This window comes from Rutidosis leptorrhynchoides, chromosome 4, assembly GCF_046630445.1.
Source record: "Rutidosis leptorrhynchoides isolate AG116_Rl617_1_P2 chromosome 4, CSIRO_AGI_Rlap_v1, whole genome shotgun sequence".
NCBI classification, from domain to species: domain Eukaryota; kingdom Viridiplantae; phylum Streptophyta; class Magnoliopsida; order Asterales; family Asteraceae; genus Rutidosis; species Rutidosis leptorrhynchoides.
In genome coordinates this window covers 518,096,312-518,240,490 of record NC_092336.1, presented here as the reverse complement: position 1 = coordinate 518,240,490, position 144,179 = coordinate 518,096,312, and the positions used below count along the sequence as shown (strand labels likewise).

At 34.6% G+C, this 144,179-nt stretch overlaps 3 protein-coding genes and 1 long non-coding RNA gene across 4 annotated transcripts; all 4 read left to right on the top strand.

The window, feature by feature from the left end:
* Positions 1-14,670: 14,670 nt before the first annotated feature.
* LOC139844877 (uncharacterized) lies at positions 14,671-23,937 on the top strand. The gene is made up of 5 exons (XM_071835098.1): positions 14,671-14,857; positions 14,936-15,393; positions 21,722-22,325; positions 22,658-23,726; positions 23,820-23,937. The coding sequence occupies exons 1-4, from the start codon at positions 14,789-14,791 to the stop codon at positions 23,117-23,119; spliced, it is 1,593 nt and encodes a 530-aa protein (XP_071691199.1). The 5' UTR covers positions 14,671-14,788; the 3' UTR covers positions 23,120-23,726; positions 23,820-23,937.
* Positions 23,531-26,349, top strand: LOC139842514 (uncharacterized; the record flags this gene model as incomplete). Its single annotated transcript, XM_071832646.1, has 3 exons — positions 23,531-24,012; positions 25,023-25,623; positions 25,802-26,349. Coding segments are annotated over 3 exons (1,545 nt in total), but the record flags the coding sequence as incomplete, so codon positions are not given.
* Positions 26,350-28,095: 1,746 nt separating this feature from the next.
* On the top strand, positions 28,096-31,458 carry LOC139839584 (uncharacterized). Its single transcript, XR_011756986.1, has 3 exons — positions 28,096-28,393; positions 29,469-29,672; positions 31,167-31,458. It is a non-coding gene; the product is annotated as an uncharacterized lncRNA (long non-coding RNA).
* Positions 31,459-40,374: 8,916 nt separating this feature from the next.
* On the top strand, positions 40,375-120,197 carry LOC139842513 (uncharacterized mitochondrial protein AtMg00810-like). The gene is made up of 2 exons (XM_071832645.1): positions 40,375-40,776; positions 120,135-120,197. Exons 1-2 carry the CDS (start codon positions 40,375-40,377, stop codon positions 120,195-120,197), a joined length of 465 nt encoding a protein of 154 aa, XP_071688746.1.
* Positions 120,198-144,179: the final 23,982 nt, after the last annotated feature.

Here is a 144,179-nt window from a genome sequence, read left to right as displayed (position 1 = left end):
GTTCAACCTTTTTAATTTAATGTCTCGTAGCTAAGTTATTATTATGCTTATTTATAGCGAAGTAATCATGATGTTGGGCTAATTACTAAAATTGGGTAATTGGGCTTTGTACCATAATTGGGGTTTGGATAAAAGAACGACACTTGTGGAAATTAGACTATGGGCTATCAATGGGTTTTATATTAACTAAACAATACCTTGTTAATTTAATATACAAACTTATAATTCGACGTATTTATATATAACCACATACGCTTGACTGGGTACGGTGGGCGGGATATCTATAAATACCAATAATTATTCATTTTACCGGATACGGAACTGGATTAATAGTTAATAGACTTGTTGAAACAGGGGTGAATTACATTCAAGGGTAATTGATGTAATTGTTAACAAAGTAGTAAAACCTTGGTTTACACGCAGTCGATAACCTGGTGTATTCATTAAACAAAGTATTAAAACCTTGTTACAATTCGAATCCCCAATTAGTTTGAATATTTGACTTCGGGAATAAGAATAATTTGACGAAGGTTTTCGCTCTTTATATTTATGACTGATGGACTATTATGGACAAATCCGTATGGACATATTAAATAACCCAGGACAAAGGACAATTAACCCATGGGCATAAAACTAAAATCAACACGTCAAACATCATGATTACGGAAGTTTAAATAAGCATAATTCTTTTATTTCATATTTAATTTCCTTTATTTTATATTTAATTGCACTTCTAATTATCGCATTTTTATTGTTATTATATTTAATTGCACTTCTAATTATCGCATTTTTATTGTTATTGTATTTAATTGCACTTTTAATTAGCGTACTTTTTAATTATCGCAAGTTTATTTTATCGCACTTTTATTATTCGCAATTTCATTATCGTTATTTACTTTACGCTTTAAATTAAGTCTTGTATTTATTTATTATTTTACATTTGGTTTTAACTGCGACTAAAGTTTTAAAATCGACAAACCGGTCATTAAACGGTAAAAACCCCCCTTTATAATAATAATATTACTTATATATATATTTGTATTTTTATAAAAGTAAACTAATATAGCGTTAAGCTTTGTTTAAAGATTTTCCCTGTGGAACGAACCGGACTTACTAAAAACTACACTACTGTACGATTAGGTACACTGCCTATAAGTGTTGTAGCAAGGTTTAAGTATATCCATTCTCTAAATAAATAAATATCTTGTGTAAAATTGTATCGTATTTAATAGTATTTCCTGCTAAAATTTAATAGTATTTTATACCTCTCTGCTAAAACATCACACATCCTTCCTTTGCCCCATCGGTCAGAATGATCGTATCCGTCGTCCGGCGTTTTACAAATTGTAAACCCTCCCATTAAGGAGAAAAGAGCCCCTGGACGACCTAAAAGTACAAAATGTATTCCGTCGAAGGGTGAAGATACTGAAAAAACCGTAAGAACTTGCACTCGTTGCAAAGAACCAGGTCATGGTAGGGATACGTGCACAGCTTCTTATGACCGAACAGGTGAATCAACTTCTAAAAGGGTAGTAAAAACATCGGCCTCAAAATCGAAGAAGGGTAAGGAGAAGGCCACAGATACTGAAGCTTTTAAGGCATATCAGTCTCAGTTTTATGCAACGTGCAATTTAGGGAGCGATAATTAGTAACACTATCGCAAGTGTATGTCAATTTTATTTTTTATGTATTGTTGGATTTCGTTTGTTGTAATGTATTGTTGTATTCTAGGTACCTACTGTGTTATTTTTATGTAATTTGTTTTACACTACACGCATGGACGCAAACCATTGCTTGCGTACGCAAGGCTTTGCTTGCGTAAGCAATACAGACAAAAGTATACACACGCAAGGACGCAATATTTTGCTTGCGTACAAAAGACGGCCAAAAATATACACACGCAAGGACGCAAATCCATACTTGCGTACGCAAGCATGGCCTTGCGTCCTTGCGTGTAGTGTCAAATAAAACTGTTGCAAAAGTATATCCCTATTTACACCAGATTTACATAAAAGACCAGCAACCTATTAGCAACAATCTATCAATCAACCTGAATCTCTGATGGTGGAGTTGCTGGCGGCGGTTCTTGTGTATCAAAACGTGCATGGAAGAACGTCCGTGCCATTCTGTTTCTGTACTGCTCTGCAGCCTTTTTAGCATCTCCAAGGTTGTCAACCTCCTCCCTTCCATAAATAATCCTCTCCATGTGTATGCACACCCAAACCCCACAATCACCCTGACCACCAGTCTGCATTGGCACAACGGGACCAGGTTCAATCATCAACTCCACACTCTCTTTATTTTCATAGTATCCGACAATTTGGGAGTCTTGCGTCTTGTTAAAATAGTCAATCGCCTTCAAGTACACTGGCAAGTTGTCACCCAAAATCTTGAAAACTGCGTCAAGTTTTTGTGAACTGACACATCCGGGTAAACTGTCGTACACAAAAACCTATATTTCTTCTAACTTCAACTGAAGCAGCAGGAAATGTCCTTCGTCATAAAAATGAACTGGGATCAAGACCTGTAACAGACAGACAGACAGAAAGGATAAAACAAAACAACAGACGCAAGGACGCAAGATAAACCTTGCGAACACCCAAAACATACGCAAGGTCGCAAGACAAACCTTGCGAAAAGCCAAAACATACGCAAGGTCGCAAGGCTAACCTTGCGTATATGAGACGCAAGGACGCAAGGAGTAATTTGCGTCCGGTCACCAAGACGCAAGGTCGCAAAAATGTCCTTGCGTCTGCTCCAGAATAACAAATGCTGTACAAAATACATGTGTTTACCTGATCACAGTCAGCCCAAGATGGATATAGGTCAACACTGCCGTCTCCAAGTCCAATTAAGTACATGTAATCTGGAGAATTATGGCCAACAATTCCCTCTCCATCTGTTGTAGATTCCTCCTGTGTGCCCACCTCCTTTTGAGTATTGTCAAAATAAGTGTTGAACCTCTAAAACATGTTCAGGAATCCCAGTGGCATAATAGTCCATCGAGAACTAGCTTTAAGCACCTCAGCTGGAAACTCAGGAGTGGCATAAACTTGACTGGCTCGAGGAAGAAATCTCTGACGATATCTCAAAAGAAATGTAGCCCAGCCGTCAATGTGCTATAAATATCACAAGTTAATATACAGTGTAACCTTAGTATAAAATATATTGTATAAAATTATATAAAATTAACAAAAGAATAACAAACTTACAAACTTACCAAGTTATCCAAATAACCAGAATGCCCTAATCCCAGTAATCGAACCCAAAAGTCTTGATTTATAAAAATGAATTGGTCATTTTGAAAAATGAACATGCAATGCGTCTCTTGCTTGCTCTCAATCATTGTCTTTGGATCTTTTGCTGGGCCTACATGCTTTCTACCATCTCTCCAGGCATTAGGTGGCGGTGGTTGGAGAGTTCCTTGATCATTTATAAACCTGTCAATCATCCCCCAAATTTCTTCCTCAGTAGCCCAGTCTTGTTCCTTTCTTTTTCTCTTAGTCACTTTAACAGGCTGCTTATCAACACTCACCTACAATAATTATGGGAAAGAAGGTTAATTTAAATTAATTCAACCACACGCAAGGACGCAAACATTAGCTTGCGTGTGTGGAACCAACGAGACGCAAGGACACAAGAACACACTTGTGCCTAAAAGAAAGCAGACGCAAGGACGCAAGAACACACTTGCGCCAGCCAAACTCACCTCTTCTGCTGCATCTGTGTCCATGGGTACTACATCCTCATTAATAGGTTGTTGACCTTGACCTTCTTCAGTACCTAACTGTACAACATTCATGCTTTCCACTTTCTCAACCACATCTTTTGACAACTGAGCAAAAAACAAATGATAACTTAGTAAACAGACATACGCAAGGACGCAAACACAACCTTGCGACAAGCCGACGCAAGGACGCAAGAACAACCTTGCGTTCCTAGACGCCAGGACGCAAGAACACCCTTGTGACACGCAAGGACGCAAGATATGTCGTGCGTCCGCAACAGTAACAGAATACACCATTAAATAGCCATTGTTTATTGCAATATTTTAACATACAACTTCTTTAATTTGATGATCTGTACCTTCTCAATGGGTTTTCTGTACCCAGGTGTTGTGAATGGGGACCTTAATACACCAGTTGGCTTTCTTTCTCTGATTCCACGTCGAATGTGCATTGGAGAAGGCCTTTCAATCACATTATCAGACAAAGATCGATTGAAACACGTATCATCATCCTAAACACAATAAATAACATAAGTAATAAATAAATCAATAAATCAATTCAATTAATACCAAAATATAATAATAAATAAAGTAAATTCAATTCAATGTACCTGATATTGTTGTTGTTGTTGTTGCGATAAAAGTTCTTCGTGTTGCATAACAAGTTTTTTGCAATCAATTAACTCTTTCTCTTGTTTGTCCATCCGCTTTGTCAACAACTCTAACATACGATGTAAATTGTGTAAATCGTGAAGGCCCTCTGTATGAACATCTTCTGTTGCATGCTTGTGGTGTGTCTGCTCAGACCCATCAACAACTGGATCATCTGTATCAACTTCATCATCCTGGAACTCAACCTCGATCTCATCTTCTGGTACCTTTCCTCCTCTAAAGTACACGTCACTCTGAATCCACCATTGACAACTCTGCTCTGTTTCAGTTGGCTGCAGACCACGTAAAGGTCTCTTTTTTCTTGGGACACTCATCCTACAATTAATTATTTAATTATCAAATAAGAATATTAGCATAAACCAATACGCAAAGACGCAAAGAAAAGCTTGCGTCCGTTTACGAAAGGTCGCAAACAACTCTTACGTCGATGAACAAAACCATACGCAAGGACGCAAGGGAAACCTTGCGTCTACCTAAAAACATACGCAAGGACGCAAGGCATACCTTGTGCCCATACCAGAAACTGTCTGTAAACAGATAACAGGTAAACTTTGCAACAATTTAGGATAGGCTAACATTTTTAAAATGTAACTAACCTGAATATGTAGGAGTTTAAGGTATTCAGACATTCCAAATGACTCGGCAGATGAACGCTTCCAAAAAAGAGCCCTCGGTACTCCATTCTTGTCAGTCTTTTTTGCAAACGGTTTAATGGTACGACGGTAAGACTCGAGAATCCAAATCTACAAATAAAAAAACAATTAATTTAATTTATGTTACATCTTAAATATTAACATTAAATAACAAATATTCAACCATTTACCTTGAAAGCCCACAAAAATCCCGCCAAAGTGTACGCCTTTCAATTCTCTAATTGGCTTTCACGAATAACAAACCCTTCACTAACCGCTTCGTAAGTTAGCTCCCAAATACGAGACCCCCATGGGTACTGATTAACACGCGATAACTCTTCGACTAGCCATAAAAACTTCTTATTCACAACATGGATCCCTTGTTTACCCATAAAACCTTTCTCTACAATCAAGATAATTGCTAATCGCACCACATCATCGTCACTAATACGCCTGTGATCAGATTTTAAAAGCATCTTTTCAACATCATTAATCAAAACATTTTGAGAATCTTTAAAACCCTTAAATAAACGTCGTCTAATAGGTGCGGTCTGGACGTCATAATTCTTCGGGATGTAATGTGCCATGTCCGTCCGGCTACTAAACAAAAAACCCGTCACAAGACAAAATTCACGGCGACCAAATCTAATCGAAAAATTGTTCTGAAAATGAAACCATATATCCTCGTGCTCATCGGGGTACTTAACATTATCTAGTCTTTCCGGCCGCACACTCTTCCGTTGGAGCATGCAATGTACAAGCCCGGGATCATTACCAAAGTATTCTAGATCTAACCATGGACCAAAACACGTTTCTTTAAACTTTTTAATTTGATTCTCAGTCATGACCTTCTTCACATCCCCTATAACGCTCAACTTATTCTTCATCGTTAACTTTCCTTCCACAAATCCGTGCATAAGTAACAATATAAAATAATCAGCAGAAAGTATCAGGACACAAGAACGCAAGATAAAACTTGCGTCCGTTTAATTGACCAACGCAAGGACGCAAAGACAAGTTTCTGGGAACACGCAAGGACGCAAATATAACCTTGCGTCCACTCACGTTGCGTACGCAAGCACGCAAACTATGCCTTGCGTCTGGTCAATTTCCAAAATTTTACGAGCACTTAATGTATGTTTCACTCGAACATATAACCCAAAATACAGTTGCATGTCATAAACAACGGTTGTACTTCATTAAACACAAATACACCTCGAAGAGACATTTCATCGAGCAGTTAGTGTGCACATTTATAAAATTCACATCGAACCAAAAATAAACCGATAAAACACACATAAATAACAAAGTAATCACTAACCTGGGTGCTCGCCATCGTTGCAAGGTTGATTCCTTGATTATTTGCTTGATTACTTCGTGAAAACCCGATTTCTTTAGCGTGAAAACCATAACACTTCGTGAAAACCCTTGTAGGCTAGTATAAGAGGTCACGGTGGTGACAAGAGGGGTTAGGTGGTGGTGGAGATGATGAAGGAGGAGAATCTGGTAGTAGTAATGGAAGAGGGTTTGCGTTTGTGCTTGCGTTGTTGCGAATCGCCTGTGTGACTTTATTTGCGTGTTTGCGAAGTCGGATGAAAGTGTGGAGTGACAGGTTGAAAAATGTCATTTAACCGTGATTTTTTTAGAAAAAGAAGCAAATACGCAAGGTCGCAAGGTACCTTGCGCCTTGCGAGGGCATTTTGTCATTTTTTTTTTTTTTTAGCTCTGGTGCAAGGGGACCCAAATTTTTGGGCATTTTGGTGATAATCCCATCACTAAACCCTATATGGATTCGGCTTGCTCCCTACACCAACTAACTTTGGGCCCCTTGAGAAAACTTGGGCTCTTGTGGATCCGACCTGCTCCCTACACCAACTAATTTTGGGCCCCTTAAAAAAACTTGGGCCATAATCAATTGTTCAGGTTACTCCTCTTTAGGCCGGGCCTGTTTAGTATGATAGCTTAATAGGTTACTAATAGAGTGTTAGTCCATTTCCATGAAAATAACTATCAAAATTGGTCTTGAAATTTGTTTTAGGTTCAAATTCGATTCTAACCATCATCAATTGAATTTTAATTTGATTTTTTGTTTGGTTTGGTCTCAATTTTGAAAACTATAATTTAAGATTGATTTTTTTGTTTGTTTTTGCTAATGAAAAATATTGAAAAGATAATTAAATCGAAAGGAATAAGACGGAAATTTAATTGATAAACCCATCTAATACCCTCATCTAGTATACTCCCTGCAAGTTCAAAGTCAAAAATTCAATCTTTACAACCATTTTGTAGGTGAGAAGTTGACTTTAACCTTTAAACTGTCAACATGAAGCGTGCAGTTAATAAATACATGTATAATACTGGAATTTTTTAGATCAGTATATCAATCAAGTCAACTTAGAATAAATAATATACTCGGATAAGTCCTTTGACACAAAAGTAGCATTACTTTGAAAATATTAATAAAATAATTTTAATCCTTCTTCTCTAATACATAAAAACCACAAATAGTAAACTTCTGAGTTCTTATAATGAGCACAAAAGTTTTTATTTTTACTATCCTTCACATAAGGTTTTTATTTTTACAATCCTCCACATAAATTTTTATTTTTACAAATGAACACATCTAAAGTTTACTTATTATAAATGAGCACAAAAGTTTTTAGCTATTTACAAATGAATACACTTACTGAAACATAAATTTATTACCTTTTACAAATGAGCACAAAACCATCCAGGCATAGCCTGGATGGCCACCGACACTTCCAGTGAAGGGAGCCACCCGGGTTCGATTCTTGGCACTGCCATCTCGTTCAAAAAGGGAGCTCACCTGAGGTTGCTTTATCTGGTAACCGTGAGGGTCGGCTTGCGGTTTACCCGGTGGTTTACTCGCTGCGTTGGGGCCAATGTGCCTGCTTCGTAGTTGGGGTTCCATCGTTACCAAAAAGAAAAAAAAAAGAAAAAAAAATGAGCACATGTTGTAAATTTAATAGTTAAATATGGATGGTAATTAGTCAAATATGGATAGTAAAATTTGTACTATATATATGTGCATAATGTAAGTTACAAAAACATACATATACATTAAATACATCACACCTCTCTTCAACCTCTTTCTCTCCTATATCTTCTACAACACATCTCTCTTTTATTGGTTCTTTCAATTTGAATATATTGAACCAGGCCACTAAAGGTAGTTATAAGCCTACTGAAATATAACACGTTATCAGCACGAAGTGCTCCGTATAATCAAGGTTTAGCTAAGCACGCACACGTCACTAATCAAGGTAAGAAATTATCTAACTTTTATTAACTTCACTAACATTTATATTTATGTTATTTAAGTTATATATTGTTGGTTATACCGCCTGAATTATATTTCTGTAATCTAACTTTTATTAACTTCACTAACATTTATATTTATGTTATTTAAGTTATATATGGTCGGTTATACTGCCTGAATTATATTTCTGTAATCTAACTTTTATTAACTTCACTAACATTTATATTTATGTTATTTAAGTTATATATGGTCGGTTATACCGCCTGAATTATATTTCTGTAATCTAACTTTTATTAACTTCACTAACATTTATATTTATGTTATTTAAGTTATATATGGTCGGTTATACCGCCTGAATTATATTTTCTGTAATCTAACTCTTATTAACTTCACTAACATTTATATTTATGTTAATAAGACCTCATGATTGTACGCAACACGTCATTTGACAACACGGTACTTTATGTACGCAACACGTCATTTGACAACACGGTACCATGGGTCGAGATTAATTTCGATCAATACGAATACGATGGGGTCTTTATATGTTATCTAACATTTATGATTACTTATGCAATTAATCATTATTTATTTCATGCATACTAATGTTTATTCTTAAAAGTAAATCTTAAAAGTTAAAATAAGAAAAAGTAGTTTGTATTTTTATTAAAAGTAAATCTTAAAAGTTAAAATAAGAAAAGTAGTTTGTATTTTTATTAAAAGTAAATCTTAAAAGTTAAAATAAGAAAAAGTAGTTTGTATTTTTATTAAAAGTAAATCTTAAAAGTTAAAATAAGAAAAAATAGTTTGTATTTTTATTAAAAATAAATCTTAAAAGTTAAAATAAGAAAAAGTAGTTTGTATTTTTATTAAAAGTAAATCTTAAAAGTTAAAATAAGAAAAGTAGTTTGTATTTTTATTAAAAGTAAATCTTAAAAGTTAAAATAAGAAAAGTAGTTTGTATTTTTATTAAAAGTAAATCTTAAAAGTTAAAATAAGAAAAAGTAGTTTGTATTTTTATTAAAAGTAAATCTTAAAAGTTAAAATAAGAAAAAAAAATCTTGTCCTTTATATTACTCATACGCGTTTTGATATAGTGACTTTATTCGTTAACGTCAACTAACGACGTTACAACGGTCATATATACATAACGGATGTTAATGTCAACTGACGACGTTACAACAACTATATTTTTCAAATATAAAATAAACATCTCCGTTTTCACATTTTCACAAATCAATCTTCATTTTTCAGATTACTACTCTCAAAAAGTTTTTGTAAAAATGATTCACACAAGGATGATTTTTCCTATTGTATTGGTCATATTAACTATCATCATTGTTGCTAATATACCACCGGGTGAACCTATATTCTATCCTGCCCTTGTGATTTTATTATTTGTAATCATACCATTATTCTGTTGTTTGCTACTTATGAATTTAAAATAATTCTAATTTCATTTTATTATTTGTCTATGAATAGAAGTTGATTATGATTATGATTTATGTTATTCATCTTTTTGATAATAGAAAATGTCGAATTTGAAAAGGCTTAAATTTGCTCATTTAGAACAAGCGGGAACAACTACTTAACATGGATTATGAATGTAGAAAAACATCTCGAATCAAACGGTATTTTAGAAACCCTGAATGAAAATAACAATTATTCCGAACAAGAGAAAGCAATAGTAAGTATTTTTCTTAGCAAACATATTGACGAGTCCTTAGAATCTACATATTATATGATCGAAAATCCAAGTGTATTATGGAAAATACTCAAAGATAGATACGATATTAATTATCAAAAAAAAAAAAAAAAAAAATAACGGTGATCCATGAAAGAATAAAATTAAAGATATTAGTAGACGCTCTTATAAGAATTCCGGAGATTCTTATTAATGATCTGGTAACGTGAATCATCAGTCTAGTATTTCTTGAATACATGAACATCTTGTTTAGCTCTACAAATAAGTCCCAAAAGAAAACGAGAGTGAATCTGTTGACAAATCTTGATTAAATTAACCCTGAGCTACCTTGAGACTTGAATGGTTTGAATTTTCTAAGATGCCTAGTTTTTTTTTATGTATCACTCATAAATAAATGGTTTTAGACCATAACGCATATGTTTTATTAAGTGTTATCTTTTATGTACTTCAGATTATAACTTGTTTGCAGGTAATATAATTTGATTATCTTGCTGAAATATAACTCATTATTTGCTTATCTTATTTGAAGTTTTAGTATGAATCCTGCTGAAATACAACATCAATTAAATGGTAAAGATCTATGTATTGCAGATAGTAGTAACATACACACTATGATCAAATCTAAGAAATATTTCATTGATTTAAATCAAATGAAGGAATTATAAATACTATATCAGCTCTTGCAAACTTGATATAAGGAATGAAAAAGGCAAAATTTCATATTACCAAATGGTATGAATTTTTTCGTAAACAATGTCTTGTTTTCTCCCAAATCAAAGAGAAATTTGTTAAGTTTCTCTGATATATATCATAATAGATATGATTATCAGTCAATGATAATCGAAAATGAGAAATATCTATGTAGCACCGAAAAGCGCATATGATAAAAAGCGCATATGATGAAAAGCGCAGCGCATAGGATTAAAAGCGCATATGATAAAAAGCGCATATGATGAAAAGCGCAGCGCATATGATTAAAAGCGCATATGATAAAAAACGCATATGATGAAAAGCGCAGCGCATATAATTAAAAGCGCATATAATGAAAAGTGCATATGACGAAAAGCGCAGCACATATGATTAAAAGCGCATATGGTGAAAATGATATATGATGAAAAACACATATGGTGATTAACGAAAAACACATATGTTGATTAATGAAAAGCACATATGGCGATTAATGAAAAGCACATTGAGAAATAATCACCAATGTTTCTTGAAAGAATTCAAGGGTATATATATGGACCAATTCATCCATCATGTGGACCATTTTTCTAATAGACGCATCTAATGCATGGTCTCATGTTTGTGTGTTATCAAGCCGTAATATGGCATTTACAAAGTTTCTTGCACAAATTATTAAATTAAGAATACATTATTCTGATTACACCATTAAAAGGATGAGACTTGATAATGCTGGTGAGTTAACATCTCAAGCTTTTAATGATTATTATATGTCTACTAGGATTGTTGTTGAACATCCAGTTGCTCATGTGCATACACAAAATTGGTTTAGCTGAATCAATAGATAAACGCTTACAGCTAATAACTAGACAATTAGAAATGAGTACAAAACTCTCAATATTTATATGGGGACATGTAAATTTACATGATGTGACATTAATTCGCATTAAATCAAGTGCAAGTTATAAACATTCTCCATTACCAACTTAATTTTGGTGGAGACCAAATATTTTCCATCTTAGAACATTTGGTTGTGCAGTGTATTTTTAATTGAACAACCACAACAAATGGTTCCTCAAAGAAGGATTGAAATATATGTTAGATATGAAACATCTTCAATCATAAGATATATTGAACCCATGACGGGTGATGTTTTTATAGCAAGTTTTGTCGATTGTCACTTTAATGAAACATTGTTCCCTATATTAGGGGGAGAAATGAAATATAAATAAAATGATGTTTCATGGTGTGAACATCAATTAAGGAATATTGATCATCGCATAAAAGAATGCGAAAAGAAAGTTCAAATATAATGCATATGCAAGAACTTGCAAATTAATTACTTTATGCATTTAAAGATACAAAAAAAAAAATAAGTGACTAAATCATATATACCAGCAGTAAATGCTTCAGCTAGAATTGAAATTACAAAAGCTGGCAATAATGTCACTCATGAGTCTTTGCTACGGCAGAAACGTGGGAGACCAATTGGTTCCAAAGATAAAAATCCTCGAAAAGGAAAATCAGCTGATAATGAGGTAAAAGAAAGTGTTCAAGAAGAACCACAAATCAATACTCCTTCTACAAAGGATATTGATAAATGTAAATACATAAATTGCAATAAATTATGCAATATTATGAAACTGAAATGAAATGAAAAATCTTGATGAGATATTTTCATATAATGTTACAATGACATCATGAATAAAGATGATGATCTGGAACCAAAATCTGTCATTGAATATCAAAATAGACGTGATTGAACTCAACAGAAAGGAGCAATACGAGCTGAATTAGAATCGCTCAATAAAAGAAAAGTTTTTGGATCAATCGTTATCACTTTTAAAGATGTGAAACAATGGGATACAAATGAATTTTTATCCGAAAAGAAATGTGCAAATGAAGTTACAAGGCAAAACTAGACTTGTAACTCAAGATTTCCCACAAAGACCAGAAATGAATTAGGAGAAAAACTTTTCCTCCTATAATGAATACAATTACTTATTAGATACTTAATCAACCTGGTAGTTATTTAAATGCATCTCATGGATGTTGTTACTACTTATCTGTATGGATCACTTAATAGTGATATATATATGAATATACCTGAAGGGTTAAGGTATCATAAGCATCTAATGCAAAACCCAAGGGAATATATTCCATTAAATCACAAAGATTTCTAAATGGGTTTATATAATCGGGACGTATGTGGTATAATCGATTAAATTATTACTTGATAAGAAAAGGGTATACATATAAACTTATTTGCACGTGTGTTTTATAAAAACAATGTTCGGATATGTGATCATAGCTGTTTATATCAATTATCTTAAATAAAGAAATCTATGAAGCCATTCAACTTCTAAAGAAAGATTTTAAAAAAAAAAAAAAAATCAAGTATTACGCTGATTTACATATTGAGCATATAACTAATGACTTACTTATACATCAAACAACTTATACCGAAAAGATTTTAAAATATTTTAATATGGACAAAGACAAAAACCATTAAGTACTCATATGGTTGTTAGATCTTAATATTGATACTAATCCATTTCATCCTCTAGAAGATCATGAAGATCTTCTTGGTTCAGAAGTTCCATATTTTAGTGCAATTGGGGCTCTTATGTATCTTACAAATTATACAAGATCTGACATTTCTTTTACAGTTAATTTATTGACAAGGTTCAGCTCAGCCCCTACCAAAAGACATTGGAATGGGATCAAACAAATAGTTTGATACCTTCGGGGAACTACTGATTTATAATTATTTTATTCTAACAACTCGAAACAAGATTTGTTTGGTTATACAGATGCAGATTATTTATCTGATCTACATAAAGCTAAATCTCAAACTGGATATGTATTCCTAAATGGAGGCACCGCAATATCATGACGTTCTCAAAACAAACACTTGTTGCAACATCATCAAATCATGCCGAAGTGATTGCATTACATGAAGCTACTCGGGAATGATTTTAGTTAAGATCAATGATACAAATCATTATTGATTCTTGTGGACTAGAACGCTATAAAAGCCCAACAACTATCTATGAAGATAATACAGTTTACATAGTACAAATGAAAGAAGAGTATCAAAAATGACAGAACAAAACATAAATGCTGACGAGGCGCTAAAGCTATAAACGGTCTTAACGGTCATAAGTTTGATGGAAAAGAATGGTATATTGGTAAGGCTCAGAAAAAGACTGAAAGGGAATAGGAATTGAAACAACAGTTTGAGCAAACCATGAAGGAGACTGTAGACAAATCACATGGGTCAAACTTGTACATAAAAGATTTAGATGATACAGTTTCAGATGAAAACATCAGATTCTTCTCATATACTTAAGATCTCGTAAAAGACAACCAGATTAAAATGAGATACGTTCAATCAACAACTCTGCTGATCTTTATACCAAAGCACTGTCAATCGCTGTTTTCAAAACATACGTTCACAATATTGGCATGAGGCAAGTTCAAAAGATGTGACGACTCAGCGTTGTCTACTTGAGGGGGAGTCAACTCTATGCTGCACTCTTTTTCCCTTAGCTAAAGTTTTATCCCACTGGGTTTTCTTTAGCAAGGTTTTTAACGAGGCAGTATTAATTGCTCTTTAAAAAAAAAAAAAAATTACCATCCAAGAGGGAGTGTTGTAAATTTAGTAGTTAAATATGGATGGTAATTAGTCAAATATGGATAGTAAAATTTGTACTATATATATGATTCAAATTGAACCAGGCCACTAAAGGTAGTTATAAGCCTACTGAAATATAATAGCACAAACTTTTTTTTCTTTTTACAAATGAACACACCTTTACAAATGAACACACCTATTAAAACAAATTTTTTTTACTTTTTATAAATAAGCAGATAACTTTTTTACTTTTTACTTTAATAGTATCGATAATTCACAAACCCATGGCAACACACGGCCTTCCACTCGTTTGAACCAAGTGTCATATTAAATATGAAAATATAAATAATTCAAAGTAGAAATAAATTAAATATGAAAATATAAATAATTCAAAGTAGAAATAAATAGATACTAACAGGCAAGTCAACAACTTTCATTTAGAACACACCCTATGGTGTCCAGTTGCCTCTTTTTGACCCCCATTTTTTGGTTGCACATCCTGCTCATAACCTCAGCCAATGTATGTTTTCTATCAATCTTTCTTAATAATTTGTCACATAAATAGTAATTTATACTTACCATACCTTATAAATTGTAGCCAACTGATTGGACTAACCATGGTGGAGATTTAAGCAATAGAAGATACGCGTATGGTGAAACAAATATTAGTCCTGAAACTGTGAATAACCTTACGTTAAAATGGAAGTTTTTCGCTGGAAAAGATATAACCGCGACACCAGCAATATACAACGATACCATCTATTTTCCGAGTTGGAATGGAAACATATACGCGCTTAATGCATCGAATGGGTCAGTTATATGGGAAAAGAATCTTGGTAAGCTAACTGGGCTTAATTCAACAGGACTCATACAAGGAGTTAATTCGACCGTATCAAGGGCTACCCCTACTGTTGCTGATGATCTTTTGATCATTGGAATTTATGGACCGGCTTACGTTATAGGGCTTAAACGTAGCAATGGAGAGCTTGTGTGGTCTACACAACTCGATACGCATTATGCTTCTCTTGTCACCATGTCAGGAACATATCATAGAAGGTATGTTTTTAGTTTTTGGTTTTGAAATGGGAGGTTATGAGCAGGATGTGCTCATAACTTTACCGGAATGTGTTTTAGAGTGTTGGTGTACCGCAAAATATAATGATATATTATCATCACCAATTTGAAATGGCTAATTGTTATAATATATAAATATATATATAAATGGATAGTCAATTATTGGTACACAAAAGTAATATTATTGTATTACCTAAACTTGTGATATTTTTGCTATAAATAGCCATGAATGCAAGCATTAAACTTGTACCATTTCTCACACTTAAAAAGTGTTTCTTTCTTTCTCTCCATTATCATCTTTGTTCTTACACTTCATTATTAGCATTCTTAATCAATAATCAAACCTCTAAAGGTAGTTATAAGCCTATTGAATTATAACATCAAGAATCAAACCTCTAAAGGTAGTTATAAGCCTACTGAATTATAACACGTTATCAGCACGATAATCTTAATACTAATTATGGTTGGCTCTGCCACCTAAATGATATATGGTCGGTTATACCACCTGAATAATATATGGTCGACACTGTCGTCTAATTATCATTTATGTTACTAACATTTATATTTCAATTATCTAACATTTATATGGCCGACACTGTCGCCTAATTATCATTTATGTTACTAACATTTATATTTCTATTATCTAACATTTATATGGCCGACACTGTCGCCTAATTATCATTTATGTTACTAACATTTATATTTCTATTATCTAACATTTATATGGCCGACACTGTCGCCTAATTATCATTTATGTTTACTAATATTTATATTTATGTTATATAACATTTATTAATGATTGCTTACATATGGTCGACACTGTCACCTACTTATCATTTATGTTATATTAAATTTATGTTTAATGTTTATATACTTATGAATATAAAGTGACTATAATTTATCATGTTGTTTGTTTTAATAGAAAATGTCGAATCTGGAAAAGCTTAAATTTACTCCTTTAGAATCAACTGGAAACAACTACATGCCATGGGTTATAAAAGTAAAAATGCATCTTAAATCAATGGGCATTCTTGAAGCCATAAATGAAAACAACACTTGTTCTGAAAAAGAACAAGCAACGGCATGTTGCTTTATTCATCAACATATTGATGAATGCTTACAAAATAATTATGTGACTGTAGAAGATCCCCATGTTTTATGGGAAGGTCTCAAAAGCAGATTCAATAATCAAAGAGAAATTTTACTTCCAGCTGCTATGGAACAATGGAGAACATTAAGGTTCCAAGACTTTAAGAAAGTAAATGAATATAGCTCAGCTCTATATAATACATGTTCACAACTTAAATTCTGTGGACATGAAATAAGTGATGCAGACATGATGGAGAAAACTTTCTCCACAATGAATGCTGCAAACATCACAGTGCAAAGAAATTTGAGAATGCTAAAGTTCAAAACATATCCTGAACTTAATTCATATCTCTTAGTTGCAGAGCAAAATGATGAGCTATTGATGAAAAATCAGCAATCCCGTCCTACTGGTACACTTGCAATCCCTGAAGCAAATACTGCAAATAATTATAAACAGGGACAAGGACGCGGGCAAGGTCGTGGTTATAATAACCATCACCATCATCATGCCAAAAGCCATAACTATGGTAGAAACCATCCTTATGGTAATGGTAATGGGCGAGGACGTGGTCGTGGCCGTGGTGGTCAAAGAAATAATAATCCACGAAAATATAAATATCAACCACAAAACAAGCCCACTAAACAAGATGTTGAAGAAAATTCTTCTAAAAATTCTGAAGAATCTTGCTACAGATGTGGTAGAATGGGCCACTGGGCTAATACTTGCCGAACATCTAAACATCTTGTTAAGATGTATCAGGATTCGCTGAAAGATAAAGAAAAGGAAGTAAACTTTGTGGATAACGTCGATCCAACAGTCACTGAGAAACCATCTGATTTATATGAAGATTTCTTGAATGTTTAAGTTGTGTGTCTTTCGAAAAATAAACGATTTAATATCGTCTGTCTTTGTCATTATGTTTGCTAAATGTTTCAGTACTATCTATTTGCGTGTAAAATATTGTGTAATATTAATGTACTCACTATTTATTTCTTATATATGAAGTTCAATATGAATTTTGCTGGAATACAACATCAATCAAGTGGTGGAGATCTCTGTATAGCAGACAGTGGAACTACACACACGATACTTAAATCCGAGAAATATTTTATTGATCTAAAACCAACGGAAGGAACTATACATACAATATCAGGACCTGCTAACTTGATAAAAGGGATAGGAAAGGCAAATTTCATACTACCAAATGGTACAAAATTTTTAATAAATGATGCCTTATTTTCTCCCAAGTCAAGCAGAAATTTATTGAGTTTCTCCGACATATACCTTAACGGGTATGATTATCAGTCAGTGACAACAGAAAATGAGAAATATTTAAGTATCACTGACAAGAGTCATGTGGTTGAAAAACTGCCAAGACTTAGTTCTGGATTACATTATACACATATAAATGTACCAGAAATAAATATGGTAGTTAATGAAAAATATATTGATCCTGGTGTATTCAGTTTATGGCATAACAGATTAGGCCATCCAGGATCAACAATGATGAAAAGGATTATTGAATGTACTCATGGACATCCACTAAAGGATAGAAAAATCCATCATGATACAATGGTTCCATGTACATCTTGCTCTCTTGGAAAATTGATAACTAGACCCTCACCACTTAAGGTTGAGAAAGAATCACCAATGTTTCTTGAAAGAATTCAAGGTGATATATGTGGACCAATTCATCCACCATGTGGACCATTTAGATATTTCATGGTTCTAATAGACGCATCTAGCAGATGGTCTCATGTTTGTCTGTTATCAAGCCGTAATGTGGCATTTGCAAAATTTCTTGCCCAAATTATTAAATTGAGAGCTCATTTTCCTGATTACACTATTAAAAGGGTGAGACTTGATAATGCTGGTGAATTTACATCTCAAGCATTTAATGACTATTGCATGTCTATAGGAATTGTTGTAGAACATTCTGTTGCTCATGTGCATACACAAAATGGTTTAGCCGAGTCATTGATTAAACGTTTACAGCTAATCGCTAGACCATTGATAATGAGAACAAAACTCCCTGTATCTATATGGGGTCATGCAATTTTACATGCTGCTGCATTGATTCGCATCAGACCAAGTGCAAGTCATAAATATTCCCCCCTACAACTTGCTTTTGGTCAAGAGCCAAATATTTCCCATCTTAGAACATTTGGTTGTGCAGTGTATGTTCCAATTGCGACACCACAACGTACAAAAATGGGTCCTCAAAGGAGGTTGGGAATATATGTTGGATATGAAACATCTTCAATATTAAGGTATATTGAACCTATGACAGGTGACGTTTTTACAGCACGTTTTGCTGATTGTCATTTTAATGAAACATTGTTCCCTAGATTAGGGGGAGAAATGAAAAATAAAGAAAATGATGTTTCATGGTGTGAACCTCAATTAAAGTATCTTGATCCTCGCACAAAAGAATGCGAGACAGAAGTTCAAAAGATAATGCATATACAAGAACTTGCAAATCAATTGCCTAATGCATTTACAGATACAAAAATGGTGACAAAATCATATATACCAGCAGTAAATACTCCAGCTCGAATTGAAATTCCAAAAGCTGGCAATAACGTCACTCATGAATCTTTGCCACGTCAGAAACGTGGATGACCAATTGGTTCAAAGGATAAAAATCCTCGAAAAAGAAAATCAGCTGATAATGAAGTAAAAGAAAGTGTTCAAGAAGAACCACAAATCAGTACTCCTACTGCAGAGGAGATTGATGATGTCAATACAGAAATTGCAATCAATTATGCATATTCAAAAATATTATGGAACCGAAATGAAATGAAAAATCTTGATGATAAATTTTCATTTAATGTTGCATATGACATCATGAATAATGATGATGATCCAGAACCAACATCTATGGTTGAATGTCAAAATAGACATGATTGGGCTCAATGGAAAGAAGCAATACAAGCTGAATTAGAATCACTCAATAAAAGAAAAGTTTTCGGATCCATCATTCTCACTCCTAAAGATGTGAAACCTGTAGGATACAGATGGATTTTTGTCCGAAAAATAAATGAGAAAAATGAAGTTACAAGGTATAAAGCTAGACTTGTAGCTCAAGGTTTTTCTCAAAGACCGGGAATTGATTATGAAGAAACTTATTCCCCTGTTATGGATGCAATTACTTTTAGGTACTTAATCAGCCTGGCAGTTTCTAAAAATTTAGAAATGCATCTCATGGATGTTGTGACTGCTTACCTATATGGATCACTTGATAGTGATATATATATATGAAGATACCTGAATGATTTAAGGTACCAGAAGCATCAAATGCAAAACCCAAAGAAATGTATTCGATTAAATTACAAAGATCTTTATATGGGTTAAAACAATCGGGACGTATGTGGTATAACCGATTAAGTGATTACTTGATAAGCAAAGGGTATACAAATAACCTTACTTGCCCTTGTGTTTTCATTAAGAAAACAACATCCGGATATGTAATCATAGCTGTTTATGTTGATGATCTTAACATCATAGGTACAAATAAAGAGATCCATGAAGCCATTCAACTTCTAAAGAAAGAATTTGAAATGAAAGATCTCGGAAAAACCAAGTATTGCCTTGGTTTACAAATTGAGCATACGCCTAATGGTTTACTTGTACATCAAACAACATATACTGAAAAGATTTTGAAACGTTTCAATATGGACAAGGCAAAACCATTAAGTACTCCTATGGTTGTTAGATCACTCAATGTTGAAACTGATCCATTTCGTCCATGTGAAGATCATGAAGATATTCTTGGACCAGAAGTACCATATCTTAGTGCAATTGGAGCTCTTATGTATCTTACAAATTGTACAAGACCTGACATTTCTTTTGCAGTTAATTTGTTGGCAAGGTTCAGCTCTGCTCCTACCAAAAGACACTGGAATGGGATCAAACACATATTTCGATACCTTCGAGGAACTACTGATTTAGGATTATTTTATTCTAACGAATCAAAACAAGATTTGGTTGGTTATGCTGATGCAGGTTATTTATCTGATCCACATAAAGCTAAATCTCAAACTGGATATGTATTCCTAAATGGAGGTACTGTAATATCATGGCGTTCTCAAAAACAAACACTTGTTGCTACATCATCAAATCATGCCGAAGTGATTGCATTACATGAAGCTACTCGGGAATGTTTTTGGTTGAGATCAATGACACAAATCATTACTGATTCTTGTGGACTAAAATGCGATAAAAGTCCAACAATTATCTATGAAGATAATGCAGCTTGCATAGCACAGATGAAAGAAGGGTATATCAAAAGTGACCGAACCAAACACATACCTCCTAGATTCTTCTCATACACTCAAAATCTCATTAAGGACAACGAGATTGAAATGAGATATGTTCAATCCAGCAAAAACTCTGCTGATCTTTTCACGAAAGCACTTCCAACTGCTATTTTCAGAACACACGTTCATAACATTGGCATGAGACATGTTCAAAAGATGTAACAACTGAAGCGATGTCTACTTGAGGGGGAGTCAACTCCATGCTGCACTCTTTTTCCCTTAGCTAAAGTTTTTTCCCACTGGGTTTTCTTTAGCAAGGTTTTTAACGAGGCAGTAACTTACAGTTGATCTTCAACAAACAAAATTGCTATCCAAGGGGGAGTGTTATAATATATAAATATATATATAAATGGATAGTCAATTATTGGTACACAAAAGTAATATTATTGTATTACCTAAACTTGTGATATTTTTGCTATAAATAGCCATGAATGCAAGCATTAAACTTGTACCATTTCTCACACTTAAAAAGTGTTTCTTTCTTTCTCTCCATTATCATCTTTGTTCTTACACTTCATTATTAGCATTCTTAATCAATAATCAAACCTCTAAAGGTAGTTATAAGCCTATTGAATTATAACATCAAGAATTAAACCTCTAAAGGTAGTTATAAGCCTACTGAATTATAACACTAATTTAAATTTAGTATATTTTGTTTGATTATTACAAAACAGAAAGTTGAATTAGTATGCTTATGATATGCTTTCAAAAAGTCAAAAAGTAGAAGTTTGACCATTAGCTTTGTGTTACATAGTCAACTATAACTATAGTAGTGACAGAGTGATCTGTTGATGTAATATTCTAAAGTTTAAACTTTATTTCACTTTTATACCATGCTTACATAAATTTAGTTGTATAATTTAATATAAATTGTGTGACAATATAATATGATTGTCTGCAGTGCCTTCTATGTGGGAACATCTTCATCAGAAGAAGCTGTTTCAAGTATTCGAACATGTTGTTCATTTATAGGTAGTTTTTTCAAGTTAAATGCCAAAAATGGTAAAATCTTGTGGCAAACCTACATGTTGCCCGATAACCACGGTGGCATCAATGAATACGCTGGTGCCGGCTTATGGGGTAGCAGTCCATCCATCGATATTAAACGTAACGCAATCTACATTGCCACTGGGAACATGTATCACGCCCCGTTAAATGTCACACAATGTCAAGAAGCACAAAACAATCAAACTACACCAACGGACGAAGATAAGTGTATAGTCCCCGAAAACCATTCCAATTCGATTCTGTCACTTGACTTGGATTCAGGACACATTATATGGTATAGACAGTTAGGTGGTTATGATGTCTGGTTTTTTGCTTGTAACAATCTTTCTACTTCTGGGTGTCCACCTGGACCTAATCCAGATGCAGATTTCGCAGAAGCACCAATGATTTTAACAATTAATGCGCGTGGTAAAAAACGTGATATTGTTGTAGCTGTACAAAAGAGTGGGATTGCTTGGGCTTTGGATCGCAATAATGGTACCATCGTTTGGTCTACGGTAACAATCTGTTATCAAGTATTAGTCTATTTTATCTATTATATACTTTTAATAAAGCATTCCTTAACAATCCTTCTCACATTAGATTGTGAAAGGAAATTGGAGTCCCTTTAAGCTTAAAGTAGTGGCTAACTAACATCCTCACCATGGTTAACATGTCCGGTTAGTCCACTACTTTAGCTGTGAGGGGAATAACTCACTAGAGCAGTGACCCTTTGGTATTAATTGTTTTATTGCTGCTTTTAAAAAAAAAAGTATTAATTGTTCTATTTTATAGACATTCGATAACTAAAAATGGTAATGAACATACTATTCGAAAAATGTTACTGTAGGAAGCTGGACCTGGAGGTGCAGGTGGAGGAGGTGCATGGGGGTCGGCGACAGATGGAAAGACGGTTTACACAAACATTGCCAATAGTTTGGGAAGTAATTTTACATTGAAGCCGTCAAACGACACAACAAATAGTGGAGGATGGGTGTCGATTGATGCCACAAGTGGCAACGTCTTGTGGTCGACAGGAAATCCAAGTAGAGCGACTGCAACGGGTCCTGTAAGTTTAGCCAATGGTGTTTTGTTTGCTGGATCAACCAATGGGACTGGACCCATTTACGCTATGAATGCTTCAACCGGAGATATTTTATGGTCGTATAACACTGGAGCCACGATATATGGTGGCTTGTCTATAAGCAACGGCTGTGTGTATGTAGGAAATGGTTACAAATTGAATTTAGGAGCTTTTGATCCAACTTATACTCCTGGAACAACACTATTCGCCTTTTGCATTCCCCTCTGATTGAATAACACATATATATCTGAATAAAGAACTTTTGTATGCAATTATAGTACAAATTTAGTATAGTTCTATTTATGAACATATTGTGTGCATCATGTGGTTGACTTTGCAACACTTTTTTGTTTATTACACATCATTCTATTCAATTGATTGTTATATGAAATATGAATATGTGAACACACAAAATATTAAGTCTTGAAATTGTTAATGACTTGTTTGATATTCTTTGAAGAACATACCACTGAATTAACTTCTATTTTCATGGCACAAACTTTTCTCTGCTTCCCTATCTTCCTTTTCTTGGTTATATGCTCAGCTAATGTAAGATACCTTTTTTTCGCTCCGTATTTTTTTTTTATAAAGTATTGTTTTACAAAGATTTATGTTTTAAGCAGTTATCTTAAATGTTAATCATCACAGGCAAGTCATCCTGATTGGCCAAACCATGGTGGCGATTTAAGAAATCGTAGATACGCATATGGTGAAACAAAGATTAGCGCTGCAACTGTGGCTAACCTTAAGCTGAAGTGGAAATTTGTGGCTGGGAAAGATATAAGTGCAACACCAGCAATATACAACAACACCATATATGTTCCTAGTTGGAATGGTAAAATATATGCACTTGACGCGTTAGACGGGTCAGTTATTTGGCAACAAGAAATCGGCGAGTTAACAGGATTTAACTCGGCTTCAACTGTAGGTGTCGTAGTAGGAGTGAATTGGACCGTGTCCAGGTCCACTCCGACTGTTGCTGATGAAATTTTGATCGTTGGATTATATGGACCGGCTTACGTTGTAGGACTTAAACGTAGCAATGGCGAGCTCGTTTGGTCTAAGCAGCTCGATACACATAATTATTCTCTTATCACCATGTCTGGAACTTTTTATAAAAGGTATGTTTATTTATGTTTATTTCGTGTAGCAATTTGTTTGTAGTCCAAGTTTGAACTTTTCTTGTTTCAATCTTTGAAAAGTAAAGCTTTGACCACATATACGTTGAGTTTGACTAGTGATGGCAAAAATACCCGTATTCGATGGGTAATCCCGAAACCCGATATTATTGGTCCGGGTTTGGTTCGGGTATACGGGTTTAGGGTTGGGTATGAGTATAGGTTTACTTTTTTACGCGGGATCGGGTTTGGTTTTAAATAAAAACTCATATACCCTACCCGTATGCTCGACCCATATACCCAATTAGTTTATTCAATATATTACATTGAATGTTACAAACAAATACCAACCTGTGCTTATATCCGACTAGCCCACTTCATAAGGCCCACCAAAATGGACAAGAAAAACATGCATACATTACATCCGAGTACAGACATGTAACTGAGATTAATCCTTGGATGCTACTATGAACAAGCTGCACAACAAGATTCTTTAACGTTTAATTCTTTAACATTTTAATCTCAGTTAGTAATGTAGTTTGTAAATTCTTTAACATTTAATTTAATTTGATTTGAATTAAATGGTTACCCGATTATCCGTGGGGAAATCCGTTACCTGACGGTTAATTAGTTAATGGTTACCCGCCAGGTATAGTACCGGGTTTGAGAGTGAGTTTCTTAATCGGGTTTGGGTTTGGTATTGCCTATACCCGACCAAACCCTACCCGATGTCATCCTTAAGTTGACTTCTAAAATAACAATAGATGAAGTATTTATTTAAAGATAAAATTATGCAGATAGTCCCTATAGTTTACTCAAATTTTCACGCGTAGTCCCTAAACTTTTTTTCATTGGTAGTCATTTAAATTGTAATTATTTCTGTGGATCATCCCATCGTCAGATGACTATGACTGTTAAATTTTTCCACTAAATTCAGTCATGTGAGTTGCACGTGGGGGTAAAATAGTCTTTTTCTCCGTTAACTTATTTAGATTTATTTTATGGTTTTGCAGCGCTTTCTATGTGGGAACTTCATCGCTAGAAGAAAGTTTAAGCATTGAATCATGTTGTACATTTAGAGGTAGTTTCTCCAAATTAAATGCCAAAAATGGCAACATCATATGGCAAACCTACATGTTGCCAAACAATTACGGTAGCAAGGACGAATACGCTGGTGCCGCCTTATGGGGCAGCAGTCCGTCCATCGACAAACACCGCAACACAGTCTATATTGCCACTGGTAACTTATATTCAGCCCCACTAAATGTCACACAATGCCAAGAAGCACAAAACAATCAAACAACACCTACAGAAAAAGATAAATGCATAGAGCCCGAAAACCATTCAAATTCAATCCTAGCGCTCGATTTGTATTCAGGGGATATTAAATGGTATCAACAGTTAGGAGGTTACGATGTATGGTTTCGTGCTTGTAATAATCTTTCAACTTCAGGGTGTCCGCCTGGGCCTAATCCAGACGCAGATTTTGGTGAAGCACCAATGATATTAACCGTTAATAGTCATGGAAACAAGCATGATATTGTGGTTGCTGTACAAAAAAGTGGGTTTGCGTGGGCTTTGGATCGTGACAACGGTAGTATTGTATGGTCTAAGGTAATCCGTTTAAAAATACGACGCGTTTGACCCAGGACCCATTTCAACCCAAAATCATTTTTGACCCGTTACTCAAACCGACCCAACCTGAGATGTTTGCCAGGTATATGTATAAGGAGCAATGGAGGATGTTTTAAGTATTTATAGAAATTTTGAGCCCGTAAAATTGTTATTGTAGGAAGCGGGACCTGGAGGGCCCGGTGGAGGAGGTACATGGGGATCTGCAACCGATGGAGAGACGGTTTACACCAACATTGCCAATAGTGGACGAAGAAACTTTACGTTAAAGCCATCAAATACTACAACGACTAGCGGTGGATGGGTGTCAATGGATGGCACGAACGGCAATATATTATGGTCAACCGCAAATCCAAGTAATGCGACTGCAAGTGGCCCTGTGAGCTTAGCCAATGGCGTTTTGTTTGCTGGATCAACTAACGGGAGTGGACCTATTTATGCTATGAGTGCTGCAACCGGAAAAATTTTGTGGTCCTACAAAACCGGAGCCAGTGTGTATGGTGGCATGTCCATAAGCAATGGTTGCATTTATGTTGGAAGTGGTTACAAAGTAAGTGTAGGACTTTATAATCCTGCTTACACTCCTGGAACAACATTATTTGCCTTCTGCATTCTTCCATAGCAACAATAGATTGTATAAAAATAAAAATTAAATACAGAGATGGATATGGTTATGTATTGTTTAACGATAGCATGATAATAGAATTAGAACTCAAGAAATCACACAAAAGTGCCATTTTCCAACATTGTTACAAACATAATACAATGCATGAAAACCATATTAATATGACCTTAGGTATACATGAGTAATTAGTCATCATTCATTATACAATCCCCTTTGATTTACAAGTAGAATGATTGAATTGTAACAAACAAACTACCGTATAGAGCCCTAATACCTCGAATGTCGCCTGGACTCAAGCCTTATGTTACCCTTGAATTGAAACTAGGCCACATTATTGCATTCTTAAGTCTTAACTTGGCTATGACCATGTCCAAGTAAGTGTCCTGTTGCCTGTATGCCAAACTTTCGATTTCATAAGCATTTGCTACGGCTCATTGAAAACTTATCTTTATGTCGGCACCTTTCGTAAGTTCTTGCTCTTGAAAACGTCAAATATTTTTTTTGAACAGCATATTTCAAAACGTGAAATATTGAGAAGCAATTGTCCATTTGATAATAGCTCGTGCAACGGGAGGCATGAATCGACTAGGGAAATTTGATCCAAAAGCTAAATTAGATGCCTTTTCCCTAGGCCATGAAAACAAGTAAGAAAGTACAAGCAAAAAAAAAAAAAAAGAGTTTAGACATCATAACAGGACCGTCTTTGATACATGTGTAGAGTGTGCAATCGCACTCAAAGTTTTATACATGCCCAAAATCTTAAAATATTATAATGCATATTTTTATATATATATATACTAGCAGAATCATATTGAAATAAAAAATTTAAATTGTAGTTAACTAGTTTACAGAGTACGAGTTTAAAAAAAAAAGGTAATTTCTTATTATTAGACCCATTAGTCATTTCAATCTATAATAAAAAAAATGATGGTGATTCAAGTCATTTTAATTGGCCCAGTTCAACTGTATATTAAATCATGCATTCATCTCTATACATGATACGTAGTTACATTTATACAAATACATATATATATATATATATATATATATATATATATATATATATATATATATATATATATATATATATATATACAAGGGGGTTCATTTTTATGACTCAAATAGGAGTTCTCAAAATCATTGAGACGGTCTTTGATCATTACAGAATGTTACATAGTTAAGACCTGTAAGCAATATCTTCTATACTTGATTCATATAATATAACTTTTAATATATCCAAATCCATGAAAATGAATGAGAATAGTTATGATAAACTGTATTTATAATTAAACCAAATGTCAAGTGACATGCGCGCTCGATTTTAATATCTATATCTATATCTATATCTATATCTATATCTATCTATAATAATTTTATAAAGCATGTGCATGTGTCACATGTATATTTTTTTTAACCATTAAATCATTTCTTTCAACGACCCTCATCATTTGCACGTAATACACACGTTTGGACGGAAACCCGAACCCGATCGACGGTACCCGGGAACACAGTCGGAGTAGAGATCCGTGAACGAATCCGGTAAAACTTCCCTATAGGGTCAATATATACCACTATTATTGGTATTCAATTGGTTTAAAGAAAATCATGTCATCTTTAAGGATCGAACCCATGACTTCTCCCTATCCCATGATATAAATTACATGGAGAGAACCGGTAAACTATGACCCAAGTTCACCTGCTATTCAGCTAAATTAACCTTTAATCATCTCTCTAATTAATCCAGATTAATTTAATTATCCTGACAAAATTACACGTGTCCATGTTATACTAGGGTTTGCAAAGATCACCCATTTGAATAATGCTCACGACTAATCTGCTAAAACCGCTCCGATTACAATGAATGATACGATTTTCGGTAAAACTGAACGATCCTTGATTATAAACAAACAACCATTGATTTCCATTTGTCGGTTACGAGTCTGCTGATACGAAGATGCCAGAATGCCACAATCGATCCTTGATTTCAAATCAATTGTAAGCAGATTGAATAAAGGTATCAAGTATGTCAATTTGAAAGACACCTGGTTCAAGTCGCGGACGATGATTGATTTGTCTATATCTGATCATGTGTGCGTCCATATATAATCATCCAAAGTTCCAGAGCAGGTAACGAATTAACTATTTTTTTAATTTTTTCAAAGTAGATTCATGTGCTGTCATTTCGAATTTTGGATTAATATGCATATTATTCATTTTTCATTTGAAAGCGAATAGTATGAATTAAGTGTTTTTTCATTTGTAACGTTGCCCTGTTTGTTTGTTAATGCACATACAGAACACAACTTTGCACAAGAAGTGTTTGCTAAAATCCTTGAATGAATATATAACGTTGCAATTATGTCTGGACTACTATTGTATCATATTTGAATAGTAAAGTGTAATGAATATCATGTTGTGTTCAACTTTTCATTCCACACTATTTGCTACAAGTTACCACTAAACCTCAACATAGTGCAAGTTGAATCTTTTTAGGTTGTGTTGATGAATATGTGAATTTAGTACGCATGATACTCAAGGATATCTAAACTCAATCCCCCGGAAACACTACGTCATGGACAGAGGCGAAACTAGGATTTTTTTGACCGGGGGCAAAAAATTTTTTTTAAACCGTAGCAATTTTTTTGGATACAATTTGAAGATTTTGGGGCAAAAGTTAGAGATTTTGGGGCAAAATTTGAAGATTTTGGGGCAAAAGTTGGAGAATTTGGGGCAAAATTTGAAGGTTTTGAGGCAAAATATGTTGGTTTGGGGGCAAAAAAAAAAAATCCACCGGGGGCAAAGTCGAAAAACCCAAAATTTTTACACTGAAAAAAAAAAACCCCACCGGGGGCGCCCGCCCCCCCTGCCCTTCATCATTTTCGCCTCTGGTCATGGAGACCTCCGACTGATGTCTCAATTTGAGTATTTTTGTTGTTTTAGGGAATTTACTTAAAATTACATTCTCTAATTTTTGTAAAGCACAACAAAATGGGTGAGTCATGTTGGTTTTGTCATTATGAGCTATGATCTATTAAAATTTAACACATGTTTAATCTACTTCAAGATAATTATGTCATGCATATGTATCTTTATATTTGATTGGATTATCATGTGTTTTTGGACTTTGAAATCTAGAATGTGTGCAAATTTGTATTTTGTTTGTGACTGTTGTTCATGTGTTAATGTTGATCATTTTTTATAGGCTCTTGGCTAAGTGCTTGGTATTACAATGTGAGGTATGCATTCACATGATCACTGAATGATCTAGAATGAATATATAAATGTTGCAACTCTGACAAGTTTCGATTCGAGTGGAGACTTAATGATCTCCTACACGACATTTCGATCAACCCTCATATTAAGAAGCTTAAGCTGGTGTGCTGATTTTTTTCTGAGATACTTAAAGGTATTTATTCTATGGGATTTTTATTGCTATAATTCAGATATAAAGTCTATCACCTGATAAACATCACTTTTGTCATTTCCCTTTAACTATTGTTTTGATGATCTAAACTACAAATTCAAAAAAGAAGAAAAAGGCATTTTATTATCAATAACCTGTTTACAAGAAAGGCTAACTTTCTTCTTTTACAACAACAACAAAAAAACTCAATTCCACAAAAGTGAGGTATGAGGGAGGTAAGATGTAGACAATCCTTCCCCTATCATAGAATAAAGAGAAGTCATTTCTCCACCCAGTGTGAAACACGTTAAGAGTAGAGAAAAACCTCTCTCTCAATGTTCTAAGGATAGATTGCTTCTGAATGGACCTCTGGCCAATAAGTAAGTTACTAAAAAAAAGGCTGAGTCGCCATGAAAATGGTAGAATCAAATATTCATGGGTATTAAACCTGCTTGAAGTTCAATTTGAGCTCTAAGCGACAGTTCGCCAATAAATCGACGTTTGCTACCTTTCTTCTTTTAGATGAACAATTATGACAGCGGCCTCTGCAGGAGAAACATGCAGTCGATCCCCAACCCTTTGTGTGAAAGTATTTGAATTTCTACCATAGTAGTGATGTTTATCATTTTTTGCTCAAGTTTTGGACACTTGACCCGTTTGGGTCAAAAAGTGTCAAATTGGGTAATGACAAGCGTGGACATGTCCACTACAACGAGTTATGTATGTTTGCAAATTTTGGTGTTTTAAAAACGTGTTTCGGGCATGATTCGGTGAAAAGGGGAATTTATGACCCATTTGGGTAATATAGGCTAAATTTGACCCGTATGCAACGATTTTGAGAAACGGAAGTCACCAACACGCCTAAAATGTCATTTTCAAGTTGTGACATGAATTTGGTTAGCTCAGGTTAGCTGGATTCAAATTTGACTCGTCAACAGAAAGTTTTAGTATTTTAGTAAAAGTGTCAAAAATGAATCTCGGGTCTACTTTGCGAGCTTGTAAGTTGAAGGTGGCTAAGTTTTGGTAAAAACTAATAATTGAGTAAAAAAGTAGACCCGGCAGGCCTTAAACTGACGTATGATACATGTGATTTGGTTGAGTATAAACAGGTTCGAAAGAGCGTTTAAAATGGGAGTTGGTGGTTGAGATATGTTGTTACCATCAGTTAACATAGCAGCAACAGCACAGCTCTCGAGCTGTTTTCGCAAACCTATAATTTATAAACCGTAACTCCATTTTTAACATATAAATAGTCTATATATATAAAGATGGGAGAGTGTATTTTCCAATGGTCATGGCCTAATGTGTTATATCGGATCGTGTGGGACCAAAATCAGTTGTAAAGTTGATGTCCTAAATTTTTTTTTTTGTCTATTTTTGAGTATTGGTTTAATGTCGTTTCAATTTCACATGTTATCTTTTCCACAGTTAACCGATAAATCAGATGCTAATGTAAAACATGCTATCTTGAAGTGTAAATTAAACTTTTGTTTGCAGCGAAGTCGCAACAACAAACATGAGTTCAGCTGGGTTTTACTTGAGAATGACCAAAGATGAGCATTTATTCTCTTCTCCTAAATTTATGATCATGTTATTTACATCATTATTATATTGAAGATGATGATTCTTTGATACAAAAATATATTGTAGTAACTTTCATTGAATGCTTGAGAGAATTTGAAATACGAGCATACGTTGTAGATGTAGTCCCCAGTGTGTTATTCATCGTGACATTGGTAACATGTGAAAACTGGCCCGCAATCTTTAGCTATATTCAATGTATAGTAAATGAAGTAAAAAAAAAAAATGTATTATAGATGTTTAAGTTAGCCAACTTTTGGTCATGTACTTAATTATATACTTGCTACTTTTTGTATTAATATGATAGCTACACGAATTTTGCAGGTTGCGTCTTTACCATATGTTACAAATGTAACAAAAGACGTTCAATTGCGTAATCTTTAGCTATATTCAATGTAGAGTAAATGAGGTAAAAAATGTATTATAGATGTTTAAGTTAGCTAACTTTTGGTCATCTACTTAATTATATATTGCTACTTTTGGTATCAATATAATAGCTACACGAATTTTGCAAGTTGCGTCTTTACCATATGTTACAAATGTAACAAAAGACGTTCAATTGCGTACTTAATGTATAACACATACAATCTATACAAACATTAACGTGTTAGTATACTAATTTTTTAAGCTACCGTGAGACGCACGGGTTCTTAATATAGTTTACAAATATTGCAGCAACTACAACTAGGAGCAATTTAACTAGACGAACTAACAATTCTATTAGAGAACAACTTTGCTAAACACAAGCTTACACTTCAACCATTTATTTTTTTAATACTTACAAATTTCACCTTCTGATTTTCTCTTGTTACACGTAACATCATTAGTTCAGTACAGTTAACCGCACGAATCATTTTCCCACATATAAACAGCAATAACAAAAATATACATGAAATCTTTTGAATTTATACAAGTTCTCATCATTTCGATTCCACATAAAAATAATATAAAGCGTATAACAGATAACTGTACAAAGATGAAGACCTGGAGGGTGTTTGAGAATGCGATTTAAACAAGATTTTTTTATTTTTGAATGGCGATATCGGTATCACCTAGAGGAGACTTAACCACCTGCGCGATCATATACCACTCACTCACACGTTAAAGGGGATACCCAATTCGCAGCGATATTGGCAGTACCATCGAAGGTTGGGAAACACCACCCCCAGACCTTACCAAATCGCATTGACGTTGACACTACCATCAATGGATGAAAAACTCCCGCTTGGAATGAGAATCGAACATGGGTTGGCAGTGTGCCCCTGGTTGAATCTCAAGACATACACTCAAGCCAAGGCTTCGGTGTTGAACAAAATTTTTTAATTATTACATTTTTTAGATGCAAATAACTAGTTAATATTGTTTGGTACAACAAATTTGAAAATCACTTTTTTTACGATAAGAGACCATGAAACCACGTTTTTGTAGAAGTTACATACTAGCCACTACACCGAAAACGTGGAAATGAATTTACTTGTGTTTTCATCAAAAATACGGTCTATTATATTTTTGGATAAACATTGAATATGAATATTGAATACTGAATATTGAATATTGAATATTGAATATTAATGTTATTTTAAAAGGTGTCTTCTTTAGTGAGAAGGTTTCTTAGTTAGGTCCAAGAAAGTTCAAGATATAGCTTGACTAATATACTAAGACTAGAGACTAGAGATGAGAGTGCACGATCTAATACGTATTGTTATTACTTAGTATTATATATTATATTACTTCTCAATTAATATTGTTGGTGCATGAATCCCAAGTTCTATATTGTAATACGTTCTATTTGTTATGTCGTTTACATTTCAGTCATGTATGAACATTAATGGTTGATATATTGTGTTTGATATAATTAACCAATGCCGAGAAATGGTTTAGAGCTGATTGGTGGCAGCTCAGACCATCGACCGATGGTAGAGACCATCGGTCGAGGGACGAAGACCATCGGCCGAAGGTCAGAGACCATCGACCGATGGTCACTGCAGATATATATAAATATGGGTGTCGGGGTTTATTGTTATGTTACTAACCCTACACTCTGTGGCCGACCTTTAGCAATTCTGCAAGTATTCCAGACCAAACCCCAACCGAATACATACCCTTAGGCGTCGATTTCATCAACGTTTTGTTGGTTTTCTTGATCCCGAAGAGTAAACGTATTCTACTCAATATAGATTAGTGATTTCCGCCTCTAATCTACGTATAACGATTAATCTAAGATCCGTTTAGCGTCTACAAAGTGGTATCAGAGCTGTGGCTTGCTGATCTAATCGTTTTTAGTCGAATTCGTGTTTTTATTATTAGGGTTTTTGGTCAAAACGGGTTTTTCGATCAAACTTAAAATTTTTACGTGTTATTTCAGTGTTTTTGAGTCTTATTAAGTGTCTGTGTTAGTGTTTTAAGTCAACTCACTTACATCCGTTCGTCTCACTTAGAACCGAAGGAGAGTTTGTCATATCTTAGAGAAGTTTGTCTTTACCTACGGCCGTTTGTCGATAGACCATCGACCGTTCGTCTTATACCATCGACCGAAGGACTTATAACTCACATACTGCTTAATCAGTACTTACCATCGGGTGTAAGACATAGTCTACCGACCGACAGTCATCGACCATCGACCGACAGTCACTGACTATCGGCCGACACTCTCTTAATACAGAATCTGAAAATAAAAACTTAATCACACTTAATTAATCAGAATGTCAGACACTAATGAACAAGTGGCTAATGAATACAGTGCTCTCGTGATAGCACTTGGACTTCAAAAAAATGTTACTTTCCGAGAGTGAGTCAGGAACTACGAACAAGGTTCCAAAACTTGAGAACCTCAAAGACTTCTTGGACTGAAAAACCCAATTTATGTTTTACTTGAATGGTGAACAGTATAACTTGGAGTGTAAGTGTTATGCTCAGTTTACTCAGGCATTGTCAAAGGACATTTTTCAGCAGTTTAAGAATAGGAACAAGACTTCATATACACTTTGGCTTGCTCTTCAGTCAGCCACAGAGGGTACTGCAACTTACCGTGCAACTAAAGGTAAGGTTTTGAAAGATGAATGGAGGGTGTTTGCTGCTCTTCCTTCAGAGACTCTTGCACAGACCTTGTCAAGATACCGACTTCTTATCTCTGAGATGACTGATTATGGAATTGAAGTGTCAGATACTAAGGCTATCAGGGTTTTGAAAGATGGTCTTCCTGAAAGATGGGATACTAAAATTGAACAGATTCAGAACAGGTACATTGCATCAGGTCGAACGTTGACATTGACAGCCTTTACCTCCAAGCTTATGGAAAAGGATGTTCAAGTTGAAGCCAAGAGAAAAAGACTTGGTACTGTAGCTGCTTCTTCCACTGTTGGGTCATCTTCAGGAGCACATGCTCCATTACAAACAGCTTACATTTCAACCAATACTTCACAGACCTCGGCACCGCAGTCAGTGTCTGGGTACTTTTAAGCTAAATCAAAAGCACTGAACTCATCTGCTAAAACAATTGATTCCTCTCCTATACAACAGAGTCAGAAATCCATGCTTAAGACTGAGAATATCAAAAAGAGACCTCTAAAATTGATTCAGGAGGATATGGCATTTGCAACTATTGTTGTCAACTCTTACAACGATATGATTAGTGGGCAAATAGTTAATGGTCATCTTGAGAGTGAAGATTATGATCAGATCGATGAGGATGAGTTGGAGAGAATGGATATCTTGTGGGCAATGGGTAGTATTTTGAGACGAGCTTGAAAGTATTTGAAAAGAACAGGTCAGAGAACTTTGAGTGTTAATCGAAACACTAAGTTTTGTTTTGATATGTCGAAGGTTAGATGCCATAATTGCGATGAAAATGGTCACTTCAAGAGGACGTGTACAAGACCTCCTAAGCCTGGTTTTCATAACCCATTTCATACTACTTCAATTGAAGCGAATCCCAAGCATACTAGTTCAACTGTTGAGAAGGATGCTGCTGCTAGTGGTCAATCTAAAGCCTTGACTACTACTTATGCTGATGAGGTTTGTGACTGGTCTATTTCGGTAGATATTAAGAAAGCTAATGTGGTTTTTGTTGGTAAGAGTGAAGCTGATATAGAAGAAGAAAGGGTTGTGAGAAAGAATGCAGGTTCTGTTGGTAAATATAATCCTAATTGCAATTGCTATGTTTGCGAATGTGATGCTAGGATGAAGAGGGTTAAAGAGATGATGAAGATGTGTCTTAAGAAGAGGATTAAGGATCGTCTGTATGATAAGTTCCGTAAAGCTAAGGACTTGTCTGATTTGGAGTTTACATCCGAATCTTTCGATAAGGACGAGCCCTTGGATCTTGATGTACCTTCCCGCACATGGTTCAAAAAAGAAAAGGAGGAGTTGGTTATGGTTTGTAGCAACAGTGCTGATCAAAAGGTTGTTTCGGTGAAAGATTCTGAGGGTAATGCTAAGGTTGTAGGCGTAGAAGGTTATGATGCTGACTATTTGGATAGTACGTGTTAAGAGTCTGAATCAGAATTAGATGCAGATTCACAAGATGGTAGAAATGATTATGCTTTCATGGCCAACACGTCTGCTAATGACAAGGTATGTAATGATCCAGTTTCTGTATGTTCTAAATGCATTGACCTAGAACAGGAAATAGCTAGACTTGAATGTGTAGTTTCTAAGCTTAGTGAAATTCCTGTTTCTTGTGAAACTTGTCCGAAGCTTAGACTTGAACTTAAGAATTTGAGTCTTGAAAATTAGACAAACAAAAAGAACTATGAGGATGTTGTCTACTACCTTAATAAATAGAAAGAGTATGTTGATGTCATTAAGGCGTTAGAGAATCAGGTAGGTCACTTGAAAGCAACAGTTGTAGATGATCAGAAAGTGATTAATTTGTATTTGAGCCAGATAGAAGCACTTAAGGTAGAGAAGGATTCATATAAGTTAAAGTATGAGTCAGAAAAGGCATGGATTGATAATTGGCAGAAAACATCATATGTGATGCAGACCTTTAACCATACTAAGTCTGAAAAACATCAAGGTTTAGGTTATAATCAGGTTACACCACCATTTATGAATGAGTATGTTAAGAAGCCTATTGAAAAATGTAAGGATGAGACTGTAGAACAGCAGTTTAGTGAGCCTAAAGTGACATCCGTTAAGATCAAAGGTGAGGATGTTGAAAGTAAGAAACCTTTAGATGTTGTCTATGAAATGGAGTCCAATACTGATATCGACACCGAAAAGGACAGCAAACCTTTTGAGCTTGTGACTAAACCCATTACGATTCTGAAGAATCCTAAGAACACTAGTAAAGGGAGTGATAGTCAGAGAACTCCGATAAAGAGTGTTGAAAAGCCCAATCAAACTAGAAAGAAGAACACTCAGTTCACTCCTGTGAAGTTTGTAAAGGAAAGTAGTGCATTGGATTCTCATGTTGTTGATCCTAAGACCGAACATCCACCAAAAGGTGAGAGTTCCACTTCCGGCAACATGCCGAAGTATGTTCCCCCTAGTCGTTGACAGACTGTTAAGCAACAAGTTGCATCACCCCCACCGACTAGACAACTGACCACAACACCTAGGAGACAGTTTTCACCACCTAGACGTAATGTGTTTAATGTTAATAAGTTTGGTAATGTTAATTGTTACAATTGTGGGATGTTGGGACATCGAGCTGGGAACTATAAACCCATTAATCAGGCACCACACAAGAAGATTGATCTTAGTCCTAAACGTGCTTTGAATAGTAGATCATCTTCGCTTGTGTCTAAATCGTCTTCTATTCAAACAAATGTAATTAAAGATTTTTAAACAAACGATTACTACAGGAAACCATTACCTAAGAATACTGTTTGGATACGAAAATCAGAAGTGACGATAGGTCCTTCTGGATCTAAGGGACGATGGGTCGAGTTGCCAGTGGTTGGTGTTGATGGGAAACCACTGCCATTAGGGCATGGGTGGCCCTCTCTAACTAATCTCCTTATTTTCATGTGCAGGTCGTCTACAATCCACGCTGCAGTACATGAATTGTCGATAGTGGGGCGTCCAGACACATGACAAGGAACTTGTCCTTACTTTCTAATGTTAAAACAATGAATATTTTGAAGGTGGTGAAGGAGGTTTTATTACTGCGCAAGGGGTGATAGCTAACAAAAATGTCAACTTTGATCAAGGTTGTAAAATAGGCAAGTCGGGGACGCATCGGCCTTGCTAAAAAATGACGCGTCGGACGCAACGGGGACGCAACGGCGACGCAACGGGCGTTGAATAACGTTGACTTTTCAAAATAGTTTTATTAAATATGTATTTATATATAATATTATATAGATCGAATCTTAAAATATAAACTATATTTACAATAAACATGAACAATTACCAATTATTAACACTATTACAAAAAAAAAATAAAAAAAATTGACCGACTTGGACCGATTTTGACCGAATTTTTTTGAATTTGACCGACTTTTTCCGACTTTGACGACTTTTTACCTTTGACCGACTTTTTAGCACCGACGCATCGCCCATGCCAAAAAAACGACGCGTCGGCCGACGCATCGGTCAAGTCGGCCGAATTTTGCAACACTTTCTTTGATAAAGTAAATTTTGTGGAGAAGATGTCGAACAATCTGCTTTCCGTTTCACATGTGGCTGACAAAAAGTATACAATTGTATTCGATGAAAAGTTTTTTTTATATCTTAAGGAAAGAGTTTGTGATTCCGGAAGACATGATTTTGATGACCGCTCCAAGGTGTAAGGATCTTTATATTCTTGATATGCGTAAAGCTCATGTTAAAGCAGCTACAGGTCATCAGGCTTTCGTTTCTAAGGCTACTGAATAAGAGTCTATCATTTAGCACAACCGTATGGGTCTACTAGGTTCACAATGGACTAGTTGATGGTGTTAATGTTAAAAGTTTTCACATTCCTGAAGGTTGTCTTCCGTGTAAGCAAGGGAAACATGTTAAGAAGTCTCATGCTACCAAGAAACATCATTCGGTTAGTGTTCCTCTGGAATTGTTACACATGGATCTCTTCGGTCCAGTTAATCGCAAAACTATTACTGGAGATGTTTACTGCTTGGTGATTACTGATGAATATTCGCGTTTCTCATGGGTTGTTATGTTGAAGAATAAGTCAGATACTTTTGAGCACATTAAAGTGTTGATTCTGAAGCTAGAAAGTCTGTGTAAGCTGAAAGTGAGAAAGATTCATACAGACAATGATACGGAATTTAAGAATAATCAGATGCTGCAGTTTTGTAATGAAAAAGGGATACAGCAACAGTTCAGTCCTGCTTATACGCCACAGTCAAACAGTGTGGCTAAGAGAAAGAATATGACGCTTATAGAGACTGCTAGAACGATGTTAGCTGATTCGTATTTTCCTATTACATTCTAGGGTGAAGCAGTCAGTACAGCTTGTTATGTCATGAACAGAGTGCTAGTGGTAAAGCGACATGGGAAGACTTGTTATGAATTTTTGCACAGGAGAAAGCCAAATATTAAACATCTTGAACCTTTTGGTGCTCCTTGTACTATCCTGGTACGGAACACTGGAGGGAAATTTAATCCTAAGGCTGTTTCTAGTATCTTCTTAGGCTATGGGAATCCTAACAAGCGAGTGTACAACACCGAAACCAGATGTGTTGAAGAAAGATTTGAGGTTGATATTCAACGTAACGCTTCTGCTCATGTCAGTAAAGGATTCGCATGGCAACTCGAATATGATAAATTGTTTGATTCTTTTAATCTTCCACCAAAAATTTCTGACGTTGAAGTCATTTCTCAGATGTTGTATGATGCTCAAAATTCTACAGAAAAAGTCATATCGATTCCTAGTCAAACTCATAATCAGATTCATGGTACTCAACAGAGTCCGATTCCAAGTCCACGGCAGAGTTCTCAAGGTGATAAATCTATTGCAGATCCTAATGTGGAAATAGTGTATGAAACAAATGAAGACAGTGATTTTGAGGAATTAGAGGATAGAAACACAACACAGTTGACAGAAGAACATCTGAATCCTCTTTATGGTCAACCACCAACTGTAACAGTGTCTGAACAGCCAACTGAAGCAGGAGGTGTACGTAGGTCAAACTGTGTTATCATGCCTCCGAAACGTCTGGATGATTATTTTGTAGATACAAGGGGTATTCCTCGTATTGGTATTCGTCATACAAATACACATGAAGCATCTACGTCTGACGTTCTGACTACATCAGAAGTTCCTGTGGTGAGTGAAAGTTCAACGGAATCAAAAGATGAAGAGACTGCGAGAGCAAATGTAGTGACAGCTTTCTATTCTTCTTTGAACAAGACGGGTAGAGTATTTGTGCATGCGCATTCTTGCTATGTTTGTCAAATTGAACCTAAAGATGCCTACGAGGTATTACAGTATGATGAATGGGTAAGCGCAATGCAAGAAGAGTTGTTGCAATTTAAGCATCTGAAGGTTTGGAAGTTAGTTAATCCGCCACATGGTTACCAACCCTATAGTCTTCGATGGGTTTTGAAAAATAAGAAGGATGAACAGGGTATAGTGATCAGGAATAAGGCGAGATTGGTTGTGAAGGGATATCAACAAATCCCTGAAATTGATTATGATGAAGTGTTTGCTCTAGTAGCTAGACTGGAGGCGATTAGAATTTTCTTGGCGTTCGCATCTTTTATGGGGTTCAAAGTCTATCAGATGGATTTCAAGAGTGCGTTTTTGTACGGTGAAATCAATGAGAGAGTTTTTGTTGAACAACCACCTGGTTTTGAAGATCCTTATTTTCCCGAAAAGGTATATCGACTTGATAAGGCACTGTATGGGCTTCATTAAGCTCCAAGAGCGTGGTATGCTACTTTGTCCAACTACATGCTTGAGAATGGTTTCAGAAGAGGTCTGATTGATCAGGCACTTTTCATCAAAAAGAAGGGACAGCATCTCATGCTGGTGCAGATTTATGTTGATGATATCATATTTGGATCAACAACTCAGTTGATGGTTGATGAGTTTGAGAAGGTCATGCAATGGAAGTTCAAAATGAGTTCCATGGGAACTATCAAGTTTTTCTTAGGTTTGCAGGTAGCTCAGACGGATAAAGGCATATTCTTGCATCAAACCAAGTATGTTGCTGATATTCTAAAACATTTCCAAATGGAAGCTGAGAGACCGGCTAAGACTTCGTTGTCGGGGAATCACGGTATTTCACCAGATTGTGAAGGTGCTAAGGTGGATCAGACTCTGTACAGGGAAATAATTGGGTCTCTAATGTGTCTTACAGCTTCTCGACCGGATATTATGTTTGCAGTTTGCTCGTGTGCTCGTTATCAAGCGAACCCAAATGTTCATCATATGCTCGTGGTTAAAAAGCATCTGAGATATTTGAAAGATAAACCAAGTTTGGGGTTATGGTACCCATGTGATGATGGTTTTAAGCTTACGACATATAGTGATTCAGACTATGGCGGATGCAAGAAAGATTTCAAGTCAACTTCTGGGGGATGTCAATTTTTGGGAAGCAGATTAGTTACTTGGCAATGTAAGAAGCAGACAGCAGTGGCTCAGTCTACTTGTGAAGCTGAATATATTGCTGCAGCAAGCTGTCTATCTCAGGTCATCTAAATTCAACAGCAGCTACATGACTACGGTTTGCATATTTCTAACACTCCTATTTTTGTTGATAATACTACCGGCACGGCTGTCACTAAAAATTCTGTTAATCATTCTAAAACCAAACACATAGGAATTAAATACCATTTCATTAGAGACTGCTATGAAAAGAAGTTAATAGACGTAGTGCAGATAGACACTACAACCCAAAGGGCTGATCTCTTCACGAAAGCTTTTGATAAACCACATTTTGATTTCTTGTTGAAAGAAATTGGTATCAAACTTTTGAAAGATGTTGCAACGACCCGATTTTTTCGACTTTTAATTATATTTATTACTTTCATGAAACTGCATATTTGTGCGTGCTAATTTAGATTTTATTCTGGGATCATTAATTATGTTAATTACTTTCGTTAATGCCTTACAACGTGTTTTTAAGTACTTAGTTGCTTAACATGATCCTTGAATGCATTTATGACTGATAGTGTCACTTATTATTTAAAACGAGCTACGTACTTGGTATACGTTAAAATTTTGTCATAATTGCAATATTATGACTGCGTAAACATAATTGCTATTTATTTATGACAATTACTTGGCTTTATGGTTCCTTAATCATGCTTAGTGTTTACTAATGCTTACTAGTTACCTTAATGGACTTAGCACCTTAATGGATTTCCATGGCCCAACCTACTCAACTTAGTGGACCACTTAATGGGTTAATTAGCCCATGTAATCATAATTAAGTCCATGTAAGTAATGAGACAAGTATCATGCATGCTTATGTACTAAGGCTTGCATTATGTCTCAAACCACCCAACATGTCAACATCACCTAGTACCACCATCATGGACCACACCAAGCCACACCACATGAGGCCAAGATGGTCCTCCCATCCCCTCCCCAACCGTCAGCACCCACCACCCCATCACCACCACTTTATTTTTTTTAAAAAAACTCTCATTTCTCTCATTTTCATTTCATTCAAAACACACACTTCTCTATACTTTCTCACTCTAAAATTCTCTCTCAAATACTTGAAGAACATGTAAGTTCTTAACTTCTTTTTTTATTTCTTTTCTTACTTTAATTCATGAATCATCATCATCATGAACAAAGATTCAAGTTTTGTAACTTGAATCTTCATTACCCTTGTAAGATTCAACTTTGTTTTGAAGAATCTTCAAGAACATGAAGGATTCAAGCTTTTTAGCTTTGAATCTTCATAATCTTGTTAGATCTAAGTTTATTAACTTAAGATCTCTTTATTTATGTTTAAAGATCAAAACCTATGTTTACGATCTTCATGTAACTTGTAGATCCAACACTTTACTTTATGGATCTTCAAGAAAATTTGAAATACAAGCTTACTAGCTTGATTTTTCTACAAAAAGTTAGTTAAAGATCCAAGTTTACTAACTTATGATCTTCTTTAATTTGTTGTACTTTAGCTTTGTGACTTGTGTTTTCTTGAAACAAAAGATACAAGCTTACTAGTTTGAGATCTCATAAGTGTTGTTAGGAATCCAAGCTCTCTAGCTTAGGGTTTCATTTTTTTGTTTGATCTAAGTTGTGTAACTTATGGTCTTCTACTTTATTTAAATAAAAGTTCATTAGCTTGTGTTCATTTTACTTTACAAGATCTAAGTTTCATAACTTATGGTTGTGTAAAAGTTGAAAGTATAAGTGTTATGACTTAGGGTTTCACCAAGAACATGATATCTAGACTTTGTAGTCTAAGGTCTTTAATATTTAGCTAAGATCTAAGTTCTATAGCTTAAGGTCTTGCTTATTTAGTTTGATTCAAAGTTTATAGCTTAATAGAAATTGTACTCTTGTTAAAACTAAGAAATTGATGTAACTTTGGTTCATCACCTTGCTCAAACTCTCACATGAGTTGTGTTTTATTTCTTAGTCTTAACTTTGTATGTTGATGGTTAAACCTTGGATAAAGTGATGCTAAAACATCAAGAGTTGTACACTTGAAGCTTATACGCATCAAGGATGAGAACCGTGATGAGCATCAAACACCAAGAAACCCACCGGAGCACTTTCTTTCTATTTTTTAAGGTCTGATCAGGCCCCTGGGCTTCTGGAAAAGCTGATTTCCAGATAGTTCGGTTCAAGTAGACGACTTTTCGTTTAGGCCTCGCCTAAATCCGATATACGGTTTAGGATTTATAGCCTTCTGAAAGCCACTACGCCATTGTAACGTTGTGCTGAAATTTCTGACCTACTCGCACTTAAACTGTCGCCACGGTCAAATGAAGACGAGTTAGGTTTTGGAAATTGGTCAGCGGTTAGAGGACTCACATACGGAGCCTTGGCCACTGGTCTCACATCATTTCAGTTTATATAGAGGTCGTAACAGCTGAACGAAGTCAGCTATTGTTTCGATCTCTATTCTTGATTGAAAACTTACTTTACTTTTTACGTACGATGATGATAATGATGATACTTAAGGCTTAACTTACGTACTTTTAAACCTTTTGGGACGATTTACTGACTTAGTAACCTTTGACTTAGGTTGACGACCCTTCGGACCTACTTACTAGCTTACTTATTCATACCGATTTTACTGCACCTTCACTGTGAGTTATAGCTTCCCTTTTTACCTTACTATTTTTGGGACTGAGAATACATGCACTTTTTATGTTTTACTTACTAGGCACGAGTACTTAAACTTTATATATGTGTGGGTGATATAACGGCATAAATTTTCCCCTTAGCTCGGTAACGTTTAGTCATTGGTTTATGAACCGGTGAACGCGAATCTTAGATATGGATCCATAGGGTTTGACATCCCCACTCGGGCTAGTCGCGCTAGAATTTAACGGGTGTTTAATACTTCGTAAACTTACGCACTCGCCAAGTGTACTTTTAGGGGGTGATATTTACGTTAAGTTAGTTACCAAGTGCCCACGGTTAAGCATATACTTTACATACTGTTTTGAATACGAAATCTCGTGACCTACATTACATTACTGTTACAATTAAACTATAGCTCACCAACATTCGTGTTGACTTTTAAGCATGTTATTTCTCAGGTGCTTAGACGTTTGTCGCTTCCGCTGTACTAGACTCTCGGTGTTAGATTTCCGCTGCTTATTTAGAGATGTCTCAAACATGGAACTTTTTACTTTGCATTCAAAACTTATGTTACATTTGAACCATGGCTATGTAATGACCTTCGTGTCACGTACTTGTGTTAACGCTTTCTATTCGTAGAAGCATGCTATCTTTTGTAAAACGCTATCTTTTTATGAATGCAAACTTGTTTTAAAACAACATATAATGTTGTAACCTTGTGATGGACCTGTTGTTGATGATCCGTATACGTTAATTTTGTACGAGACATCAAATTTGGTATCAGAGCATTGGTTGTAGGGAATTAGGTTGCATTAGTGAGTCTTGACCGAGCCGAGTAGGATTCGCTAATAGGACTAATCTATAACTTGCTTGTTTACTAGTTACTGCGGAACTTTGTAACGACCCTGGATTTTCTAACTTTTATTAATAATAATTATTATTAATGCTTGCGTTTTAATAAATGTATTTTTATACATTTACTTGTTACCGTAATTGACTTTACATGTCCCGACTCGTCTTTGTGACACACGTGCTTTTCTCGAATAATATTTCGAATATTATTCACGTTCATGATTAATTATTATTAATCATTTTTAATTAACTAATGTTACTAGTTAATTACTTGGGCTTTATTTATTTAATTGTTGCATACTTACATGGACTCATGTTAATGGACTTGGAAGCCCACCCTACTTTTCTTAATGGACTACTAGTTAGCCCATCATTAAGCTAGTGAATTATTAAGGCTTAAACTTAGATTAATTAAGCTAATGAGGAGGCAAAGTTGTCACAAGCATGCTAGTAACTCTGTCCCATACATTTAACTTTAAACCATTCTAAGCTTACACCATCTTCCCATGAATGAAAGTGAGTTTTGACCTTTCCCCTTTTGTGCCCAAACCGTCGGCCTTGGGATGGCATGGAGAGTTCAATTTTTTTCTTTCTTTTGTTACTTATACACTAGCATTCATCTCATTTTACACACATACTTACACTACTCTTTTCTCTCATCTTTTTCTCTCTAACTTGTAAGTAACAAAGCTTTATTTTCCTTCTTTTTCTTCAATTAAAACCGATTATACATCATCATCATTTACTAGTTTGTAGTTTATTGTTGTATGTTGTTGTTAAAGATCAAGTTCTATAACTTGTATCTTCATGTAATCTTGGTTATTTCCATCTTTTGTTTGATGAAGAACCAAGAACAAGAATCAAAACTTGTTAGTTTATGGTTCTACACTTAAATGTTATAAGATTTAAAGTTCATAAGCTTTATAATCATACTTGTGTTCATGTTTAGTAGACTTGAAGTTTATTTCCTTAAGATCCAAACTTTGATTTGAATCTTCTCAAGTATGAAACAAACATGAACATAATACTTGTAACTTTAGTTTATTTCATCATTTTATTTATTTAAAGTTGTGATGTTGCTAATTTGGTCAAGTATTACTAGTTAATCTTGATCTCATCTTTCTTGAAACTAAAGTTAAACTTGTAAGTTCAAGAACATAGAAGTATAACTTTCTAGTTATAACTTCATACACTTATGTTGGATCTAAGTTTCTATAACTTATGGTCTTCCAAATTTTTTTAAAACAAGAGCTTATGAGCTTATATACATTTTACAAGATAAAAATCTAAGTTTCATAACTTATGGTTTTATTAAAGTGAAGATCCAAGTTCTATAACTTAGGATCTAACTTAAGAACACTAGATCTAGACTTTCTAGTCTAGGATCTTCAAAATCTAACTAAGAACTAAGTTCTACAACTTAAGATCTTGTTTATTTAGTTTACTTTGGTTCATCAAACTACTTACAACCCTTAATTGAGTTGTGCTACATATCTTAGACTAACACTAGTGTTATGATGGTCAAAACTTGGTTAAGATGATGCAAACACATCAACGAGTTGTACACTTGAAGCTATAAGCATCAAGGATGAGAACCGTGATGAGCATCAAGCACCAAGAACCCACCGGAGCACCTTACCTACTGTTTTCCGGGTCTGATCAGTAACCTGGTGTCATACCCTGTCCTAATCCATCCGGACGAAGTCCATATCGATTATAAACGATTCACAATAGTTGATTACATCGCGAGGTACTTAACCTCTATATGATACATTTTATAAACATTGCATTCGTTTTTGAAAATACAATCTTTCATTTCATCGAAAGTTGACAACATGCATACCATTTCGTAATATATCTTACTATAATTGACTTAATAATAATCTTGATGCACTCAACGACTCGAATGCAACTTCTTTTGAAATATGCCATGAATGACTCCAAGTAATATCTTTAAAGTGAGCAAATGCACAGCGGAAGATTTCTTTCATACCTGAGAATAAACATGCTTTAAAGTGTCAACCAAAAGGTTGGTGAGTTTATTAGTTTAACATAAATAAACATTTCCATCATTTTAATAGACCACAAGATTTCCAGTTCTCATAAATAAACGTCCCATGCATAGAGACAAAAATATCAGTCATATGGATTGAACACCTGGTAACCGACATTCACAATATGCATATAATAATATCCCCATCATTCCGGGATCCTCCTTCGGACATGATATAAATTTCGAAGTACTAAAGCATCCGGTACTTTGGATGGGGCTTGTTGGGCCCGATAGATCTATCTTTAGAGTTCGCGTCAATTAGGGTGTCTGTTCCCTAATTCTTAGATTACCAGACTTAATAAAAAGGGGCATATTCGATTTCGATCATTCAACCATATAATGTAGTTTCAATTACTTGTGTCTATTTCGTAAAACAGTTATAAAAAACAGCGCATGTATTCTCAGTCCCAAAAATATATATTGCAAAAACATTTAAAAAGGGAGCAAATGAAACTCACCATACTGTATTTTGTAGTAAAAATACATATGACGTCATTTACAACTATAGGTTTGGCCTCGGATTCACGAACCTATATCATTTATATAAATTAACACACATATTTGTAATCGAACAAGTTTATATATATATATTACTTTATTAGTTATATCATTTTTATATTAATAACCTATATGTTTCATATAGTCATTTTATATATTTAAAATAATTAAAAATATAGATTTTGTTATGTTATATATATATAGAAAATTATATCTTTTTTGTTATACAAACGATATATTTAATAATTAACATATATATATTTAAAATAATTAAAAATATAGATTTTATTAAATTAAAAATATTTTATATATATATATAGAAAATATTTTAAAATAATTTTATGTTATATATATATAGAAAATATAGATTTTTAAAATAATTAATAATTAATTATTAAATATATCGTTTAATCAATATTATTCCGAAAATATGTTATTTTAGAAAATATGTTAATCAATATTATTATTATTTTAGTACTATTGTTATTAATTATATATATATGTTAATTATTAAATATATCGTTTGTATAACAAAAAATATATCTTTTTTGTATATATATATATATATATATATATATATATATATATATATATATCGTTTGTATGTTAAAATTATAATAATAGTACTAAAATAATATTAGTAATGATAAAATAAAAAAAATAATAATAGTGATAATAGAGTTAAAAATGATACTTTTTAATAAAAATGTTAATTTTAATAATAATAATAATAATAATAATAATAATAATAATAATAATAATAATAACAATAATAATAATATTGATAAAATAATAATAATGATAATAATAATAAAAATATTGGTAATCTAATAATAATAGTGATGATAGTTTTTAATGATAATAATTATGATAATAAAAATAATAATAAAAGTACTTTTGTTAATATTAATAAATAAATAAAAAAAATGATAATTTTAGTGATAATACTAATAATAATATTAATAATAATAATAATAATAATAATAATAATGATAATAATAATAATAAAAATGATAATGAAAAATAAGGCTACCTTTCAAGATAAGCCTAAAAAATAACGCCATTGCCCAGGGTCGAACCCTAGACCTCCCAATTATATGACCCACCTCCTAACCATGCCTCTAATGTTACATTTCTGATTATAATCATCCCATAATTTCATTTAATCTATTATCCGTTTCTTTCTTCTACTTCAAAATTACCTATGTCCACGTAATTGTTACTTCCATCACCATTGTATCATTCGGCCAAATATAGAATACCATATGGATTTCGGCCCAACAATAAGGGCTTACTCTCGGCCCATCACTTGTAACCATGTCTAGCTGTTAATTATCAAAAAAAAAAAAAAATGTAAGAGACTGAATTCGAACCCATGACCTTTCGTTAAACACCCATTCACCCAAACCATTCCTCTATCCATTTCATTCCTGTTTTACAACCTAAACTAATTCTTTTACCCATTCTTCCTTTCATCTCTCCTCCATCATCTACAACATCGTCATCTTCAACATTGATCACCATCATCATAATGCATCGACCTCATGTAACTTCACAGCATCACCATCATTTTCGAATATCATCATCCATTACACCGATTGTGTAACCATTATCCTAACCATATATCGTCCCATCATGATTACGTCTAATCCTCTATCATCATCTTTAACACCATCATTATCTCGAAGCATATTCATATGATCCATCACTTCCATAAACATCATCATCATCGTTGTATTATCTTCCTACTCATCATCTAATTTTATCATCATCTTCGTGTGATATCCATCGTCACTTCAATTATCAACATCGTTAACATCATCATCATATAATCTATCTTGCATCACCATCGTCTTTTTTGTTTGTTCTGGAAACAGAAGTAAGTAGCAACAACAATTGATCGAATGTGGTGGCGGTTTGTAGGGTAATGGTTGTTCAAAGGTGATCGTTGGCATGGGTTGCGATAAAGATGGAAACGAAAATGGAGAAATTTAAAGGTGCTCATCTTGATTGTTGATTTAAATGGGGACAGAAAATGAATTGTGGTTCGACAACTAGAAACAAGGTGCCGGAGTGATGGTTGTGAAATAAGATTAGGAGAGAGAGAGAGAGAGAATGGTGGTGTGTGTGCTCACGATGGTGGAGGTTTGTTGTGAAGACCCGTCCTAATCCATCTGGACTAAGTCATCAACATTTGATCCCAGAGCGATGATCGACTCCAAGTAATGTCCTTAAAATGAGTAAATGCATAGCGGAAGATTTTTTCATACCTGAGAATAAACATGCTTTCAAGTGTCAACCAAAAGGTTGGTGAGTTCATAGGTTTATCTTAAAACAATAAAATTCATCATTTTGATAGACCACAAAATTTAAATGCTGCATGGTACAAATGGGCCCGAATCCTATACCCACCTGTAATGTACATGCGATATCTTTTAAATACAGTACACCTTTCTCGTGTATGAAACCATCTTTCATAAATCTTAGTAACCGTACACATAACTCTTGCACACAAAAAAACATACACATAACCTGTGCATAAAATCATTCTCTCGATACATAACATTCATATCAATTGGTGGCAATTATCATGTCCACATAATTCAACAGTGGCAATTATCATGTCCACATAATCAATGGTGGCAATTATCGTGTCCACATAATCAATGGTAGCAATTATCGTGTCCACATAATTCAACAATAATACACAGAACTTCTGTCTGTATAATAATTCATTCGAGAAATGTTTTGCTTGTGTCTATCTCGTCAAACATTTATAAAACCATTTCATGCATTCGCAGTTTAAAATATATTTCAAAAGCATTTAATAAAGCAGTTGTAAAAACAGCGCATGTATTCTCAGTCCCAAAAATATAAAGAGTAAAAGGGAGCAAATGAACTCACGCATATAAATATTGTAAAACAGTTATTAAAACAGTGCATGTATTCTCAGCCCAAAAATGTAATGAGTAAAAGGGAGCAAATGAACTCACACATATAAATATTGTAAAACAGTTATTAAAACAGTGCATGTATTCTCAGCCCAAAAATGTAATGAGTAAAAGGGAGTAAATGAACTCACCTAATGTATTTTGTAGTAAAAATACATAGAACGACATTGAACAAGTATAGGGTTGGCCTCGGATTCACGAACCTATATCATTTGAATATATATTATTACACATAATTGTGATCGAACAAATATATTATTATTAGCGATGTATTTGTCATTTTCATAAAATTTGTGTTCCATTGATAACTTAAATATACTTATTTTATATACCTTAAATAACTAATAATATAATGATAGAGTTAGGTTATATGTATTAGATATGATTTTATATAATTTAATAGTCATTTTAATAATAATACTGATACTTGTAATAATTAAAATGATAATAATAATAATGATAATTTTAATAAATATACAAATGATAATAGCTTTATTGATAATAATTCTAATGAAAATTCTAAAGATGATAAAATATTAATAATAATAATTTTTCGTTCGAATCATGAATTACATTATAATTTTAAATCATTAGGTTTTATAATTACTGTGGTAATCTAATTATACCACCTTTGTATATTCCTAATTATATCTTAATTATCTTAACTGTAAGCATATACATCTTAATACATCTTAATGTTAATCATTTCTAATATCGTAATCGAAATCATAATATATTGATAATACTAATAACAAAATGAAAGTGATAACTTTTAATTATACGAATACTAGTGATGTTATAAATAATAATAATGATAACAAATATAATAATACTAATACTTCATAACAACAACAACAACAACAACAACAACAACAACAACAATAATAATAATAATAATAATAATAATAATAATAATAATAATAATAATAATAATAGTAGTAATAATAATAATAATAATAATAATAATAATAATAATAATAATAATAATAATAATAATAATAATAATAATAATAATAATAATAAGGTAAATAAAGAGACTACCTTTAGAAAAACAGCAAAAAGAATGTTCCTGCCGGGATTTGAACCCGTGACCTCCTGCTTGTTACACACTCCCTTTTACCATCTGAGCTACTGCCCATTATTCGAAGTAATATTGAAACTATTAATATTTAACCCGTAAATTTTCAGTTTGGCCCAACAACTAAATAACTCTCGGCCCAAGTGAAAAACATGATCCTAGTTTAAAAGATCATGGCCCAACAGAGAAGTGAATTGCGTGGCCCAAACAGGAAATGAGGAATTCGGTTTCTCCAATATTATGAAACGTTTCAAAGAAAATAAAAAAAATAAAAATAAAAAATAAAAAAACGGTGGCCATCTGTTTGCATGTTACTCAACCTAAAATAATAGGATTCCTTTATCCTCATGTACCATCTTATATTCCCACCAAATACAAAAATATGGTCGGCCATAAACTGAGTTTGTCCCACACGCATTTTGTACAATCTATAAGTATTTTAATACAATTAAGTTGACAACACCTCAAACCAATATGTGGTTCTTATCTTCATTTGAAAACAGAAACGGAAGTAAGTTGGCAGCAGCAAAAACAAGCGTAATATTTTGGGTTGTTCGTGGTGATCGTATATGGTAGTAATAAACAGGAGGATAACCGTAGTAATAGGAGTTTCGATAGGCTTCATGAAGAAGAAGAAGAAAGAAAAAAGAGAGAAGAAAGATAGAAAAATTTGATGGGTGTTAGATGGTGGTTATTGTGGTGGTGATATTGTTTGTTGTCGAACACAAGGGTTGTTTGGGTCTGTTGGAGAGCAAAAGACATAGATAAAGGGTTGTGGTATTTTAAAAGGGTTTGATAAAAGTGGGTTTCAAGGTTTTTATTGGTTGAAGAAAACAAAAATGATGGTGATTGTGACCGATGGCTGAGTGATGAAAGGAGAGTGTGAAGGTAGTTGCAGACGGTTGTGGTTGGGCCTCGATGAAAATAGATACACAGAAGTGAGTTTTGTGTTTTAGGATGCATTGTAGATAAGTGTATATATGTACAGAAATAGAGATTTGAAACGGGAAAGTACAACGGTTACATGGTGGTTTAATAATGTTTAAATACGATAGCAGGAGTAGCAAGGTTGAAGATTTACGGTGATGGTCTTGAGAAACAAAACAGAAACCGACGCATAAGTAGTAGCTGGGTTTGTGTTCGGTGAACCTGAAAGAACCAGAAAATAATACGTATGATGGAGTGGTGATTAGGGTGTTTTGGGTTCACAAAGGTGGTGTTGTTTGAAACAAGAGTTAGATAGAAGGCTGTGAAGTGTGTTTTAAATTAATAAAGCTAGTAGTAGATTGAATGATGTACACCTCAACTGAATTGATTAATTTATTTGAGGAGTTGGTTCACGAGTTCACAATCAGACAAGATGAAACAGAAAAAAAAAAAATTTGAAAGGAACCCCTAACTAAATCAGATAATTTCAAAACTTGAAATCTGATTTGTAGCAAAAATTTGGATCTTGTCTGCGTGTTGAAATCGACATATAACAATTTTTGGACAGACTCTAAATCAAATCCAATTTCTTAATGATTCTTAACAAATTTACATTATTAATTAATTTTTATATAATATTAATAATTTATAAATATAAATACATTTGTAATGATAGAGTTGTAATATCATTAAATAGAAATATTAATTCTGTTAATGTTACTAATGATAATTATCATGATAGTAATAATATTAATAATTTTTTTTATTAATAATATCAAAATAATACTAATATGAATTAATAATCATGGTAAAGTAATGATAATAATAATTTTATATAAAAATATTAATTATATTATTATTAATGTTAATGGTAATAAAAATAATAATTTTTAATGGTAAAGGTAATAATACCTAGTAATAATACAAATAATAATTAAGATACAACAAGTTACATGTATCAAATTTCAATATTATAATTTTAATAATATTACTAACACTAGTATTATTGCTAATACTAATATAGTAATTTTAACTTGTACTTAAATCTATTATGTAAATATTACATTTCATTAATTATGTGATACTTATATTATATAATTAACATTTTTAAATATTTAGTATTTATATATATATATATATATATATATATATATATATATATATATATATATATATATATATATCACAACATACATACAACATTAGTTGTGTACAGAATTCATATGCATATTTATATATTTATTTTGATAACATTTTACTTATTTTGTATATTACTCTACATATTTAATTCAAGTGATTAAATGATATTATATTAATTAATATATACACTTATATTTATATTCATATATATATTTATTTACATTTTTATTTACACACAATTGTTCGTGAATCGTCGGATCAGTCAAAGGGTCATTGATGACATGAATATAGATTTCAAAGTTTTCGAGACTCAACATTACAGACTTTGCTTATCGTGTCGGAAACATATAAAGATTAAAGTTTAAATTTGGTCGGAAATTTCCGGGTCATCACAGTACCTACCCGTTAAAAGAAATTTCGTCCCGAAATTTGATCGAGGTCGTCATGGCTTACTATAAGAATGTTTTCATGACGAATGTGAGTTGATAAATAGAGTTTTATCATCATTGAGTAATATAGATAACAGAATTTGATTACGCGAAGAGTATAAATGAAGCTATCGCAATAGAGTGAAATGAGTAACGTATATTCGTTTTAACCGATGACGTAATTATGATTGGTTTCCGAAACTTAAGGGATTTAAAGAAAATCTTCATAATAAGATTTGGTTCTTCGACGATTAAGAAAATCAAGATCTCCTTTGATTTAATGCGATAATCTGTTTCGATTGTTATGTCAGATATTTTACTATAAATCCACCCCCTTCGTTCCCTTATTTCCATATCTCATACCTTCTATTCTTTCTCCTCCAATTCATATTTTTAAAACATTCATCAATATGCTCCATCCAATACTGATTCTTAATATACTCATAACTTTCATATCTTTCATTCTTCTTTTTCATCTACTCCCGGAGGATTTTATTTATTTTTACTATTACCTTGGGGTTATAGTAATTTTAATTGTCCCGTGCCTTTACGTGGCAATACGTATTGATATGCATGGTTTGTAATTTATGTGTTGTTGTCGAGCTTTATATTTTCTTTTATAATTCGGAGCTCTTTGCCTTTTTATTCTCTTCTCGACTCTAAGTACTACGAGTAATGGCCAGAATTTATAGGTATGGATTTTGAAATGAACATAGTTAATGTTCTAAGAAGAAAATCATAATGGCACGATCTTGATTTGGTAATTTACCAGAATATCCGAAAAGATAGAACTATCAAGAAGATATGTTGTTAATATGTTTAGAGATTGGGTAGAATGTAAGAGTCGTGTAACATGGCACATGATGATGTTAGGGTCTGTGAATCATCACGTTTCGTTAGAAATCAGCATGACCTAATGTAATATAATCACGTTGATCAAGTGTCATTATATTATACTAACTCATGCATCAGTTCCCAACACTACTTCAAAAACATCCATATTTCAAATTCGAAGGTTCGCAGAATATAGAAACTAAAACAGTTTCCTTTTATGATATAATACGGATAGCGCAGAGAGGTAATTAATATCGAACGAGAATATTTATGAAGATATCTTCAGAAATATTGAGGATATTAATAAAGAAGGGTACGATGATATCTTAGGATTTCAGAATCAAATTGTGATGAAAAAATTCATTCACGATGATTTAGAGTGGTTAAGGAGTAAGGTATTCGTTAAAGATTTCATCATACATTGAATCATTTAGATTCTTTGAAGTTAAACTTATTCTTTGTGATTTGTCCACGGCTTCTTTCATAGTTTCGCATAATCCGCTTTTCGCTACTAAATTTTCTATCAAGCGTTCCTAACACTCCATTCTTTATCATCAAACTTCTGATGGTTAAGGTCATTTACGGTTGTCTACTGTTTCTGCTGCTTCATTCAGCTTTTTCAACATTCAGAGTATTGATTTGTAGACTGAGTGCTTTTCAGGATTTCAGATGAAAGATCATAATTCTAAGAGATGAATGTTATACATATAACTGTTGATGTAGACATGCTGTGAGTTTTCAAAGTACTGATTGCTGATTCCCGGTAATTGGTATGTCAGTTCTCGTTACAAGATGTGGATGAGTACATGATGAGACTTCAATAGATAAATATAGTGATTTGTCGGAGAGATTTAAACCAAAGAGCAACGAGGTTACTGGTACGTCTGCTGGTAATATGATGGAATATAAAAGGTTCCCCGGTAACAATAAAAGAGCACGCGTATATATTAACGTTATAATAAGGTTGTTTCGTACAAAAAGTCAAAGTTGTCTTGCTGGAGCTGTGACAAAATTGGCTACTTTGAAAAGGGATTGCAAAGTTATTTTGGGTAATAATAACGCTAAAGGAATTAGCACAGCTACGCATTAAACGTTTACTCAGTTTTCGAGAGTTTTCAGGTGCATAACAATATGCATCGATCTTTTCTTCCGTAGATGAAGTGCGGTTGGTTCCTCCTCTCGATTGAGGTGTTTTCAAGGATTATGAAAGGTTTGAACGCATATTGTAATCGTCAAGATACAAATGAGGTTTAAGATGAAATCAAGTGGCAAACTTGAAGAAATGTTTAGTTTCATATGTTATAATCAATATTTTTATTCATTTTAATTGTCCAATAATATTAGTCCACAGTCGATAGTCCACATTGACAGTCCAATAATTCATATACAGTTTAATATATAATATTCGAATTAATTAATATGTATCATGACCCGTGTACATGTTTCAGACTCGATCACAACTCAAAGTATATATATTATTATAGAATCAACCTCAACCCTGTATAGAGAACTCGATCATTACTGCATATAGAGTGTTTATGGTGATTCCAAATAATATATATAGATGCGTCGATATGATATGTCAAAACCTTGTATACGTGTCCCGATATTTAAAGTGCGTAAAATAAATAACAGAAATTAAATGACGATAAATAAAGTGCGTAAAGTAAATAACAGAAATTAAATAACAATAAATAAAATTGCGAGAATTAAATTGCGATAAAATAAATTGCGATAATTAAAATGTAATACGGAATCAACAGTTAGCTAGGAACAGTTAGCTAGGATTTTGTTAGCGTGGATTCTTAACAAAATTTCATATTGTTAATTAGTCTGTTTCTAATCAATTTTTATTGTGTCCATTTTTTGCTTCATTATGTCACTTGTTGGATTCTGATATGTCAAAATCCTAATATGAAATTGAATTTGAATGAAAATAGTTATTCTTTGGTGAACGGATACGTATATCAGTGGATGTAAGTAGGATAGTATATGACTTGTTGAAACAGATTCGAAGAACGTACAATGTAACTTATTAATGTGAAATTTAAATATTCCTCGGGTATTACCTACCCGTTAAAAATATTTTAACCATTAACAGTTTGTACAAGAGAATTTTTAATTACAATCTTTATGAAAACATATATACATATATATTTTCTTCAGATGTATTCATGGATTTAATGAGTCAATATGATATTAAACTCTTTTGATTTACGTTAGAACAAGAATATATAATCTCTAAAATATTAGAGATTACATATTCGTCATGATGAACGAAGATAAATGATGTAGAACGTCATGTAGAACGATGATTATGCTCGGGGTACCGATTGTGATGTTGAGGCGTGTCTTGTTGTGGTTTGTGTTGTTGCTGGTGGTATAGTTGATGCCGTTGATGTTGCTGAAGCTGGTACATTTTGCACCATATTTCCCAAGACTACAACTCGGGCGCGAAACTCATTGACTTTATTACTCCGGGATGATTGTCGGTATGAACGAGCGAATAAATAAGGTTTTGAATCTAACTTGTGATATAGTCGTGGCGAGATACTCTGGAAATGAGAGAGAAAAGAGTGTTACGAACAGGTTCGCCGGTAAGTGCTTCAGGTTCTTCATCAAGAGTGCAGGTTGGTGAGTGGAAAGGAACGCCTTCTTCTCGTCGCCATCGGTTAAGTCAACTATGAACCCATCAGATAAATTGGGGATGGATGATTGGTTGATTCATTCTGGTGTCACTGCTTTCGGAGCTTAGGTGAAACTCCATATCGGAATAGCTGTCGGAATAACTATCGGAATAGCTATAGAAATCTGAGGAACTCGAACTGGTTGAGGGATTCATCTCGTACAATCAGATGAAGGATTTTCGATAAGAAATAGATTATAGGATGTAGATTAGTACCCTGCAATACATAATTTACATATGCATATATAATACTAAAATCCCATAAGCTACGGAGGAATCTACGGGAGCTGTCAGGCAAGGGTAACAATAACAGATACGCTAAGATATGAATTTATCTATACACTGTCTATGCAATAGAGGCAGTAAGACGTGTCTAGACTTTAAGGATGATAAGTAATTAATTTTTGACACTAAATGATAAGCAAAACTTTTGACATGCAGACACGGTCGAAGTCCAGACTCACTAATGCATCCTAACGACTATCAGTTAGACTTACTAATGCAAGACCTGGTTCACTAAGACCACCGCTCTGATACCAACTGTGAAGACCCGTCCTAATCCATCTGGACTAAGTCATCAACATTTGATCCCAGAGCGATGATCGACTCCAAGTAATGTCCTTAAAATGAGCAAATGCATAGCGAAAGATTTGTTTCATACCTGAGAATAAACATGCTTTCAAGTGTCAACCAAAAGGTTGGTGAGTTCATAGGTTTATCTTAAAACAATAAAATTCATCATTTTGATAGACCACAAAATTTAAATACTGCATGGTACAAATGGGCCCGAATCCTATACCCACCTGTAATGTACATGCGATATCTTTTAAATACAGTACACCTTTCTCGTGTACGAAACCATCTTTCATAAATCTTAGTAACCGTACACATAACACTTGCACACAAAAAAAAACATACACATAACCTGTGCATAAAATCATTCTCTCGATACATAACATTCATATCAATTGGTGGCAATTATCATGTCCACATAATTCAACAGTGGCAATTATCATGTCCACATAATCAATGGTGGCAATTATCGTGTCCACATAATCAATGGTGGCAATTATCGTGTCCACATAATTCAACAATAATCCATAGAACTTCTGTCTGCATAATAATTCATTCGAGGAATGTTTTGCTTGTGTCTATCTCGTCAAACATTTATAAAATCATTTCATGCATTCACAGTTCAAAATATATTTCAAAAGCATTTAATAAAGCAGTTGTAAAAACAGCGCATGTATTCTCAGTCCCAAAAATATAAAGAGTAAAAGGGAGCAAATGAACTCACGCATATAAATATTATAAAACAGTTATTAAAACAGTGCATGTATTCTCAGCCCAAAAATGTAATGAGTAAAAGGGAGCAAATGAACTCACGCATATAAATATTGTAAAACAATTATTAAAACAGTGCATGTATTCTCAGCCCAAAAATGTAATGAGTAAAAGGGAGCAAATGAACTCACCTAATGTATTTTGTAGTAAAAATACATAGAACGACATTGAACAAGTATAGGGTTGGCCTCGGATTCACGAACCTATATCATTTGAATATATATTATTACACATAATTGTGATCGAACAAATATATTATTATTAGCGATGTATTTGTCATTTTCATAAAATTTGTGTTCCATTGATAACTTAAATATACTTATTTTATATACCTTAAATAACTAATAATATAATGATAGAGTTAGGTTATATGTATTAGATATGATTTTATATAATTTAATAGTCATTTTAATAATAATACTGATACTTGTAATAATTAAAATGATAATAATAATAATGATAATTTTAATAAATATACAAATGATAATAGCTTTATTGATAATAATTCTAATGAAAATTCTAAAGATGATAAAATATTAATAATAATAATTTTTCGTTCGAATCATGAATTACATTATAATTTTAAATCATTAGGTTTTATAATTACTGTGGTAATCTAATTATACCACCTTTGTATATTCCTAATTATATCTTAATTATCTTAACTGTAAGCATATACATCTTAATACATCCTAATGTTAATCATTTCCAATATCGTAATCGAAATCATAATATATTGATAATACTAATAACAAAATGAAAGTGATAACTTTTAATTATACGAATACTAGTGATGTTATAAATAATAATAATGATAACAAATATAATAATACTAATACTTCATAACAACAACAACAACAACAACAACAACAACAACAATAATAATAATAATAATAATAATAATAATAATAATAATAATAATAATAATAATAATAATAATAATAATAATAATAATAATAAGGTAAATAAAGAGACTACCTTTAGAAAAACAGCAAAAAGAATGTTCCTGCCGAGATTTAAACCCGTGACCTCCCACTTGTTACACACTCCCTTTTACCATCTGAGCTACTGCCCATTATTCGAAGTAATATTGAAACTATTAATATTTAACCCGTAAATTTTCAGTTTGGCCCAACAACTAAATAACTCTCGGCCCAAGTGAAAAACATGATCCTAGTTTAAAAGATCACGGCCCAACAGAGAAGTGAACTGCGTGGCCCAAACAGGAAATGAGGAATTCGGTTTCTCCAATATTATGAAACGTTTCAAAGAAAATAAAAAAAAATAAAAATAAAAAATAAAAAAACGGTGGCCATCTGTTTGCATGTTACTCAACCTAAAATAATAGGATTCCTTTATCCTCATGTACCATCTTATATTCCCACCAAATACAAAAATTTGGTCGGCCATAAACTGAGTTTGTCCCACACGCATTTTGTACAATCTATAAGTATTTTAATACAATTAAGTTGACAACACCTCAAACCAATATGTGGTTCTTATCTTCATTTGAAAACAGAAACGGAGGTAAGTTGGCAGCAACAAAAACAAGCGTAATATTTTGGGTTGTTCGTGGTGATCGTATATGGTAGTAATAAACAGGAGGATAACCGTAGTAATAGGAGTTTCGATAGGCTTCATGAAGAAGAAGAAAGAATAAAGAGAGAATAAAGATAGAAAAATTTGATGGGTGTTAGATGGTGGTTATTGTGGTGGTGATATTGTTTGTTGTCAAACACAAGGGTTGTTTGGGTCTGTTGGAGAGCAAAAGACATAGATAAAGGGTTGTGGCATTTTAAAAGGGTTTGATAAAAGTGGGTTTCAAGGTTTTTATTGGTGGAAGAAAACGAAAATGATGGTGATTGTGACCGATGGTTGAGTGATGAAAGGGAGTGTGAAGGTAGTTGCAGACGGTTGTGGTTGGGTCTCGATGAAAATAGATACACAGAAGTGAGTTTTGTGTTTTAGGATGCATTGTAGATAAATGTATATATGTAGAGAAATAGAGATTTGAAATGGGAAAGTACAACGGTTACATGGTGGTTTAATAATGTTTAAATACGATAGCAGGAGTAGCAAGGTTGAAGATTTACGGTGATGGTCTTGAGAAACAAAACAGAAACCGACGCATAAGTAGTAGCTGGGTTTGTGTTCGGTGAACCTGAAAGAACCAGAAAATAATACGTATGATGGAGTGGTGATTAGGGTGTTTTGGGTTCACAAAGGTGGTGTTGTTTGAAACAAGAGTTAGATAGAAGGCTGTGAAGTGTGTTTTAAATTAATAAAGCTGGTAGTAGATTGAGTGATGTACAACTCAACTGAATTGATTAATTTATTTGAGGAGTTGGTTCACGACTTCACAATCAGACAAGATGAAACAGAAAAAAAAAAATTTGAAAGGAACCCCTAACTGAATCAGATAATTTCAAAACTTGAAATCTGATTTGTAGCAAAAATTTGGATCTTGTCTGTGTGTTGAAATCGACATATAACAATTTTTGGACAGACTCTCAATCAAATCCAATTTCTTAATGATTCTTAACAAATTTACATTATTAATTAATTTTTATATAATATTAATAATTTATAAATATAAATACATTTGTAATGATAGAGTTGTAATATCATTAAATAGAAATATTAATTCTGTTAATGTTACTAATGATAATTATCATGATAGTAATAATATTAATAATTTTTTTATTAATAATATCAAAATAATACTAATATGAATTAATAATCATGGTAAAGTAATGATAATAATAATTTTATATAAAAATATTAATTATATTATTATTAATGTTAATGGTAATAAAAATAATAATTTTTAATGGTAAAGGTAATAATACCTAGTAATAATACAAATAATAATTAAGATACAACAAGTTACATGTATCAAATTTCAATATTATAATTTTAATAATATTACTAACACTAGTATTATTGCTAATACTAATATAGTAATTTTAACTTGTACTTAAATCTATTATGTAAATATTACATTTCATTAATTATGTGATACTTATATTATATAATTAACATTTTTAAATATTTAGTATTTATATATATATATATATATATATATATATATATATATATATATATATATATATATATATATATATATATATATATATATATATATATATATATATATATATATATATATATATATATATATATATATATATATCACAACATACATACAACATTAGTTGTGTACAGAATTCATATGCATATTTATATATTTATTTTGATAACATTTTACTTATTTTGTATATTACTCTACATATTTAATTCAAGAGATTAAATGATATTATATTAATTAATATATACACTTATATTTATATTCATATATATATTTATTTACATTTTTATTTACACACAATTGTTCGTGAATCGTCAGATCAGTCAAAGGGTCATTGATGACATGAATATAGATTTCTAAGTTTTCGAGACTCAACATTACAGACTTTGCTTATCGTGTCGGAAACATATAAAGATTAAAGTTTAAATTTGGTCGGAAATTTCCGGGTCATCACATTTGTGGTGGTTATGGGTTACACGATGGAGGTAGCCACGAGTTGGTGATGGTTCTCGGTTATATGGTAGCTAGTTGCAGCTCATGGTGGTTGGAAATGGTACTACGGTGGAAGGTGGTGAGGTTATTGGTGATGAAAGATGAACGTGGGTTTTGGGTGATGTTTGATGGTGTCGAGTGGTGGTGATGATTGCCGGCAGAGGTGAGTGGCGGTGCTAGAAGGTGGTCGATTGTTTTTCCCTAAACCTCTTCGATGTGTATACATATATATATATATATAGATATATATTATGTAATATATTTAATATTAATAATTAATAATAATTATAATAATAACTACTCACTAATCAAGTGGAATGATTGGAACAGTAATTCACATGATTCTTGAAATAAACAGTTGGCAGCCAGATGTTTTGGAGTCTTCGACAGTTTTCACGGGGTGTGTCCATTGCTAAACAGTTAACGTATAAAAGTGTTCCTAAAAATCTCAAATTTTAAAGTTAAGTTAGTTTAATTATTTCAGTCATTACCTATTTGAAACCTGATCAAAAAGGTTCGAAAATTATTTATTTTCTGTTTCGATTTATATGTACGGAGTACTAATATTTAAACTTAAAAAGGTAAAAATACTTTTAACAATTCTAAAATCTTCGTAATCGATTTACAGTTCAACTTTTATTTCAATCCTTCATGAACATGTACTATATCTATATTAAAACTAATAAAACGTCAACCGAGTGTTACAGACATTTACTAATTAAGCTCGAAATCATTTATTTTTAATATATTCTCTTTCTATATATAAATAGTTTTAAAATAGCAAGTTTAATTTACTAAAACAAATATATTATATATTTTTAAACAATTAGATTTAATATAACGTTATATATTTACAAGTAATTTTTATATACATAATTTTATATATATCTATATATTTATAAATATAGTTTTCCATTACATCGCTTATTATTTTATATATTTATTTTCAACAATTAAATCATATATTATTTCAAATAATAATATTTTCAAATTAATGTATATGTATCTATTTATATATAGTTGTTCGTGAATCGTCGAGAATGGTCGAAGGTCAATTGAATATACAAAACAGTTTAAAGTTTTTGAGACTCAACATTACAGACTTTGCTTATCGTGTCGGAATCATATAAGAATAAAGTTTAAATTTGGTCGGAAATTGCCGGGTCGTCACAGTACCTACCCATTAAAGAAATTTCGTCCCGAAATTTGAGTGAGGTGGTCATGGTTAACCATAAAAATGTTTTCCTGACGAATATGAGCTGATAAATAGAGTTTTATCATTATTGAATAATACAGATAAAATAATTCGATTATTTGAAGAGCACGAATGAAGTTAACATAAAAGGGTGAGATGAGGAAAGTCAAGGTTGCCTTAACTTTTGACGTAGTCACTGTTGAATTTAGAAAGTAAGGTTCGTCTTAACTTTTGACGTTGTCTCGATTGAATTCCGGAATTCAAGGGATATAAAGAAAATCTTCGAAATCCAAAAGATTTTATTCTTCGGTGAATAAGGAAATTAAGATCTCTATAATTAAATGCGATGATTTGTCCCGATTACTACATCTGATATTTCCACTATAAATTTACCTTTTCTGTTCCATTAGTTTTCACCACTTCTATACTCAATTCCCAAATCCAAAAGATTGGGAAAATGCTCAATCCAATTCTAATCCTTGTCCTAATCCTGACTGTCGTAACAATCATTCTCCTTTTCCAACATCCACAGGATGAATCTGTTTATTTCTACTATGCTCTAGGGATTATTGTATTTATAATCCTCCCGTGTCTTTATATTACTATACGCACTGATATCCACAGTTTGTAATTTTCGGTGTTGTTGTTGGGCTTTATATTCTTCCTTATATTTCAATGTCCCTATTCCTGTCTCCTATAATCACTGTCATCCACAGTTAATACTCCCCCCTATTTGATGCGATTTATACTCCAATTTCTGTTTCGGAGCTTTGTCCCTTTGTTTCTTCTTCTTGCGATTGTGCATCTCTTATAATGGTCCAGAATTCGTAGATATAAGTTTCAGAATGAACATTGTTAATGTTCTAAGAAAGAAACGGTAATAGCACAATTTGACTTGTCAAATTACCAGAATTCATGGAAAAGATGGGACTATCAAGAATATATTTTCTTGATATGTTCGGAAATTTATCAGAATGAAAGAGTTATGTAACATGACACATGTTGACGTTATAATCTGTGAATCATCATGTTCCATTTAGAAGCTCAGCATGACTTACTGTAATATAATCACGTTGATCAAGTGTCATTATATTATACTAACTCATGCATCAGTTCCCAACATTACTTCAATAACATTCATATTTTAATCTCGAAAGTTTACAGAATATAGAAACTAACAGTTTCTATATGATGTAACACTGATAGCACGAAGAGATTAATGATTTCAGATAAGAATAGTTATAAAAATATCTTCAGAAATATGGAGGATATTTATAATGAAAGATTCGATAATATCTTTGAATATTTAAGATCAGAGGATGATGGAGTCTATTGTCCGCAAGGGTTTAGGGTAAGGAGCAAGATATTCGTTAAAGACTTCAGCAGGCATTGAATTATTTGGATTCTTTGAAGTCAAACTTATTCTTTGTGATTTGTCCACGGCTTTCTTCATAGTTTCACATAATCTGCTTTTCGGTACTAAATTTTCTATTGAATGTTTCCGATATAATGATACACAGGAAGCACGAAGAGGTATATAATTTCGGACGAGAATATTTATGAAAATATCATCAGAAATATCGAAGATATTGATGATGATATTTTGGAATTCCTAGGTTCGATGGTTGATGGAGAAATATTTTCTGCAAGATTTTAACATGACTTCGGAGCAAGATATTCTCTAAAGATTTCAACGGATCCAGAATTACCTGAATCCTTTGAATATAGGGTTTGGTCCTTGTATTTATCCTTGGTCTCCTTCATGGGTAGCTCAATCTGTTTTTCAATACCCAATTTTCTATCGAGCGTTCCTAACACTCCTTTCTTTATCATCAAACTTTTGGCCATTTAGACCATCTACCATTTTTCTGTTTCCTCTGCATTTAATGCTATGATATCTGAATCATCAGTTATTAATCCGAGGTGGTTTCAAGAGAATTGTGTTTTTAGATGATTAAACGCTGATGGTAATATGGTGGAATATGAAAGGTTCCCTGGTAACAATAAAAGAGCACGCGTATATATCAACGTTATAATAAGGTTGTTTCGTACGAAAAGTCTAAGTTGTCTTGCTGGAGCTGTGACAAAATTGGCTATTTTGAAGAAGAACTGTAAGGTTATTTTTGGGTAATAATAACACTAAAGAAATTAGCACAGTTATGTGGTAAACGTTTACTCAGTTTCCGAGTATTTTTCAAGTACATAACTATATGCATCAATCTTTTCTTCCGTAGATGAAATGCGGTTAGTTCATCCTCTCGGTTGAGATGTTTTCAAGAATCACGAAAGGTTTGAACGCGGATTGTAATCGTCAAGATACAAATGAGGTTTAAGATGAAATCAAGTTACAAATGATGTTTTAAGATGAAATCAAGTGGCAAACTTGAAGAATTGTTTAGTTTCATATATTATAATTAATATTTTAATTCATTTTAATTGTCCAATAATATTAGTCCACAGTTGACAGTCCAATAATTCATATAAAGTTTAATATATAATATTCGTATCGTGACCCGTGTACATGTCTCAGACTCGATCATAACTCAAAGTATATATATTATTGTAGAATCAACCTCAACCCTGTATAGAGAACTCGATCATTACTGCATATAGAGTGTCTATGGTGATTCCAAATAATATATATAGATGCATCGATATGATATGTCAAAACCTTGTATACGTGTCCCGATATTTAAAGTGCGTAAAATAAATAACAGAAAATAAATAACGATAAATAAAATTGCGAGAATTAAAATTGCGATAATAAATTGCGATAATTAAAATGTAATCAGTTAGCTAGGAACAGTTAGCTGGAAACAGTTAGCGTGGATTCTTAACAAAATTTTTCATAGTTAAATCGTTTGTTTCTAACAAATTTTATTTTGTCCAATGTTTTCTTCATTATGCCACTTGTCGGATTCTGATAGGTCAAAATCCAATTATGAAATTGAATGAAAATGGTTATTCTGTGATGAACGGATTCGTATAGTTATGGTTGCAAGTAGGATAATAAGTGACTGTTGAATCAGATTCGAAGAATGTACAGTGTAACTTATTAATGCGAAATCTAAATATTCCTCGGGTATTACCTACCCGTTAAAATATTTTCACCATTAACAGTTTGTACAATAAAACTTTTAATTACAATCTTTATGAAAACATATATACATATATTTTCTTCGGACGTAATCATGGATTTAATGAGTCAATGTGATATTAAACTCATCAGATTTACGGCTAAAACTAGAGTACATAATCTCTAAAACATTAGAGATTACATAATTTCCATGAAGGACGAAGATAGCTTATGTAGAACGATTCGTAGAACGATGATTATGCTTGAGGTATAGATTGCGAGGTTGAGACGTGTAATGATGTTGTTGTTATTGGTACTGGTTTATGCTGCTGGTGCTGCTGATGGTGGTACGGTTGCTGTCGGTGCTACAAGTGTTGTTGATGCTGAGGTTGGTGATGATGTTGGTGTAGTAAGTATAGCTTGTAGATCACGCACCATTCTTGTCAGGGTTTCTATCCTACCCTCTATCATTTCTATTCATCCACTCATCTGATTTGATAGATCTTGATTATCAATTCGAAGTTCCCTAACTTCTTCTAATATTCCCCTTTTATTGGTATTCGAAAGTAGAGGTTGAATATTTTATGAGATTGCAGTAATGCGACCTTCGAGGTGGAATATTTTAGCAAGAAGGGTGAATACAGAGTTGCGCATAGGTTCACCAGTGAGTACATCGTTTTCTCCGATGTTAAGAGGTAAGTTTGGTTCGCGGTAGGGCTCGCCTTCTTCATTTATCCATCGAGTGAGTAAGTCTCGGAACCAACCCCATCTCCTCCAGAAAGAAAAATAACTAAATGGTTGAGGCTCTTCTGGTTCATTGACTTCGGAGTCTGCTTCAATATACATCTCAAAATCGCTTCCGAAACTAATGGAATCCAAGCTAGGTGTAAGATCCATCTCTCACGATCAGTTAAAGGGTTTTGATATGAAATGATTTTCGAATATCGAATGATATTCTAATTATATATAGAATATCTATACATACTTCCAAAGATCCCGTGAATTACGGAGAAAATTAAGAAAACGTGTCAGATAAGGTCTACAGTGACAGATACACTAAGATATGTATTTTGTCTATATACTATTCATGCAATCATTGCAGTAAGATATGTCTAGACTAAGAATGATAAGCAGGTAATTTCCTAAGGATGATAATCTGATGATTTCCGATAAAGATGATAAGTAAAACTTTTGACATGCAGACGCGGTCGAAGTCCAGACTCACTAATGCATCCTAAAGACTATCAGATAGACACACTAATGCAAGACCTGGTTCGCTAAGACCACCGCTCTGATACCAACTGTCATACCCCGTCCTAATCTATCCGGACGAAGTCCATATCGATTATAAACGATTCACAACAGTTGATTACATCGCGAAGTACTTGACCTCTGTATGATACATTTTACAAACACTGCATTCGTTTTTGAAAATACAATCTTTCATTTCATCGAAAGTTGACAACATGCATACCATTTTGTAATATATCTTACTATAATTGACTTAATAATAATCTTGATGAAATCAACGACTCGAATGCAACGTCTTTTGAAATATGCCATGAATGACTCCAAGTAATATCTTTAAAGTGAGCAAATGCACAGCGGAAGATTTCTTTCATACCTGAGAATAAAAAAGCTTTAAAGTGTCAACCAAAAGGTTGGTGAGTTCATTAGTTTAACATAAATAAACATTTTCATCATTTTAATAGACCACAAGATTTCCAGTTCTCATAAATAAACGTCCCATGCATAGAGACAAAAATATCATTCATATGGATTGAACACCTGGTAACCGACATTCACAATATGCATATAAGAATATCCCCATCATTCCGGGATCCTCCTTCGGACATGATATAAATTTCGAAGTACTAAAGCATCCGGTACTTTAGATGGGGCTTGTTGGGCCCGATAGATCTATCTTTAGAGTTCACGTCAATTAGGGTGTCTGTTCCCTAATTCTTAGATTACCAGACTTAATAAAAAGGGGCATATTCGATTTCGATCATTCAACCATATAATGTAGTTTCAATTACTTGTGTCTATTTCGTAAAACAATTATAAAAAACAGTGCATGTATTCTCAGTCCCAAAAATATATATTGCAAAAGCATTTAAAAAGGGAGCAAATGAAACTCACCATACTGTATTTTGTAGTAAAAATACATATGACGTCATTTACAAGTATAGGGTTGGCCTCGGATTCACGAACCTATATCATTTATATAAATTAACACATATATTTGTAATCAAACAAGTTTATATATATATTACTTTATTAGTTATATCATTTTTATATTAATAACCTATATGTTTCATATAGTCGTTTTATATATTTAAAAATATAGATTTTGTTATGTTATATATATATATATATATATATATATATATATATATATATATATATATATATATATATATATATCGTTTGTATGTTAAAATTATAATAATAGTACTAAAATAATATTAGTAATGATAAAATAAAAAAAATAATAATAGTGATAATAGAGTTAAAAATGATACTTTTTAATAAAAATGTTAATTTTAATAATAATAATAATAATAATAATAATAATAATAATAATAATAATAATAAAAATAATAATAATAATAAAAATAAAAATAATAATAACAATAATAATAATATTGATAAAATAATAATAATGATAATAATAATAAAAATATTGGTAATCTAATAATAATAGTGATGATAGTTTTTAATGATAATAATTATGATAATAAAAATAATAATAAAAGTACTTTTGTTAATATTAATAAATAAATAAAAAAAATGATAATTTTAGTGATAATACTAATATTAATAATAATAATAATAATAATAATGATAATAATAATAATAAAAATGATAATGAAAAATAAGGCTACCTTTCAAGATAAGCTGAAAAAATAACGCCATTGTCCAGGGTCGAACCCTAGACCTCCCAATTATATGACCCACCTCCTAACCATGCCTCTAATGTTACATTTCTGATTATAATCACCCCATAATTTCATTTAATCTATTATCTGTTTCTTTCTTCTACTTCAAAATTACCTATGTCCACGTAATTGTTACTTCCATCACCATTGTATCATTCGGCCAAATATAGAATACCATATGGATTTCGGCCCAACAATAAGGGCTCACTCTCGGCCCATCACTTGTAACCATGTCTAGCTGTTAATTATCCAAAAAAAAAAAATTGTAAGAGACTGAATTCGAACCCATGACCTTTCGTTAAACACCCATTCACCCAAACCATTCCTCTATCCATTTCATTCCTGTTTTACAACATAAACTAATTCTTTTACCCATTCTTTCTTTCATCTCTCCTCCATCATCTACAACATCGTCATCTTCAACATTGATCACCATCATCATAATGCATCGACCTCATGTAACTTCACAGCATCACCATCATTTTCGAATATCATCATCCATTACACCGATTGTGTAACCATTATCCTAACCATATATCGTCCCATCATGATTATGTTTAATCGTCTATCATCATCTTTAACACCATCATTATCTCGGAGCATCTTCATATGATCCATCACTTCCATAAACGTCATCATCATCGTTGTATTATCTTCCTACTCATCATCTAATTTTATCATCATCTTCGTGTGATATCCATCGTAACTTCGATTATCAACACTGTTAACATCATCATCATATAATCTATCTTGCATCACCATCGTCTTTTTTGTTTTGTTTTGGAAACAGAAGTAAGTAGCAACAACAATTGATCGAATGTGGTGGCGGTTTGTAGGGTAATGGTTGTTCAAAGGTGATCGTTGGCATGGGTTACGATAAAGATGGAAACGGAAATGGAGAAACTTTAAAGGTGCTCATCTTGATTGTTGATTTAAATGGTGACAGAAAATGGATAGTGGTTCGACAACTAGAAACAAGGTGCCGGAGTGATGGTTGTGAAATAAGATTAGGAGAGAGAGAGAGAGAGAGAGAGAGAGAGAGAATGGTGGTGTGTGTGCTCACGATGGTGGAGGTTTGTGGTGGTTATGGGTTGCACGATGCAGGTAGCCACAATTTGGTGATGGTTCTCGGTTAGGGTGATGTTGCCATGGTAGCTAGTTGCAGCTCATGGTGGTTGGAAATGGTACTACGGTGGAAGGTGGTGAGGTTATTGGTGATGAAAGATGAACGTGGGTTTTAGGTGATGTTTGATGGTGTCGAGTGGTGGTGATGATTGCCGGCGGAGGTAAGTGGCGGTGCTAGAAGGTGGTCGATTGTTTTTCCCTAAACCTCTTCGATGTGTATAGATATATATATATATATATATAGATATATATTATGTAATATATTTAATATTAATAATTAATAATAATTATAATAATAACTACTCACTAATCAAGTGGAATGATTGGAACAGTAATTCACATGATTCTTGAATTAAACAGTTGGCAGATGTTTTGGAGTCTTCTGACAGTTTTCACGGGGTGTGTCCATTGCTAAACAGTTAACGTATAAAAGTGTTCCTAAAAATCTCAAATTTTAAAATTAAGTTAGTTTAATTATTTCAGTCATTACCTGTTTGAAACCTGATCAAAAAGGTTCGAAAATTATTTATTTTCTGTTCCGATTTATATGTACGGAGTACTAATATTTAAACTTAAAAAGGTAAAAATACTTTTAACAATTCTAAAATCTTCGTAATTGATTTACAGTTCAACTTTTATTTCAATCCTTCATGAACATGTACTATATCTATATTAAAACTAATAAAACATCAACCGAGTGTTACAGACATTTACTAATTAAGCTCGAAATCATTTATTTTTAATATATTCTCTTTCTATATATAAATAGTTTTAAAATAGCAAGTTTAATTTACTAAAACAAATATATTATATATTTTTAAACAACTAGATTTAATATAACGTTATATATTTACAAGTAATTTTTATATACATAATTTTATATATATCTATATATTTATAAATATAGTTTTCCATTACATCGCTTATTATTTTATATATTTATTTTCAACAATTAAATCATATATTATTTCAAATAATAATATTTTCAAATTAATGTATATGTATCTATTTATATATAGTTGTTCATGAATCATCGAGAATGGTCGAAGGTCAATTGAATATACAAAACAGTTTAAAGTTTTTGAGACTCAACATTACAGACTTTGCTTATCGTGTCGGAATCATATAAGAATAAAGTTTAAATTTTGTCAGAAATTGTCGGGTCGTCACACCTGGGCTACTGGAAAAGTTGATTTCCAGCTAGTTCGGTTCGAGTAGATGATTTTCTGTTTAGGCCCCGTCTTAATCCGAGTTACGGTTTAGGATTTATGGCCTTCCGAAAGTCACTACACCCTTTTAACGTTGTGCTGAAATTTCTGACCTACTCGTACTTAAACTATCGCCACGGTCAAACGAAGAAGATTTTGGTTCTGGAAATTGTTCAACCTCTAGGGGACTCATATACGGAGCCATGACCACTGGTCTCACCTCATTTCAGTTTGTATAGAGGTCGTGGAGACTGAACGAAGTCAGCTTTTATTTCAAACTCTATTCTTGATTGAAACTTACTTTACATTTTTTGATCAATGATGAATGATGATGATACTTAAGACCAAATTTACATACTTTTAAACCTTTGGGAACGATTTACTGACTTAGTACCTTTTGACTTAGGTTGAGGACCTTTTGGACAAACTACTTGCTTACTTTCCCGAATCAACTTTACTACTTTTCACTGTGAGTTATAGCATCCCTTTTTACTTTAACTATTTTGGGACTGAGAATACTTGCGCATTTTACATTTTACATACTAGGCACGAGTACTTAAACTTATTATATGTGTGGGTTATACAACGGCATAAACTTTCCCCTTATCTCGGTAACGTTTAGTCATTGGTCTTTGAACCGGTGAACGCGAATATTAGATATGGATCCATAGGGTTTGACATCCCCACTCGGGCTAGTAGTGCTGGCATTTAACGGGTGTTTAATACTTCGTAAACTTACGCACTCGCCAAGTGTACTTTTAGGGGGTGATATTACGTTAAGTTAGTTACCAAGTGCCCACGGTTGAACATATACTTTTCATACTGTTTTGAAATAATGAAATCTCGTGGCCTACCTTACATTACTGTTATACTTAAACTATAGCTCACCAACATTCGTTTTAACATTTTTAAGCATGTTTTCTCAGGTGCTTAGAGGTTTGATGCTTCCGCTGTAGTTGTCTTGCTGTGTAGACTCCCGCTGCTTTTGTTAGAGACGTCTCTGCATGAAACGTTTACCTTGCATTCAAACTATGTTACTTTTGAAACAATGAATTTGTAATGACCTACAGGTCTCGTACTTATGTTAATTGCTTCTATTCATAGAAGCATACTTTCGTTTGTAAAACTTATGACGTTGGTTATGACGTCACCCTTTCTTATGAATGCAAACTTATTTTAAAACAACATATAGTGTTTGACCTTGTAATGATCCTGTTGTTGATGATCTGTACACGTTAATTTCGTACGGGGCATCACATTTGGTATCAGAGCATTGGTTGTAGGGAATTAGGTTGCATTAGTGAGTCTAGACAGGACCGAGTAGGATTCACGAATAAGACTAATCCACAACTTGCTAGTTTACTTATTTCTGCGGAACTTACTACATGCTGCTGCTTACTTTTACTGCTATATGTCGTATACAGCTACTTGTTTTCACTACTGCATGCTACTATTTGCTTTCGATTGCATGATACTTTTCGTTATTGCCATGCTACTTACTACTATAGATGATCTAGACTGTCATAGTTACTTTGACTAAAAGTTAATTTTCCTTGTTCATATGTCGGATGTCCGGCCCGTTATCATTTTGGAGAGCGACTCAGACTCATCCGCCACCTCGCCTGCTACTGCTGTCGACACACAGATCCCGTCCTCTTTACCCTCCAGTGACTCTGGCGCTTCGTCCTCTGGGGACAGTAGCCATGCACCCGACCCAGTGATCATCTCAGACGGACACGAGGATCCACAGGAGATTCCAGCTCCACTCATCCCAGGACTCCCTGAGCCATAGCACCATTCCGGTGGTGCTGTGATTCCTGGAGAAAATGGGGAAGGTCCGTTCCGTAATGAGCGTAACCATTGGATCAGACGCCTTCCTGATGGAAGTGTCGTGCTGATTCCACCCGGCCGATACCGACTGATGACCACCGGTCGAGCAGAGCCACCCTCAGATAGTTCAGACGACTCATCATCTGATGACTTCAACGAGGATGATTCCGATGAGGACCCTGAGGAGACGCCCGTGCAGCCGCCCTCTACTCCGCCGAAGAAGCGGTATCATTTTGATGGTACTGTTATCCCAGGGGTTAACGGAGGTAGATCGTTCGTTAACGCACATGGACTGAAGGTTAGGGTCACCGCCCACAAGCGGGTTGTGCCTTACCCTGCCGATCCATTCATGCGTAAGGCTTCCCGATATGCAACATCTACTTCTGGTGCTGGACCGTCTGCACCACCAGCTCCACCAGCATCATCTGCACCACCGGCACCACCTGCACCATCAGCACCACCTGCTCCACCAGCCTCTCCCTCTGTCGAGGAACTGACGAGGGAGGTGGATACCCTCCCTGCTCGGGTAACTGAGCTCGAGGACCAGATGTCCCACATAATGGACATCCTTTACCCACCGTCACCATAGGGCTTTTGTATTAGGTTTCTTTATATAATCCCGTTTGTAGTTTCATTTTTTTCTAATGTATTGTACGAACCTTATGCGGATATATGCAAATTTTAATTAATGAATGGAACTTTGGGTTGTTTAATTTTTGTACGATGTTCCATTTACGTTATTGTATGATGATTTTGTGGTTTCTGAATCTATTTGCATTACTTAATTAGCATGTGCTGTGTTGATTCCATGATTGGATACCGTATACCGAATTATTATTATTTGAATGCTGGATTTTGACTTGAGTCAAAATTTTTGTTTCGAAGATCAATGGCCAACGGGAAGATCAACGTCCACAGCAGCACAGATTGAAGAAATGATAGCTGAACGGGTGGCCGCATCTATAGCGGAAATGAACCCCCAAGCTCCACCGGTTATCCAGCACAATCATAACGGGTGCACATACAAGGAATTCCAAAGCTGTAAGCCCCACAATTTTAGTGGTACTGAGGGGCCAGTTGGACTTACAAGGTGGTTTGAGAAATTGGAAGCTGTTTTCCGTGTAAGTAACTGCTCAGAGACGAACAAAACCAAGTATGCCTCATGTACGCTGTCGGACGGCGCCTTAACCTGGTGGAACACACTTGCTTAAGCTAAGGGTATTGATGAGGCGTATGCTACCTCGTGGGAGGAATTTAAGGGGGCCATGATTGAAGAGTATTGCCCCAGGATAGAGATACAGAAAATGGAGGCTAAGTTCTGGTAATTGAAGGTTGTGGGAACCGATCTTGACGGTTATAACCGTAGGTACCTGGAATTAGATTTGATGTATCGCACGATGGTTACCCCAGAATTTAAGCGCATGGAACGGTATTTGTGGGGACTTCCCAAGTCCATCCAAGGAAATGTCACCTCTTCAAAACCAGCTGACGTCCCGGAGGTTATGCGTATGGCACATACCCTGATGAACCAAATTACCAGCAAGGAATCGGAAAAGGAGAAATCTAAATCGGGTAGTAGTGAGAAGCGTAAGTGGGACAACAACAAGGGGAGGGTCTTTGAACAAAACCCTGCTAAGAGGCACAACGACGGAAGGAACCCTAACCCGAACCCTAGCTCGAACTCTAACTACAAGGGTAGTCTGCCGCAGTGCAAGAGATGCTACAAGCATCACACCGGGTACTGCAACGTGGTCTACGAAAAATGTAAAAGGACTGTGCATATTGGCAAAGACTGCAAGATCACCACCCTGAATGTGAAGACAAACCTTACTGGACCGAGAAAGTGCTATGAGTGTGGACAACCGGGCCACTTCAAAAATGAGTGTCCCAACAAGCGAAAGGATGACGAACCACCGCGTGGCAGAGCTTTCAACGTAAACGCAAGGGATGCCCGTGAAAACCCCGACTTGGTTACATGTATATTCATTATCAATAATCTATTAGCTTCTGTCCTATTTGATACTGGTGCCGATAGGAGTTATGTATGTAGACACTTTTGCTCTAAGACAAATTGGTCGTTAGTTCCTTTAAAGGAGAGTATGCTTGTTGAGGTAGCCAATGGAAAACTTGAGAAAGTTGACCAAATTAGCCGAGGAGCTATTATCAACATAGCTGGTGTGGATTTTGAGATTGACTTGATACCCATTAAATTGGGAAGCTTTGATGTTACTGTCGGTATGGACTGGTTGACCAAGATAAGGGCTAACATTATCTGTGGAGATAAAGCTCTTCGTACACCACACAGAGATGGTGATCCACTGATTAATTACGGAGAGAGATGTAGCTCGAAAATGAATCTCATTAGTTGTATGAAAGCGCAAAAGATCATGAAGAAAGGATGTCTTGCTGTTCTAGCACATGTGAAAACATTAGAAACCGAAGTGAAGAGCGTGGGCGATGTACGAATTGTGAACGAATTTTCCGATGTCTTTCCAGAGGAATTGTCTGGATTACCGCCACCGAGAGCAGTGGAGTTTCAGATCGATTTAGTGCCAGGAGCTGCGCCTGTAGCTCGCGCACCTTATCGACTCGCACCTTTCGAAATGCAAGAGTTGCAGAGCCAATTACAAGAACTGCTAGACCGTGGATTTATCCAACCAAGTTTCTCGCCTTGGGGCGCACCTGTTTTATTTGTGAAGAAGAAGGACGGATCTTTTCGCATGTGTATCGACTACCGTGAACTTAACAAATTGACGATCAAGAATCGGTATCCTCTTCCCCGAATTGACGATCTTTTCGACCAGTTGCAAGTAGGGGTGTGCACCATTTGGTTTTAAACTGAATAAACCAAATATCGAATCGAATCAAAACCCAAATAAATCAAACCGAATTTTTTAAATGGTTTTCGAATCAATCAAAACCGAAACCGAATTCGTAATTCGGTTTCTGGTTTGGTTTTTGGTTTTGAAAATTTCAAATTTGGTTAACCGAAAACCGAATTAAAAACCGAATTCAAATTAATAACATATTAAAACATATTTACAATTATAATATTTATATATTTATATTATATTTGATGTATTATTACATTTTTATTAAACAATAAACATATTATATACCATGTATACTTAACTTAATTCCACAACCGGTATTCCTAATTTATATGTAAGTTTATGCTGGTTAGGATTTTTATTTTTAGTGATTTTCGGTTTTAACCGAAACCAAACCGAAATCAAATTCGGTTTTTGGTTCGGTTTTGGTTATGATTTTGATATTTGAATTTGGTTTCGGTTTGGTTTTCAATTTTGATTTTATAAGTTTCAAAATCGAAAAAACCGAACCGAATAAACCGAAAAACCAAAAACCGAACCGATGAACACCCCTAGTTGCAAGGATCAAGCATTTACTCTAAGATCGATTTGCGATCCGATTATCACCAGTTGAGGGTGAAAGAGAGCGATGTGATGAAAACTGCGTTCAAAACCCGTTATGGTCATTATGAGTTTCTCGTGATGCCATTCGGTTTAACCAACGCACCTGCCGTGTTCATGGATCTCATGAATCGTGTATGCAAGCCATACCTGGATAAGTTCGTTATCGTCTTCATAGATGATATCCTCATCTACTCTAAAAGCGAAGAAGAACATGAACAACATCTTCGTCTAGTGTTGGAACTCTTGAGACAAGAGCAACTTTACGCCAAATTCTCCAAGTGTGAGTTTTGGTTGAAAGAAGTCCAATTTCTGGGTCACGTTGTGAGTGATCAAAAGGTATCAAAGTAGATCCCGTAAAGATCGAAGCTATCAGTAAGTGGGAAACCCCCACTACTCTGACTCACATTCGCCAATTTTTAGGCCTCGCAGGTTACTACCGAAGATTTATTGAAGGTTTCTCTCTGATTGCGCGTCCTTTGACCCCGCTGAATCACAAAGGGAAGAAGTTCATTTGGGAACCCGAACAGGAATCAGCATTTCAAACCTTGAAAAAGAAGTTAACCACCGCACCTATCTTATCACTTCCTGAAGGCAGTGACGATTTCATCGTTTATTGCGATGCTTCGAAAAGTGGTTTTAGTTGTGCACTGATGCAACAAAAAAAGGTTATCGCTTACGCCTCCCGACAACTGAAGATTCACGAGCGAAATTACACAACGCACGATCTCGAGCTTGGAGCCGTTGTCTTTGCATTAAAGCTGTGGAGGCACTATCTTTATGGAACTAAAAGTACTATCTTCACCGACCACAAAAGCCTCCAGCACATATTCGATCAGAAACAACTAAACATGAGACAGCGACGATGGATCGAGATGCTGAACAACTATGATTGTGAACTTCGTTACCATCTTGGCAAGGCCAATGTTATAGCCGACGCCTTGAGCCTAAAGGAGAGGATGGCACCTCTTCGTGTCCGAGCCTTGAACATCACCATTCATTCGAACCTCAATAGCCAGATCCAATCAGCCCAAGATGAGGCTCTCAAAGAGGAGAATATATCTCATGAATACTTGAACATTCTCGCTTCTCGATTTAAAGTTAAGGAAACTGGACTCCAATGCTATGCCGGAAGAATTTGGGTACCCCGTTATGGAGATCTACGGAGCCTTATACTAGATGAAGCCCACAAATCGATATATTCAATTCACCCAGGAGCAGGTAAAATGTACCACGATCTCAAGGAATAGTATTGGTGGCCTAATCTTAAGAAGTACGTTGCAACTTATGTTGGGAAGTGTTTGACTTGCTCGAAAGTTAAGGCCGAACATCAGAGGCCTTCTGGGTTACTTCAGTAACCAAAAATCCCGCAATAGAAGTGGGAAAGGATAACAATGGATTTCATTACGAAGCTACGAAAGACGGTGGGCGGATACGATACCATCTGGGTTATCGTTGATCGTCTTACCAAATCTGCACACTTCTTAGCCATGAAGGAAATGGATACGATGGAGAGACTCGCTTAACTATACATAAAGGAGGTTGTATCTCGTCATGATGTGCCCTTATTGATCATCTCAGATAGCGATCCCCGTTTTGCTTCCAGATTTTGGCGTTCTTTGCAAGAAGCCTTGGGGACTCGTCTCGACATGAGCACTGCGTATCACCCGCAGACCGACGGACAAAGTGAACGCACGATTCAGACTTTGGAAGACATGTTGCATGCATGTGTCATTGATTTCAGAAAGGCTTAGGAAAGGCATTTGCCGCTAGCCGAATTCTCTTATAACAACAGTTATCATTCGAGTATTAATGCCACACCTTTTGAAGCGTTGTATGGCCGAAAATGCCGATCTCCTATTTGTTGGGCCGAAGTAGGCGAAACGCAAATCACCGGACCCGAGATAGTCCATGAAACCACTGAGAAGATTGTCTAAATTCAAGCGAGACTTAAGACGGCCAGTGATCGCCAAAAGAGTTATGCAGACCTTAAACGTAAAGACTTCGAATTCAACATGGGTGACCGTGTAATGTTGAAGGTCGCGCATTGGAAAGGTGTGATCCGTTTTGGAAAACGTGGGAAGCTCAACCAGCGATACATTGGTCCTTTCGAAATCTTGGAGCGTGTTGGACCCGTTGCTTACCGTCTGGATCTTCCGACTCAATAGAACTCAGTTCATCCTACTTTTCACGTATCGAATTTGAAGAAGTGTCTTACTGAACCGGAACATGTCATACCATTGCAGGAACTTACAATTGATGACAAACTCCACTTGGTGGAAGAGCCTGTCAAAATTATAGACCGTGAGGTCAAAACTTTGAAACACAACAGGATTCCGATCGTCCGAGTCCAATGGAATACCAAACGAGGACCTGAGTTTACCTAGGAACGAGAGGATCAAATGATGCAGAAGTATCCTCACCTTTTCCCAACTCCTCCATCTACCTCAGCTTAAACTTTCGGGACGAAATTTTCTTTAACAGGTGGGTAATGTAACGACCCTGGATGTTCCAACTTTTATTAACAATAATTATTATTAATGCTTGCATTTTAATAAATGTATTTTTATACATTTACTTGTTACCGTAATTGACTTTACATGTCCCGACTCGTCTTTGTGACACACGTGCTTTTCACGAATAATATTTCGTGTAACGACCCGACTTTTTCGACTTGCTTTTGTGCCTTGTGTTTTAGCGAAACTGCGTATTTGTGCGTACTGTGCTACTTTATATTCTGGAACCTTTATATACATGGTTTACTTTCATTTATATATTAAAACGTGCCTTAGAGTATGTAGGATACTTAACTTGATCACCGGATGCTTTATGACCGTTAGTGTCATTTGACATTTCGAATAAACCGCGAACTGCGCAAATGTTTAACTTTTGTCGTAATCGGAATATTACGACTACGAAATATTAATTATTATTTTATAATAATAATTACTTGGGTTTTTGGATACTTAATTATGCGTAGTAATTTAATTATGCTTACTAGTTGGTCTTGTTGGACTTTCTACCATGTTGGACTTAAGCCCACCCTACTCTAGCTAGTAGCCCATTTATTTAGCCCACTTATTGATTACTAGTGACCCAATAATAAGTAAGACAAATGCCCATTTATTAGAGGGAACATACTAGCATTTATGTCAAGTATTATCCTTAATGTTACATGGGATCCCAACATAAGCACCAACTTTAGACAACCATTAATCAAAAAGCAAACGTTTGTCCCCCTTGTCCCCCCCTCAAAATCACGGCTACCACCACCACCCTCACCCTCATTTCACTATAAATACAAGCCTTATTCCTCTCATTTTACACTTGCTCTCATTTGTATTTCACACACACTTACTATCTTATTTCCTTTCTAGTCTTTCTCACTCTAAAACTTGTAAGTTTTTGCTTTTCTTCTTCTTCTTCCTTCATCTTTCACGTGACCATCATCATCATCAAAGGGTCTTGCTTTTTAGCTTCCGATCTTGATTATATCTTGTAGATTCAAACATGGATTTGAATCCTTCAAGAACATGGAAGATTCAAGCTTTCTAGCTTTGAATCTTCACCCACTTTGTAGATCTATATATTTTTAACTTTAATCTTGTTATTTTGTTATAAAGATTCAAACTTGTATTTGTAATCTTCATGTAACTTAAAGATCCAAGCTTTATGCTTCAAGATCTTCAAGAACAACCAAGATGCAAGCTTTCTAGCTTGGATCTTCATATCTTTTGATGGATCTAAGTTTTCTAACTTATGATCTCATTATTTTGTTATAAAGATCAAAACTTGTGTTTATGGTCTTCATGTAACTTAAAGATCCAAGCTTTATGCTTCAAGATCTTCAAGAACACTAAAGGTTCAAGCTTTCTAGCTTTGTGACCTTAAAACTTGTGTGAAAGGGATCCAAGATCTCTAGCTTAGGGTTCCATCACTTCATTTGACTTAAATTTTGTTCATACTTGTTTGATTGATGTAAAGTTTGTAGCTTTAGTTGTAAATGTAACTTGTAATTGTGTTAAGACTAAGGATATGATGTAACCTTGGTTCATCATCCATCTAAGACTCTTAAATGAGTTGTGTTCTTACTTGGTCTTAAAATATTGTGTGTTGATGGTAGAATCTTGGTCAAGGTGATGCTAATCTATCAACGAGTTGTACACTTGAAGCTACAAGCATCAAGGATGAGAACCGTGATGAGCATCAAGTACTAAGAACCCCACCGGAGCACCTTACCTACTGTTTTTCGTATCTGATCAGACCACCTGGGCTACTGGAAAGTTGATTTTCAGTTAGTTCGGTTCGATTAGATGATTTTCCGTTTAGGCCTCGTCTTAATCCGATTTACGGTTTAGGATTTATGGCCCTCCGAAAGTCACTACGCCCTTGTAACGTTGTGCTGAAATTTCTGACCTACTCGCACTTAAACCGTCGCCACGGTCAAACAAAGACGAGTTAGGTTCTGAAAATTGGTCAGAGGTTAGGGGACTCATATACGGAGCCATGGCCACTGTGTAACATCCCAACCCATTAACCAACCAAAAACGCGGAATAAAAGAAATTTAAAACTGATCTGGAGGGTGCGCGGCGCGCACAAGGCCTGTGACAGTTCTGATCAAAATTTCCATTTTACGCGAAAAGATCTTCGACTTCCCGACACGTTTAGACTAAATGCTTTTCACAACATATTACAATAGTTAAAATTAACACGTTCCATTAATAAAAAGGGTTTTACGACACCGGGCCCACATATGCCCAAATTACCCTTTAAGTATAAAATACAAGTTTTCGACCACACGACTTTTAATACAAAGTAAAGCCGAGCATGGCGATTGGGGATACGCTACCCAATCCTAATCAATCCAAAAGTAAGCCTTCTAAAGCAACTACGCAAGTCCACTAGTCCTTCGCTTACCCGAGCCACCGCATCCATGCAATCTATAAAAAAAGTCAACAACGAGAAGGTAAGCTAACGCTTAGTGAGTGAAAATATACTACATACATATATATGCATAAAATGGACACGCCACATAAATAAACAAATACCGCATACCGGAGCATCCAAGCATAAAGGAAAGCTAATCTAAGCATACCGTACGATCACTAAGCAACAAGCTAAATATGCATCAACAAACATAAGTTCACCAACGACGATGTGAACAACGCCAAGAAGCTACACCCAAAGGGTTACCTACATCACGACAATACAACAACACATATATATAACAATATATAAACGACCAAGGTTAACCCTTTAACCCAATTCCGAGAACCAAGTACCACAATGAAGATTGGCCGAACTACACGAGCCTTAGAAATCCGAAACCACACGAGATTACTATCTTCACAACATCGAGGTTGGCCGAACTACACGAGCCTTAGTAATCCGAAACCGCACGAGATTACTACCTCAATAAGATGACCGAACTACACGAGTCACCATGAATCCGAACTACACGAGATTCATTTTTGATAAGATGACCGAACTACACGCGTCATCGTGAATCCGAACTACACGCGATTCACTTCTCCAACTCAAACCCATGGTCACGGGATTATAAAATCCACCACATCAGGGTTATCCACATCACGACAATATCAACCCTTCGCCATTGGGGTTACAACATCCAAATCACAACCACGTGTGATAACGTACACACAAACGTGTACCTCGCCAAAGGTGGTCAACCAAAACGCACAACCGTGCCAATTGGACTCATACAAAAGTCCATCAATCCACCTATATGTGAAGTGAGCTCTATAGCCGAAAATCACTTCACCCGACCCGCACCCATCCTACATATACATATGCACATAGGATATTAACACTCACCTTGTCGTCTTGATGAATGCTTCCAAATAATCCGTAACTCGCTGATGGAATGTACCTATTACATTACCATAAATTCCACAACACAATTAGGATGGATTTACAAACTGACCCAATTCAACACTTAGTGCAATTTCGACCCAAATGCACTTTCAAGCACAAACCGCGCCTAAACTAACCAATAATCACTAACACTAGTGACAATGGTCCTAATATGCCAAGTTAACCCAATCATAAGTGTAAAACACTTATAATTCTCATAATCACCCATGAACCCTAATTTTGACCCAATTCCAAAATTAGTCTTTCAAATACACAAATGAGTTCTAACACATCCATAATCACTAAACCTAGTGATTAAACCCAATTACAAGTTCCAATCATAACCAATTTGTTCGCCAACCCATAATCCACCAACAATAACAATAAACCCGATTACTAGCATCACTAAACCCACTTCATGAGTTTAAATGGGTTTCTTAACAATTTAAGTTCAAACCCTAACTTGAATATCAAAATAAAACAATGAAATTCGGAGTTAGAACTTACCACAACAACCAAAACATAGCTAGGAACGAGGTGAACAACTTTAAAACCCGAGACTTTGATCAACTCAAGCTTCTTCTTCACCAAAACCCCAAATCTCTCTCAAGAAATCTCCCTCTCTCTCTCTAGAATGATTTGAGAGTGTTAATGGATGTGAAATGTGATCCAAAATTGAATCTAACCAGCTGATATGGCTTCACATCCCGCCTCAAGTGAAAAGACCAAAAAGCCCCTCATTAAAATCAAAAATAGAAAAAGCAGGATTCTGTCGCTAGGCTAGTGCGCGGCGCGCACCCATGGGCGTGCGCGGCGCGCACCCATGTCTGCGCAGAATCTGAGCTTTGTTTAATTACACAATGCTTCCTGCACTTTATGTAGCATAATTAAACTTCCGTATAATAAATATTAGGGTCTTACAACTCTCCCCCACTTAGAATCGATCAAGTCCTCGTGATCCTCGTCACTTAACCAAACGGACCACACTCCACGGTTCTCAAACATAAGTCCCAAACCGACTTTCCTAAGCAATTCTTCCCAATGAATCGCCTTTATCAACTAAAATCGTCACCCGCGATTCATCAAACCCGTAATCCCGAGCACTAAAACCATGCTCAATCCCTCACACCGGGAAATACTCAACCAGTCTCGAACCGAGATATCAACCCCTAGCATACCATACCAAGTACATCGCTAGTAACCACCGTACATCAAAATAAATCAACCATCTAAATCGACGAAGACCGAAAAGAAGTGAATCCTTACGGATTACCCTTAACACTAAACATCCCTTGTAGTGCGCAATGCGACCAATACGCAACTAGCGTAACATCATAATCCAACGGTTAAAACCGATAGCGCCCAAAATGATTATGGCAATGCTAGATCCCAAGGTGTACAAAATCGACTATTGTCACACCCGTAACAACATGTGAGCGAAACACGGATATCGCATCACTAAACATACAACAAGGCCCTCGCGACCCACTATTGGCGTATCAAACGACCAATAGATCAAACATCATGGTCCTTATGACCCCACCATCGGTGTATAAAACAACCGATAGATTACACAACACAAAGGCTGACCGAAAACACACACGCCTTAGTGAATCCAAACTACACGTGACTCACTACCTTCACCACAACAACAAACGGGATTGGCCGAACTACACGCGCCATAGTTAATCCGAACTACACGAGAGTCACTATCCTAGAGGAATGACCGAACTACACGAGACTCACTCCTCAATACAATGACCGAAACCACACGAGTCATTGGTGAATCCGAACTACACACGATTAACTTCCACAATAAGATGACCGAAACCACACGCGTCATCGTGAATCTGAAACCACACGTGATCCACTACCATGATGAAGTCAGCAGACCCGAAGATCATGCTTCACCAATCTCAACACCGGATGAAGTCAGCGGACTCCGAAAGTCATGCTTCACCGATATAACACTACGCCCATGATGAAGTCAGCGGACCCCGAAGGTCATGCTCCACCAATCGCGTACTCTCATGATGAAGTCAGCGGACCGAGAAGGTCATGCTTCACCAATCAATGATCTCATGATGAAGTCAGCGGACCCCGAAGGTCATGCTCCACCAATTCACGATCCCATGATGAAGTCAGCGGACCCTGAAGGTCATGCTTCATCAATCACCAATACCATGATGAAGTCAGCGGACCCCGAAGGTCATGCTTCATCAATCAACGCCCTTTTGGCCTCGAACGGCGAGTAGCGTAACATCGCGCTCTGCTACGCCATAGTGAATACTAACGAATACGACTAACCATTCACACACTCGAGCAAGAACCACCTATATCAAACATAGGCACAAAACAATAATTCTCTAGAAGAGAATCCGACACACACCTCCCTTAACCGAAGGATTTCACCTTGCTCACCAAACAAGTCCATTATCTCTCAACGAGATTTACCACATTACCACCTCGGTGATAATTCAAATCCAAACCATAAGTACAATTTATCCGAAATTGTAAACTACCACAAATCGACCAAAACCAGGTCTCGACAAAATTTTCCGGATCTACCAAAAGCATCATCCAAAATCTCACACTAAAACTTCCTCGTGCGGAAGTGTAACTCCCCCACTTGGAACTACGTTCCATATCCGCACCTCGTACAACCGTAGAATGCTACCAAAGGTAGACTTTACCAACAATTGGGTTCACACGACCCATCACCATCTCTTGCTCCCACCTTGAGCATACGAAGGATTTCAACCAATCCTTAAACACTTTGAACGAAAAGTGTACCGCAAATTACACCACTCTACTCTCGCAATCATCCAATTGCTTTAGTTTGTCAAATTTCACCCGATCACTCATGTACCTAAGGGTTTCACTTATGTACCCTAAGTACAATATAACCGCAACACAATCGGAGTTGAACACCATGCTAGTAGGTATAAAAGAGGCACCTAATGTCGCATCACGTAGACTCCTTTACCAACATACATCGAGATCAAACACTCGATCTTTTTTGGGTTCCAATCCACCCGACGAACCTCATAGTTCATCAACTTCCACACTATAGCGAACACGCGCTTAACAATCGAACACCAAAACCCATTTCCATGGATTGGTAGAAACATTTCCAAATACTAAGGAATGCTTGGTTGCACCAAGTCTTACGCCCTTCGCCCATTAATCAAAACATCACCATAGGGTACTTCCATTAGGAACCTCACCCATAACAACAATATGCACAACACAAGGCATTTTACAAACTCAAATTCAACGGCACTTAATAAATAATCAAAGGACAGATTTATTAAAACGAAACGCACCTTAACGTCTCCTTGCCGCACCCGTCCCCGCTAACTTGGGACATTCTGACTTACGATGTCCTTCTTCTCTGCAATTGAAGCACACCATACCATCACCCTTTGGTACCGAACATTCCCAAGACTTGTGACCCCTCACACCACAATTGTAACATCTAGCCGCACTGGAATCCGATATACCCGTTCGCGTACCACCCGTGCTCACGCTCGGACCCTTAGTCCTCTTACTTGGAGCACCATACGAAACAACCTTCTTTCACTTGAAGGTTCACTCTTCTTGGATCGTGAATACGACTCGAAACCTCTAGCAAAGGCGAATAATTCCGTAAACGATTTAGCTTGACCCCGGCTAATTTTACTCTTCAAGTCATCATTCAAGGTCCGATAGAAATCTTGCATCAACAAATGATCATTCCCCAAATACTCCGGGCAAAAACGAGCCTTCGCCATAAAGGTCGTCTTGAGAGTATTCAAATCCATAGAACCCTGTTGCAAAATTCGCAACTCATTACGCATTTCCGACAAATCGGCTGAAGTTCGGAACTCCTCGAAGAATTCCTTCTTAAATTCGTCCCATGATAACGCCATAAACGGTTCACCACCGACAAGATCAATCTTACCATCCAACCAATCCTTTGCCCTACCCCGCAACAAACTAGTAGTGAGTCTTGTCCACTTCTCAGGAGGGCATTCAATAGTACGAAAACACCCTTCGACATCCGAGATCCAAGTTGTGCTTATCAAAGGATCCGGTTTTTTGTCGTACATCGGGGGTTTAGTCCTCATGAAGCTCTTAAGACAACGCTCCATTCCACTACTACCTTGAAGTTCGGAATACTTCCTACCCATTTCTTCACGAAACACACTCATTTACTTCGCAACGGCGGCCGCAACTCTAGCGTTAAACTCCACGTCGTTCGTCTCGATCCCATTTTCCGTTGACATTCTAAGGAATGCAAAGCGATTAGATCACGAACGTATAAAGCACACACACAATACCGCCCCCATCTTGCTAAACACTCGTCGTACATCACTTGCTAGACACGATTTGCACCCGTAATAAGGTTTGCAAGTCCTTATTACGCATACACGCCGTATCAGCTCGTTAGTACAACGACCGCCTCGCTCGATGATATATGCAAATGCAAACATAAACAAAACACAACGCAATCACATATTAATAATATCCACATATTAATATAAACGTTAGTCCTCCTACAAACAAGGCACTAACTATAACCCATTCCGACCCGTACTCCTACAAGTCCCGCAACAAATAAGCACACACAAAAGTCTAAGTCTAGGCACCTATCTCAAGTCACCTAAATCCCTTAGAGCATGCTCTGATACCACTTGTAACATCCCAACCCGTTAACCAACCAAAAACGCGGAATAAAAAAAATTTAAAACTGATCTGGAGGGTGCGCGGCGCGCACAACTGCCTGTGCGCGGCGCGCACAAGGCCTGTGACAGTTCTGATCAAAATTTCCATTTTACGCGAAAAGATCTTCGACTTCCCGACACGTTTAGACCAAATGCTTTTCACAACATATTACAATAGCTAAAATTAACACGTTCCATTAATAAAAAGGGTTTTACGACACCGGGCCCACATATGCCCAAATTACCCTTTAAGTACAAAATACAAGTTTTCGACCACACGACTTTTAATACAAAATAAAGCCGAGCATGGCGATTGGGGATACGCTACCCAATCCTAATCAATATAAAAGCAAGCCTTCTAAAGCAACTACGCAAGTCCACTAGTCCCTCGCTTACCCGAGCCACCGCATCCATGCAATCTATAAAAAAAGTCAACAACGAGAGGGTGAGCTAACGCTTAGTGAGTGAAAATATACTACATACATATATATGCATAAAATGGACACGCCACATAAATAAACAAATACCGCATACCGGAGCATCCAAGCATAAAGGAAAGCTAATCTAAGCATACCGTACGATCACTAAGCAACAAGCTAAATATGCATCAACAAACATAAGTTCACCAACGACGATGTGAACAACGCCAAGAAGCTACACCCGGAGGGTTAGCTACATCACGACAATACAACAACACATATATATATAACAATATATAAACGACCAAGGTTAACCCTTTAACCCAATTCCGAGAACCAAGTACCACAATGAAGATTGGCCGAACTACACGAGCCTTAGAAGTCCGAAACCACACGAGATTACTATCTTCACAACATCAAGGTTGGCCGAACTACACGAGCCTTAGTAATCCGAAACCACACGAGATTACTACCTCAATAAGATGACCGAACTACACGAGTCACCATGAATCCGAACTACACGAGATTCATTTTTGATAAGTTGACCGAACTACACGCATCATCGTGAATCCGAACTACACGCGATTCACTTCTCCAACTCAAACCCATGGTCACGGGATTATAAAATCCACCACATCGGGGTTATCCACATCACGACAATATCAACCCTTCGCCATTGGGGTTACAACATCCAAATCACAACCACGTGTGATAACGTACACACAAACGTGTACCTCGCCAAAGGTGGTCAACCAAAACGCACAACCGTGCCAATTGGACTCATACAAAAGTCCATCAATCCACCTATATGTGAAGTGAGCTCTATAGCCGAAAATCACTTCACCCGACCCGTACCCATCCTACACATACATATGCACATAGGATATTAACACTCACCTTGTCGTCTTGATGAATGCTTCCAAATAATCCGCAACTAGCTGATGGAATGTACCTATTCCATTACCATAAATACCACAACACAATTATAATGGATTTACAAACCAACCCAATTCGACACTTAGTGCAATTTCGACCCAAATGCACTTTCAAGCACAAACCGCGCCCAAACTAACCAATAATCACTAACACTAGTGACAATGGTCCTAATATGCCAAGTTAACCCAATCATAAGTGTAAAACACTTATAATTCTCATAATCACCCTTGAACCCTAATTTTGACCCAATTCCAAAATTAGTCTTTCAAATACACAAATGGGTTCTAACACATCCATAATCACTAAACCTAGTGATTAAACCCAATTACAAGTTCCAATCATAACCAATTTGTTCGCCAACCCATAATCCACCAACAATAACAATAAACCCGATTACTAGCATCACTAAACCCACTTCATGAGTTTAAATGGGTTTCTTAACAATTTAAGTTCAAACCCTAACTTGAATATCAAAATAAAACAATGAAATTCGGAGTTAGAACTTACCACAACAACCAAAACATAGCTAGGAACGAGGTGAACAACTTTAAAACCCGAGACTTTGATCAACTCAAGCTTCTTCTTCACCAAAACCCCAAATCTCTCTCTAGAAATCTCCCCCTCTCTCTAGAATGATTTGAGAGTGTTAATGGATGTGAAATGTGATCCAAAATTGAATCTAACCAGCTGATATGGCTTCACATCCGGCCTCAAGTGAAAAGACCAAAAAGCCCCTCATTAAAATCAAAAATAGAAAAAGCAGGATTCTGTCGCTGAGCTAGTGCGCGGCGCGCACCCATGGGCGTGCGCGGCGCGCACCCATGTCTGGGCAGAATCTGAGCTTTGTTTAATTACACAATGCTTCCTGCACTTTATGTAGCATAATTTAACTTCCGTATAATAAATATTAGGGTCTTACACACTGATTACGCGTCTTTTCAATTTACGTAGAGGTCGTAGCAGCTGACCGAAGTCAGCCTATTGTTTTGACCTCTATACTTGATTAACTTACTTAGCTTTTATGATGATGAATGATGATGATGATGACACTTAAACTTATTTTATGCACTATTAAAACTTATAAGGACAACCTACTGACCTAGTAACCTTTGATTTAGGTTGACGACCTTTCGGACCTACTTACTACTCGCACACTTTCATTACCGACTTTACCGCTTTTATCACTGTGAGTTATAGCATCCCTTTTTACTTATACTATTTTTGGGACTGAGAATACATGCGCTTTTTATGTTTTAGTTACTTGACATGAGTACTTAAACTTTACATATGTGTGGGTTATACAACGGCATAAAGATTCCCCTTAGCACGGTAACATTTAACTATTGGTTTTTGAACCGGTAGACGCGAATATTAGATATGGATCCATAGGGTTTGACATCCCCACTCGGGCTAGTCGCGCTAGCATTTAACGGGTGTTTAATACTTCGAGGACATACGCACTCGCCAGGTGTACTTTTAGGGGGTGAAATTTATATTTACGTTAAGTCTAGTTACCATGTGCCCATGGTTATACATATGCTTTTCATACTGTTCTGAAACATTGAAATCTCGTGGTCAATCTTATATTACTATTCCAACTTAAACTATAGCTCACCAACATTATTGTTGACGTTTTTAAGCATGTTTTCTCAGGTCCTTAGAGGTTTGTTGCTTCCGCTGTTAGACTTGCTGTCATGCTGTTTAGACTTGCTGTTAAGGACCTGATGTGTTAGATAACCGCTGCATAACTTAGAGATGTCTCAATTATGAAACTTTTAATTTGCATTCGCAACTTATGTTATTTGAATAATGGCTTTGTAATGACCTCTGTGTCACGTTATCTTTTGTAAAACGCTATGTTTTTATGAATGCAAATTGGTTTTCAAACAGCATGTAGTATTCAACCGTGTAAAGATCCTGTTGTTGACGAATCGTACACGATGGTTTTGTACGGGGTGTCACATTTGGTATCAGAGCATTGGTTGTAGGGAATTAGGTTGCATTAGTGAGTCTAGACCGACCCGAGTAGGATTCACTAATAGGACTAATCTACAACTTGCTAGTTTACTTGTTTCTGCGAAACTTACTGCATACTACTGATTACTTTTACTGCTATGTGATATTACTGCATGCAATTGCTTATCTTTACTGCCATGCGAACTTGCTGTATGCTTATTTCCGATATTGCATGATTACTATCTGCTTTCACATGTTATTTCTATTTAGCGTTGTTATTATTGCCACGCTGTATACTGTTTTAGACAACCTAGGTTGCTGTAGTGCCTAATACGTGCTTGCTTTATGACTTGCTGACACGGAAAAAGTTATTTTTCCTTGTTCAGATGTCGGATGTCCCGCCCGTTATCATTTTGGAGAGCGACTCAGACTCACCCTCCACCTCACCTTCCATTGTTACCGATTCACAGATCCCGTCGTCGACACACTCCAGTGACTCTGACGCTTCATCCTCTGGAGCCAGTGGCCATGCACCCGACCTAGTGATCACCACAGACGGACACGAGGATCCACCGGAGATTCTAGCTCCACTCATCCCAGTACCTCCGGAGCCACAGCCCCATCCCGGTGGTGCTGTGATTCTCGGGGAATACGGGGACGTTCCGTTCCATAATGAGCATAACCATTGGTGTCGACGCCTTCCTGATGGACGTGTTATACCGATCCCACCTTTCAGATACTGGATTATGACTACCGGCTGCCGAGCGCCGCCACCTCCAGCTGTTTTCGACGACTCATCATTCGACGACTCATCCTCTGATGACTCCAGTGACGAGGAATCCGACGAGGACCCTGAGGAGACGCCCGTGCAGCTACCTCTACCCCGCCGAAGAAGCGGTATCGTTTCGATAGTACTGTTATTCCAGGGGTTAACGGAGGTAGGTCGTTCGTTAGCGCACATGGACTGAGGACTAGGGTCACCGCCCGTAAGCGGGTTGTGCTGTGACGACCCAAAAATTTCCGAACAAATTTAAAATTTATCTTTAAATGATTTAATGTTTTCGACACGATAAGCAAAGTCTGTAATGTTGAGTCACGAAAGTTTTGGAACTATATTCATATAATCAATTATTCTTTGACTGTTCTCGACAATTCACGAACAATATATATATGTATATATATATATATATGTATATATATATATGTATATATATGTATATATATATGTATATATATATATATGATTTCAAGTTATTTAGTAAACGATATTAACATTCGATTATTGATTCGATTAATATTTAGATAAGTTAACTAAAACTTTAAAGATGAACCAGTAAAACACTAATTTGCTACAGTATTTTCGAATTGCTACAGTACCCGAAAAGCTACAGTGTTTTCGAAAATCACTATTTGCTACAGAAAAAAAAACTTTGCTACAGTAACTTTGCTATAGTAAAACACTATTTCAAAATGAAAATGTATATATAATATATATATATTAACAAATAGCGAGACGATGATTTTTTAGAAGTAAATGACCAAAACACTCGAAATTTTAAGATATACTTTGAGTGGTATAGTTTATGGATAACTTAAGGCTATATTTTGACAAAGGTACGTGACACGAAACGTAAAATGCAAGTTTTCTATATGTACGAAAGAACGTTCGAAAAACCGAAACCGGGACATAAGTCGAGTGATGACGTACGACTTATCGGAACTAAAATTACAAATCAACTATGCATGTGAATTTAATATAATATATAATTAATTATTTAAATTATATATATTATATATTTATTTATTATGTCGACAAGCTAGATTACAAAAACAATTTAAGCTGGAAATTGATCTCATGCGATCGCATGAGTATTGCACTCTAGAGTCATGCGATCGCATGACCACAGGAATCAGCAAACATCTATAAATTCGAGCGAGTTCAGGCTTAATCACACACACATATATTCATTTTTACTCCGTATTTATTTATTTTATTATTATTATTATTATTATTATTATTATTATTATTATTATTATTATTATTATTATTATTATTATTATTATTATTATTATTATTATTATTATTAAGATTAATATTATTATTAATCTTATTATTAATCTTATTATTATTAGTAGTATTAATATTATGCATAAAATACTACGACGAGGTCTTGAGCGTGTCACTTTCAAAATGGGTTTTCAAGCCGGATAGAGCTAAGGAAATTATGGGTAATGTTTGGGGGTATATTTATGAATCAAACCTAGTGTTTATCATCTCCGTTACGTCTACGTACTTTCCTACAATATTGAATCTCAATATTGATACGTAAGCACTCATATTTTATCTTTTATATATTAATTGTGTATCCATGTCTAGTGCTCGAGTATATATATTTATACATACGTGTATGCTAAATTTTGTCGTTAAATAGTTTATAATACATCACGAATTAAATATATATATTACTGGTAAAAGGAATATGATACACATGTTTTTGGAAAGCTGGCGAAAAATTAATAACTTTTCATTTAGATATCGAATAGTTTCGATGAACGGATTAAAAGATATGATCAACTGAATTATAATTGACGTTAATTGGAATTGCTTTTGAATCTGCAAATAATATTTAAACAACTTGTTTGTAAGATTGATAAATTGGATTTTTGAATATTACCAACCGAGTAAATGAATCCTTATATAAGGTACGTCTCGTTTTGTGGAACTATTGTCAAAATTGACTTTTTGAAACGACTTTGGATAACTTTTGTATGTCGATCTCGAGCATTAGGATTGTGATACACTATGACCTGACCTAGCTTGATAAACATTCATTGACCAACATATGTTCTCTAGGTTGAGATCTACAGTTATTTGGTAATCCGAGTTTCGGTCACATTTTGGTGAACGACTTTATATGCTGCTAAAGTGACTTTCATTTGCTCCCTTTTTAATTGCTTTTGGAATATATATTTTTGGGCTGAGAATACATGCACTTTATTTAAACGCAATGGATACAAGTACATACTAAATTCTACACCGAGTTTGAACTGAAAATCTCTTAGCTTTGGTAACTAGTAACTGCCGGTTATAAGAACTGGTGGGCGCGAGTAGTTATATATGGATCCATAGGGCTTGACATCCCCGTCTCTTCCAGGTATAGAAACCCTAGCCTGAACTATAAAATAGACGTATGCTATTTGAGTTTAATATACATTGGATTGCGTGTATTATACATGTTGGTTGCATGTATGTTAAAATAGGGGTACTTATAATAACGTTAAAGCTTAGTTACCAGGGTGCCCAATCTTGTAGAATATTTTGATAAACGTTTCTGGATGAAACAACTGAAATCTTGTGATCCACCTTTATACACAGATTATGCGAAACATTAAAACTATGAACTCACCAACCTTTGTGTTGACACTTGTTAGCATGTTTATTCTCAGGTTCCCTAGAAGTCTTCCGCTATTTGCTTATATGTTAGACAAGATTTGTGCATGGAGTCATACATGCTTTATTCAAGAAAACGTTGCATACACAAAACCATCATCATGTATCTATTTTGACTGCATCGTCAACGGAAGTATTATTGTAAACTATTATTTACGGTGATTGTCTATATGTAGAAATCATCAGATGTCGAAAACCTTGGATTTAAATATTCATTATGGTATACCTTTTCCAAAGAATGCAATGTTTATAAAACGTATCATATAGAGGTCAAATACCTCTTAATGAAATCGATGAATGACGTATTCGTCCATATGGATTTGGAGCGATCGTCACAGTTGGTATCAGAGCGTTGGTCCTAGCGAACCAGGTCTTGCATGAATATGTCTAACTGATAGTTGTTAAGATGCATTAGTAAGTCTGGACTTCGACCGTGTCTACATGTTAAAGTTTTGCTTATCATTTCTTGTCGGAAATTACATGCTTATCATTCTTAAGTCTAGACACGTTTTCCTACATTTATTGCATAAATAGTGTATAGACAAAAATTCATATCTTAGCGTATCTGTTACTGTAAACTTTTCTTGACATCTTCCGAAAATTTCTCCGTGATTTATGGAATTTGGTATTATATATACATATGTAAATTATGTATTGAAGAATACCAAACTAAATTCAATAATCTAATTCATATCAAAAATCATCTCCCTAATTATACAAGTGGATCCCGTATCTAGTTCAAATTCCTTAAACTCCGACAGCTATTCCGATATGGATATTCACCTGAATTCCGAAGACAGTGTAACCGGAATGGATCAACCAATTAGCCATCATCTATTCTGGATGAATTGGGGATGGGTTCGTAGTCTACTTAATCATTGGAGACAAGAAGAAGGTGATCCCTTCCATCCACCACATTGCCCTCTTGGCGAAGAACCTGAAGCACTTACCGACGAACCTGTTCGAGACACCATTTTCTCTCTCATTTCCAGAGTATCTCGTCACGATAATATACTATCTCAAATTCTGGACCTTATTCATCCGCTCATCCGAACCGCCCATCATCCCGGTGTAGTAGAAGAAGTCAACGAGCTTCGCGCTCGGGTAGTGGCTTTGGAGAATATGGTGCAAAGGTTACAAGCACCAGCAGCATCACCGGCATCAACAGTACCACCGACAACAACACCAACAGTACCATTACCACCACCAACAACATCCGCATCGCAAACCTCAACTTCACAATCTGTTCCACGAGCATCAATGTCATACACACCGTAGTTACCAAGAAATACCAGCAACAATAACCGATGAAGTATGAACTCATTTCCCCTGAAGAAATTTTATGTATATTTAATATATATGAATTTTGAAATCAAAATAAATCTTTTCGTACTAAGCTATTACGTGTGAATCTTAACTGGTAGGTACTACTCGGTTAGTTCATATTACTAATATGCAATGATGTACATCCATCCTTTACAACTTAACTATTATTAACTACAATCTCTGTTTCAACCCAATGAATTTCATTTCATATTAAACCAAGTGTATTAATCAATTACATAATTGATTTTACATTTTCAATTTCGATATACTCGAAACTTACCAGAAAACATCATCTGTGCCTTGTAAGGTTCACAAAAATTCCACGAGCACCAACATCCTTCACTGAGGAATATCAATAAGAATAAATAATGAAGTGTTGATTTCATTAATGAAAAACTCCGCACAGATTATGTAATCTTTAATGTTTTAAAGATTAATCATTTCTAAGTCAAGCCGAAAATCAAATGAGCTTAATATGATATTAACTCATTAAATCCGTATTACATCTGAAGAAATATACATACATATATTTCATAAAGACTGTAATGAAAATTCTTTTGTACAAAATATTACTTGTGAAATCTTTAACGGGTAGGTAATTCCCGGGAAATATATAAGTTCACAATTAATATGTTATACTGTACATTCTTCAACTTTGATTCAAAAATTATTAACTATGCTCACAGCGATATACAATCATTTCCATACAAATTCAATTACATATTCTGATATTCACGGATCAGAATCCAAGTCAAGATTTAACGGGTGACATCATTATTAGATCTCTACATCTTTCAAAGCTATATTTTAACTTTAAAAATGTGAAAGATCCTTTAGCATTGTTATTACTGAAAATAATATTGCAATCCCTTTTCAAAGTATCTAGTTTTACCACACTTTCAACCAGTCAACTTCGACTTTTCAGATTAACCTTATTATAACCTTGACATATACGTTCTTGTTACTGGGGAACCTTTCATGTTCCACCACATTAGCAGTAAATTTACCAACAACTTCATTGATCTGTGACCTTTCGAAAAATCATTATACTCATTGAAACCCACTCACCTACATCTTGTAACAATAATTGCCATACCAATTACCGGGAACTAGCAATCAGTATTTTGAATTTCGCAGCAATTCTACGCCAACAGTTATATATATACATATAATGTCTATCTTATAGACTTACATACTTCGAATGTGAAGTTTCTGAAAAACACCCCAAACTGCGAAACTAGTTCTCCGAATTTTGGAAAAATGCTGATGAAGCAGCAAAAACTGTAAACGACCTTAATAGCCAAAAGTTTGATGATAAAGAATAGTGTGTTGGCAAAGCTCAGAAAAAGAGAAGGTTTGGAACTGGAAAACGGATTGAGCAAAGTATGAAGGAGGCTGTGGATAAATCACAAAGACTAAACCTGCCTTCAAAGAATCCAAGTGATTCAGTATCTGCTGAAGTCATTAACGAATACCTTGCTCCTGACTCTAAACCGTTACGAACAAATCTTCTTTATCATCTTTCGATATTAGAAATTCTAAGATATCATCGTATCTTTCATTATAAATATCCTCGATATTTCTGAAGATATTTTCATAACTATTCTTATCTGAAATCATTTATCTCTTCGCGATATCAGTGTTACATCAGAAAGGAAACTGTTTTAGTTTCTAAAATCTGAAAAGTTTGAACTTAAATTATGAATGTTATTGAAGTAGTGTTGGGAACTGAAGCATGAGTTAATATAATATAATGACACTTGATCAACGTGATTATATTACAGTAAGTCATGCTGAGTTTCTAATGGAACATGACGATTCACAGACCATATCGTCATCATGTGTCATGTTACACGACTCTTACATTCTACCTTATCTCCAAACGTATCAAGAACATAATTTCTTGATAGTCCTATCTTTTCCATTGAATTCTGGTAATTTGACAAATCAAGACCGTGCCATTATCATTTCCTTCCTAGAACATTAACAATGTTCATTCCGAAATTTATATATGCGAATTCTGGACCATTACAAGAGATGCCTAATCACAAGAAGAAGAAACGAAGGGACAAAGCTCCGAAATAGAAATTGGAGTATAAATCGCAGCAAATAGGAGGGAGTATTAACTGTGGATGGCAATGATTATAGAAGACAGAAGTAGGGACATAGAAATATAAGGGGAGATATAAAACCTGATAACAACGCATAAATTACAAACCGTGAATATCAATGTTTATCGCAACATAAAGACACGGGAGAATTAAAAGTACTATAGCCCCAAGAGCAAAGTAGAAGTAAGCAGATTCCTCTGGTGGAAGTTGGAAAACGAGAATGATTGTTGCGATAGTAAGAATAAGGACAAGGATCAGAACTGGATTAAGCAATTTCACAATATTTTGAATTTGAGAATTAAGTATAGGAATGGTAAAAGTGACAAACCGGGAGAAGTTAATTTATAGTGAAATATTTGATAGAGAAATCAAGGCAGATCTCCGCATTTAATTAGAGAGATCCTAATTTCCTTATTGGCCGAAGAATCAAATCTTTTAGATTTAGAAGATTTTCTTTAAATCCCTTGAATCCCGGAATTCAACCAAGACAACGTCAAAAGTTAAGACAAAACTTTAGTTCTCATTTCATTCCTTTTAGGATAGCTTCACTTGTACTCTTCAATTAATCGAATCGTTTTATCTATATTACTCAATAGTGATAAAACTCTATATACCAACTCATATTCATCATAAAAACATTTTTATGATTAGCCATGACGATCACGATCAAATTTCGGGATGAAATTTCTTTAACGGGTAGGTACTGTGACGACCCAGAAATTTCCGAACAAATTTAAACTTTATCTTTAAATGATTTAATGTTTTTGACACGATAAGCGAAGTCTGTAATGTTGAGTCACGAAAGTTTTGGAACTATATTCATATAATCAATTATTCTTTGACCGTTCTCGACGATTCACAAACAATATATATATAACTTAATGTGCATATATATATATATATATATGATTTCAGGTTATTTAGTAAACGATATTAACATTCGATTATTGATTCGATTAATATTTAAATAAGTTAACTAAAACGTTTAAGATGAACCAGTAAAACACTAATTTGCTACAGTATTTTCGAATTGCTACAGTACCCGAAAAGCTACAATGTTTTCGAAAATCACTATTTGCTACTGGAAAAAAAACTTTGCTACAGTAACTTTGCTACAGTAACACTATTTCAAAATGAAAATGTATATATTATATATATATTAACAAATAGCGAGACGATGATTTTATAGAAGTAAATGACCAAAACACTCGAAAGTTTAAGATATACTTTGAGTGGTATAGTTTATGGATAACTTAAGGCTATATTTTGATAAAGGTACGTGACACGAAACGTAAAATGCAAGTTTTCTAAATGTACAAAAGAACGTTCGAAAAACCAGAACCGGGACATAAGTCGAGTGATGACGTACGACTTATCGGAACTAAAATTACAAATCAACTATGCACGTGAATTTAATATAATATATAATTAATTATTTAAATTATATATATTATATATTTATTTATTATGTCGACAAGCTAGATTACAAAAATAATTTGAGCTGGCAATTGATCTCATGCGATCGCATGAGTATTGCACTCCAGAGACATGCGATCGCATGACCACAGGGATCAGCAAACATCTATAAATTCGAGCGAGTTCAGGCTTAATCACACACACATATATATTCATTTTTACTCCGTATTTATTTATTTTATTATTATTATTATTATTATTATTATTATTATTATTATTATTATTATTATTATTATTATTATTATTATTAAGATTAATATTATTATTAATCTTATTATTATATTAGTATTAATATTAGTAGTATCCTGCCGATCCATTCGTGCATAAGGCTTATCGTTGCACACCATCTACATCTAGCGCTGGACCATATGCACCACCTGCACCACCTGTACCGACTGCACCGCCTGCCCCACCATCTCCCTCCGTCGAGGAACTGACGAGGGAAGTGGAGATCCTCCGTGCTCGGGTAACTGAGCTCGAAGACCAGATGTCCCACGTAATGGACATCCTTTACCCACCGTCACCATAGGGCATTGTAGTAGATTTCATTATGTAATCTCATTGTAGTCTCATGTTTTACTCATGTACTGTACGAACCTATGCGGATGTATGCAACTTATTAGTAATGAATGGAACTTAGTGTTGTTTACTTTTGCACGGTGTTCTATATTACGTTACTGTATGGTGATTTTGTGGTATCTATATCTGGTTGCATTGCTTAGTTAACATGTGTTGTGTTGGTTCTATGTTGGTTGCCTTATACTATATTACTATTTATTAAATGCTGGATTTTGACTTAAGTCAAAATTTCTGATTAGTAGAGCAATGGAAAACGGACGAGCAGCACCCACAGTAGCCCAAATCGAGGAAATGATTGCGGAAAGAGTAGCCGTAGCTATTGTGGAAATCAACCCACAAGCTCCACCAGTTAACCAGCCCATTCGTAACGGGTGCACATACAAAGAGTTTCAAAGCTGCAAGCCCCACAACTTTAGCGGTACTGAGGGGCCAGTTGGTCTGACTAGGTGGTTTGAGAAATTAGAAGTTGTGTTCCATGTAAGCAACTGCTCAGAGGAGAACAAAACCAAGTATGCTTCATGTACGCTGTCAGATGGCGCCCTAACCTGGTGGAACACACTGGCTCAAGCTAAGGGTATTGACGAGGCTTATGCCACTCCGTGGGAAGAATTTAAGGGAGCCCTGATCGAAGAGTACTGCCCCAAAGCAGAGATACAGAAAATGAAGGCTGAGTTCTGGGAGTTGAAGGTTGTGGGAAACGATCTTGATGGTTACAACCGTAGGTATCTGGAATTAGCGCTGATGTGTCACACGATGGTTACCCCGGAATTTAAGAGAATGGAGGGTTACTTGTGGGGACTTCCCAAGTCCATTCAAGGAAATGTCACCTCTTCTAATCCACCCAATGTCCCGGCAGCTATGCGCATGGCGCAAACCCTTATGAACCAAATTATCAGCAAGGAATCGAAAAAGGCAAAATCCGAATCGGGAGCCAGTGGTGAGAAGCGTAAGTGGGACAACAACAAGGGGAGAGTCTATGATCAAACCCCCACTAAGAGGCATAACGACGGAAGGAACCCCAAACCGAACCCTAGCTCGAACCCCAACTACAAGGGTAGTCTATCACAGTGCAAGAGGTGCTACAAGCACCATACCGGGTACTGTAATGTGGTCTGTGAAAAGTGCAAAAGGACCGGGCATATTGGCATGGACTGCAAGATTCCCATCCCAACTGTGAGGACCAACCCCAATGGACCAAGAAAGTGTTATGAGTGTGGACAATAGGTCCACTTCAGGAATGAGTATCCCAATAAGCGAAAGGATGACGGACCCCCGCGTGGAAGAGCTTTCAATGTAAACGTAAGGGATGCCCGTGAGAACCCCGACTTGGTTATAGGTATATTCACTATCAATAATCTATTAGCTTCTGTCCTATTTGATACTGGTGCCGATAGGAGCTATGTTTATAGACACTTTTCCTCTAAGATAGCTTGGTCGTTAGTGCCTTTAGAGGAGAGTATGCTAGTTGAGGTAACCAATGGGAAACTTGAGAAAGTCGACCAAATTGGCTGAGGAGCTATTATCAACATAGCTGGTGTGGATTTCGCAATTGACTTGATACCCATCAAATTGGGAAGCTTTGACGTGATTGTCGGCATGGACTGGTTGACCAAAGTAAGGGCCGACGTTATCTATGGAGATAAAGCTCTTCGTATACCCCACAGAGATGGAGAGCCACTGATTATTTATGGAGAGAGATGTAGTTCGAAACTGAACCTCATTAGTTGTATGAAAGCGCAGAAGATCATGAAGAAAGGACGTCTTGCTGTTTTAGCACACGTGAAGGCTTTAGAAACAGAAGAGAAGAGCGTGAATGATGTACGAATTGTGAATGAATTCCCCAACGTCTTTCCGGAAGAACTTCCTGGATTACCACCACCGAGAGTCGTGGAGTTCCAGATCGATCTAGTGCCGGGAGCTGCACCCGTTGCTCGCGCACCTTATCGGCTAGCACCTTCCGAACTGCAAGAGTTGCAGAGTCAACTGCAGGAATTGCTCTACCGAGGGTTTATCCAACCGAGCTCGTCGCCTTGGGGCGCACCTGTTTTATTCGTGAAGAAGAAGGACAGATCTTTCCGCATGTGTATCGACTACCGCGAACTCAACAAATTGACGATCAAGAACCGATATCCTCTTCCTTGAATTGACGATCTTTTTGATCAGCTGCAAGGATCAAGCGTTTACTCCAAGATCGATTTGCGATCCAGTTATCACCAGTTGAGGGTGAAGGAGAGTGATGTGATGAAGACTGCATTCAGAACCCGCTATGGTCACTATGAGTTTCTAGTGATGCCATTCGGTTTAACCAACGCACCCGCTGTATTCATGGACCTCATGAATCATGTAAGCAAGCCATACCTGGATAAGTTCGTTATCGTCTTCATAGATGATATCCTCATCTATTCCCGAAGTGAAGAAGAACATGAGCAACATCTCCGACTAGTGCTTGAACTCTTGAGACAAGAGCAACTTTATGCCAAATTCTCCAAGTGTGAATTTTGGTTGAAGGAAGTCCAATTTCTGGGTCATATTGTGAGTAATCAAGGTATCAAAGTTGATCCCGCAAAGATCAAGGCTATCAACAAGTGGGAGACACCCACTACTCCAACTCACATCTGCCAATTTCTAGGCCTTGCCGGTTATTACCAGAGATTTATTGAAGGTTTTTCGTTGATTGCGCGTCCTTTGACCGCACTGACTCACAAAGGAAAGAAGTTCGTTTGGGAAAAAGAACACGAATCAGCATTTCAAATCCTGAAGCAGAAGTTAACCACCGCACCTATCTTGTCGCTTCCTAAAGGCAGTAACGACTTCGTTGTGTACTGCGATGCTTCGAAAAATGGTTTTGGTTGCGTATTGATGCAAAGAACAAAGGTCATTGCTTATGCTTCTCGTCAACTGAAGATACACAAGCAAAACTACACTACCCATGATCTCGAACTTGGAGCCATTGTCTTCGCTTTGAAGTTGTGGAGACACTATCTTTATGGGACAAAGATTACCATATTCACCGATCACAAAAGCCTCCAGCACATCTTTGATCAGAAGCAGCTGAATATGAGACAACGCCGATGGATCGAGATGCTGAACGACTATGATTGTGAACTCCGTTACCATCATGGCAAAGCCAATGTTGTAGCCGACGCTTTGAGTCAAAAGGAGAGAATGGTACCTCTTCGTGTTCGGGCTCTGAACATCACCATTCATTCGAACCTCAACAGCCAGATCCGAGTAGCCCAAGAAGAGGCTCTCAAAGAGGGGAACATATCCCGTGAATACTTGAACATTCTCGTCTCTAAATTCAAGGTTAAGGAGTCTGGACTCCGATGTTATGCCGGAAGAATTTAGGTACCTCGTTATGGAGATTTATGAAGCCTTATACTTGATGAAGCCCACAAGTCGAGATATTCGATTCATCCAGGAGCCGGCAAAATGTACCACGATCTTAAGGAACAGTATTGGTGGCCAAATCTTAAGAAGGATGTTGCAACTTATGTTGGGAGGTGTTTAACTTGCTCGAAGGTTAAGGCTGAACATCAGAGGCCATCTGGATTACTTCAACAACTGGAAATCTTACAATGGAAATGGGAAGCAATTACGATGGACTTCATCACGAAGCTACCAAAGACGGTGGGCGGATACGATACAATCTGGGTTATCGTTGACCGTCTTACCAAATCTGCTCATTTCCTAGCGATGAAGGAAACAGATACAATGGAGAGACTTACTCAACTGTACATCAAAGAAGTTGTGTCTCATCATGGTGTACCCCTATCAATTATCTCAGATCGCGATCCCCGTTTTGCTTCCAGATTCTGGCGTTCTTTGCAAGAAGCCTTGGGAACTCGTCTCGACAAGAGCACCGAATATCACCTACAGACCGACGGTCAGAGTAAACGAACGATTCAGACTTTAGAGGACATGTTGCGTGCCTGTGTTATTGACTTCAGAAAGTCTTGGGAAAGGCATTTTCCGTTAGCCGAATTCTCTTACAACAACAGTTATCACTCGAGTATTAATGCTGCACCTTTTGAAGCATTGTATGGCCGCAAGTGCCGTTCTCCTATTTGTTGGGCCGAGTTAGGCAAAGTACAAATCACCGGACCCGAGATAGTCCATGAAATGACAGAGAAGATTGCCCAGATTCAAGCGAGACTTAAGACGGCCCATGATCGCCAAAAGAGTTATGCTGATCTTAAACGTAAGGACTTCAAATACAACGTGGGTAACCGTGTGATGTTGAAAGTCGCACCTTGGAAAGGTGTAATCCGATTTGGAAAGCGCGGAAAGTTAAACCCGCGATACATTGGTCCTTTTGAAATTTTGGAATGTGTTGGACCCGTAGCTTACCGTCTGGATCTTCCAACTTAATTGAGCGCAGTTCATCCTACCTTCCACGTATAAAATTTGAAGAAGTTTCTTGCTCCACCGGAACTTATCATACCCCTGGAGAAACTTATGATTGATGACAAAATCCACTTCGTGGAAGAGCCTGTCGAAATTATGGACCGTGAGGTCAATGATTTGAAACACAACAGAATCCCGATCGTCCGAGTTCGATGGAATGCCAAACGTGGACCTGAGTTCACCTGGGAACGAGAGGATCAAATGATGCAGAAGTATCCTCACCTTTTCCCGACTCCAACACCTGCCTCAGCTTAAATTTCGGGACGAAATTTCCATTAACAGGTGGGTAATGTAACGACTCGACTTTTTCGAATTGCTTTTGTGCCTTGTGTTCGAGTACGTAGGATACTTAACTTGATCACCGGATGCTTTATGACCGTTAGTGTCACTTGACGTTTCGAATAAACCGCGAACTGCGTACACGTTTAACTTTTGTCGTAATCGGAATATTACGACTACGAAATATTAATTATTATTTTATAATAATAATTACTTAGGTTTTTGGATGCTTAATTAAGCATAGTAATTTAATTATGCTTACTAGTTGGTATTGTTGGACTTTCTACCTTGTTGGACTTAAGCCCACCCTACTCTAGCTAGTAGCCCATTTATTTAGCCACTTACTAATTACTAGTGACCCAATAATAAGTAAGAGACATGCCCATTTATTAGAGGGAACATACTAGCATTTATGTCAAGTATTATCCTTAATGTTACATGGGATCTCAACATAAGCACCAACTTTAGACAACCATTAACCAAAAAGCAAACTTTTGTCCCCCTTGTCCCCCCTCAAAATCACGGCTACCACCACCACCCTCACCCTCTTTTCACTATAAATACAAGCCTTATTCCTCTTATTTTACACTTGCTCTCATTTGTATTTCACACACACTTACTCTCTTATTTCCTTTCTAGTCTTTCTCACTCTAAAACTTGTAAGTTTTTCTTCGTCTTCTTCCTTCATTTTCACGTGACCATCATCATCATCAAAGGGTCTTGCTTTTTAGCTTCTGATCTTGATTATATCTTGTAGATTCAAACATGGATTTGAATCCTTCAAGAACATGGAAGATTCAAGCTTTCTAGCTTTGAATCTTCACCCACTTTGTAGATCTATATATTTTTAACTTTAATCTTTGTTATTTTGTTATAAAGATTTAAACTTGTTTTTGTAATCTTCATGTAACTTAAAGATCCAAGCTTTATGCTTCAAGATCTTCAAGAACAACCAAGATGCAAGCTTTCTAGCTTGGATCTTCATATCTTTTGATGGATCTAAGTTTTCTAATTTATGATCTCATTATTTTGTTATAAAGATCAAAACTTTTGTTTATGGTCTTCATGTAACTTAAAGATCCGAGCTTTATGCTTCAAGATCTTCAAGAACACTAAAGGTTTAAGCTTTCTAGCTTTGTGACCTTAAAACTTGTGTGAAAGGGATCCAAGCTCTCTAGCTTAGGGTTCCATCACTTCATTTGACTTAGATTTTGTTCATACTTGTTTGATTGATGTAAAGTTTGTAGCTTTAGTTGTAAATGTAACTTGTAATTGTGTTAAGACTAAGGATATGATGTAACCTTGGTTCATCATCCATCTAAGACTCTTAAATGAGTTGTGTTCTTACTTGGTCTTAACATATTGTGTGTTGATGGTAGAATCTTGGTTAAGGTAATGCTAATCCATCAACGAGTTGTACACTTGAAGCTACAAGCATCAAGGATGAGAACCGTGATGAGCATCAAGTACTAAGAACCCCACCGGAGCACCTTACCTACTGTTTTTCGTATCTGATCAGACTAACCGGGCTACTGGAAAGTTTATTTTAAGCTATTACGGTTCGAGTAGATGATTTTCCGTTTAGGCCTCGTCTTAATCCGAGTTACGGTTTAGGATTTATGGCCCTCCGAAAGTCACTACGCCCTTGTAACGTTGTGCTGAAATTTCTGACCTACTCGCATTTAAACCGTTGCCATGGTCAAACGAAGATGAGTTAGGTTCTGAAAATTGGTCAGCGGTTAGGGGACTCATATACGGAGCCATGGCCACTGATTACGCGTCTTTTTGATTTACGTAGAGGTCGTAGCATCTGACCGAAGTCGGCCTATTGTTTTGACCTCTATACTTGATTAACTTACTTAGCTTTTATGATGATGAATGATGATGATGATGACACTTAAACTTATTTTATGCACTATTAGAACTTATAAGGACAACCTACTGACCTAGTAACCTTTGATTTAGGTTGACGACCTTTCGGACCGACTTACTACTCGCATACTTTCATTACCGACTTTACCGCTTTTATCACTGTGAGTTATAGCATCCCTTTTTACTTATACTATTTTTGGGACTGAGAATACATGCGCTTTTTATGTTTTACTTACTTGACACGAGTACTTAAACTTTACATATGTGTGGGTTATTCAACGACATAAAGATTCCCCTTAGCACGGTAACGTTTAACTATTGGTTTTTGAACCGGTAGACGCGAATATTAGATATGGATCCATAGGGTTTGACATCCCCACTCGGGCTAGTCGCGCTAGCATTTAACGGGTGTTTAATACTTCGAGGACATACGCACTCACCAGGTGTACTTTTAGGGGGTGATATTTATATTTACTGATAGTGCTCCAAATGAACATATATTTTGTAGCAATATCGTTCCAATATGTAAAGTTTTTAAATGTAATTTCCTTATTTTTAGTTGTAATAGTTAAATAAATAAGTGCGAAGACGAAAGACGCAAATCGCTCGAAAATGAAGATTTAAAGACAAAAACGAAGATTTGAAAGACCAAAACATCCAAAAAGCTCAAATGTACAAGATACAATTCAAAAGGTTCAATTTATTGATGAGAAACGTCTAAAAATGACAAGAGTACAAGTTACAAAACGCAAAGTACAAGATATTAAATTATACGAAAGGACGTTCGAAAATCCGGAACCAGGACATGAACCAACTCTCAACGCTCGACGCAACGGTGTAAAAATTACGAGTCAACTATGCACAAGAATAAAATATAATATTTAAATAATTCATAATAAGAATAATATTAAATAATAAAAAGTTGTTAATTGAGCATAGTTTAGGGGTCGTAAATGAAAATTTCATTTCATAATTCGCCTATAAAAACAAGTTATATCGATCAATTTTAGGGACACACTTTTCGATCATATTTTCTATCCTCGATCCATCTATCAAATATCTATATCTAATATCCAATATCTATATTCTATATCTCTATCATAATGTTAACTTAATAAGATATAACAATAATCTTAATTTTAATTTTAAATTATGATAATAATAAGATTTATGATAGAGATCGTTTGAGTGTGTAAGTCGAAATTCTGTCCGTGTAACGCTACGCTATTTTTAATCATTGTAAGTTATGTTCAACCTTTTTACATTAATGTCTCGTAGCTAAGTCGTTATTATGCTTATTTAAAATGAAGTAATCATGATGTTGGGCTAATTACTAAAATTGGGTAATTGGGCTTTGTACCATAATTGGGGTTTGAACAAAAGAACGACACTTGTGGAAATTGAACTATGGGCTATTAATAGATGGGGGGTATTGTCTAATTGAGTGACAACTCATTGGAGTCTGTCGAACCTATCTTCAAATTAATTAACCTAATAATTAATAATGATTATGGTTGTCCTATTTAGTGATGTTCATATGGAATCTGTTATAATCATTTAATTAATCAATTGGGTTGGGTAATTGATTATTCATTCTGATCAAGTGGATGAATTAATATTCATAAACTAATTAAAACAGGGGTGGATTACATACAGTGATAACTGGTGTAATTGTTGACAGAAGTGATAACTGCGTCACAGTTTAAATCCTTAATCAGTTGGAATATTTGACTTCGGGTATAAGGGTAATTTGACGAGGATACTCGCACTTTATATTTATGACCGATGGACTATTATGGACAAAAACCAGATAGACGTATCAAATAAACCAGGACAAAGGACAATTAACCCATGGTAATAAATTAAAATCAACACGTCAAACATCATGATTACGGAAGTTTAAATAAGCATAATTCTTTTATTATATTTCTCATCGTATCTTTATTTACTGTCATTTTATTACTCGCAATTTTATTTTCTGTCATTTTATTTATCGCAATTTATTTTACGCACTTTAATTTTTGTCATTTATTTTTACGCTTAAAATCGACAAACCGGTCATTAAACGGTAAAACCCCCATTTTATAATAATACTACTACTTATTTATATATATATTTTTACAAATAAACTTAATAATATAGCGTTAACTTCACCAGCTCCCTGTGGAACGAACCGGACTTACTAAAAACTACACTACTCTACGATTAGGTACACTGCCTATAGTGTTGTAGCAAGGTTTAGGTATATCCCATCCGTAAATTAATAAAACTTGTGTCATATTTTGTAGTATTTTGTATTAAAAATTTAATACTATTTCGTATCCTCACGCTACATCATCAAGTTTTTGGCGCCGCTGCCGGGGAGCGCTAAAACGCTATATTTTTAATTATAATAATATTGAAATAAAATATAATAATATAATAATATTGAAATAGAATATAATAATATAATAATATTGAAATAGAATATAATAATATAATAATATTTAAGAATCAAAAATATACGTAAATTTTAAAAAAAGTCGTATTTATTAAATACTTCAGGGGTATATTATGTAACTTATAATTAATAATTGCTATCATGTCGCTTTCATGTGAATAGTAAATTAATTAATTTATTTTCATTTACTATTCATGAATAGTAAATGAATTAAAAAAAAAAATCGTTTTTTTAAAAAAAAAAAAAAAAATCGTTTTTTTTAAAAAAAAAAAAAAAAAAAAAAAAAATTTCGTTTTTAAAAAAAAAAAAAAAAAAAAAAATTTTGTGTAAAAAAAAATCGTTTTTTTTAAAAGAAAAAAAAATTCGTTTTAAAAAAAAAAAAATTTGTAAAAAAAAAAAAAAAAAAATCGTTTTTTTTTAAAATTTTTAAAAAAAAAAAAAAAAAAAACGTAAAAAAAAAAAAAAAAAAAAACGTAAAAAAAAAAAAAAAAAAAAACAAAAACGTAAAAAAAAAAAAAAAAAAAAACGTAAAAAAAAAAATATATATATTTTTAAAATTTTGTCTCTAAAAAAAAAAAAAAAATGTTTTTTTTTAGTTTTATTACCTTTAGATTTTTAGACTATAGTCGCAACTTTTAGTATTAAGTTTAGTTTTGCCATAGTTATTTTTACTTCTAGAATTTTTAGGCTTTGCCGTAAAATCCCTTAAGTGCTTATTCCTTAGACTAAGTTTTAGGTGCTTTAGAATTTTACGACGCCGTATTTCGCACTACTTTCTTATTTTTATTTTTCGACGCCTATTTTTCGACCTTTTATTTTTCGACATTTTTCGACGCGCAATCTATTTCTTTCTTATTTCTCGCCATTCTAGTTTTTAGGACTTAGAATTTTTTTCTACTTCTTCTCTAAATTTCTTAAAATTACGAAAATTTATTTTAAGTGGTTAAATTGATAGACATCAAAATTTTCTGGTTCGTAGTAATAGTTGGATTTGTACGTGGACCGGGTTATTGGAGCCAAACAGTCCTCAATTATATTGAGACCAAACGAATCCTGCCCCTCTGCTGCATCTTTTGGCTATTCGAAACGTGGGCAAAATCAGAAAAGTCTATTGGTTGGATAACTTATTATAATTTTTCTTTCCTTTTTAAAACTAATAGGATATTCAGTGAATGCACCGAGCAAGACGTTCACCACCTTTTGTACGTTCACCACCTGTAACTCGATCAAGACATCGTTTAACGAATATCGCCGCCGTTGATTTTTCTTTAGAATCGTCATCAAGTCGACCAAATCCTCAAACTCAAATTTCCGATAATCCAGTTTTTGAAACAAACCTCACAATTGAGAATCCGGAGAATATTCAGGAACGGTTTGTAGATCCCGAACCATTAAACTTTCCTCCGGAACCACCAATCATTCAAACAGAGATTGTTGAGGAAAGAAACCATTAAATCAGAATCCTCTAGTGATTCGGATACAACAAATCCAATCATGGAAAATCTAGAACCTCTAAGTATGGAAGAACGAATGAGAGCTAAGCGCACTGGCCAAGGTCACGCCATTATTAAACCAGAAGTTAATGCTCCAGATTATGAAATTAAAGGACAAATTCTACACATGGTAACTAATCAGTGCCAATATAGTGGTACGCCGAATGAAGACCCAAACGAACATCTTCGTACGTTTAATAGGATCTGTACACTATTCAAAATCCGAGAAGTGAAAGACGAACAAATCTATCTCATGTTATTTCCCTGGACTTTAAAGGGAGAAGCCAAAGATTGGTTAGAATCGTTACCTGAAGGGGCGATTGACACATTGGATGTTTTAGTTGAAAAATTTCTTAAACGATTCTTTCCGGCATCCAAAGCCGTGAGACTTCAAGGAGAAATTGTTACGTTCGCGCAAAATCCAAATGAAACATTATATGAGGCGTGGACAAGATTCGGAAGGATGTTGAGAGGATGTCCTCAACACGGATTAGATACTTTTCAAATAGTACAAATCTTCTATAAAGGCGTAGACATCGCCACACGAAAAGACATCGACATAACCGCTGGTGGATCCATTATGAAGAAAACCGCAACTGAAGCTTACAAAATTATTGATAACACAGCCTCCCACTCGCATGAGTGGCACCAAGAAAAAGATATCTTTCGATCATCTAAAGCGGCTAGAGCCGATTCTAGCCCTGACTTTGATTCCGTTTCCGCAAAAATAGATGCTTTCGAAAGACGAATGGAAAAGATGAATAAAGATATTCACGCAATACGAATCAGTTGTGAGCAATGCGGTGGACCACACTTATTGAAAGATTGTCACATTGAACCAACGATGGAACAACGAGAGAATGTTTCCTATATGAACCAAAGGCCGGGAAATAATTATCAAAATAATTATCAACCGCCAAGGCTAAACTTAAATCGAAATCAAAACATTCTTTACAATCCAAAAGGACCCGAAAATAAGTGGTATAACCAACAAGGTCCGAATAACCAACCAACTCAAAACAACACTTTCAATCAACAAAGACCTAGCTTGTATAAACCACCACAACAACCCGAAGAGAAAAAGCCAAATCTAGAAGAAATGATGGCAAAGCTGATTGAATCTCAAACACAATTCATTACATCTCAAACCCAAACGAACGAGAGGTTTGATCAGTCATTAAGAACTCAACAAGCTTCCATTTTGAATCTAGAAAAACACGTAGGTACTCTTGCTAGCATGATGAGTGAGAGGGAACAAGGAAAGCTACCGAGTAATACTGAAGTAAATCCTCGGAATGAGAATGTTAATATGGTGTCAACGAATTCTGAAAAACCAGCATCAGAAGATGGGAAGGTTTTAGATGAGAGTAACAATGAAGAAGTTACACCACCACCACCCGAGTATGTAAAGCCAGTGGTGGCACCATACAAACCACCCATCCCGTTTCCAAGAAAAGGAGTTGAGTATGAGCAAGTGATAGGTAATAAAGATTGTGATACCTCTGGAAAGAAGAAGAAGAAAAAGAATAAGAAAGTGCAAGAAACAAAAGCCGTAAATATAAACCCGGTGAAGACAGTTCCACCAAAACCTCCACCTAGGGTAGGTGATCCGGGTGAATTTATTGTTCCTTGTCTACTTAGTGATTGTGTCATGTATGATGCACTAGCAGATTTAGGTGCGAGTGTAAGTGTTATGCCTCTTTCCTTATATAAGAGATTAGGTGTAGGTAAGTTAAGTCCAACGGATATGAGTGTTCGACTCTTTGATCAAACCATTAAGCACCCAGTTGGAATTGCTGACAACCTACCCGTTCAAGTAGGCAATTTAACCTTTCTAGTCGAATTTATTGTCATTGACATAGAAGAGGACCCAAACATTCCTCTAATTTTAGGTCGGCCATTCTTAGCGTCCACCGGGGCGTTATTTGATGTAGGAAATGGAAGAATGACACTTAAAAGTGGTAACAAATCTATCACCTTTATGATTCGAAAGTCTAAATCTCCACCAACTAAAACCGTTGAACCAGTAAAAACGATTGGTAATAACCATGTTGTTTTACCAACTCCAACGGTAGTGCTTAGCAATAATAAAACGCCTAAGTGTGGGGAAAATGAAGTAAAATCTAATGATGACTTGATAATAAAGAACCCCGTTGTTGATACGAAATTAAATGACCCCGTTATTAACAGTTCAATGAAGAAACTTTTTAAACGGGCTATCGATGCTAGAAGTAAGGGGAACTTTAAGTTATGTAACCGGTTAGTATCCAATCTGTCGCCTAAAGAAAAGGCGAAACTAGTTGAATTTTGGGATATTACGGAAGAAGCCGGGCACTGGCTTAAAGAAAAAGTCACAGATAGGCAAGTTGATTATGGACCAAAAGAAATTGACGATGAAGTTAATCACAATTTCGACACCACAGCTACCTAAGTGTGGGGAGATTCAAATGTTCTAAGAAAATGTTATCTAGAGTTAGTTGTTCTGTTCTCGTGTAGTTCCGAGAATGGAATCCGATTGGTCTTTTCCGCTAGCAGACACTAAAGAACTAGTTTTCTCCCCCCATTCTGAATTTTTGTTTTTTTTTTAGGTTTTATATGAAATTAATATGCTTTTAAGTTTTGTGTGATATTTAAAAACAAAATTTACTTTATTTCATTAAGTTGAAAAAAAAAAAAATGATTTATAAAATTCGTCGTAAGTTGAAGACTAGGTCATAGAGCCGAAATTACTTTACCCGAGGGCGGGGCGACAAATTTTGTTATCATTATTTTTAATTTTATTGATTTAAAGTATGCCAAAAATATTATACTTTATAAATTTTTGAAAAGTGGGGTTATAAACCAAACTTCAAAAATATATATACATATATATATGTTTGTATTTTATCTTATGTACAAAACAGAGTAAAACAATGCACTTTCAAAGACTGTCATTAAAGTTAAGCAAAAGGTACTAATTTTGATGACAAGACGCAAAACAACAAATATGATATAACAAATGAAGGAATGAACGATGAGGCGCCATCTATCATTCGACGAGCTTTGTAATTACAAACTCGGTATTTTTAATCACTTTTCTACGCTAATCACCCTCATGAATTTAAATTATAGTCTGATTTCATGCAAATGAGGGCATTGCATGATCTTAAGTGTGGGGAAGGGTTATAAATTCTCTCAGGTTTATACTTGGTTTATTTGCCAAATTTTGTGAAAATTTGAAAAATTTTCAATTAAATGAAGTCAAAATCATGTTTATACATATTTATGAACGGTGAAAACTAGGTGATAATACCGAAATTATCGTTACCTCGGAAAGGACATAAATTGAGAAACACCCTAAAACGCTTGAATTCATTTAAAATGAAATAAAAGAAAATAAAAAGGCAAAGAAAGAAACTAAGTGTGGGAAGAATGTACCAAGTTATTCAATTTAAAACAAATATCACATATTTTTGTACAAGATTATTGCAGGTACTTTTGCTTTGGACGATACTAATCAGTTTTACCCGGTTTACTGTAATACATTTGAAAGAAAGATGGATCTACACGATGAATCAATTCCATCATTAAAAGGAAGTAAAGTCTTCCGAAAAAGACACGCGCTTCTTGATTTAGGTCATGAAGTTGTCGTCCAGACCAGCTGTAGGTTGACGAAAAACCTAGAAAAGTCATCACTAAAATCAGCAGGAAATCCACGGACCTCAGCATCAAACAGGGTCGCCAAGTGGTCAGACTTATCCTAACCATGAGAGGGTCTGTCTTGTAAAATGGGGAGGGCACCGTGCAAATTAGCTTGATAAGACTAATGAATCAGATCCCCAGAAAGGATAATCTCCTTAAAGATTAAAAATCAGCTTTTAAGACTGATATTACTCAATCCTAGAGATTGACCTTAAAGATTGAGAATTCAAACTCATGGAATTCAATGATATCTAAACTCGAGCTTAAACGAGAAAATATTTTGATCAAAAATACAAACCGATTTGTTTTCTGAAAACCCATTTTCAATGCGTTCATTACCATTGAACGTAAAATCCTGAGAATTCATCAGAATTCATTAGGTCACCTGAACCAAATCGGGTGTCAACCGTAAGAACGGTGGTTGCATAGCATGGTCGGAGACAGGACCTTGTGCCAGACCGAAAAATTATAGGATGATCTTTACTATCGCTCCTACCAAGGATAGTTCTAGCATCCGACACGTTAATAAGACCATAATCATCTGCATGTCACGGGACATTGCCTTAACAGTTTCTTGTTCATCGCTTTCCTTTACAACCGGACGGTAGTTTGCCGAAAGGTAATATACGGGACAAGTAAACTGGACGTGTTGCTTTCCTAATACAAGGTTAGCAAGTGGGTAACACAAAACCACAAGTGTTGAGCTAAAATTTTCAAATCTGAAACCCACACAACCCACAAAAATATTTTGCAAACACCGGTGAAGGGTTATTCCGGAAAACTTATCTAGGGTAAAAGCTAGATTAAATTTTCAAAAAGATCAAATGTTTTCATAAAGATCCAATTTCCTTAAGGATCTACATTTTAATAGTCATGTGGGACTGTAAACCACCTTTCAAATGTGCACTTTGCTTTGGAAACCGAAAGTAAATCGGCTATTTGATTGCAAGTGTCGTTGACCTAAACCCGAGGCAACTGTGGATGACACACCCACCTTTAACCATCATTACTGTCATTGTTTATACCGCTATATCAAAATCACTGATGTACAAAATGTTATGAATAAAAAAGTGATTCATGTATGTTTTTATTTTAAGTTCTGTATTGCTTGAGGACAAGCAACGCTCAAGTGTGGGGATATTTGATAGTGCTCCAAATGAACATATATTTTGTAGCAATATCGTTCCAATATGTAAAGTTTTTAAATGTAATTTCCTTATTTTTAGTTGTAATAGTTAAATAAATAAGTGCGAAGACGAAAGACGCAAATCGCTCGAAAATGAAGATTTAAAGACAAAAACGAAGATTTGAAAGACCAAAACATCCAAAAAGCTCAAATGTACAAGATACAATTCAAAAGGTTCAATTTATTGATGAGAAACGTCTAAAAATGACAAGAGTACAAGTTACAAAACGCAAAGTACAAGATATTAAATTATACGAAAGGACGTTCGAAAATCCGGAACCAGGACATGAACCAACTCTCAACGCTCGACGCAACGGTGTAAAAATTACGAGTCAACTATGCACAAGAATAAAATATAATATTTAAATAATTCATAATAAGAATAATATTAAATAATAAAAAGTTGTTAATTGAGCATAGTTTAGGGGTCGTAAATGAAAATTTCATTTCATAATTCGCCTATAAAAACAAGTTATATCGATCAATTTTAGGGACACACTTTTCGATCATATTTTCTATCCTCGATCCATCTATCAAATATCTATATCTAATATCCAATATCTATATTCTATATCTCTATCATAATGTTAACTTAATAAGATATAACAATAATCTTAATTTTAATTTTAAATTATGATAATAATAAGATTTATGATAGAGATCGTTTGAGTGTGTAAGTCGAAATTCTGTCCGTGTAACGCTACGCTATTTTTAATCATTGTAAGTTATGTTCAACCTTTTTACATTAATGTCTCGTAGCTAAGTCGTTATTATGCTTATTTAAAATGAAGTAATCATGATGTTGGGCTAATTACTAAAATTGGGTAATTGGGCTTTGTACCATAATTGGAGTTTGAACAAAAGAACGACACTTGTGGAAATTGAACTATGGGCTATTAATAGATGGGGGGTATTGTCTAATTGAGTGACAACTCATTGGAGTCTGTCGAACCTATCTTCAAATTAATTAACCTAATAATTAATAATGATTATGGTTGTCCTATTTAGTGATGTTCATATGGAATCTGTTATAATCATTTAATTAATCAATTGGGTTGGGTAATTGATTATTCATTCTGATCAAGTGGATGAATTAATATTCATAAACTAATTAAAACAGGGGTGGATTACATACAGTGATAACTGGTGTAATTGTTGACAGAAGTGATAACTGCGTCATAGTTTAAATCCTTAATCAGTTGGAATATTTGACTTCGGGTATAAGGGTAATTTGACGAGGATACTCGCACTTTATATTTATGACCGATGGACTATTATGGACAAAAACCAGATAGACGTATCAAATAAACCAGGACAAAGGACAATTAACCCATGGTAATAAATTAAAATCAACACGTCAAACATCATGATTACGGAAGTTTAAATAAGCATAATTCTTTTATTATATTTCTCATCGTATCTTTATTTACTGTCATTTTATTACTCGCAATTTTATTTTCTGTCATTTTATTTATCGCAATTTATTTTACGCACTTTAATTTTTGTCATTTATTTTTACGCTTAAAATCGACAAACCGGTCATTAAACGGTAAAACCCCCATTTTATAATAATACTACTACTTATTTATATATATATTTTTACAAATAAACTTAATAATATAGCGTTAACTTCACCAGCTCCCTGTGGAACGAACCGGACTTACTAAAAACTACACTACTCTACGATTAGGTACACTGCCTATAGTGTTGTAGCAAGGTTTAGGTATATCCCATCCGTAAATTAATAAAACTTGTGTCATATTTTGTAGTATTTTGTATTAAAAATTTAATACTATTTCGTATCCTCACGCTACATCATCATTTACGTTAAGTCTAGTTACCATGTGCCCACCGTTATACATATGCTTTTCATACTGTTTTGAAACATTGAAATCTCGTGGTCAATCTTATATTACTATTCCAACTTAAACTATAGCTCACCAACATTATTGTTGACGTTTTTAAGCATGTTTTCTCAGGTACTTAGAGGTTTGTTGCTTCCGCTGTTAGACTTGCTGTCATGCTGTTTAGACTTGCTGTTAAGGACCTGCTGTGTTAGATAATCGCTGCATAACTTAGAGATGTCTCAATCATGAAACTTTTAATTTGCATTCGCAACTTATGTTATTTGAATAATGGCTTTGTAATGACCTCTGTGTCACGTTATCTTTTGTAAAAAACTATGTTTTTATGAATGCAAACTGATTTTCAAACAGCATGTAGTATTCAACCGTGTAAAGATCCTGTTGTTGATGAATCGTACACGATGGTTTTGTACGGGGCGTCACATTTCGGATATTATTCACATTCATGATTAATTATTATTAATCATTTTTAATTAACTAATGTTACTAGTTAATTACGTGGGCTTTATTTATTTAATTGTTGCATACTTACATGGACTAATGTTAATGGACTTGGAAGCCCACCCTACTTTTCTTAATGGACTACTAGTTAGCCCAACATTAAGCTAGTAAATTATTAAGGCTTAAACTTAGATTAATTAAGCTAATGATGAGGCAAAGTTGTCACAAGCATGCTAGTAACTCTTTCCCATACATTTAACTTTAAATCATTCTAAGCTTACACCATCTTCCCATGCATGAAAGTGAGTTTTGACCTTTCCCCTTTTGTGCCCAAACCGTCGGCCTTGGGATGGCATGGAGAGTTCAATTTTTTTTTTTCTTTTGTTACTTATACACTAGCATTCATCTCATTTTACACACACACTTACACTACTCTTTTCTCTCATCTTTTTCTCTCTAACTTGTAAGTAACAAAGCTTTATTTTCCTTCTTTATCTTCCATTAAAACCGATTATACATCATCATCATTCACTAGTTTGTAGTTTATTGTTGTATGTTGTTGTTAAAGATCAAGTTCTATAACTTGTATCTTCATGTAATCTTGGTTACTTCCATTTTTGTTTGATGAAGAACCAAGAACAAGAATCTAAACTTGTTAGTTTATGGTTCTACACTTAAATGTTATAAGATTTAAAGTTCATAAGCTTTATAATCATACTTGTGTTCATGTTTAGTAGACTTGAAGTTTATTTCCTTAAGATCCAAACTTTGATTTGAATCTTCTCAAGTATGAAACAAACATGAACATAATACTTGTAACTTTAGTTTATTTCTTCATTTTATTTATTTAAAGTTGTGATGTTGCTAATTTGGTCAAGTATTACTAGTTAATCTTTATCTCATATTTCTTGAAACTAAAGTTAAACTTGTAAGTTCAAGAGCATGGAAGTATAACTTTCTAGTTATAACTTCATACACTTATGTTGGATCTAAGTTTCTATAACTTATGGTCTTCCAAATTTGTTTAAAACAAGAGCTTATGAGCTTATATACATTTTACAAGATAAAAATCTAAGTTTCATAACTTATGGTTTTATTAAAGTGAAGATCCAAGTTCTATAACTTAGGATCTAACTTAAGAACACTAGATCTAGACTTTCTAGTCTAGGATCTTCAAAATCTAACTAAGAACTAAGTTCTACAACTTAAGATCTTGTTTATTTAGTTTACTTTCAAGTTTGTAGCTTAATATTACTATTAGAACTCATGTATGTGTCGGATCTAAGATCTTGATGTAACTTTGGTTCATCAAACTACTTACAACCCTTAATTGAGTTGTGCTACATATCTTAGACTTACACTAGTGTTATTATGGTCAAAACTTGGTTAATATGATGCAAACACATCAACGAGTTGTACACTTGAAGCTATAAGCATCAAGGATGAGAACCGTGATGAGCATCAAGCACCAAGAACCCACCGGAGCACCTTACCTACTGTTTTCTGGGTCTGATTAATAACCTAGGCTACTGGAAAAGTTGATTTCCAGCTAGTTCGGTTCGAGTAGATGTTTTTCCATTTAGGCCCCGTCTTAATCCGAGCTACGGTTTAGGATTTATGGCCTTCCGAAAGTCACTACACCATTTTAACGTTGTGCTAAAATTTCTGATCTACTCGCACTTAAACCATCGCCACGGTCAAACGAAGACGTGTTTGGTTCTGGAAATTGGTCAGCCTCTAGGGGACTCATATACGGAGCCATGGCCACTGGTCTCACCTCATTTAAGTTTGTATAGAGGTCGTGGTGACTGAACGAAGTCAGCCTTTATTTCAAACTCTATTCTTGATTGAAACTTACTTTACACTTTTTGATCAATGATGAATGATGATGATACTTAAGACCTAATTTACATACTTTTAAACCTTTATGAACGATTTACTGACTTAGTAACTTTTGACTTAGGTTAAGGACCTTTTGGACAAACTACTTGCTTACTTTCCCGAATCAACTTTACTACTTTTCACTGTGAGTTATAGCATCCCTTTTTTACTTTAACTATTTTGGGACTGAGAATACTTGCGCATTTTACGTTTTACATACTAGGCACGAGTACTTAAACTTATTATATGTGTGGGTTATACAACGGCATAAACTTTCCCCTTAGCTCGGTAACGTTTAGTCATTGGTCTTTGAACTGGTGAACGCGAATCTTAGATATGGATCTATAGGGTTTGACATCCCCACTCAGGCTAGTAGCGCTAGCATTTAACGGGTGTTTAATACTTCGTAAAATTACGCACTCGCCAAGTGTACTTTTAGGGGGTGATATTACGTTAAGTTAGTTACCAAGTGCCCACGGTTGAACATATACTTTTCATACTGTTTTGAAATACTGAAATCTCGTGGCCTACCTTACATTACTGTTATACTTAAACTATAGCTCACCAACATTCGTGTTGACATTTTTAATCATGTTTTCTCAGGTGCTTAGAGGTTTGATGCTTCCGCTGTAGTTGTCTTGCTGTGTAGACTCCCGCTGCTTTTGTTAGAGATGTCTCTGCATGAAACGTTTACCTTGCATTCAAACTATGTTACTTTTTAAACAATGAATTTGTAATGACCTACGGGTCTCGTACTTATGTTAATTGCTTCTATTCATAGAAGCATACTTTTATTTGTAAAACTTATGACGTTGGTTATGACGTCACCCTTTCTTATGAATGCAAACTTATTTTAAAACAGCATATAGTGTTTGACCTTGTAATGATCCTGTTGTTGATGATCCGTACATGTTAATTTTGTACGGGGCATCACAAACTTGCTACATGCTACTGTTTACTTTTACTGCTATGTGAACTTACTGTATGCTAATGTTTATTCTCACTACTGCATGCAACTATCTGCCTTTGATTGCATGTTACTTTTGTTTAATACTGTTAATATTGCCATGCTATGTACTGCTAGGATGCTGTAGTGCCTAATTACGTGCTTGCTATATGTCTTACTGACATGGAAAAGGTTATTTTTCCTTGTTCAGATGTCGGACATACCGCCTATTATCGTCGATTTGGAGAGTAACTCAGATTCATCTACTGTTTAACCTACTATTGTTGCTGATTCACCGCTACCCTCCGACGACTCTGGCGATTCGTCTTCTGGAGATAGTGGACACGCGCTTGACCAGATGGATAACTCAGACGGAGATGAGGATCCAGAGGAGATTCCAGCTCCACCCACCCCAAGGCTTCCTAGGCCACAGCACCATTCTGGTGGTTCTGTGATCCCTGAGGGAAACGGGGACGGTCCTTTCCATAATGAGTGTGGACATTGGGTCAGACGCACCGCTAACGGACGAGTCGTGCCAATTCCACCTGGCAGATATCGACTTATGACCACCAGCCAGGTACATCCACCCTCAGATGATTCAGACGATTCATCATCCGATGACACCAGCAAGGAGGATCCCGAGGAGGATTCTGAGGAGGACTCCGAGGAGGAGCCCGTGCAGCCACCCTCTACCCCGCCGAAGAAGCGGTACTGCTTCGATGGTACTGTTATTCCAGGGGTTAATGGAGGTAAGCAGTTCATGAACGCACGTGGAACGTTGGTTAGGGTCACCGCCCGTAAGCGGGTTGTGCCATATCCTGCTGATCCATTCATGCGTAAGGCCGCTCGTTATGCGCCTTCTAATTCTGGCACCACACCATCTGCACCACCTGCTCCACCAGCATCTACCACCGTCGAGGAGCTGACGAGGGAAGTGCACACCCTCCGTGCTCGGGTAACTGAGCTAGAGGACCAGATGACCCACCTGATGGACATCATTTACCCACCATCACCATAGGGCTATTGTAATAGATTCCACTATGTAGTCCCGTTAGTAGTTTCTTGTTTTATTCATGTATTGTACGAACCTTATGGAGATGTATGTAACTTTCTTATTAATGAATGGAACTTAATGTTGTTTAATTATTGTACGATGTTTATTTAAGTTATCGCATGTTGGCTTTTGTGCTATCTGCTGCTGTTTGCCATGCTTAGTTAACGTGTATTGTGTTGTTTCCATGTTGATTACCTTATAATATAATATTTATATTGAATGTTGGATTTTGACTTAAGTCGAAACTGCTTGTTTAGAAGATCAATGGCAAACGGAAGAGTTCCAAGGGAAACGGCCACAACGGCACATATTGAGGAGATGATAGCTTCTCGAGTAGCCGCAGCTATGGCAGATATCAACCCCCAAGCTCCACCAGCTAACCAAAATATTCATAACGGGTGCACTTATAAGGTATTTCAGAGCTGCAAGTCCCACAATTTCAGTGGTACTGAAGGGCCAGTTGGGCTGACTAGATGGTTTGAAAAGTTGGAAGCTGTTTTCCGCGTGAGTAACTGCTCCGAAGTGAACAAAACTAAGTACGTCTCCTGCATGCTGTCGGATGGCGCTTTAACTTGGTGGAACACACTCACCCAAGCTCGGGGAATTAACGAGGCTTATGCTACACCATGGGAGGAGTTTAAGTAGGCTATGATCGAGGAGTACTGCCCCGGAATCGAAATTCAGAAGATGGAAGCGGAGTTTTAGGAACTGAAAGTTGTAGGGACCGATCTTGATGGCTATAACCGAAGGTACTTGGACTTAGCTTTGATGTGCCCCACGATGGTTACTCCCGAATTTAAGCGAATGGAACGGTATTTATGGGGACTTCCCAAGACCATTCAGGGAAATGTCACCTCTTCGAAACCAGCAGATGTCCCAGAAGCTATGCGCATGGCGCACACCCTGTTGAATCAAATTACCCAACAAGAGCCAGAAAAGGGGAAATCAGAGTTGGGAGCTAGTAATGGGAAACGTAAGTGGGACGGAAATAAGGGAAACGTCTTTGAGCAAAACCTAGCTAAGAGGTATGAGAATTTCAAGGGAAACAACGACTGGAGGAACCCTAACCCGAACCCTAGCTCGAACCCTAACTACAAAGGTAGCATTTCGCAGTGCAAGAGATGCTACAAGCATCATACTGGGTACTGCAACGTGGTATGTGAAAAGTGTAAGCGGACTGGACATATCAGTAAGGATTGCAAGAACAACACCTCAGCTGTGAGAACAACTCCGAATGGGCCAAAGAAATGCTTTGAATGCGGCCAGCAAGGTCACTTTAAGAATGAATGTCCGAACAAGAAGAAGGATGGCGGGCCAGCACCTGGAAGAGTCTTCAACATGAATGCCATGGATGCCCGTGAGGATCTTGACTTGGTCACATGTACATTCACTATTAATAAACTATTAGCTTCTGTCTTGTTTGATACTGGTGCCGATAGGAGTTATGTAGGTAGACACTTTTGCTCTAAGATAGATTGGTCGTTAGTACCTTTGAAGGAGAGTATGCTTGTTGAAGTAGCCAATGGGAAACTTGAGAAAGTTGACCAAATTAGCCGAGGAGGTATTATAAACTTAGCTGGAGTGGAATTTGCGATAGATTTGATACCCATTAAGTTGGGAAGCTTTGATGTGATAATTGGCATGGACTGGTTGTCCAAAGTACAAGCAGAAGTCATCTGTGGAGAAAAGATTATTCGTATACCACGCGAAGACGGTGTGCCATTAATTGTATACGGGGAGAGATGTAGCCCAAAGTTGAACCTTATTAGCTGCATGAAGGCACAAAAGATTATGAAAAAGGGGCGTTTTGCTGTTCCGGCACACGTAAAGAAGTTAGAAACGGAGGAGAAAAGCGTAGATGATGTACGAATAGTGAACGAATTTCCCGACGTCTTTCCAGAAGAATTTCCAGGATTACCCCCACCGAGATCAGTAGAGTTTCAGATTGATCTAGTACCAGGAGCCGCACCTGTAGCTCGCGCACCTTATCGACTCGCACCTTTCGAAATGCAAGAGTTACAGAGTCAACTACAAGAACTGCTAGACCGTGGATTCATTCAACCAAGCTCTTCACCTTGGGGCGCACCTATTTTGTTTGTAAAGAAGAAGGACGGATCTTTCCGCATGTGTATTGATTACCGCAAACTCAACAAGTTGACAATTAAGATTCGATATCCCCTTCCCAGAATTGATGACCTATTTGATCAGCTGCAAGGATCCAGCATTTACTCTAAGATTGATTTGCGATCCGGTTATCACCAGTTGAGGGTGAAGGAGAGCGATATGCTTAAGACTGCATTCTAAACTCGTTATGGTCATTATGAGTTTCTTGTGATGCCATTCAGTTTAACTAACGTTTTTGTTGTGTTTATGGACCTCATGAATCGTGTATGCAAGCCGTACCTAGACAAATTCGTTATCGTCTTCATAGATGATATCCTAATCTACTCTAAAAGTGAAGAAGAACACAAACAACATCTCCGACTCATGCTTGAGCTCTTAAGACAAGAGCAACTCTATGCCAAATTCTCCAAGTGTGAATTTTGGTTGAAGGAAGTTCAATTTCTTGGCCATGTCGTAAGTGCGCAAAGATCGAAGCCATCAGCAAGTGGGAAACTCCCACTACTTCTACTCATATCCGCCAATTTTTAGGTCTCACCGGTTACTATCGAAGGTTCATTGAAGGTTTCTCTCTGATTGCACGTCCATTAACCGCATTGACTCACAAAGGGAAGAAGTTCGTTTGGGCAACCGAACAAGAGTCGGCATTCCAAACCCTGAAGCAGAAGTTAACCTCCGCACCTATCTTATCACTTCCCAAAGGCAGTGACGACTTCGTTGTGTACTGCGACGCCTTAAAACATGGTTTTGCTTGTGTATTGATGCAACGAATGAAAGTTATTGCTTATGCCTCTCGTCAACTTAAGATTCACGAGCGAAATTACACAACACACGATCTCGAACTTAGAGCTGTCATCTTTGCTCTCAAACTATGGAGACACTATCTTTATGGAACCAAGAGTACTATGTTCACCAACCACAAGAGCCTCCAACACATTTTTTATCAGAAGCAACTGAACATGAGACAGCGACGGTGGATCGAGATGATGAACGACTATGATTGTGAACTTCGTTACCATCATGGCAAGGCAAATGTTGTAGCCGATGCTTTGTGCCGAAAGGAAAGAATGGTGCCTCTTCATGTCCGAGCCTTGAACATCACCATCCATTCGAATCTTAATAGCCAAATCCGAGTGCCCAAGATGAGGCTCTCAAAGAGGAGAATATTTCTCATGAACATTTGAACATTCTCGTTTCTCAATTTGAAGTTAAAGAGATCGGACTCCGATATTTCGCCGGAAGAATTTGGGTACCTAGTTATGGGAATTTACGAAGCCTCTTTCTAGACGAAGCCCACAAGTCAAGATATTCGATTCATCCAGGAGCCGGTAAGATGTACCACGATCTCAAGGAATAGTATTGGTGGCCAAATCTTAAGAAGGATGTTGCTACTTACGTTGGGAAGTGTTTGACTTGTTCAAAGGTTAAGGTCGAACATCAAAGGCCATCCGGGTTACTTCAGCAACCTGAAATCCCGCAATGGAAGTGGGAAAGGATAACAATGGACTTCATTACGAAACTACCAAAGACGGTGGGCGGATACGATACCATCTGGGTTATTATTGACCGTCTTACCAAATCTGCTCACTTCCTAGCCATGAAAGAAACTGATACGATGGAAAAAATCGCTCAACTATACATAAAGGAAATTGTATCTCGCCATGGTATGCCTTTATTGATTATTTCAGATCGAGATGCCCGTTGCCTCTAGATTTTGGCGTTCCTTACAAGAAGCTTTGGTAACACATCTCGACATGAGTACCACATATCACCGGCAAACCGACGGACAAAGCGAACATACGATTCAAAATTTGGAGGACATGTTGCGTGCATGTGTTATTGATTTTGGAAAAGCTTGGGAGAAGCATTTACCGCTAGCCAAATTTTCTTACAACAACAGCTATCATTCGAGTATTAATGCCGCACCTTTCGAAGCGTTATTGAGACGACCCGTCCTAATCCATAAGGACGAATACAATAACATATGATTACATTGCGAGGTATTTTACCTCTATATGATACATTTTACAAACATTGCATTCTTTTTAAAAGACAAACTTTCATTACATCGAAAGTTGATAGGTATGCATACCATTTCATAATATCCAACTATAAATGACCTAATCTGTCATTTGCTTAATCATAAACTTTAATGAACTCAACGACTTGAATGCAACATCCTTTGAAATATGCCATGAATGACTCCAAGTAATATCTTTAAAATGAGCAAATGCACAACGGAAGATTTCTTTCAATCCTGAGAATAAACATGCTTTAAAGTGTCAACCAAAAGGTTGGTGAGTTCATTAGTTTATCGTAATCAATCATTTTCATAATTTTAATAGACCACAAGATTTTTATTTCCATTTCTCATTAACATCAACTCATATCAGGCATTTCGCACTGTATAGAGATAAAAATCATTCATATGGTGAACACCTGGTAACCGACCTTAACAAGATGCATATAGAATTTCCCCATCATTCCGGGACTCCCTTCGAACATGATAAATTCGAAGTACTAAAGCATCCGGTACTTTGGATGGGGCTTTTTGGGCCCAATAGATCTATCTTTAGGATTCACGTCAATTAGGGTGTCTGTTCCCTAATTCTTAGATTACCAGACTAAAAAGGGGCATATTCGGTTTAATAATCCAGCCATAGAATGTAGTTTCAATTACTTGTATCTATTTCGTCAAACATTTATAAAAACAGCGCATGTATTCTCAGTCCCAAAAATATATATTGCAAAAGTATTTAAAAAGGGAGCAAATGAAACTCATAATACTGTATTTCGTAGTATAAATACATATGACGGCATTGAACAAATGCAAGGTTGGCCTCGGATTCACGAACCTATATTAATTATATATATTTATATGTTGGTCAATAACTTTCTAACAATTTAAGTCAGGTCATAGTGTATCACAATCCTAATGCTCGAAATTATCATGCAAAAGTCAACAAAAGTCAATTTGACCCAAAAATGACTTCCAAAATCTATACATGATTATTATATAACTTAAATATAGTCATTTTATATGTTTAAATATATTTATCATATTTTATTAGAGTAACTAATACAAGTCTTATATTAATAAAAATTTTATATTAAAATTTTTATATGATATACTTTTATATATTTCAAGTAATAAAATTTATAAAGTTCACTTAATATCATAAAAATATAGTTATATGTATTATTAATGTAATTATATTATGTGTGATAAAAAAATATCTTTGTATCACATTCTTAAATAATATTGATAATGATAATAAAGTTGTATTATTTTGAAATAGTAATAATAATTATTTTAATAATAAATATAATAATAACAATAACATTTTTTTTACGTTTACTAATGATAATAATAATTGTAATAATAAATAATATTATTATAATCATGTTAATGATAATAATAGTGATAATAGTATTATTGTTATTAATAATACTACTAATATTAATAAAATGATAATTTTTAATAATAATAATACTAAAATATAATAATAATGATATTTAATAATAACAATGATATTTCTATTAAAATCATAATTTTAATAAAAATGATAGCTTTAATATTAATGATACTTTTAATAATAATAACTATAAAAATAATAAAATGATAGTTTTGCTAAAAATATTAATTATTTTAATAATAATAATAATAATATTGATTATTAGATAATAATAATAATGACGATAATAACGACGATAACGATAACGATAACGATAACAATAACGATAACGATAACGATAATGATAATAATAATCATTTTAACAATAATACTTAAAATTATAGATAATTCAATTGACGATATCTTTTAATCCGTTCATCGAAATCATACGCTTTCTAAATGAAAAGTTATTAATTTTTCACCATCTTTCCAACGACATGCATATCATATACCTTATCTCAGTCTCATATGTATCAAATTCGTGATTTATCATAAACTATTTAATGACAAAATTAAGCATACAAGCATGCAATAACATATATACTCGAGCACTAGTCAGGGATACACTATTAATATATAAAAGATAGGATATGAATGCTCACGTATCAATATTGAGATTCAATATTGCAGGAAAGTACGTAGACGCAACGGAGATGATAAACACTAGGTTGACCTCACGAGCTATACCCCCGAACCATACCCATAACCTCCTTAGCTATAACCCATAATTTCCTTAGCTCTATCCCGCTTGAAAAACTCGTTTTGAAATAACTCGCTCAAGACTTCGTCGTAGTATTTTATGTATAATACTAATAATAACGCTACTAGATAATACTAATATTAATAATACTAAGCTTAATATTAATAATCTTAATAATAATAATATTAATAATTTATATATATGTATGTTTATGCGAGTACTGAAATGAAGAATGAATCACTCAAAACCAAAATCGTCCACTTTATAGCACCTTCACCTTACCTACCCCTCATGCGACCGCATGGGGTTGTGAGGGAGGCCTCATGCCATCGCATAAGGTCTGGATCCAGCTCATACACGTTTTAATTCTTCTGCCGACACTTAATTAATATTAATATATAAATAATTATTTATTCTATATAATTAATTATATATTATATTATATTCACATGCAAAGTTAACTTGAAATTTTAGTTCCGATGACTCGTACGCTTACGCTTAACTCATTTCCTGGTTCCGGTTTCTCGAACTCACTTTCGTACGCTTAGAAAACTAGCGTTTTACGTTTCGTGATGTGTACCTTTAACAAAAATATGGACTTAACTTATCAATAACTAAATCATTTGAAATGTAACTTGAATGTTATAGTGTTTTGGTCATTAGCTTTTATAAATCAACGTCTCGTTATATATACATATACACACATATATAATAGTATTATTTTAACTCAAAACGATTTATAACTAAGTTAATATTATATTAATTTTATTACATTGAAAAATATATATACATATATATTTTTATTTCGAAATATAAATTTGAAATATTTATTTAACAATATAATAGATAATTTTTCAAAACTAATTATATTTCAAAGTTCAATATATATAATTTAAAATCGTTTTGAAATTATTATTTAGTAGTACTCTTATCTTTTTGAAACAATAAAAATATATTTACAAATTTATAATACAAGCTTTAATTAATTTCTTTAAAATTTATAAACAAGTTATCTTATAAAGTGTTTTAATAATAAAGTTCTTTTTAAACTGAAAACGTTTTGTACGTTAGAAACTATATATGATAATTTTGTTTTCCAAAACTAAATGTATATAAGAATCATTTTAAAAGGTTAAAATTATGGAATTCGTTATATCCTACAATGTTATAGAAAAGTAAAATTATATGTACTCATAATAGGTTTCAAGTTTTTGAATTACCATTTGTTGATGAAACGTGAGATAAAGTCCAAAGGTTAATTAAACATATAAAATCATCTTAATGTAAAACGTTGATTACTTAACTTGTCAATATCCAACATCTAAGTTATTTATATTTCCAACATTTCACTTTCACCCTAAATAATATGAAAGTTAACTAGTTAACACCTATATAGGAAATCGAACAGGGAACTCCACTAACCCTTTTCTAGTTCCCGTTAATTACACTTTTGTTCTTACTTGTAAATCACTTTACCAATTATTCCGAATGCCGTTAAAAAGAAACGGATTTCTTAAATTGATGTGGACCTCATAACAGAGACCCGAAATCATATCACAATGTATCTAATAATTCAATCATTTGATATTATCTTTTAATCCCATCGATAAATATATTAAACATATATTGAAACAATTATGTTCAAGTAAAGTATTCTACATCTAATACTTTGTTAATATTTTCAATTAATATAACTATATCTTATGTATATACATCTCTATACACATAAATGTTCATGAATCGTCGAGCTCAGTCAAAGGGTAATTGATTATATGAACACAGTTCAAAGTTTTTGAGATTCAACATTACAGACTTTGCATATCGTATCGAAAACATATAAAGATTAAGTTTAAATTTGGTCGGAAATTTTCGGGTTGTCACAGTTATATGGCCGCAAGTGTCATTCTCCTATTTGTTGGGCTGAAGTGGGTGAAAAGAAAATCACCTGACCCGAACTCATTCATGAAACAACTGAGAAGATTGTTCAAATTCAAGCGAGGCTCAAGACGGCCCGTGATCGCCAAAAGAGTTATGCCGACCTTAAACGTAAGGATTTTGAATTCCAAGTGGGTGACCGCGTAATGTTGAAAGTAGCACCTTAGAAAGGTGTAATCCGTTTCGAAAAGCGTGGAAAGTTAAATCCACGATACATTGGTCCTTTTGAAATCTTGGAGCGTATTAGACCCGTTGCTTACCGTTTGGATCTTCTGACACAATTGAGCTCCGTTCATCCTACTTTTCACGTGTCGAATCTGAAGAAATGTCTTGCTGAACCAGAACTTGTCATCCCTCTCGATGAGCTTACGATTGATGACAAACTCTACTTCGTGGAAGAACCTGTTGAAATTATGGACCGTGAGGTCAAAACCTTGAAACGCAACAAGATTCCGATCGTCCGGGTCCGATGAAATGCAAAACGAGGACCTGAGTTTACTTGGGAACGAGAGGATCAAATGATGCAGAAGTATCCTCACCTTTTCCCGACTCCACCATCTACCTCAGCTTAAATTTCGGGACGAAATTTTCTTTAACAGGTGGGTAATGTAACGACCCGACTTTTTCGACTTTTAATTATATTTATTACTTTCACGAAACTGTGTATTTGTGCGTACTAATTTAGATTTTATTCTGGGATCATTAATTATGTTAATTACTTTCGTTAATGCCTTACAACGTGTTTTTAAGTACTTAGTTGCTTAACATGATCCTTGAATGCATTTACGACCGATAGTGTCACTTATTGTTTAAAACGAGCTACGTACTTGGTATACGTTAAACTTTTGTCATAATTGGAATATTATGACTGCGTAAACATAATTTTTATTTATTTATGACAATTACTTGGCTTTATGGTTCCTTAATCATGCTTAGTGCTTACTAATGCTTACTAGTTACCTTAATGGACTTAGCACCTTAATGGACTTCCATGGCCCAACCTACTCAACTTAGTGGACCACTTAATGGGTTAATTAGCCCATGTAATCATAATTAAGTCCATGTAAGTAATGAGACAAGTATCATGCATGCTTATGTACTAAGGCTTGCATTATGTCTCAAACCACCTAACATGTCAACATCACCTAGTACCACCACGGACCACACCAAGCCACACCACATGAGGCCAAGATGGTCCCCCCATCCCCTCCCCAACCGTCGGCACCCACCACCCCATCACCACCACTTTATTTTTAAAAAAAAACTCTCATTTCTCTCATTTCCATTTCATTCAAACACACACACTTCTCTCTACTTTCTCACTCTAAAATTATCTCTCAAATACTTGAAGAACTTCTAAGTTCTTAACTTCTTTTTTTCTTTCTTTTCTTACTTTAATTCATGAATCATCATCATCATGAACAAAGATTCAAGTTTTGTAACTTGAATCTTCATTACTCTTGTAAGATTCAACTTTGGTTTGAAGAATCTTCAAGAACATGAAGGATTCAAGGTTTTTAGCTTTGAATCTTCATAATCTTGTTAGATCTAAGTTTATTAACTTAAGATCTCTTTATTTATGTTTAAAGATCAAAACCTATGTTTATGATCTTCATGTAACTTGTAGATCCAACACTTTACTTTATGGATCTTCAAGAAAGTTTGAAATACAAGCTTACTAGCTTGATGTTTCTACAAAAAGTTAGTTAAAGATCCAATTTTACTAACTTATGATCTTCTTTAATTTGTTGTACTTTAGCTTTGTGACTTGTGTTTTCTTGAAACAAAAGATACAAGCTTACTAGCTTGAGATCTCATAAGTGTTATTAGGAATCCAAGCTCTTTAGCTTAGGGTTTCATTTTTGTGTTTGATCTAAGTTGTGTAACTTATGGTCTTCTACTTTATTTAAACAAAAGTTCATTAGCTTGTGTTCATATTACTTTACAAGATCTAAGTTTCATAACTTATGGTTGTGTAAAAGTTGAAAGTCTAAGTGTTATGACTTAGGGTTTCACCAAGAACATGAGATCTAGACTTTTTAGTATAAGGTCTTTAATATTTAGCTAAGATCTAAGTTCTATAGCTTAAGGTCTTGCTTATTTAGTTTGATTCATAGTTTATAGCTTAATAGAAATACTTGTGTTAAAACTAAGAAATTGATGTAACTTTGGTTCGTCACCTTGCTCAAACTCTCACATGAGTTGTGTTTTATTTCTTAGTCTTAACTTTGTGTGTTGATGGTTAAATCTTAGTTAAAGTGATGCTAAAACATCAAGATTTGTACACTTGAGGCTTATACGCATCAAGGATGAAAACCGCGATGAGCATGAAACACCAAGAAACCCACCAGAGCACTTTCTTTCTGTTTTTCAAGGTCTTATCAGTCCCCTGAGCTTCTGGAAAATTTTATTTCCAGATAGTTCGGTTTGAGTAGATAACTTTTTGTTTAGACCTCGCCTAAATCCAATATACGGTTTAGGATTTATAGCCTTCCGAAAGCCACTACGCCCTTGTAACGTTGTGCTGAAATTTCTGACCTACTCGCACTTAAACCGTCGTCACTGTCAAACGAATACGAGTTAGGTTCTGAAAATTGGTCAGCAGTTAGAGGACTCACATACGGAGTCTTAGCCACTGGTCTCACATCATTTCAGTTTATATAGAGGTCGTAGCAGCTGAACGAAGTCAGCATTTGTTTCGATCTCTATTCTTGATTGAAAACTTACTTTATTTTTTACGTACGATGATGATGATGATGATACTTAAGACTTAACTTATGTACTTTTAAACCTTTTAGGACGATTTACTGACTTAGTAACCTTTGACTTAGGTTGACGACCTTTCGGACCGACTTACTCGCTTACTTATTCATACAGATTTTACTGCAGTTTCACTGTGAGTTATAGCTTCCCTTTTTACCTTACTATATTTGAGACTGAGAATACATGTGCTTTTTATGTTTTACTTACTAGGCACGAGTACTTAAACTTTATATATGTGTGGGTGATATAACGGCATAAATTTTCCCCTTAGCTCGGTAACATTTAGTCATTGGTTTATGAACCGGTGAACGCGAATCTTAGATATGGATCCATAGGGTTTGACATCCCCACTCGGGCTAGTTGTGCTAGCATTTAACGGGTGTTTAATACTTCGTAAACTTACGCACTCGCCAAGTGTACTTTTAGGGGGTGATATTTACGTTAATTTAGTTACCAAGTGCCCACGGTTAAGCATATACTTTACATACTGTTTTGAATACGAAATCTCGTGGCCTACATTACATTACTGTTACAATTAAACTATAGCTCACCAACATTCGTGTTGACTTTTAAGCATGTTATTTCTCAGGTGCTTAGACGTTTGTCACTTCCGCTGTACTAGACTCTCGGTGTTAGATTTCCGCTGCTTATTTAGAGATGTCTCAAACATGGAACTTTTTACTTTGCATTTAAAACTTATGTTACATTTGAACCATGGCTTTGTAATGACCTTCGTGTCACGTACTTGTGTTAACGCTTTCTATTCGTAGAAGCATGCTATCGTTTGTAAAACGCTATCTTTTTATGAATACAAACTTGTTTTATAACAGCATATAGTGTTGTAACCTTGTAATGGACCTGTTGTTGATGATCTGTATACGTTAATTTTGTACGGGGCATCACAGATGTGGTTCCTGAAACTGAGGTTCCTAACATAGAGGAACCTGACAAAGAAACTGAGGAGTGAATGCTATAGAACTTCTTGTATATTTTTGTGTTCATTTGCGTAATACTGTTAGTTGCTTGCATGTTAATTTCTGTTTGCATGATAGTTAGTTTATTTCTGAATGTGTTGCATGCTAGCTTATATTACGTTTATTTTCTTTTGCTTTTGTATAGAGAAAACAGAAAAACCATAAAAATCCGGAAAACCAGAAAATCAAAATAAAAATTGAAAAATAGAAAATTCGTAAAAATCTGAAAAACTTGAAAAGGAGTTGCTTATTGTATCTGTGGGAAAGTGATTGCAATAATGAACTAACTTGTTATTGATGTAAATAAGTAGTACAGGATGATTGATAACGTATTACTAGACTTTACTGGCCTAATTCTAGATAGAGGTGATCACACTAAGAACCTGTAAATATCATGATGAGGAAATCATGGAAAGGTTTACAGCGGTTGAGGGTAGTCACCTAATTATCACTGAATATGTACTGAGAAATGATTGTTCAGAAACTCAACAGACGGTTGAGGTCTCCCCAACTACGATTTATACCTGGTAGAGAAGGATAATTTTGTATGTCCCCGAGGTGAGCATACTTTGTTTACAGTGCATACTTGTTTCTATTTAATCTTAATGCTTGGACCGAAAGTCAACATCATATATGTCAGGTATTCAAAGGAAGGTGTCTCTCCATAAACGGGTTTAGAAATGCAATCTTGTATTACATATATTGAATGATTTGAATACGCAACATTATTGGGTAACAGATTTCAAGATCAGGAGATTGTTTTTCTGTAAAGACACGACTAAAGTCAAAGGCAGTGGTGCATCATCATGTCATATGTAATTTTGAAGTTTCATTTATCTGTATTCTGAATTTATGTTTTGTATTATAGTTTTGGGAAAAGTGCAATGTGATAACCAATCCAAATCCCTTTGAACGAATACATCGTTCATCGATTTCACAGTGAGGTAGTGACCTCTACATGATACGTTATGTAAACATTGCATTCTTTTGAAAAGACACACCATAAGTGAATATCAAATTCCAAGGTTTTTAACATCTGATGATTTCTATATATAGAAAATCACTGTAAATAATAGTTTACAATACTACATCTGTTGACAATGCAGTCAAAATAAGATACATGGTGATGATTTTGTGAATGCAACGTTTTCTCGAATTAAGCATGTATGACTTCATGCACATAGCTTGTATATCATATAAGCAAACAGCAGAAGACTTCTAGGAACCTGAGAATAAACATGCTTAAAAGTGTCAACACAAAGGTTGGTGAGTTCATAGTTTTAATGTTGCGCATAATCCGTATATAAAGGTGGATCACAAGATTTTAGTTGTTTCATCCAAAAACGTTTATCAAAATATTTTACGAAATTGAGCACCCTGGTAACTAAGCTTTAACGTTATAATAAGTACCCCTGTTTTAACATACATGCAACCAACATGTACAATACACGCAATCCAACGTGTACTAAACTCAAATAGCATACGTCTGTTCTATAGTTCAGGCTAGGGTTTCTATACCTGGAACAGACGGGGATGTCAAGCCCTATGGATCCATATACAACTATTCGCGCCAACCAGTTCTTATAATCGCAGTTACTAGTTACCAAAGCTAAGGGATTTTCGGTTCAAACTCGGTGTAGAATTTAGTATGTACTTGTATCCATTGCGTTTAAAATAAAGTGCATGTATTCTCAGCCCAAAAATATATATTGCAAAAGCAATTAAAAAGGGAGCAAATAAAACTCACTATACTGTATTTCGTAGCAATTATGCATATGACGGCACTTAATAAGTGCAGGGTTAGCCTCGGATTCATGAACCTATATTAGTATATGTTAATCAATAACTGTCTAACAAGCTAGGTTAGGTCATAGTATATCACAATCCTAATGCTCGAGACCAACATGCAAAAGTTAACAAAAGTCATCTCAAAAGTTAATCTGACCCAATATGATCTTTAAATCTATACATGTTTATTATATTAACATAGTATAAGTCTTGATAATTGAACGAATTTATAATTTATCAAACTCAAAATATTATTTATTCCAGGAGCTATATTATATTTGAATTATCATGGCAATCGAAAATATTTTATTATTTCACATAGTTTTTCAATACTTGTAAAATCGGATTATAGTGTTTATAAAGTTTTAAAACATGATAAGACAGTCAACTTTGACAATTGTTCAACAAAACAAGACGTGCCTTATATAGAAATTCATTTACTCGATTAGTAATATCTAAAAATCCAATTTATCAATATCACAGATAAGTTGTTTAAATATTAATTTACAGTTTCAAACACAATTTTAATTAACGTCAAACATAATTCAGTTGACCATATCTTTTAATCCGTTCATCGAAATCACGCGATTTCTAAATGAAAAGTAATTAATTTTTCGATAGATTTCCAACGACATGCATATCATATACTTTATATCAGTAGCATATGTATCAAATTCGTGATTCATCATAAACTATCTAATGAAAAAAAATTAAAGCATACAAGCATGCATAAACATATATACTCGAGCACTAGACATGGATACACTATTAATATATAAAAGTTAAGATATGTATGCTCACGTATCAATATTGTGATTCAATATTGCAGGAAAGTACGTAGACGCAACGGAAATGATAAATGCTAGGTTTGACTTGCGAACAATACCCACGAACATTACCCATAAACTCTATAGCTATAACCCATAATTTCCTTAGCTTGACTTATTTGAAAACTCGGTTTGAAATCATTTGAGCAGAACTTCGTCGTAGTATTTTATGTATAATACTTACTAATAATAATACTCCTAATAATAATAATAATAATACTAGTACTAATAATATTAAGATTTATAATAATAATTATAATAACAATTAAAATTATTTACGGAGCATTTCATTGTTAGTATGCATGTGTTTAAGTTTGAGAACCAAATATATATAACAATCGAATTCAACTTACGTAAATCAATTTGCTACCTAATTCTTGTTTTGTTCTGTCACGAGTTCCTCTAAAAACCAAAAACATGACACTTATTTGTTTTAGTGTGCCGACACTCACCTTTGTATTTATTTAATACTTCAGGGATATTTTATGTAACTTATAATTAATAATTTCTATCATGTCGCTTTCATGTGAATAGTAAATTAATTAATTTCGTTTCATTTACTATTCATATGAATAGTAGATGAATTAATTTCGATTCAACTATTTAAGTTACATTGTTGTACGTTGTGCTTTACAGCTTGTACATCTTTGATTTAATTGCGTTTCTTCTTATAAATTAAAAAATTTACATCATAAAAATAAAACGATCATATACGTAAAAAAAATTAATTTGAAATTGCATCATTCAATAGTAAATTTGTATCGTTTAGTATATAAATATTATTCGCATGTATATATATATATATTTATAATATAAAGCTTTACTTAAATTCTCCTAATTCTATATAATCAATTTACCTTTATAAATAACAGATTACAATAACTCAGTTTTTGAAATCGTTTTTATACGATTGAAAAATAGATCAGTCGAATATTATGAAATCCAGTTATCCACTGACTTTTGTCTAACCTTCATCAATTGACACATTTGTTCTTACTTGTAAATCACTTTACCATTTTTCGAATATTGTTAAAATGGAAAGGTTTCTCAAATCAACGTGGACCTCACAGAGACTCGTAATCATATCACAATATATCTGGTAATTCAATCATTTGATATTATCTTTTAATTCCTTCGATAAATATGTTAAACATATATTGAAACAAATACGTTCATGTAAAGTATTATACATTTAATACTTTGTTAACGTTTTCAATTACTATAACAATATATTGTATATACATATAAATGTTCGCGAATCGTCGAGCATAGTCAAAAGGGTAATTGAATATATGAACATAGTGAAGCGACCCGTCCTAATCCATCCGGACAAAGTCCACATCGATTATAAATGATTCACAATAGTTGATTACATCGCGAGGTACTTGACCTCTATATGATACATTTTACAAACATTACATTCGTTTTTAAAAGACAAACTTTCATTTTATCGAAAGTTGATGGCATGCATACCATTTCATACTATATCCAACTATAATTGACTTAATAATAATCTTGATGAACTCAACGACTCGAATGCAACGTCTTTTGAAATATGTCATGAATGACTCCAAGTAATATCTCTAAAAGAACAAATGCACAGCGAAAGATTTCTTTCATACCTGAGAATAAACATGCTTTAAAGTATCAACCAAAAGGTTGGTGAGTTCATTAGTTTAACATAAATAATCATTATCATCATTTTTAATAGACCACGAGATTTTCATTTTCAGTTCTCATAAATATACGTCCCATACATAGAGACAAAAATATCATTCATATGGATTGAACACCTGGTAACCGACATTAACAAGATGCATATAAGAATATCCCCTATCATTCCGGGAAATCCTTCAGACATGATAAAAATGAATTCAAAGTACTAAAGCATCCGGTACTTTGGATGGGGTTCGTTAGGCCCAATAGATCTATCTTTAGGATTCGCGTCAATTAGTAGATCGGTTTACTAATTCTTAGGCTACCAAGTAAAAGGGGCATATTCGACTTCGATCATTCAACCATATAATGTAATTTCAATTACTTGTGTCTATTTCGTAAAACATTTATAAAAATTTGTGCATGTATTCTCAGCCCAAAAATATAAAGGGTAAAAAGGCAAATGAAACTCACATATTGTATTTTGTAGTAAAAATACATATGACGACAATGAACAAGTGTAGGGTTGGCCTCGAATTCACGAACCTATATCATTTATGTATATATTAACACACATAATTGTAATCAAATAAATTCATATATATTATATCTTAAATTAAATATCTTTTATTTTTAATTTGTTCATATTTAAAATTGTTAATGCTTATATAGTTTAATATTATATTTAAAATCAATAATTTGTTATATGTAAATTTTTATGTAAATAATATATATATCATTATATGTAAGATTATGGTAGTTAAAATATATATACATTTATATAGAAAATATTTATTTGTTATAATAATAATATTGTTAATGTAAAAGTAGTAATCATAACAATAATAATAATAATAATAATAATAATATTAATAATATTAATAATAATAATAATAATAATAATAATAATAATAATAATAATAATAATAATAATAATAATAATAATAATAATAATAATAATAAAAATAAAAGAAATAGACTACCTTAGAGACTCCTCTTTAAAAAAAATGCAACAATTGGGACTCGAACCGGAGACCTCTCGGTACCCGCTAACACTCTTAACTAACACGCCATTCTTACTTTTCTGTTTAATACGTAAACCAAATTTATTTAACCAATACTCGTGAACTATCATCTTCTTCTCCCCAATCTAATCGATTCAAACAAAACACAAAATCAACCAAACACAATTTAAATACATCGGGACAAATCAATATCAATCTCACAGGTTTATATTTATTGAAAACGAAAGAAAGAAAGAACAGAAAAAAATTAAATAAATAAATAAAAAATTTGCTGTGTTCGTCGAGCATATGTATATAACAGAAAAATTGACTTTCGATTTTTATGGCTTTATAGCAAAAATGTTTAACACGAAATAGTTTTCAATTCATACTTAGAAACTATATGCATCATCAATTAATCCAAAATCTTGAAAACAAATTCGAATTCTTCAAAGAACAACTCGTTTTGACTTTTTCTTTATAATGTTTAACTTCGAAATTCAAAGTAAATAGAAAGAATTGGAGGTTGTAAACTTACAGATAGATCAAACGAATGATTCCTAACACAATTGCATATTTAGATTTTGACATGTGATCCTGGATTTAATTTTTCGATTAAATGTGCCGTACAGAGGTCTAACCTCATTTTCTCAATCTCTGATGTTTATTTTTATTTTTTATAATAGAAGTAGAAATCTTGTTAAGACTTTAATGTATGATTAACACAATGACAAGAGTTGTTAGAATTCTGTTTATTTTCTTGGATTGATTTGGTAGTGGGTTCACGAGAAGGACAAAAGTAGGAAGAGATGAAATAAATAAAAGATGATATAATTACGCGTAATAAATCTGTTTATATATATTATGTTTATTAATTCATAAATATATTAAATATAAGGATATGTTAATATTAATAATACTTATTAATTTTATTACTAATAATATGAATACTAATAATATTAGCAATATAAACAATAATAATATTAATGATAACTAAAATTAAAGAAAATTTTAATTTTCATTCTAATTCTAATCATATTAATAATGTTATTAGTAATGATAACAATACTATTAGTTATAATAATATTAGTATAACAAATTTAATATATCCTATTTCATATATATATATATATATATATATATATATATATATATATATATATATATATATATATATATATATATATATATATATATATATATATATATATATATATATATATATATATATATATATATATATATATATATATATATATATATAACATGGATCGTTTTCATTTTTAAAATTTAACTAGATATAGTTCATTTATGTACTAGCGTTTACTTTAACTTCTTAAATGTTCTAGTTAACTTATTTAAATTAGAATCAACAAACTGAAGTTAATATCGTTTACTTAATTAATTTGAAATCATATGTATATATATATATATCCAATACTCATAACCATGTTTTAATGCACGTTGCGTGTTATTTATATATACAATTTATGTTTTAAATATTAATTAGATAACTAATTATATATATTAAATAATTAAACTCAAAATATAACTTTACACCTTTAATATTTTGATAACGCTGACAAATTATGTTTGAAACCATTTATATCCTATATGCTCTATCTCTTTAAAGTAACAAGTTTTTAATTATTTAAAATTAACTTTTATAATAACTAATTTACATAATAGTTCATTGATGTATTTAATATAATTATATATGCATTTCTGTTTACAATTAAAGGTTCGTGAATCGTCGGGAATGGTCGAAGGTCAATTAAATATGTGAAACAGTTCAAACTTTTTGAGACTTTAACATTACAGACTTCGCTTATCATGTCGAGCTTATATAAAGATTAAGTTTAAATTTAGTCGGAAATTCCCGGGTCGTCACAGTACCTACCCGTTAAAGAAATTTCGTCCCGAAATTTGAGTGAGGTGGTCATGGCTAACAATAGAAATGTTTTCATGACGAATATGAGTTGATAAATAGAATTTTATCACAGGGTGTAACCTGGATAGAATAATTCGATTATTCGAAGCGTACGATTGAAGCTGTCACGAAAGAATAAATGATGGAATAGAGATTCGTCTTAGCTTTTGACATAACCAGGGTTAAATTTAGAAAATAAGGTGCGTCTTAGCTTTTAACGTTGTTGAATTTTGGAATTCAAGGGATTTAAAGAAAATCTTGGAAATCTAAAAGATTTGATTCTTCGGTGAATAAGGAAATTAAGATCTCTATAATTAAATACGGTGATCTGTCTTGATTACTCTGCCTGATATTTCCATTATAAATTAAACTCTTCGGTTCCATTATTCTCACCATTCCTATACTTTCTTTCTTAGTTCATACATTCAAAAGATTGTGAAAATGCTTAATATATTTCTAATCCTTGATATTTTTCTAATTATCATTTCTGTCATCCTTCTTTTCAATCTTCCATCAAAAAAATCTGTTCACTTTTACTATTACCTTGGGGTGATACTATTCTTAATTCTACCATGCCTTTATATTGTTATTCGTATTTATATTCAAGGTTTGTAATTTATGTGTTGTTATCGGGCTTTATATTCTCCCTTATATTTCGAAGCCCTATGCTTTTTTTTTCTCTTCCCGACTTCAAGTCAAGCGAATAATGGTCCAGAATTCGTAGGTATGAAGTGTCGATTGATCATAATGTTCTAATCTGGAAGGAACATAATAGCATTTTTTTATTTGGTAAATTGCCGAAATTTCAGAAGATAGAACTATCAAGAATATATTTTCTTGATATGTTCGGAGGTTAAGTTAGAATGGAAGAGTTATGTAACATGGCACACGATGACGGTAGGGTCTGTGAATCATCACATTCCATTAGAAACTCAGCCTGACTTACTGTAATATAATCACGTTGATCAAGTGTCATTATGTTATACTAACTCATGCATTAGTTCCCAACATTACTTCAATAACATTTGTATTTTAAGCTCGAAAGTTTACAGAATATAGAAAATAACAGTTTCTATATGATGTAACACTGATAGCACGAAGAGATTAATGATTTTAGATAAGAATAGTTATGAAAACATCTTCAGAAATATGGAGGATATTTATAATGAAAGATACGATGATATCTTGGAATTTCTAATATCGAAGGATGGTGAAGAAAATTTGTTCGCAAGAGTTTGGAGTCAGAAGCAAGGTATTCGCTAAAGATTTCATCAGAAACAGAATCATCAGGATTCTTAATGTACAAGTTTAGTCCTTGTGATTTGTTCAGAGATTCCTTCGTAGTTTGCTCAATCAGTTTTTCAGTTTCAAACTTTTTCTGAGCTTTGCCACATACAATTCTTTATCATCAACTTTTGGCTGTTGAGGTCGTTTACAGTTTTTGTTGCTTCATTCAACTTTTCAAAATGCAGAGTATTAATTCGCAGACTGGGTGCTTTTCAGAATTTCAGAATAAAAGATCATAGTTCTACGAGATAAATGTTATATGGATACATATAACTGTTGATGTGGAAACGCTGCGAGACTCACAATACAGATTTGATGATTCCCGGTAATTGGTATGGCAATTCTTGTTACAAGATCCGGATGAGTACATGATGAGACTTCAATAGATAAATATAGTGTTTTGTCGGAGAGATTTAAACCAAGGAGCGACGAGGTTGCTGGTACATCTGCCGGTAATATGGTGGAATATAATAAAAGGTTCCCCGGTAACAATAAAAGAGCACGCATATATATCAAGGTTATAGTAAGGCTAGTCCGACTGAAAAGTCGAAGTTGACTTGTTGGATCTGTGACAAAATTTGCTACTTTGAAAGGGATTATCAAGTTATTTTAGGTAATAATAACACTAAGGAATTAGCACAGCTACGTGTTAAATGTTTACTCAGGTAAAGAGTGTTTTCAGGTGCATAACTATATGCATCAATCTTTTCTTCCGTAGATGAAGTGCGTTGGTTCATCCTCTAGATTGAGGTGTTTTCAAGAATCATGAAAGGTTTGAACGCAAATTGTGATTGTCAAGATACAAATGAGGTTTAAGATGAAATCAAGTGGCAAACTTGAGGAATTATTTAGTTTCATATGTTATAATCAGTATTTTAATTCATTTTAATTGTCCAATGTTATTAGTCCACAGTCGATAGTCCACAGTTAACAGTCCAGTAATTCATATATAGTTTAATGTATAATATTCAAATTAATTAATACGTATCGTGACCCGTGTACATGTCTCAGACTCGATCACAACTCAAACTATATATATTATTGTAGAATCAACCTCAACCCTGTATAGCTAACTCCAGCATTACTGCATATATAGTGTCTATGGTTATTCCACATAATATATATAGATGCGTCGATATGATATGTCAAAACCTTGTATATATTTAAAGTGCGTAAAATAAATAACAGGAATTAAATGACAATAAATAAAGTGCGTAAAGTAAATAACAGAAATTAAATGACGATAAATAAAATTGCGATAATTAAATTGCGATAAATAAACTGCGATAAATAAAATGTAATCAGTTAGCTAGGAACAGTTAGCTAGGATTTTGTTAGCATGGTTTCTTAACAAAATTTCTCATAGTTAATTTGTTTGTTTCAAACAAATTTTATTTTGTCAAATGTTTTCTTCATTATGCCACTTGTTGGATTCTGATAAATGAAAATCCAAATATTAAATTGGATGAATATGGTTATTCTGTGGTGAACGGATTTTTATATCGGTGGATGTAAGTAGGATAGTAAATGACTGTTGAATCAGCTTCGAAGAATGTACATTGTAACTTATTAATGTGAAATCTGAATATTCCTCGGGTATTACCTACCCGTTAAAATATTTTCACAATTAACACTTTGTACGAAAGAATTTTTAATTACAATCTTTATGAAAACATATATACATATACATTTTCTTCAGATGTAATCATGGATTCATTGAGTTAATATGATATTAAACTCATTTGGTTTACCGTTAGAACTAGAATACATAATCTCTAAAACATTTAGAGATTACTTAATCGTCATGAAGAATGAAGACAATCGATGTAGAACGTTACGTAGAACGATGATTATACTCGAGGTACAGAATGAGATGTTGAGGCATGGATTGTTGATGGTACTGGTGCTGTTTATTGATGTACTGTTGGTGCCGATGATGTTGCTGAAGTTGGTAAATTTTGCACCATATTCTCCAAATTGATTATTCGAGCGCGAAGCTCGTTGACTTCTTCCATTATTCCGGGATGATTATCGGTCGAAACAAGCGGATGAATAAGATTTAGAATTTGAGATAGTATATAATCATTGAGAGATATCCAGGGAATGAGGGTGAAAATGGTGTTTCAGACAGGTTCGCTGATAAGTGCTTGATGTTAAAGCTAAGGGGTATAAAATACTATTAAATTTTACAAGGAAATACTATTAAATACGATACAATTTTACACAAGATATTTATTTATTTATAGAATGGATATACTTAAACCTTGCTACAACACTTATAGGCAGTGTACCTAATCGTACAGTAATGTAGTTTTTAGTAAGTCCGGTTCGTTCCACAGGGAAAATCTTTAAACAAAGCTTAACGCTATATTAGTTTAAATTTATAAAAATACAAATATATATATAAGTAATATTATTATTATAAAGGGGGGTTTTCACTGTTTAATGACCGGTTTGTCGATTTTAAAACTTTAGTCGCAATTAAAACCAAAATTAAAAATAAATACAAGACTTAATGTAAAGTAAATAACGATAATGAAATTGCGATAAATAAAAGTGCGATAAAATAAACTTGCGATAATTAAAAAGTACGATAATTAAAAGTGCAATTAAATACAATAACAATAAATAAAAGTGCGATAATTAGAAGTACAATTAAATATAAAATATAGGAAATTAAATATGAAATAAAAGAATTATGCTTATTTAAACTTCCGTAATCATGATGTTTGATGTGTTGATTTTAGTTTTATGCCCATGAG

Excerpts from the sequence above, each read along its gene's own strand:
- LOC139844877 (XM_071835098.1), top strand. The coding sequence starts at position 14,789 with ATGGTGTCCAGTTGCCTCTTTTTGACCCCCATTTTTTGGTTGCACATC. Across the intron at positions 14,858-14,935 it reads TGCTCATAACCTCAGCCAAT|CCAACTGATTGGACTAACCA; the intron begins GTATGTTTTCTA and ends TATAAATTGTAG. Across the intron at positions 22,326-22,657 it reads GTACCATCGTTTGGTCTACG|GAAGCTGGACCTGGAGGTGC; the intron begins GTAACAATCTGT and ends ATGTTACTGTAG.
- LOC139842513 (XM_071832645.1), top strand. The coding sequence starts at position 40,375 with ATGGAAGCTGAGAGACCGGCTAAGACTTCGTTGTCGGGGAATCACGGT. Across the intron at positions 40,777-120,134 it reads AATGTAAGAAGCAGACAGCA|ATGTCGGACATACCGCCTAT; the intron begins GTGGCTCAGTCT and ends TTCCTTGTTCAG.